Here is a 144,179-nt window from a genome sequence, read left to right as displayed (position 1 = left end):
CTTTGAAAGTATAAATAATATGATGTCTGACTTAGTGATGTCTGCTAAATTTACCAAACATGATTATTTGCAGGGTTCGACAAATTATGATAGTATGTACTGTTATAACCACTATGGTAACCATTTTCTACATAGATCTGCACAACCTAGAAATGTTTTTAATTATAATCAATGGGAACATTGTGCAACCCCTCCAAAAGGAAGCTCAAGAACCGTTTATGACAAATATTCATACTTTTCAGGTTTTAACATAAGTAATGCTGAAACATTTTATTTCAAATTGTCAAATAAGACAGGGACAAAGACCATGATAACCAACACAAAATTGATATATTCAGACTCATTCTTTGAACAAATGAATACTTTTGGTTTTGATTATTGGGACAAAAATGTTGAATTGAAAAGTGTTTGGGGCACAAAAGAATGGCAAGTACAGGGTATAGAATCTTTGTTTAGAGCCTGCATGATCCCAGAACAAATTATATTCTTAAATGACACTGTTCAACAAACTACCTGTCTTGGCTTAGCCAAAATCAAAGATTTAAACAAACCGTCTATTCCAAAAGCAACATTGAACAGCAATAGCTCAACAGACGAAGAGATAGACGTAAATTATGTAATGAACCAAAACAGAACACATCCTGATTGGAAACAGTGGTTGATATGGCCCACAGATACTAATAAATGTCAAGACAGATTCCTGAACAAAACACAGGGGTTCAAAATGACCAGGCCAGACCCTAGATATTCCCAAAGACAACACCCAGGAATAATAACCACCTACAGTGTGGGCAAATTATGCCTTCAGTGGCTACAGACTTCCACACTGGCAGAAATTAAGCAACACCTAACTTTACTTACTGATGGTGCTGACTTGCGTGATTTCATTATGGGACCGCGCAAACAGCGTCAGAAACGTTTCATAGCAGCCTCTGTATATGCAGCATACAACGAGGCCTGGAAGGTTACTCAAATTGAGACAGCAGAAAGAATACGGGAAATTGACCGTATTAATTTCGAAAAATCACTTTCTGTAGTGGACAATGGGTTAATGACTCTGTCCTCCAGAATTTTTTCTCTGGACAGCATTGTGTCTTCAGCAATCGACATAATATCGCAAGACTTACTGTTGTTACAACACGGTCAGTCTCAATTGCGTTCTATTGTACAGCTTGGCTGGACGTTACAAAATCTGCGTTCAGGCTATGTGCCTTGGCGTTTAATCAACACAACGTCACTTTTCAATATCTTTAACCTTACTGATAAACAAATCAGTATGGCCCAGAAGGGTGCTGATTATACAATCCTGAGCATTGAAAAACTCGAAAGATTACCAGTGACAATGTCAGAACGACCTGTCAGTGAATGGATAATACATGGGATAGTTAATATTTCAATCTCAACCTTCAGGTTTCAATACTGCCAAAAATATATACAGGCTGGCATGTACGAAAAATTGGGAAAAGGGTCTATTAAAACAACATGGAACCTGCCCTATTCACATGCATGTGTCAGTAATAAAGGACAGAAAGTGTTTCTTAGTGGCGATAATTGTGCGATGTCACTAAGCGGTACACTTCTGTGTAACGGAATTAGTTTGCATGGAGCCTGTGAAGGGAACTCAAATAACCTTTCATGTCACCAGCTAGGCACACCTGCTACAGAGATAGAACCATTCTTTCAAAGACTCTATAATGGGAGTTACATTCTAATTGTAGACCGCAGATGCTGTAGTCTTATGCCCGGGACTCCTTATCTCGTAACTACGACTGCGAAGGTCAAGTGCTGTGGACGCTTATTGTTCCCCAGCTCCTTTCCAGACAGGGAGGCAAGGGCATGGCCCAACTTGAAAATTACTTCTATTCGAATAGATAGTTTAAGCAGAATGAAAACAGTGCTTCTTCAGACGCCGACAAGGCTCACGTCATCAAAAGAAACGTATGATCTCCTAGTCGCAAGGACGACTGCAGAGATACATTCATTGTTATCGACTAATTCCCCCATACATTTCGCAGAAATCCTGAATGAAATCTTAAATATTTCTGATACCAGTGGAGTCTCAAAAGTATTTAAGACAGTATTTTCGATGGCATTAACACCATTCAAAGCCATACTGGGTATTTTTCCAGATTTCGTCCATTCGATTTTTGGCGGACTTCCCCTCATTTTAGGACTAATTGCAGGAATCCTATTCTTAGTCCTTATATTTCGTTATGGCAAACCATGTCGCAGACAAAACACCTGCGACAAGCGAAGAAACAATCCTAGCCATTGGATACCGGGACCGGATATCAAAAATCATGGGACTATCCCGGCTTAGAGACCTGAACATGACTTGGTTTCTATCATTTCGACCAATGTGGCAACGATGTGTTTTACCTGTATTAAGGTGCCTGCTATGCGGAGAAGAATGCGTGTTAGACACCTGTCTGACGCTACAATCGGATGCGCCAATGGATGCAGAAACATTGTTGAGTCCAACAAAGGCTCATGCTTTGTGCTGCCCTCAACGGCTACCAATCCTGATGACGGCATTCGTGGAAGCTTCACCACTACGATTAAGGGGTAGTGAGGTTCAAAATGAAAGCAGCATCGATCAGGTACGACCTTCTGTCAGCAATCCAAATCGGAATGTCAATGGAGACAATCATGCGCACGAATGCATGGTTACACCTATTTCCGAGTTAGTGGAACTCTCCCAGGAAGCTGTTGACAACTTTTTCGAGAGTCTAAATGATATGATGTTCTCACCAGAGCAGAAATAGAGACTTTTGAGCAAGCTCGTACACGGCGTTCCCTGAATTTGACCTTCAACTAGAAAAGCAAAATACCATGAACAATTTTCCCTCCAGTTCACGGACAGCAATTTTTTTCAACAGCCCCAAAATATTTTTGCATATTTTTCGGGACACTATCTTCTGCTTAAAGTAAGAACTATTCTTAGAGAACTAAGATTTCTACTTTTAGATAGCTTATAGACATTAGCTGCCCGCTGGTATGTTCATAATTATTTTATTCTGTGATGGAATGGTCTCGAAACTTTTTTCTGTATTAAGAGCCATTTCATGTGTAAATTCTCATATACCATTTAGCAATAATGTATACAAATGCGTGATTACTTTAGCATTATTTCACAGCTTGAGTGCATGCAATACATGTAAATGCCTTTTTTTCCTGTATATTTGATAATTTCAAAATGCAGTTATGTATTTTGGGGTGGTAAGGTATACACAATACTCTACAGTATGTTTCACTATGCATAGATTAGTAAATATGTCCATAGTTAGCGTGGAGTGGGTGTGATGTATTCCTATAGGTTCTGTATCGATCCCCCTATTCCTGACCCTATTCTGGTTAACAAACTAACAAGTTAACTAGCAGCCATCCCATGAGGCAGAAACCCCCATGATGCAGGAACCGTTATCTGATAAAGCCACACTACGGCACAGGAGCGTGTTATCTGATTAGGTCATAACGCTTGCCATCTAATTAGACAAGCGATATTCCTCCAGCCCCTGATAAGGCATACGGAGTTCTCAAAACAAATCAAACCTATGACAACCTGGGAAAAACCCTGCGGCCATTGTTTTGATTTCACCGAGAACTTCAGCAAAAGAATGTGCTAACGACCTGGTCGTATGACATCCTTATTGACGTATCTATGTCCATCCTTACGTCAATCTCGGCACCTTAAAGGTATAAATATTACCGATATTGCCCTATGCAAACACACGCGGTGGTGACGAGGACGGAGCAGCCAGACTTGCCGAAGCCCAGAGCAGAGCAGACCCCGCTGGCGCAGCCCCGCCTTCCTGACGCGCTGAGAACGAGAAGCCGTTTTTCTCCTGCCGAGAAATCCAGCTCCGGCGCTTCCGGGTAGCCCTCGCAGGCAGCCTGGAATATCGAGACCAGAGACGAGAGATACCATCCCTCATCCATCCTAGATTCCAGGTACAGAACTGAATAACCCCTCGCAGAGAATTCTTTAGTCAGTCACTTGGCAAAACAAACTTAACTTAAACTGTAACTTTCTATTCCCGCCCACGCATTAGACTTAGGTCAGGTACACGGGGTAGGCGTAGTTAGAAACACCAGTTGAGTACGATTAGTCAAATGTATATGTGTATGTAATATATCTTATTCATTTTAAACCTTCATATGGCCTAGAAACCATATCAATGTTTTTACAGTATTATTTTATACTTCTGCTTTTAATGTATGCACTTTACTTAACCATAAGTATTGCAATAATATCGATCCATTTCTCTTGTACGAGAAAAGAGACTGATCAATAAATAACATCTTTTATTGAACACGCCCGTCTCTTCCTTTTCTCTACAATCTGATGAGACTAAGAATGCACGTACTGACTGAGTAAAATAAATTGCCTTTTGTTTTCACACGACTCTCGAGATACACTCTTGATTAGGGGAGAGCAAAGTTGTCATGTTCTATGGTTGTCAGAAACTAAATCCCTTCTTGTCTATCCAGGGAGGTTCAACTCCTCCTTGCCTATTCGAGAAAGTTTCTAGTGAACTCTGAGCTAGCTGGCAAAACCCAAAACTTTAAGTCTAATATCGACAGTAGTAGACCTAGTTAACGTCTGGTCTAGGCCTATACTATTGAAGGTATTATTCCAATGCGCAGAGCCTATTGGGATAATAGGAACTACACTACAACTTGCAACTAATTTCATACTATTGTGTAGGAACTGTGTTTAGCACTGCACATTGTGCCTCATTGCTGTCACCGCCAGTATCTTTCCAGACTGCATGCATTCAATATGTCATTCTTTACAGTGATTGATCATATGTGGTTATGTGTACACTGACAACAAGCATGCTGTTCGTAATGGCTAATGGACCATATTGTGCATGATGTACATGGTTGTGTATGTGTTCTGTTGCTTGATACACACAACGTGCAGGCTACTGCTGCTGACGCAGTGTGTCGTGTGCCCTGCTTGGCATTATGGTGACTGGTCCTGTGGCCGTGATGTTTATTCAATGTTCACACATTTGCTGGGACTGACCCATGGATAACTAGCCACTCCAGGCTCACATACACATGTCAATTTTTGCCTAGCAAGATTCCTTGGGTTGTGTGGCTGTTTGGCATGTTCTATCGCCCCTTCTGCCGTCATGTGTTCACTGCTCCCGGCTGCAGCATCCCCAGCCACAACGCTGCAACGCATGCCCCAATAAAGCCACACACACCTATGAGATACTCATCCATACATCCATACATCCATCATTGGAGCATGCCGCAGCTTGTCTGTGCCACTGTTGCACAACCGCCATGACAAAGGCAGGTCCGTCAGCACTTGCAACATGCACACTGCTAGACACTCAGCTCATTTGATGACACATGTGACCGCATCAGTAGGAAGTTGTTTAGCTAACAAGTCCCTACCCTTTTCAATAGTGTTGGTTGATTGTCCTTGGCTCTCATAGGGGTACCAGGTGCACACACACACATGAATTTCACCATAATTAACATGAGGGGACATAGTGGTTGATTATTTTATCACCATATTCTTATTAGTTAGTGAATCACTGTTTGTATTTACCTCTTTGTCCTTTACTCAGATGAAGACAGAGTGGCCAATGATGAGAAGTGGGTAAACTTGCAATTGTCTGTCAGGAACCCCCTCGGGTGTTGCTACCGTGTAGCACTCTCTCTTAGCTCTCTTTATTTTTAATTTAGTGAGTGGTGTCAATTAGATGTAAACGTAAAACACAACATGACCCTATGGATTAGTGTAAAGGTACACCTCTGAGGCAGTATTTTTGATTGGCCATGTAACTCTGCCATTGGTTGTAAGGAGTTTGTTGAGAGTTGGGTTTGGCCTTTTTGTTGTTGAACAGTGTCTGAATGGGGTGCGGCATGTGCCAATGGTATCCACTTAGGCTCCTTTGTATTTAATTACAGATGTGCCACAACAGACTCATGCCCCAGACAACCTCCACACAGTGAACAGCTGACAATCATCCACCTGGTAACACGCTACCACAAACACACCCATGACAGGCTCTCAGGCTGTGTGTGCAACTCATATTGAGAACTCGACGCAGACACACTTAACAGTGCGTGTACGTACAACCAGGTCATGTGCCTCGTACTGCCCACACACACTACTTCCAGCAGTACCACATTGTGGTGTTTTACCTCGTTGACACAACACCACCACACATCGCCTCAAATGCTGTAACGTGGTAGTACGCAACCTGAGAACACCACTCATGCCAGGAGTTCACAGACGGATTTTCCAAATCCCACAGGGATCACACACCCAATCCAGGATTATGATTGGTCAGACTTAACGGCCTACACCCTCTGAGTCACATCCAACACCATGAACACAATCTGCATTGTCAAACATCTGCACAGCCTGTTTCACACCAGCATCCTGACCAGCATAATTGTAACTATCATCTACAGCTCTCCTACACTACACACAGATTTAGCCTAAGCCATCTACAATCAGTTGATTCATTAGTTTGACGCACTACCTACCCGTGATGGTCTCAATGCGCTGGGGGTGCTGGTACTGATCTAAACACACTGGCCTTGAGAATTATTGTGAAGGGCAGCAGGTCCTGATTCTGTAGTTGACTTGTAGGGAGGGTGTACCAGGTCTTGGAGTCGAGGTAGGAGATTGATCTGTCACTGTCCGTGTTATTCCGGATGTGAGGGACAGTGGCGAGAGCATGGTTGGTAGAGCAGAGGCTGCGGGTGGGTGTGTAGAAGGTGAGTCTGTGGTTTTGGTATGCTGGTCCTGCGTGGTGTAGAGATTTGTGTGCGTGGATGTGGATTTTGAAGCTTATTCTGTTGTTGACAGGGAGCCACTGCAGGCCTCTGGGGTGTTGTGTGATGTGGCCTGGTTGTAGTAAATGAGGATCAGACGTGCCGATGAGTTCCAGATGCGTTGCAGCAGGCTCAGGAGTGTGGTTGTTGTAGCTGCGTAGATGGCGTTCACTTACTCAAGTCAGCTGTTGAAGAGGGGCAGGGTGACAGTATTTTGTATATTAGAGCTGATCCATTATAAGATCCTGCGGCCCATTCAGAGGGTGTTGAAGCTGAAAGCAGAGATGGCGTAGTCCTGCTTGGTCATGGGGAGTGAGTAGTCCAGGATGGCCCACAGGTAGTGTGCGTGTTTGGTGGCTTATGGTGCTGTTCCTAGCGATGTTTGCCACCAGGAGTCGTCACAGGCTGAGCTGGTTGGGCCGAGGATGTCTTCCTCAGATTTTTCAGAATTCTGCATCAACCTGCTGTCCTTACTCCATTTTGCTACAGGTGTGATTCCTCTGTGGAGGTAGATGTTGCCAGTGTGTGGGTCCTTGGTGAGGTATATGATCAAATGGGTGTAATTGGCATAGTAGATGATATTGAGGCTCGGTTGTTGTGCCACATGGGTGAGTTGTGCCATGTGGATAATTAAGTCAGTTGGGCTGTGGGATGATCCCTGTGTGACGCTGTGGATGGTGTCAGTGGTATTGGAACAGGATGTGGGCCAGCCAGGGCACTCGCTTTGCTTCCTGCGTCATGGATGTGTACTGTTAGGGTGCCGTGGGCGACTGTGTGGAAGTCTGCTGATAGGTCCTGATGGATGTGGGCGTCTGTTTCTCCTTTTTCCATGAGGATGCTGATGTTGTTGGTGTTGGCTATGAGGCCGGGGACCGTGCTCTGGTTGATGTAGGATCCAGACTGTGTTGGTTCTATGATGTTTTTGTCTTTGAGGTTGTGGGTCAGCTGTCTGTTGATTATATTTAACATGACTTGTTCTGGGAAGGGGAGCAGGGAGATGTGCAGGAATTTCGAGATGTATTTGTGGTCCACCTTAGGTTTATTCAGTAAGGCAGTGAACACACCATTGTCAAAACTCCCTGTGAAGGTTGTTGTCTTGAAGGAGAAGTAGGATATTTTTACGGAGAAGTGGTGAGATTGCTTCTCTGGCTTGTTAGGAAAAGGGGATATGCCATGGGTCAGATGGGGATCCTGAGTGAATGTAGTCCTTGATCATTTTGGTGTCTTCAGTGCGGACGTTGTAGCAGCCAATAAGGTGAATTTTGTGGGTGTTTGTCGCAGGGGGGGTGGTCTCGGTTGTGGATGTGGGGCTGGTGGAGTAGAATCTTTTGTGGATGTGGTTGATCTTACCGTGAGCGGAGTTGGCCAGTGAGTCACACAAGTCCTGTGATGGTGGAATGTTGTTGGCGCTATATTTGGCTTTAGAGAGTTGATTAGCGATGTTGATGTGCTATTTGCTGGTGTGTGCGTTGGTGTCTAGCTGGTCCTTGATGGGTGTCCTGTTGTCGGTCATGAAGTGTTGGTGGTGTATGCGGGGGGCACTCAGGTGTACGTTGTAGCTTTTTGGTGATTGTTTGCAGTGCGTGCTCCTCTACAGCATACAAGAGGTGGACTTGGAGGTCCGGGGATCTTTGGTGAACCATGTGGCAATGTGGTTGTTGTGTTAGGTGGCGGAGGGCTTGATTGGGATGAAGGTGTCTGCGCAGTCGGTGATCCACTGTTTGAGGAAGATGGCAGCGGTGTGGGGGTTGGTGGTGTAGGCTTGTTGACCCAGGGTAAGGGTGGCTGTCAGTTAGTCCTTGTTGAGCTTGCACCAGCAGCTGCGTGGCAGGGTCTGTGTGCAGGGGGATTGTGTTTGGTTTCCGGAAGGTGAAGTGTAGGCTTCTGTGGTCTCTCCAGTGTTGTGATGTGTGGAGTTTCTGCAAAGATGGGGTCCTGTGTGTGTCTAGCGTTGTGGGTTTGGGTTGTCACTTGTTGTTGTAATCCAAGGTTGGCAAGTTTGTCCATCAGGGCGGTGGAGTTAACGTCATAGTTGTAATTACGGTGAACAATGTTCCCTCTAAGGCCAGAGTCTACCCCGCCCTCCCTCATAGCCTCAAGAGCCACAAATTGCTATGTGTGACATTTTCATAATTCCACTAATTCCATTACGGCACTTCAGCTGCTGCAGTTAACTCATTGTCGGGGCGAATCTTATGAGTCCTTAAATATGCATCCCCCGACTCGGGGTATGCATATTTAAGGACTCATAAGATTTTCCCGAACAACTCGCCCCCACACTTATGCGCCTCACCCCTCTCAGACAGTTCAGGGAGTGATTCAAGACTTGCTGAAAAGATACTGACCTCAACCAAACTAACACGTCAATTCTATCAGCTTGGGGGCCACCACTAATTTCGTTCACAGAACCATGTCAGACCTCTACCTCGTCATTTGCACCACAAAACTACATGAGCTCATGTGCCATTGAACTATGGTCTCTTACATGGGTTCTGTGTTACGGTGGTACCCAGGGGCAAGACTTGCTTTTAGATTTATAATACATGAAAATGTTAGGTTACAATCCAGATTTTGGGTATGAGTGTGGCCAAACATGTAGCAAATTGAGCATACCTGTTTTGGACTCACGTACAATGCATATCATGCTTCCATGCGCACATAGCCAGTGGGACAGAGGGCAGGAGGGCACCAAAAGCGAGCGGGACAGAGGGCAGGAGGGCACCAAAAACGAGTGGGACAGAGGGCAGAATGGCACGAAAAGCGAGTGGGGCAGAGGGCAGGAGGGCACCAAAAGCGAGTGGGACAGAGGGAAAGAGGGCACCAAAAGCGAGTGGGACAGAGGGCAGAAGGGCACCAAAAGCGAGTAGGGCAGAGGGCAGGAGGGCACCAAAAATGAGTGGGACAGAGGGCAGAAGGGCACCAAAAGCGAGTGGGGCAGAGGGCAGGAGGGCACCAAAAGCGAGTGGGACAGAGGGCAGAAGGGCACCAAAAGCGAGTGGGGCAGAGGGAAGGAGGGCACCAAAAACGAGTGGGACAGAGGGCAGAAGGGCACCAAAAGCGAGTGGGGCAGAGGGCAGGAGGGCACCAAAAGCGAGTGGGACAGAGGGCAGAAGGGCACCAAAAGCGAGTGGGGCAGAGGGCAGGAGGGCACCAAAAGCGAGTGGGAAAGAGGGCAGAAGGGCACCAAAAGCGAGTAGGGCAGAATGCACCAAAAATGAGTGGGACAGAGGGCAGAAGGGCACCAAAAGCGAGTGGGGCAGAGGGCAGGAGGGCACCAAAAGCGAGTGGGACAGAGGGCAGAAGGGCACCAAAAGCGAGTGGGGCAGAGGGCAGGAGGGCACCAAAAACAAGTGGCATTTGGCACCGCAGACGCGCGAGGTTCGGTTCCTGGCACACATAGCCATGGTTGCAGCGCACAGAGACCCTCCACTGCCGCACACAGAGGAAAAAAATTAGAGGGAACATTGACGGTGACAGTAAATTTCCCCAAGGAGGATGTAGTCCGTGTAGGCGAGGGCATGCGTGCTGATGAGGTGAGCGATGGAGTTGGTGGATAGTGTTGGGACTCCAGGTGGTCTGTAGATGAGTGTTCCTCAGAGGGTGGTGTTTGTGTGGATCAGTAAATGCATGTTTTAAGCGATGTGGAGGGTGTTGTTGTTGGTAGTGACTCTGGGATTATTAATGTGGATGATGGGAATTTCTCCTACCACTCTGTCGGTGTGGTGTTAGCGGGATTTGTCATTTCCTTCAGGTATGTCTATGGTGATGTCTGTTGGCAAGGTGGTGTTCAGCCTGGTTACCGTCCACAACAACAGCCAGCCCTTCTACAGCAACTACCTCTACACAGGAACAAGAACGTGACTTACGGAGTACTTGTGGAAATGCAGGGTGCATGCACACACCTCATCCTCAACATCCCCTGCTGCTGCCCCATGACCATCCGCCTGAGATACCTACAATGGTCCCACAGTCAAATGCAGGTTCACCTTCATACTCATCAGCCACACTCAGTCGGCACTCCACAGACCCAGGCTAAATAAATGATATGGACGGCTAACATCTAACACCCTATTGCTCACAGTCCCTGTTGGCACCCTCGGCCAGGCCATCAATCTTCACATCCACAGTACAACAGCATGTGGCTTTTAGTTCTCATACCTCATTACACAGATCCTGGTGCTCCCTCCGTGGACACCTAGCATATTTGCCATGCTCTTGACACCTCACACACTCTTGTATGACTGTCATTGCAGTATTTCAAGCAAACCCCGTCTTCTGGAGTTAGTAACCATCACGGGTGAGTATTGCTATCCATGTATGTAATTTAGGCTATCTTGTGACCTATGTATTTCCACTGCCAAACTAAAATCCATGTGTGTAGATGGCAATAGTTTGCAGGAGACGGTGGCATTTGAATACATTTCACCTCACAAATGTATTAGAAGAGTACATACAAATACATCAATGCTTTTAGTGCAAGTGAGATTTATTTTTTACTCTTGTGCGTGTAACGTGAGTAGGTGCTGTACAAGAAGGGGGGAATCCAAAGTTCACAGCGGGAGATGTGATACCTTACAGTATGAGTCAACAGAGTCCAGGCCACAGTGCTTGGCATCATTGGGCACACTGCGACCAGCAAGTCCATGTGGGAAAGTGTGAAAGTCAATAGGGTGATGCTGTTGCACACAAAGGCAAGATGCCAGACCAGGTGACCTGGGAGTTGTTCATGGCCCTATGCCTCTCAACGTCTTGACCGTGGACGACCAACCTTCCTTGGGGGACCCTCACGTGCAGGCCTTGGAGATGCATGGGAAGCTCCATCTGACAATTCGGCCTCCTCCTCCCTCCCTGTGCCTGTTGTTGGTCTTTGCCTAGATGTTTCTGGCCTCGTGACACAGGGAGGGTGCTGCATGTTGACAGCGATCAGACGGAGCGATTGGTTAATTTCCCGATGCACCGTCACAAGCTCATCAGGTCTTGCCTCCATCCGTCCCTGGTGTCGATCTTGACTGGCATGTAGCTGGGCCTGCTGATCTGTCATTTTGTTGAGGGCCTCCACTACCAGGCTGAACTCCCTGGTGTCCCGCCGGTATTCATCCATGATGTCTCGGAGTTCGGACATACCGGGCCCTGCAGCTGGCTGGTCAGGTTCTCGCCTCTGCCTAGCGCCACTCCCACCACCCCTGCCCACACGAGCCAGTCCGACGCTTGTGGGCACATCATGTCGACGGGACCCATGAGTGCTGGCAGTGGAGGTGTCGTCTGCCACCTCATGGGTGCCCGGCGAACGATGTCACTCATTGTCAGACAGGCTCTGTTGTGTATTATGGGAGGGCTCCGAGCTGTCTGCTGGGATGTGGCGGGAATGGGTGTGGTGGTTGGCACAGATGTATCTGTTCCAGCTGCTGCAGGGGTTTGGGATCCAGAGGAGCCTGGTTGGTTGGGGTCATCCACAGTGTGTTGAGAGGCTTCAGTTACGGTGGGGTCACTGCCGTGCTGAGCATGGGACTGGGATCCTTCTCCCCCCTGGTTGGGGATAGTTTCCACACGTTCCCCTGTGGGTGTGAGAGAGAAACACTGTTAATGCACTATCATGCAACATCCAAATGTAATATACATAGTCGTTATCAATGTTCCCCCTGCTTTGTATTTTAGAAATTTTTCACTTGTGTATATGTATGTTGTGGGCTGAGATTGACATGTCATCAGGGGTGCTTGACATGTTGGATACTGTCTTTTGATGAATGTCACAGCCATTGCTGTGGCTTGTGTAGCCAGCACCACACAGTTCAAGATGTGCTCTGTGTGGCCCAATCTGCACAATGCAGTCTGAATAATTATTGCTGGTGCAAGAATGCACATGGTTTTTATGCTGCATGTTTATGATGGCGACTGAGTGGAATTTAGCTGATTTCATCAAGCTACTTTAGAGAGGGTTTGCAGGGCCAAGACAGCCACCCACTACCAACCCCCCAGAAGCAGTACACCCTCTTCAGGCACAGGGCTTTAGGACGTGGCACTTCTCGAAGATGCATTACCTTGTCAATACCCATGTCCATGGTGCTACTTGAGTGCATCCACAGCATCATCAAGCTGTGGCAACAGCACTGTGTGAGAGGCACAATGGACTTGTGATTCTGCACTGTGCTTTATTTGTTTGCATACGTCATCAGATCAGTATTTGAGAGGTTTTGTTACATGACGATTGTGACAGTGGTGCACTCCATTGTCTGTCCCCAGGGGCTCAGTTTCTGTAAGGGGTGTGTGCCACAGGCCATGGTAGTAGTTTGAGTGCGATTGGCAAATGGGCGTCCCTCGTGATGTGTCTGTCCCCCCATGAAGCATGCTGCCATTATAGTGGTTGTGTGTTCCTGTGCAAGATATCTGCACTTGTCCTGGTGTTAGTGTTTGCACTGGTCACAGGAGGCCCATGTGCTGCCTACACCAGGGTCCAGTGTCAGCTAGCTTGTCAGTACGTTCACACTCCCTGTGCATTGAGCATGGTGCATGGGTGTGTACCTGGCCCATATGAATTGAGTGCTCCCTCCTACCATACACCTTGCACCCTCTCCCCCTCTCCCTTGCAGCCTTCTGCAACTCCCCTTGCACCCCCCCATACTGGTGGGCACTGCTGGGAGTCATGGCCACACCCCCCCCATACTGTTGGGCACTGCAGTGACTCATGGCCACCCCCCCACCCACCCCCATACTGTTGGGCACTGCTGGGAGTCATGGCCACCCCCCCATACTGTTGGGCACTGCTGGGAGTCATGGCCACCCCCCCCCCCATACTGTTGGGCACTGCAGGAACTCATGGCCAAACACCCCCACCCACCTACCACTGTTGGGCAATGCTGGAAATCATGGCCACACCCCCCCATACTGTAGGGCAGGGACTCATGGCCACAGCCCCGCCATACTGTTGGGCACTGCTGGGAGTCATGGCCACACCCCCCCATACTGTTGGGCACTGCTGTGAGTCATGGCCACACCCCCCCACACCCCACCCCCCACCCTGCTGGGAGTCCACCCATGTTACATGAGTTGTTTGTATACTCACCAGGCTCAACGGCTCCTTCGATTCCGTGAACTCCCACCGGTGGTAGCATGGCCATGACTTTCTCCTCCCAGGGCTGGTATTGTGCAGGTCAGCGGGGAGGTCCACCTGCAGTGTGATGAGCGTTGGCGTAGTCCTCATCCATCTTGCGCTTGACCATCCTCCGCAGATCGTATCACCTGTTCTGGCAAACCGCCCTGGTGCGCCTGATGGGTGCAACAGCATTCACCTTCTCGACTATCTTCTCCCACAAGCGTGTCTTTTGAGCTATGCTGGTCTGTCTGACCAATGCACCAAACAGCTGTGGATAGACTCTGATGACTTCTTCTGTAGGGATCTCCATCTCCGGGTTAGTGAACTTTGGACCCTTTGGTGTGGCCATGGTGTGGGGTGTATGTGATTGGGGGGGTGATGGTGTGTATGGATGAGGGTTTGTGGGTCTGATTGTGAAGGGGGTGGTGTGTGTGAATGGTACTAGTCTGATTTCTATTTGCGTTGCCTAGTATGTATTCCACTAGGTTGGTGTCTCTGAAATTCGCCACAATACAGTCCCCTGTAATATATTTCTTTCTACTACCTAACCAATTCGCTCGTCTTACGTGGATAATCTCCCCGCATTCAAGGGCCCATGAGTATTCAGCCAATTGGTTATTTTAGTTTTTAAGTCTAAGTGTGATTCTTCTTCTTCTGGAACCCTTAGTTCTGGTACTCCTGCAAATACAATAACGTAGGGGCATGCTTCAGGGGGCAGATTTATATGTGGTGGACGGTTTTCAGGTCTTACATACAAGGCATAATCTTTTTGGGGTAGACTGGTAGGTCCCTGGGTTGAGTGATACCCTTGTTGCCCCTTTTGTGTTGATGTGTGCTGTTGGCCTTTATCTGTAATCCTGATTCCTTCCTTCCGGGCAGTTCCCCTCTCTGGGAGTACTGGAGCTTTAGGAGGGTCATGTACCTGTGAAATTGTACATTGCATGTTACCATCACAGTTGTTTTTATTTGCATTTTGATCAACAACTGTGCTGGTAATCTGGATTGGGTCTGAGGAGTAATTGCTGCTAGTCGGGCCCTTGGTCTTTCCCTGTTTGATCAATTCATTAGCTATTTTGTCAATCCTACTGATAATCGGTTTCAGTTGGCTAGTAATGAATGCCTCAAGCTGCTTTTTTAAGTCACTAATTACCTCGTTTACCCATCCTGGTGGACCTAAGGGGTCTGACACTCCTTCAACCGAAATTATCTCTTCTCTATTTTTAGGACGGTGCATCAGGGTATTAAGTTTCTTTTTCTTTGGGTGGCTCTTCATGCGCCCCCGTTGTTTTGGGTTTTTACTTGAGGTAGGATTGGTCTCTCTGGAATCATCAGCCCCTGGCTGGGCTGCCACCTGTGCACAGCAAATGCCCTCACTCGAGTTGCTCAGTATCTCCATGTTAGGACTTACAGATGTGCTTACGTCCCTGGGTTGTGTGGGGGTAACTGACAAAAGTATTGGAGACGAGGACAGGCTCCTCTTTTTTTGACGAAGGTAAAAAACCCAGGCAAAAACAACGTAAATATATGGCAAAAATTACAATGTAATGCAATAAAACATACACAAGAAATGGAATGAAACAAAAAACGTATTATGATGACATAAAAATTTAATTATATTGATAAAAAATTGATATTGACATGTTCAATTATATGAAAGAGATGTGTTTAAAATACATTAAAAACAAAGTAAATATTCAATCACAGTTAATGTTCAGGAAAAAAATATTTTTAAAACAGTATTGATAATTCCCAGAAATGATTGAGGAAGCTGATGTCAAGGGGGTCCCTGTTTAACCGCATAGAGGACAGGCTCCTCTCCATTTGCTCAATTTCCCCAGACACTTTTCTCAGCATCAGGTCGATTGCAGTTGGTTTTCGAATTTTATTAGGTAGTGCAGCGTTTGGCTCAAAATTAGCGTGGTTTGGTGAGCCGACTAGTTGTGATTTGCTCGTAGCCGAGCGTGTTTTGGGAGGTTTAGACATAATTATAGTTTGGCTGCACTTTTAGATGACCCTGCCCTTTACTGGCAATCTATCAAAGGGTTAAATGATGATAACATTAATTTCAATCCATCCCACCGCACCACAATAGTATATGATATATCTAGTCTTTGACAAATTATTTGAGAATCTGGCGAGCGCAATATTCTCCCAGTAACAGGACAAAGTCAGTAATAAAGTACCTTCAGAGAGAGTTAAGGGTCAAAGGGGGTGGCCCAGCCCGGCCCCGGACGGCCCGCCCTCTGCCCGGGCTCAGCCCGACGACGCCCGCGCGCGTCCCGCGGCGCGGAGGAAGTTCCGGTGCTTTTAGCGCCTCTGGGCGCGGAAATGGCCGTGGGTGGGCGGGGCGATGCCCGCGGTGCGTTCTGGGGGCTGTGGTCCCCCCCCTCGGTGGCCGCAGTGATGGAGGATGCGGCGGCGGGGTAGACCCGAAGCACAGCCCACAGCCCGGGACAACAGCGCAAATGGCAGGCAAAAGGTGTCGGTGCCCACAGCAGCAGGTAGGGTCCTTTGTGAATGGTGGTGGCCAGAAAATGGACGTTACGGAGCTCCCACTCCTTCGAGGGAGCTCCGGTGCTTTTAGCGCCTCCGGGCGCGGGAATGGCCGTGGGTGGGCGGGGCGATGCCCGCGGTGCGTTCTGGGGGCTGTGGTCCCCCCCTCGGCGGCCGCGGTGATGGAGGATGCGGCGGCGGGGGAGACCAGGAAGCACAGCCCACAGCCCGGGACAGCAGCGCAAATGGCAGGCAAAAGATGTCGGTGCCCACAGCAGCAGGTAGGGTCCTTTGTGAATGGTGGTGGCCTGAAAATGGACGTTACGGAGCTCCCACTCCTTCGAGGGAGCTCCGGTGCTTTTAGCGCCTTCGGGCGCGGAAATGGCCGTGGGTGGGCGGGGCGATGCCCGCGGTGCGTTCTGGGGGCTGTGGCCCCCCCTCGGCGGCCGCGGTGATGGAGGATGCGGCGGCGGGGGAGACCACGAAGCACAGCCCACAGCCCGGGACAGCAGCGCAAATGGCAGGCAAAAGATGTCGGTGCCCACAGCAGCAGGTAGGGTCCTTTGTGAATGGTGGTGGCCAGAAAATGGACGTTACGGGTGGTGTGTGTGAATGAGATAGGGTGTAGGTGTGTGGCTGCAGTTGTTGGTGTGATGTCTGTGTCTTAGCAAGAATAGGTATGTTGCAAAGGATGATGGGTTGTATGTGTGGGCCCTTTTATTGGTCCATTTGTGGGTGTGGCTTATTTTGAATTTTTTGTGGGTGTGTCATAAGGGGTGGTTGTGACTTGGGCCCTCTGTTTGTTTGTTTGTATGTGCCAAGGACATTGTTTTCCTATGCTGTGTAGGCTGTAGCCTTGTTTATTGGGCTGTGCGCGTTGTATTTGTTAGTGCATCTGGCAGTTAGGCTCGTTTATCGTGTCCGGGGGACGTGTACGCTTGATTGCGGGGTGTGCGCCTCGTATTTGTTGGTGCGTCTGGCAGTTAGACTCGTTTATCGTGTCCGGGGTACGTGTACGCTTGATTGTGGCGTGTGCGCCTCGTATTTTTTAGTGCGTCTGGCAGTTAGACTCGTTTATCGTGTCCGGGGTACGTGTACGCTTGATTGTGGGGTGTGCGCCTCGTATTTGTTAGTGCGCCTGGCAGTTAGACTAGTTTATCGTGTCCGGGGTAGTGTATGCTTGATTGTGAGGTGTGCACCTCGTATTTGTTAGTGCGTCTGGCAGTTAGACTCGTTTATCGTGTCCGGGGTACGTGTACGCTTGATTGTGGGGTGTGCGCCTCGTATTTGTTAGTGCGTCTGGCAGTTAGGCTCGTTTATCGTGTCCGGGGTACGTGTACGCTTGATTGTGGGGTATGCGCCTCGTATTTGTTAGTGCGTCTGGCAATTAGACTCGTTTATCGTGTCCGGGGTACGTGTACGCTTGATTGTGGGGTGTGCGCCTCGTATTTGTTAGTGTGGCTCGCTCATACGCGATGTTTTCCGTACGAATCGTGCTTCATGCGGGACTACGTTTGCCCGTACAAATCGCGTACTTGGTCCCTGGTTAGGATCGTACTTGTTAGTTCGTACGGCATGTTTACAAATCATACGGTTGGAGTTCCGACGACATTTCGTACGGGTTTTCGATTGTGGTTCGTACGGATCGCTGATATTCGTACGTATTTGCGGACTTCGAATCGTACTACGCAATTCGTACGGGTTTTTTCAATTCGTACGTAAACGGCTACGAATACGAATCGTACCACGGATTTTCATCCCGAATCGGAATCGACCCCAAACTGTAAAAGGTTTACTGTAATCATACCTAACACTGGAGCAGAACATAAGGCAGTACGCAAATCATTAACACTTTTCTGACATTATGCAGACCAAGGGAGAGGTTGGGGTGTATCTTTGAGTGTGAGTGCCAATAGAGGTTTCGCTAGCAGAGAGAAATTCGGAATCCACTGTCTACAATAAGAGGTAATGCCTAGGAACGCACGTAACTCCTTTTGTGTGCTTGGTAAAGACATTTGGGCAATTGCTCGGACACTTTCTGGAGTTAATTGTCTTCCCTCCTTTGACAAGAGATGACCTAAATAGGTAACTTTCTGACGACAATATTGCATCTTAGAGGGTGACACTTTGTGGTCTAGACTCGCCAAATGTTGTAACAGTTTAAGAGTAGCTTGTTTACAAATGTCCTCAGAATCAGCAGAAATCAACAAATCATCTACGTATTGAATAAGGGTAGCGCCTTGAGGTAATGTGAGAGAATCGAGCTGTGTTTTTAGTGCCTGACTATAAATGGAGGGACTCTCACAATAGCCTTGAGGAGCTCGTGTAAATCGGAAACTTCGGCCTCCTAAAGAGAAGCCAAAAATATCCCTACTTTCTTCGGCAATGGGAATACTGAAGAAAGCATTCTTCAGATCGACAACAGAAAACCAAGTAGCAGTAGCAGGTACAGTTGTCAATAGGGCTGTGATATCTGGGACAACTGGAAATTGGGGTACAACAATTTTGTTGACCTCTCGGAGATCGATAACAAATCGATATACGGGTGGCTGGGAAGAATCAGTTCGTTTAAGAATAGGTATGACAGGACTGTTACATATGTTTCCTCTTGTTTCTTCGACCACAGCTTTCTGTATCAGATCATAAATGATAGCCATAAGTGCCTTTTCACGATCACTGGAAACCTTGTATTGAGGAATGCGTGGTAATTTAATATCTGGTTTGAGGGTGACAACATAAGGCGGAATTTGTAAAAGACCAACATCATTTGGACCTGTAGCCCAAAGTGTAGTAGGAAGAGAAAGTAATTCAGGTGGAAGTTTATCTTTGGACAGATACATTGGGCAAATTATTTCCCTACCTAAAGTGAGGTGTACACCAGAAGGAGAACAATGTAGGGTTGCATACAATCTTTTTAACAACTCCAGACCCAACAAATTTTCACCACAGCCTGTTGTTAAAATAAGTGGAGTTTCTAAATCATAAGGACCTATTGAGATGGGTAAAGGCTGAGAAATTGGGTTTTTGACTGGGGCACCAGAAAATCCTACAGATATATTCGTTAAGCCAGACAAAGGTGCCCAGGGAGTTTAGAGTGGATAATCGAACTCTTGGTTGCACCAGTGTCTAATAGAAATGGCTCTGTGACACCTAATGTAACAACCTCAACATAAGGTCCGTTTTGATCCACTGGAACTGATATGACTCCCTCACTTTGTCTGTGGCTGTCCTAACTAGTATGAAAATGTTGACTCTCATTCTCGTTATAATAATCTTCACTGTAATATTTAGCAGATCGGGTATTTTGTTGATCAAAATAATTCATCGCAGTTTGAGGGGAGGAAGAACGCTGATTCTGATCGTAAACTGATTTACCTTGTTCCCTTCCTCTAGGTACTGACTGATAGCCACCTCGGCCACGTTATCCAGTCGTATTACCATTATGGTATAGCAAAACTGGACAACTATTTTTAAAGTGACCTTCCTCTTTACAATAGGCACACTGATTTGGACCTAGTGAAGCCCTTGGAACAAAGGGTTCAGGTTTCTGTAACAGGTTTTGAAATTGGGAAGTCGGCTGAAACTGACGCTGAGAAGGACGAGGAGGATAAGCTTGTTGCAAAAGAACTTTCGTTTTTAACTCTTTAGTCTTTTTATCCAATTTATCTTTCTCTTCCTTATCCCTATTTTCGTAATATTGGGCAGTAGCCAATATCTGGGCTGAAGAAGAAACAGCCCATGAACTTTCAGAATTCTTTAATTTATTAGAGAGTTCAGGAAGCAATTTAAATACAAATGTATCTACGAACAGTCGCTATCCCCCCTCTGTGCTCATATCCTGACCACTGTGATAAAGAAACGTTTCCTCAAACCGAGTAAAGAAATCGGAGACACTCTCATCCTTTTTCTGTTTACAGGCGGCTAACTTATCCCAATTAACTCGTAGAGCGGGCATCATAGTCTTCATTAAGTTTATTATTTTCCCAGGAAGTTCCGCAATTAAATTATCGGGTTTTGCATCACCCACTTGGAGTCTATCAGCAGCCAATATAGCAGCCCAATCACCTCCTAATTCTTGAGCATGATCCTCTTTCCGAATTCTTGCCCATAATGGTTGTGGAACCACATTTCCCATCAACATATCTATGTCAGCCAAATTCATAATACAAGCGTCAACAGTCTGGGATAATTCTTTGTAGTAACCAGCAGGATTTTTACGAGGGTCAGGTAAAGACTGTTTAAGGGCCAACACCTCAGACCTCTTCCAAGGTACATGTAGCCATATACGTTGGAAGTGCGCTGGTATAGGCTGATTACCACCAGCGGCTGGAACCTCTTCTCTCCATACTGGGGGAACCTCTCGCATAGGGTATTGTTTCAGTTTGTGCTTAACAGAAGGATCAGGTTCTGACAAAGACTGGGAAAAGAACATTGATCTAAACATGATCAGTGGCCGCATGGCTTTCTCAACCTCAGAACCCACAATAATTCCTTTATCAAAATCAGTCCTAATATCCAGCAAACGCTTGGGAGTTAAGCCCAATCCCGTGGCCTCCCATTCCTGAATCAAAATGCCACACATGGTGTCAAAAACAAATCTCTGTATAGGGGCATCCCATTGCTCAAACGTATTCATTATGCCTTGCACCGTATACTCAGGATCCTGCATAATCCATTTACGAGCCAGAGGCTCTAACGCATCTCGTTCTCGAAAAGTAGAAAGTAAACTACGTGTTTGCCTGCGGGGAAGAACAGGAGTCTGACTAGCTGATCCAAAGAGAGGAGAAGAGAAACCAGAAACAGTATCAACCATCCGCTGACGAACAGAAGGGGAGGCTGACAGAAAAACAGGAGGTAAGGTATCAGACGAAGCTAGAGAAGAAGCAACAAGTGGAGTGGAGGTTGAGGGCAAATGAGACTGAGGCAAAGAAGTCGGAGGCAAAGAAACTGGAAGCAAGGAAGCTGAAGGTGAAGGTAATGGCAGAGGTGGTGGTGCCACAAAAGGCTGTGGTGGAGGTGCAGGAGCTGGAGCTGGTGGAAGAATAACGGGTTGTTGGACAGGTAACAAAAGCGGAGGTGCATTAGCACCTCGTACATAGGGCGGTGGCGATCCTAACAAGTAAGACATTATTGGATCTTTATCAGGATCAGCATCGGGATTCGGGGAAGTAGTTGGCAACACTGGATAAAATTTGTTAATCGTCATGCGATGTTGTCTGTCTGAGATTTCCATCACTTGATCCATTTTGTTATCTTTAAACTGTTGAGCAGCCTGTATAATAGTCATTTCTTTTTCCTTTCTATCTTTTTTTGCTTGTTTTATTTCTTTCTGTTTTGACTCTTTTCGCCAAATGCGAAATGAATCAAACATTGCCGGCCGGACTTTTCTCTTAAATAGTTTTTCTTCTACATTGTCTAACACACAAGACTCGAAACTACCATCCTTCGGCCATTGTAAAATACCGTCATTCTTAGTGTATTTTCCCCAAAGGTCGAAGAAGGTAATAGGACCGGTTCCATGCTTAGAATAGACTTCATATTTTGGAGTCCCTACTGAAGGCACTGGACAAGCGTCTTCGAGTCGGGAGTCTCTTGAGCAACCAAAACAACACCATTTCCTAAATTTACTGATACCAGGCATCGTTATTTCACTGGCCTCTTTACTAACTTCAAGGGGTTCAATCAACTAACTCAGTATAAATATATTCACCCCTCGGCTTCGACTATTGCAATATTCGAATCAAAATATAACCAACAGAAACAAAGATGTGGGAGCTACCCACGATTACTTAACTAGGTGTTTTCTCACGCCAACAGAGGCCCGTCTATCGTCTCGAGATGCCAGTCATCACAAATGTGAACCAAGGCAGGGCGACCGTCATTGCAGCAGTCTTCAGCAGCCGTCGGAAAGGAGAAGCCGTGTTGCAAAGACCTTCGGTCCACTTTCGACATGCAGGGGTCACTGGTGAGGTGCGCTTCCTCCGGAATTTCCTCACGTGACTCCTCACGACCCTCGGGCTTGACCACGACCTCTGAGATCGCCCCACGTTGGGCGCCAGTTGAAGAACTGGACCTTTAAGGGCCCAGCGGCGCAGGGCACGCCTAAATCTCCGAGTTCACCTGCCTTCTTGTACAGAGACACTGACACTCTGTTAAGCGTAGACAACCAGATTTATTTTAGCTGCAGCTATGCACAATTATCCAAGAAGTACACCAATGGAATGTTCTCAGGAGACTGCCACTTAAATACGTGGCACACAAACTTTTATACCCATTTCACATTTGCTCAAGAACACTCCCAATGCGCAAAATTCTAACCAATGACAAGTTTACAATTTTCTAACAAACAAGACGTCATACAATTACAAAATCTACCCCCTAGGTCATGTTTTGACTAACTCCACAAGAAGATTTGATTATATGGACTCAAAGTTAATGAACAGTGGTAGACATGTTTATGTATTGCAGAAGGCTACCTTGCTAGGCCGCGCAAGGCGGAGCGAAGGACAATGAAAACCAGCAGATGGTTTGACACAAGGATTAGTGAGTCGGAAAGGTATACTAAAGGCCACCAGACACCTTTGGATAAGGATTAGTGAGTCGGGGAGAAGAATACTGAAGGCTAATAGACTTTAAATAAGGTTTTAGGTGGGATTTGTTAACCGTATTGGTTCTCGGAATTGACTTTACTGCAAGGATAGAGATGTTATCTATCGCGCAATGGTATGAAGGGCAAGGGTTTTTGGCTCGCCAAGCTGCCTGTGTGAGGGCAAGACAAAATGGCGATGTAACACAAGATGGAGTCTCAACCGAAGTTCCTCATAGTGCTGCATTCTTTGCAGTGGGAATAGTAATTTTTCCCCTCCGCTACCCAACACTTTCCCTACTTTTGCTCTAACTGGAGTGTGAATAGTAATAGTTACCTCTCCGCTATCAACACTTTCCCTACTGTTGCATTCACTGGGTAATAAAACTTTTTACCCCTCTGCCACCCAACAGTTATTCTACTGTTGCACTCATTGGAGTGGGAATGGTAATTTTTACCACTCCACTATCCAACACTTTGCCTACTGTTGATTTCAGTGGCGTGGGAATAGTAATTTATTTCCCTCCACTATCCAACACTTTCCCTGCTGTTGATCTGGGTGGAGTGGAATTAGAAATTTTTACTCCTCCGCAATCCAACACTTTCCATACTGTTGCAGTCTTTGGAGTGGGAATAGTACTTTTTACTCCTCCGCTATCCAATACTTTCACCACTGTTGCATTCTTTGGAGTGGGAATAGTAATATTTTCCCCTCCGCTATCCAACACTTTCCCTACTGTTGCTCTCACTGGAGTGGGAATAGTAATTTTTCCCCCGCCTCTATCCAACACTTTCCTTACTGTTGTACTCACTGGAGTGGAAATAGTAATTTTTACCTCTCCGCTATCCAACACTTTCCCTACTGTTGCATTCACTGGAGCAGCAATAGTAATTTTTTCCTCTCCGCTATCCAACACTTTCCCTACGGTTGCTCTCCCTGGAGTGGTTATAGTAATGTTTACCCCTCCGCTTTCCAACACTTTCCCTACTGTTGCACTCTTTGGAGTGGGAATTGTAATTTTTACTCCTCTGCTATCCAATGCTTTCCCTACTGTTACATACTTTGGAGTGGAAATAGTAATTCTTTCCTCTCCACTATCCAACACTTTCCCTACTGTTGCTCTCACTGGACGGGGAATAGTAATTTTTCCCCCTCCACTAACCAACACTTTCCCTACTGTTGCTCTCACTGGAGAGGGAATAGTAATTTTTACCCCTCCTCTATCCAACACTTTTCCTACTGTTGCACCGTTTGGAGTGGGAATAGTAATTTTTACCCCTCCGCAATCCAACACTTTCTCTACTGTTGCTCTGTGTGGAGTGGGAATACTAATTTTTACCTCTCCGCTATCCAACACTTTCCCTACTGTTGCATTCACTGCAGTGGGAATAGTAATTTTTACCTTCCGCTATCCAACACTTTCCCCATTGTTGCTCTCACTGGAATGGGAATAGTAATGTTTACCCCTCCGCTATCCAACACTTTCCCTACTGTTGCACTCACTGGAGTTGGAATAGTAAATTTTATTATTTTGCTATCCAACACTTTTCCTACTGTTGCACTGATTGTATTGGGAAATGTAAATTTAAGTTTAAATATTTTCTAATAGTTTAATATTTAAATTATTGTAGATGTTTTTATATTTTCAATTATTGATATATATTTTATTTTATATAATTTTTAAGTTTTAAAATACAATAAAGATAATAGTTTATTAATTATTTTAAAGTAAATATATGTATAAATTATGTTTGTGTTTTTTTAATCAAGTTTATTTGTTATATTTTGTTAACATGTATATATTTAATTTATTTTGTTAAAATTAATATTAATATTTAATATATATAATTTTATTTTCTATATATAGTTAAATAGATATTTTTACATCTATGTATTTAAATCAATATTTTTGATTTAATATTTTTGTACTTACCTGTGTAAGTATGGAAGGCGATATTTTTGTATTCTATATTTTTTTCGCAATATTTTTAACATCAATGTTTTTGTCATTGATATTCTATCAGTGAACCGCCTTAGGTTCTTTGTTTTAGGGAACCTTTGATTTTGGTCTAATCATGGGGAAAATATACACAGGGTTACTGCTTATAATTATGTTACTATGAGCTCAGTGCTATCTAGAGATGCATCACCAATTTAACATGAACATTTCATAAACACAAATAACAATGCATTTGAAGGGTTTCAATATAGGAAAAGTGCAATTGTCAATAAAAACAGTACCTGAAATATTTAACTCTTGGCGTCAAATACAGTTGGTGAGACATAGCAGCACCCTCATATAAAACATTGGGTCATCGACAAAAACACAATACTTAAGACAAAACACAGGTTGCAGTAATTAACAGCACTACAACATCACATATACCTTACATCAATCTCAGCAGAAAAATGACAGAGAAAGAATTATGACTTTATCAACAATCCCTTAGCTCGCTATCCTGTGACCAGGGGAAGCTCAGCACGGTACACAGGACTAAGTTAGCGTGACAGTCTGTCAATATTGGCTCCGAGACAAAGATAATTAACAATAGTTCGCTGAAAGAGGGGAGAACCAGAGGGCCCCCCTTGGCCAAAGACAAGTTACACCTAATCTCCCACGTTCCCTAAATGTCCGAATTGCACTCTGCATCACAACCAGGGGCTGAGTGTACCATCTGTGTCATGCCCAGTGGTCCAAGCAACCAACACCTTGGACTCCTTTCAGATACCAACTGTGTTAAGAAACCGGTGGCAATGAGAAACTCTTTTAGACTAAAAGAAATAGTTTGAGAGGAAATTGGGATGTAAGTGATTCAATACTAGGTGTTCGACAAACAGGTCCGTTGATGGACCCTCCACCCTTTCTGGCACTCATATAATGCAAACAATTTTCCTTCTTGGGCTCCCCTCGTAATCGTCAAGTTGCAGTGGGAGTAGTTAGGTGTGACATTGTAGTTTTGAGACTTCTTTTTTGAGTGCAGCCGTGTCAGCCACGAGGTGCACTCTTCTACTTTCAGCACTTTAGAGTCCATTTTTCTGAGGTCTGCTCTGAGCAAGGAGATATCAGTGGCGACCGAATCTTTACGTTTTTCTAGGGAGGTGTGGATTCCGTTGATCGCTGCCATGATATCTTGTATGGTGGGGGAATCCTGATCCCTTAGGCCCACTCTACTTTCTTGGTCTTTGCTTGCGCCGGATAAGTCCCCTTCTTGTGACTTGTGACAGGTGTATTTATCTATTTTTGGTTGCAGTGAGGCACAACCCCCTTTATTAGTTGCCATTGTCGGTTTAGGTCCACTAACTCAGTACCACCTACCATGAATTGGTTCACGTGGCCTGTCGGTTTACCCCTTTCAATTAGTTCGGTAAATTGTTATTAGATTAAGTACTTCAGTGGCATTGGCCCTGGGCCCACTCTATTCTGATTTGCTGCCGGATTATATCCCACCTATGTAGATTCCTTTGTCGTCTTAACATGGGTCATGACTCCGGTTTGCCTTTACCACTGGGAGCCCTGTTATCTAGCCCTCCAGTGTTGAAATGGGTATGTTACCACAGGTGTGTGGCATCCACCAGTTTTGAAGTTATTCCTGCGGTGGTGAAGTCCCACTTTCTTGGTCTTGTCCTTTATCATTAATTAGTTGCGATCAATAGAGCAGCAAGAATGATGTTGTCTGGTCCAGCCCCTCTGATCTAATATGACCCTTTTTGAGCAAAGCAGCCTGTGAAATGCTATGTCTGTAATGTCACTTAAAGCAATGGTCGGCCTGACCCTCACACTGTAATGCGTCACAGGCACAGTACTGTAGCACAACTCTATTCAGGGCACCGTATCTGTATCGCACACCTCCTCTAATCGCGGGTGATCAACTGTCCAAGAGACGCCGCCCTCAAGCGACTCTCAGTATGTCGTACCTTCTGGGCTGCCGTTATCACTTGATTGGCCTTTATGATGTCCTCCACAAGTTACAGCACCCAGATCATTATTGTGCCCCTAGAGGTTGATGCAATGTGTGGTCCAGTGGCTTAATGCCTATGGGAGATTCCACTATGTCGCATGAGGCCCCACAAGGCGCCGCCATTGAAAGTTAGAAGTGCGTCACCACACTTGTTCACTGTTCCCCCTCGCGCTGGCACGTACCAATAGTTTTGGCTGCTTTATTATTTCTCAGCCCCGTGTCACTGCAGTGAGCCGTCTCCGCCAGCACTCGTCCCTGTGGGGACACGGGTGTTCACCAGGGTGCGTACCACACGTGAAACGCTCTCCTTCTCCACCAGCCCGGCCTTTGTCTCTCATGGGCGGGGCAACCAGCGCACTCAACACCGCTGCTGCTCGGGCCGATTTGGCCACTAACTTCTCGGCTCTCAATCGTCGGTCTAGAGCAGAGTTGAACTCCCAAGGTTTAGTCTCCTGCTGCTGCTCGCCTTCCCCTTACGGTGTGTGATTTTCAGTGCCGGATTAGTGTCAGGATAAATCATGGGCTAGGCAGGTCGGCGCCGGAGCCGCACTAGTGTGTGGCCATTACTCCCAGCAGTTGGCCACGCCCCCCTCTGCTCGCCTTCCTTGATGTGCAAATGTGAATCCGTCCTGTGGGGTCTCCTTCCTTTGGCTGCAGTCTGGTTTGAGGTACCAATCAGCTCCTTGCTGACACACCAAAATGTTGCTTTGACATGAAATACCTTCAAAAACAAGAGGCATTTAGCAAAACAGGAACAGTTTGTTTAATTAAACAGTGTGGCCGGGAGACCAGTTACAGGCATAGGGCTGAGGACTGTCTCAACTTACAATCAATCTGTCATGGGTTTTTATACAATTCATTCAGTGCCATAAAATAGTTCTGTGAATCCTTTTTTGGTAAGGAATGTGAACCTCTGTCTTTGGAGCCATAAATTAATGTATCTGATGAGAAATCCTGGTGGGGCTCAACCTTGCATGGACATAATGCGGCCAGTAGGTAACATGTCCAGATATCCTGCATGATTCGCTATGTGTTCATAACTTCATGTGGCAGTTGACTTTATGGCGTTTTGGAAATGTGCGTACCACTCCGACCATGTGTGCTTTTTTGGGGTCAAGCTCCCTGGACCATTGCGGTGTCGCTGCGCCTATCTGTGGGATTGATCTGGGGTTTCCTTTCACAAATTTGTCTGATAGCTATGTGCCACCCCACCTGTGACCTGTCAATCAGTGACCTTGGGCCTGAGTATTTCTGAGTCGGGGTTGATGTTGAGTTCAAAGCTGCCGAATTTATCAATAAAGATGCAACTTCATTTTTATACATGAATTTATCATTATTCATATTGACATCCACTTTCCAATATTAACATTACCAAGCCATGCAGCACCCTACTGGGTCAATTTATCGACTGGCAGAGCAGCTGGGCATACCTCTGGGCATGACAAAACAGAGGGTCCTATCACCCGGCTTACATTCCAGGGAATAGAACTAGAATCAGAGGTAGGGGTCTGCAAGCTGGCACTCCCAAAAGTGTATGATTTGAAACACACAATTGTAAATCTGCTAGCCAAAAAGAAAATGACCCTCAGCGAGATTCAACAATTGCTGGGAAAACTGAACTTTGCTAGAAGGGTGATACAAGTGGCCAGAACATTCCTCCCGTGCCTGGCAAGGCTAACAAAGAGGCTTAGCAAAAGACACCATGGGATCAGACTGAAGCACAGAGTGAAAGAAGACTTGCAGAAATGGCCACTTTCCTCTCGGACTTCAATGAGACTCTGATGTGTCAGTCAGCAGTTGGAACTGTTCACGGATGCAGCAGGGGGAAATCTTTGGTGCCATTCTAGGAAAGTCCTGGTGCGCAGCATCGTGGGTTGTTTCCTGGCACAAGAGGCAACTGACAAGGTACATTATATTACTCAAGCTCTTTCCCATCATGGTAGCCTTTTGGATGTGGAAGGATAGACTATGGTCAGACAACCATGAGGCGGAGTGTGCACTCAATCTGGGGGTGACGCACAGCCTTAGGTTGTTGGTCTTATTGTGTCACATAGTAAAGGCCAGTTATATGTTGGGTAGCGATAACTCTGTCGCTGACGCTCTTTCTCAGTGGAAGAGGTTCCGGAAGATAGTATTGGGAGCGAAACAAAAAATGACTCCCAACATGGAAGGTCCCTGGCAGACCTGACCTCACAGCACTGGTGAAGCAAACGCAAGCACATAAGGCAGCGAACAAATGCTGGAATCAATTCCAAAGGTTAACTGGAGCAAGCAGGCACAGTGACATATCAAGTAAAGAGGTCAAGAAATTCATACTGTGGGCATTCTGGAACCGAAAGACAGAATCATGGGCCCAATCGCATTATAGCGCTGTGGCTTGGTTCTCAAAATAATATGCAGGAACTGACCCGAAAGGGTCTTTTTCTACTGCTGGGCGGCGATGCGAGGGTGGGGGAGAGTATGCAAACAAAGAAGGAAGGCCTGAGGCAACCCATTGATTTTACCAGACGAAGGTCGCTTTTGCGGGTGCTGCCCAACGTATATATGTGACAACTGGTGAAGTCTGCATTTTCCAGGCTGCGTTCACACTGTCCTTTTAGAGGGCATACAGGGTCAGTGAGCTAGTGGCCCCATCCAAGATGCACCTCATGCATACGGCTAGAGGATGTTCAACTGGGGGAGGGTCACATGATACTACGGCTTAAGCAATAAAAAAACGATCAGGAAAGAAAAGGCGAACTCATGCGCCTTGACTACCTACAAGTCTTGGTGTATTGCGTGGTATGGCATGTTGAATCCATTGTTCACGCCTGCGCTTTTTTGAATGTTGAACAGAGATTGAGTAAAATGAATTGAAAAAAACAGACAAGAATAATGGATGAAAAGGCAAAAAAGGAAAAAGGAGTAAAATATAAAAGAATATACATAAATATGTTTTCTTTGATTTAAATGATGTTTGGCTGTGCAGCTTGATCGGATCAAGGCTGGTTCCTTTCGTGGACTTGTAATGTTGCAGCGCAATGAGATGAGGCGCGGAGCAAGTTTTGCACGCCGCTAAAAAATGAAAGCAGGAACTTAGGGGCAGATTTATGAGGCACTTGCGCCACGTTTACGCCGCTGTTGCGTCACGCAAGGTGGCGTAAACGTGGCGCATCCCTACGAACGATTTACAACGTGACGCATCTAGGCAGATGCGTCACGTTGTAAAGCCCTGCGCCGCTTGTGGGCGTTCCGGCGCAGGGTGGGCGTTCCGGGGCAGGTGCGCCTCGCAAAAGTGGCTGAGTGAAATCTATAAGATTTCACTCAGTCACTTTCACGCCAATGCTGCGTCAAAAGCCTGCGCCTGCTTGAAGCAGGCGTAGGTCTTGACGCAGCATTGTGGAGATGGGGCACCCCCGAGCCTTGCTGGAGCTGCGTCGCGCTTGCGACGCAACTCCAGCAATGTGCCACCTTTACGGCACAGATGCGTCACGCATCTGTGCCGTTTTTGCCCCATGGTGCGCCGCATCATAAATGCGGCGCACCATGGGTGGCGGAGCTGTGGCGCACTGTGGCGCATGTTAACTGGCGCATCCCTGGGGATGCGCCAGTTAACATAAATCTGCCCCTAGATGTTTACAGCTGAATACGAAGACAGGTGTGCATCTCATTTCATTACCTCATTAACATGAACTCTTTCGTCTCAACATGAGGTTGCACCCATGAATACCAAGAACAGTCAAAATCAAATTAAGTGCATGATAAAATGAATCAACGATCACAAGAGCGATGGCAAATTTCACAGGAGCTGGGATTCACACGCCGATTATTTACTTAATGGGGAACATTTTGATGTAATGAATAATCAAACAGATCCTGTGAATCACGACGTTTTTAATTAAATGGACTTGTACATAATCATGAAACTATTATTAGCTAAATAATGTAGGCTTGGCGTCATATATTACGAGAAAAGAGCGGGGTGACAGTGCATTCTGGGATATGTAGTATAGAACGTGAAGAGTGTATGTGATACAGTCCTTCATTTATGTTTAGCTCCGAATACGGTTACACGGACACACCCAGGTGAAAAGATTCATTGGGGGATAGTGAATAAGAAGGGCAGGAACACACGTAAATGGTTCTCACAGTTTATTTGACATACAAATGGATTGAAGATCGATCAGTACGCTATCATTTATAAATGGTTTTATTAGCGCCAAGACGCCTGAGGGTAAATGCCGCGCTTTACAAATACCAAAAATAAATAAAATAAATAATAAATACGCTAGAAATAGGGGAACGCAGTAACAGCACTTTTTATGCAGTTTGAAATGGACACGGAAATATAGACATGATGGTTTCAAATGTGACACAATGCCATGGTAAGCGTATGGATGTTATTATCAGTGTCTATGTTGATTTTAAAAAAGTGTAACTATCTCTGCCACTCAAAGGGGACAGTTAGTATTTATGTTGTTTTAAAAGCGTAACTATCCTTGCTACTTAAAAGGGGACGGTCGTATATAGAATTGTTTGATTAGGATTAATAAAGGCGAAGCATGAGGGTAGGCAAAGTACAGAATGCAGCAAGTAGCGAAGTACCCTTTTGGGTATGACGTGCAGCGCTTCGATTGGAGTTTATTTTTATTTTTAATATAAATTGTGTACATAAACTGTTGAGCAAATGTTTTTTACATTTGAAATTACGTAATGTTGTTCAGGATGGTTAACATAAACACATACTTATGTTTGTACTTATAGATGTCCCTGATGAAGGGAAAATGTTCCCAGAAAGCATTGGGTCGTTGAAAATAAAACATGGCATGTGGAACCCATTGTTCACTCCTGCGCTTTTTTGAATGTTGAACAGAGATTGAGTAAAATGAATCGAAAAAACAGACAAGAATAATGGATGAAAAGGCAAAAAAGGAAAAAGTAGTAACATATAAAAGTAAATACATACATTTGATTTCTTTGATTCAAATGATGTTTGGCTGTGCAGCTTGATGGGATCAAGGTTGGTTCCTTTTGAGGACTTGTATTGCCCAGTATGCCTAAGCCTCACACTATTCAACATTTATGTATCTTCTCTGGCTCCCATTATTAGTTCTGTGGGTTTGACACAGTTTTGTATGCGGATGATACTCAGTTAATCATTACCATCAATGAAGACCCTGCATCGACCAGAGAAAGATTCAAAAAGTGCATGCTAATGAAGGCGGCTTGGATGACTGCTAATTTCCTACAGCTGAACACCAAAACGGAGATTCTGTTGTTTGGAAAAGCAGAGGAGCTCTGGTCTGCAGATTGGTGGCCTCCTGAGCTAGGAGACCTTCGGACCCAAAAAAAGTGGGCGAAAAATCTAGATATTATGGTGGATGATAAACTCTCCATGGAGCAAAACGTGAAAAGCATTTCGGGCACCTGCTTTGGCTTGATGCATATGCTCAGAAAGGTCTTTCCTTGGTTACCCCTCTCTGCATAAAAATCGCTTATCCAGGCACTACTAGTAAGTAGGTTGGATTACGGCAATTCCCTACTGGTAGGGATAAGGGCAGACCTTCTCTCCAGACTCCAGGTCGGTCAGAATACAGCCGCACATCTTACCCTTAATCGTCCATCTCGCTCACCCTCGAAACCTCTTTTGCGCCAACTCCATTGGCTGCTGATTAGGAAGCGAGCAGTATTCAAACTTTTATGTCTAGTATTTAAAACTCTTCAAGGTTATGGCCCAGTCTACCTCAGGAAAAAGTGAATCCTCTATATTCAGGGTCGGCTACTGAGGTCGAGCAATCAGCGGTTGTTGTGCCCAATGAGGATCATTAAGATCAGAATGGGAGACCACTCCTTTTCTTATTTTACGCCCTTCCACTGGAATAATCTCCCTGATGACATCCGTGATAGTCCTAACGTGGGGTTGTTCAAAAGACGTCTCAAAACTTAGCTGTACAGTCATTAAGCAGTGGCCTTGTTTTCACCCCACCGATATTGTGGCGCCGAAAGATCCCTGTGGGGATGATTTGTTTTGCGCCTAATAAATTAAAATAATGATAATAAATAATAAATAACATGGGTGTATATGCAGAGCTGGCCTCAGGGTGTTGCCCTTTATTCAACACCATAATGGTACATAGCTTAGCAGATTCCAGTTCTCAGCTGTGTTACGGATCGCGCTTGGACAGCAGGCTTACTGGGCAGAGAGTTTTGGTCGTATTAATTTCACCTAATCTCAGCAACAAATGGCTCAGTAGGTGGTCTTCTGGAGTCTTCAAGACATACACATCAGACCCAATTGCCTCAAAAGTATGTGTCTTTTACCATAGGGGCTTCGAATGACAGGGGAACCGTTTGGATGCTGGGCCAACTCAAGGGCACATCGATGGGCAGCTCCATGGAAGGAAAACCAGTGGTTTTTGTTGCGCAACACGAATGTGGTCTGGCTGGGCATGTCGGGATGAGGTGGGTCTAGCTGCCACCAACAACGTGGAGGGTCTTGCAAACAATGGACAGGCCTGACGCGTTGCTGATTCACCTGGGGAGCAACGACTTGTCCATCCTGGGAAGGAAGCAACTCCTGGAGGCAATGAAGGCAGATCTCACTGCAGTGGCAAGGTTGGTCTGCCCAGCGGAGGTCGTTTTGTCGGAGCTGATAGCACGCTTTGAATGGAGAGGGGCGTCTGACCAGAAGGCAGTAAAGAGGTTCAGGAGGAAGCATATCTCCATGAGTAAGTTCTGTAGGGGCAATGGCTGATGATTTGTCAGGAATGGCCTCATAAACCTCAAGACCACGGGCAACTGACAGAAGTCACCTCAGCAGGGTAGGTATGAACGAACATGTTGCTGTTGAACATCTTAGGAGAGCTTGAGCAATTAGGGTTTTCTAACATTTCAGGGCGGTGCATAGGTAGAACATGGTAGGGGAGCTGGCGACATCATGAAACCGCCAGCAGTGTGGCAAAGACACCACTAAAGAATGCCAAAAACAGCACCTTAGGGCAGGTGGAAGAGCTAATCAAACAGGTTCTGTGGGTTGCCTCATGGCAGGGACACTGGAGGGTAAGCGCACCTGCAACCCAGGCATGGCCAGAGGGCCACCTATGCAGGACATCGGTAGCAAGTGAAGCCTAGACGTCGCACCATGCCACACCAATGGGCAGCTGAGCAAAAGTACTGTGCAGGAGACGTGTCAGAGCTGTGATCTAGAGAGCTTATGGTGATGGAATAACATGTTCAGGGATGGACTACAAGTGATTTAGTATCTATGATGGAGACGTTGTGTCAAGTGGAATGTTAAGGATTGCATGATGTATGACCCATATTTATGATGTCAATAAAGTTTGCCCGTTTTTCCACTAGAAAAGGTCTGTATGACCCATTATTCAAGGAATGGGAGTGGGTTCATGATAGACAGTGTGAGGCCCTGATGGGTCACTCAGTAGGTTGATCCGCGGGCGGGGGAAGTGCAGGGGGACCAGTAAGATGCTCGATGGTAACCCCCTTCCACCCAGGCGGACGAAGTTGTCAGGGGCGGGAAGCCGCAGCGGGGGTCGACGTGGTAACAGGGCTAGGAGGAGACAGCACTCAAAACTGCCAATAATAGCACAGTAGGGCAGGAGGAAGAACCGCTCAAACAGGGTCCTTGGAATGCCTCAAGCCAGGATGCTGGAGGGCGAGCAAAAGGCCAACAAAAGGGTTAGCGCCAGAGGGACCTGGCACTTGCAGCCCAGGCAAGGACAGAGGATCACCTACTCAGGAGGTTAGTGTCAAAGGAAGCCTAGAGGCCGCAGCGTTTGACACCAATGGGAGGCTGAGTAAAGTACAGTGCAGGAGGTGCTGACAGAGCTGTGATCTAGAGGACTTACGGTTATGGAGTAACACGATCAGGAATGGACTTCAAGTGATTTAGGATCTCTGATGGATGAAGCTGTGTCAAATGGAATGTTAATGATTACATGATGTATTGCTCCTATTACTGACCGTTGATTTGTGATATCCATCCATGGTGCCATCCATCTACCCAGTCTGCCATCCACACATTCATCCTCTCTGCCCTCCACCAGTCCATCCATCCACTCTGCCCTCCACCAGTCCATCCATCCACTCTGCCATCCATCAATCCATTCATCCGCTCTTCTATTATTCCTTTTGCCAACTCACCCACCCATCCCTCCCTTCATTCGTCCACACTTTCACCTGTCCATCAACCTATCCATCTCTTTTCTCTGCTATACTTTCACCTGTCCCTACACCTATCCTTGCGTCCCTTTATTCTGCCCTCCTTTCACCTGGCTATCCATCCCTTTACTCTGCTATTATTTCACCTGCACCTCCACCTAATCAATGCTCCTTTACTCTGCAAAGCTTTCACCTGTCTATCCATCATTTTACTGTCCTCCTTTCACCTGTCCCCCCCCCACTTATCCATCCATCCATTTACTCTACCACCCTTTCACCTCAACAGCCACCTATCCATTCACTCATCCATCCACTTATTCTGCCATACTTCTACCTGCCATCCCACTTATCCATTCACTTATCCTTTCACCCACTCTTCCATCCATCCCCCCCTCCTTCTATTCACTATTCATTCCTTCATTGCCTTTCCTACCTACACATCTTTTGTTTTAATCCCCCTCCGCTTGCTCTTCTGTATTTCTTGATAGTGTTTTCATGAACGTTTGTCTGCCCATCTGTGGATAGAAGAGGCCCTTACAGAACCCGGGCCATCACGGCTGTAGCTACTACAGTGTTGTAGGTCAGAATCAAGAATACCTATGCTGCCGCACCACCAGCAGCAGTTTTCTACGAACAGCTCTCATTGAATGTTCTAAAAGTGCGCCTCCTCAACACCGCCCACGGGGGATCAAGACGGTAAAGCTTCAAAGATTATCTCTTTCCCGCCAGACAAATAAATTCGATAGACTGTAGACAGAGAAGACCATAGTCCCAATGGATGAGGGACATTGGGTTAAAAAATACTGCCATGTTGGAAAAGTATCTGTCCATGTGTGGAGTATTACGTTATACACTAAAGGACGATTTTCCCGTAATCAAGCAACTTAATGAAACGTAACTTTAAGTTGAGAAAGAAAAGAAGTAAAAATAACAAAAACGCGTATGGAAAGATTAAAAGAAAGCCTTTCGTTCATAAAAGCGAACCCACATAAAAATATATATTTCAAAATATACCTATTACTTTAAAATGCATGTTTCACCTATATCTGGCACTCAACGATGTATGTACCAAACAAATCCATTTCTTTCAATAGCGGCTGTCTAGTTGACTTGCCCAGGAATGGCAACCAGGTGACGACTCTGTGACGTACATTCGTTCACTAGAGGGGGAAAAAAAGTCCAGAGAAGGGGCGTGGTCTAATCGAATGGGCGTGGTCTCGTCGTGAAAATCTTAGGGGGCGTGGCTGTTGTCGTGGCCGGACTGTTCCGGGTGCTCCGCCCCCACCCCGGCGAGCAGCCGCCGGTCCCAAATGTCCCGCTGTCACCCGGTGAAGAAGTTTAGCCTGTGAAAGAGAAGGAGATGAACGTGGGACAGTGAGCGCAGACGCATACTTGGTAACTTTTTAAGAACTAAATGAGAAGGATCTATTTGTGCTCGTGGATCTTTAAGTAGAATTATAATTATTCCGTGGTTTTTGAATAGTGGTAGATACATTAAGCATAAAGGCAAAGGCACTGTACTGAAGTGCATATCATTTAAAACCTGTACAACATGGGGCTGGAGTTTAATATTGAAAGTTTTTTGTGGTTAAAGATTCTGATCAATGTTGCCTTTAAAGGTACATAGGACAGCAACGTTAGTCAAAACATTTTCAAAGTGTGTAATAATTATTTTGTGGAGGCCTCTGGGAGCCACTCAAGTGCAATATGGCACATTTTGAGATATCTGGTGCATTTTGTTGTGAATTGTGCCATTCGCAAAAGTCAGAGTTGGATAAGAGAGCTTTTGTATTTACCTCAGCGATTTTTGTTGGAAATGTTATGGTGAATGTAAGGTACAATTATGTGGAAAACGATCTACATTTTCTGTAGCATAATTGAGCAAAATTGCAGCAGAATTACACAAAATTAATTCAAAATTACGTGAAATACATCTTGCTCTCAAAAAATGATCTACTTGGTCGTTCGGATAAAATTTAACCCCGGGTGGAGACCTGCACTCCGCCCACAGATTGTGTGGAGAGTTGCCTACTCCACGTTCCGCGGAGAATGCGGAGTAGGCAAATCTCCACACACTCCATGGCGGAGCGGAGTTGGCCAGCCCCCAACTCCCAGCCCCGTATTAACAATTGCTTAAAACTGAAATAAAACAACTTTAAAAGTAAATAAAAACCCCTTACCTTGGCTGCGACATCCCGGTCTGCTCTCCTCCTCTTCGTCGCCATCTCTGAGAAAACTGCGCATGCATGCGCATATGTGCATTTCTCATGAGAAATGCGCATGCTCAGGCTCGCATGCGCAATTTCCTTAGAGATGGGGATGAAGAGGAGGAGAGCAGCCCGGGTACCCTGCAGCCAAGGTAAGTGTTTTTTATTTACTTTAAAAGTCATTTTATTTTAGTTTTAAGCAATTGTTAATAGGGGGTCGGGAGGCGGGTGGCGTGGAGGAGCTCCACGGAGTTCTACAGAGTTTGTTCTAAACTCCGTGGCCCTCTGCGTAGCCCTGCTACGCCCACTACGCCCACTACGCCCGGTGTTAATAAAAAAAAATTTTGAGTTTATTTCCGGTTGCTTGCTTTCTAAACACTGCCATGCGTGCTTGAATTTGTACTCTTAAGATAAAAAATTACCTGAACGGGTAAAAAATATACCTAAAATGCCACTTGTGTACATAAAAATATCCGAATGGAACATTTTACGTTAACATTTCTCCCCAAAAATGCTCAATGTGGTATAATGGTATAATTTGGGGTACATTTCATTAAGCAAAATTTAACAAAATTTCACTGGCGCAATTAAGATTTCACCCAGGCCTCGATACATGGGTCAGTAACATTGGATGGAACAGGACAAGCTGTAAAGACCAATACACTGGGATTTTGTGAAGAAAGAGGAGTGGGAACACCACCAATGGATTGTGTGAGAATTTTGTGAATTTTAGGGCTGAGAAGCCCCAAGCTAGCTACCTAGCATGTGACGTTCTTACCCAGTTAGTGCCTGAAAAAGCCCTTCTAATATGCAAAAGCAGTTGATTTATTGTACCATTAAAATACATGAAATCCTTTGATGACAGCCACCTGCACAGATGCATTATCACAGAAAGTGCTTTCTGAACCTGCTAACACTTTAAATGAGTATGTGCCAAGCATGAGACACCCCAGTCGGAATAACATGTTTTAATATCTGTAATCCTGACTCAGGGAAATCCCATAGCAGGTGTTGTGCTCGCTGCACCCTGATAGACTAGCAGCTATTTTGTCTGATATTTGTAGAATATTGGCTTCAAATATGTTGACAATAGGAAAACAAACTATGTCACATATGCAGGGCCACTGGAATTTTGCAATTGTGCGCCACAGCGAGTTTTTCATAATTATTGATTTGCCACACAACCCATCATCTACCGCATAATCTGTAGATTTTAACAAAAAAAATGTTGTTTCCAGCTCATACGATTCAAAAGTTACTAAAAATGCAGTGACACATGTTGCCTCGTAGTGGACGGCCCTTTGGAAATACTGACTGACCACCTTTCAGTTGCTTATTGCAGTATTTGAGTGTTACTAATGAGGTGCAACCAATGCACAGACACAGTTTTCAAGTTCAAAAAAGACAAAATAATCAAGTAATACTATCACAAAATGTGCCGCTTACGCTGCATAACTTGCTAGATGCATAATTTACTCAACCCTGCTACAAAATGTGGTCCTCCAGTGCCCTATAATTCCAGTGGCACTGCACATAAGTTTGGAAACAGCCATCCTTTCTATGTTCCCACAAAAGCACAATAAAATGAACGTAATCTCAAAGTCAAAATGTTTACAGTTACTTACAAGAAGTTTGTAAGCACAACTAGAAGCATAATTAACAGCCCTGCCTCATAGCACACAGTTGATGCTGATAGATCCAACGCATATGCCAGTTTACAACTTTCCTTGTAAACGGAAACATTGTACATTGTCAATAAGGAGGCAAAGTTACCGCCAATTGAGAAGAAAACACTGTGACAATAAGCCTTTGTCACCTTATATTGCAGTTTGGAGGCAATTGCTTTCTTAATGCACCACCAGGCAGGGAAATTTGACATGAAAATGTTCTGTCTTTTTGATTGATTATGACATTATACTTAGTTAAAAGTAGTGGGTTAGCGCTAGACAGCACCCTTATGAAACATGGATTCCCCCTTGGGCAGGGCAGTACAAATGTATTGTTTTAATAACATATTAAAATATTGTGAAAGTACTTAATTACATTTTTTTTATAAAAGAGGAATATATAGACATTGACATTTTTAAATTGCATTAACATTCTAGCCATATGACTATATTGATTTTTTTTTTTACACTTTAGCTTTCGTAGCTCCAATTGCTTGTGAAACCATCTTTCTACCGTAGGCCACAGACAGTACTATTGACGTCCATTCGCTCACAGCTTGGTCTATCCACAATAGACTTCTCCTCAATCCTGTTAAATGGGTGTGCAAATAAAAAAGAAATCTACTTGCCCGAGCGACTAAAGGGTATAGAAATCCACTTGCCCGGTAACGGTTTCTGCTTGCCCCACCTACTCCTCGAATCACTTGGATAGGTTAACACAGAGGACACCTGTACCCCAATCAGTACATTATACTGTGCACTATACTCCAAATGCAAGCACAATTATGCAGTGCTTTTTGATCCAGCCTTCCATGCAGCTGTTGTACTGGCCACTTATGCAGCACATTTTCATATGTGTCATTCTGCACTGCACACGCTTAACAACCAGTTTGCCGATGATAGATTTTTATATGTTCAGAAATAGTGCCTAGATGCAGAGCACATACTCTGTTTTTTTAATGCTGTCTCTTTTGCACAGACTCTGGCAGTCTATAAACCATGTTGCACGGATGGGTGTTCTCCATTCTAGGGACAACTCATAACTTTGCTGCTGCAAAAAAGATTACCATTTGATGTTCTGGCAGAAATGACAGGATGACAGTTACTGCACTTTTCCACAGAGCTGTTGAACACTAATCAACAGCAAAATCACTTAGCTGAGGTGCTATGGTTAACTGGGGCAGTGTCCATTTTTTAGGCCCCGCCTAGGCAACACTTACGCTGTTTCTTCGAGCTATGATGTATTCTGAATATGGGCTTTAGGACTGTCCCTATAACTTGTGTTCCTACTCTCCTCCTCTGCACTATTTTTTTGTTAACTTTTGGCTTTCCAGAAAACAAACACGGCGCCTGCATTTCAATGTTTCTTGCTCATTAGACGGGTGCCTGTTCCATGCACTTCCCCCTCCCTCCTCTTTGTTTTCTTTTGCTTCTGTTTGCTCACAGATCCTGTAACTGTTCAAACATTGCTTACTTCTATTTTTTATGAGATTACATTTCTTTTTTGTGTGTTACCAGCCGACCCAAGACTTAAATCCAGTTCCCCAGGCTCAAAGTCGGCAGCTCTGTTTCTTAGGGCATATCTTACTTGAAAAACAAACTGCTTCTATGGGGACTTGTTCTTTGGACTCTCGAGTTCTGATCAGTGTCCCGTCCCTCATGTTGCTCCCCCCACCCCTTTCCCCTCCTCCCACGCATCACTTCAAAAACAATTTACACCCCCCGTCTTGGGGCTCGTTACACTGTCACCATCTTGTATGCGATATAGGTGCTTCCGGGCGGATTTATGTTAAAGTGGGCTGGGATCCCATCCTCGGACCCCCATGTGCTTCTGATGGAGCGGCAGACATCGGAAAAGGCTGCTGGCTCTCGCCACATAACAATCCACATAAAGACACTTCATTCCTCATAATTACACTCAACATAATTTCACTCAACACCATAAACCTCCATGCCACACAATTTAACTCCACAAAATTCCATTCCACACCACATAATTCTGCACCAAACCACATAATTCAACTACACACCACATATATCCAATTCACAACACATAATTCCACATCGTGCAAAAAAATTAAACACCACAAAATTCCATTCCACTAGATGTCACTCCACTACACACAATACCACTCCACATAATTACACCCCATAACACACAATCCCACTTCATATAATTCCAAAACACTTGATGACACATAATTTCTATCTACATAATTCCACTACACATAACTCAACACCCCACAGTTCCAAACCACACTATTACACAACAAACAATTCCATAAATCCAATCCACACCACATACATCCAATCCACTCCATAACACGTGGCTAGAATGGTTGTATGTTGGAACAACGAGTTCCTCAACAACGACTACCCTAAAAACGCAGTCTCTACAATGACCGCGTCTTAACCACAATTTGTTTTACCACGCATTCCTTTACTGCAAATTTTTTGGTAAAGGCATGCATGGTAAAAAGAAATGCATGCCTACTACTACCCCAATCCCCCCGACCCTCTAAAAAGTAACACAAACCCCTCCCACACCCTACAAACTAACCTGAACCCCCAATACACCCTAAAAACGAACACAAACGCCCCACCCACCAAAAACTAACACAATCCCCCCTCCCCCTAAAAACGAACATGAACCCCTAACATCTTATACAAACCCCTTCCACCCCCTAAAAACTAACATGCACCCCTCTCGCCCCCTAAAAATAAACACAAAAGCTCCCACCCCTAAAAACTACCACAACCCCCACCCCCTAAAAACTAACACGAACCCCCACCCCAAAAAACTAATACAAACCCCCCCACCTCGAACCCCTCTTACTTGTCCTGTTCCTGTCTGATGCTCGACACTCAACTCCACCGATCCCGAACACTAGACCGACTTAACCTTAACCACACATGTACGTGATTAAGGCTAAGTCATTGTTCGGGCAAGTCGTTGTTTGGCTTGCGTGACTCCGGAATTTGACACCAAACCACATAATACAACAACACAATTACACAACACACCACATACATTCAGTCCACACCACACAATTACACACAGCGTTACACAATTCAATAGCACACCACATAATTAAAATACACTACATACCAATCCACAACACACAATCCCTCTCCTCATAATTCCAGTACACCCAATAACACAATTACTATGCCACATAATTCCACAGCACAAATCCACTCCACACCACACAATTCCACACCACAGAATTACACAACTAACTAATCCAATCCACACAATTCCACTACACACCACAAAAAACACTCTGTATCACATAGGTGAAAGACTACCATTTACAATGGCAATAGCTCTAACTCAAACAAATGCGAGCCCGATTGCATTTCCAATGCTTGTCTTATCGAGTTGCTCTACCTTTAATGTGGCAGCCACATCTCGTGTAGTTCAAATGGAGAGTTCCAGAACCCCCCAGCGTGGCTGCTGTACTTTCAAGTCAATAACCCTGATAGTACTTTGCTGTCTCAGCAAAGAATGTTTGAATCCGCATACGCTCTACCCTTTTACACTTCTGGGCAGGTGTGACGTGGTTTTGTTATGGTGTACACAAGGCAACACAGCAGAGGCCGGTGCAGGTAAGCGCGGTGGGGTGGGGGGATGTTGAGAGATGACGGAATAGGGAAAATTAAATAAATACATAACTCCTATTCCGTTGTCTGTCAACATCCCCCCCACCGCAGTGCCTCGCCTGCCCCGCTGTGCTTACCCGCACAGGCCGCTGCTGCAAGTTTATACACATTCTTGTCACACACAGGGAACATGCATACACAGGCAGCAGCAGTACAAGGTTTTGTCACTCAGAGAAGAGAAATCGTAAGTATAACAGCGTAGGCTTTCCTGCCATACAGAGATGCAATGGATATGCACCATTGCCTCAGAAAGAAACTTTAGTAGCACAGGCAGGAGCAGTGAAACGCTCACTCAAATACACACATATACAGCAAGCTTCCTTCACACAGAATAGGCATAGTACGTACCAAAGAAAGGAAGTAAAATTGAAGAGAAAGCAAACACAGGAGAGAAGAGCTTGGGTCAGGTGTATTCAATGGAAGGCAAAAAGTAACTGCAGCTCACCTTGATTCCATATTTGGGTCACGGCTAGCACGGACAACCTAGCTGAATGACTGACTGGAGAGTTCAGGCACTTTCCAAACCTCTCGAATACTCAGAAGCCAAATGAAGGTGGGGTATGCTTCACTTACAGGGATCTAGGCATGCCGTGTTAGCTGGGCAGCTGCACAGGTACCTAAACGTCCTCAATTCGTTTTCCTCTCTCAATCTTGGACTGGAATCTACCCTCTGCTGCAGCCTCCCCTGTAGTATGATTCCTTTGAGGGGCTGTGTATGTGTTGTGGGGAGGGGGCGGCAGTGAAAGAGTGTGCACCAATAAACTGTACACACAGCATGTCATGCACCTGCCCGGCCATAAGAGGTGGCCGTTTTACGGTCTTCAAATACACACTGTCTTATAATGTATAGTGCAATTTTTGCTTTAGAAATCAAAGCAGATGGACCTACAACTCCTCCTAACCCGAACCTCCCCACCACTTCGTTCAAATATAATTTAAATGCATACCGTGCACTGACAACATAGAAAGTGAACACTGCCATTCACAAGGGTAACATGAAGCAGGCAATATAGCGCCTACTACTGATGGCTCCAAGCATGAAGACCCTTCATCGAAAGCCCCACGCTTCTTGCCATGCAAATGCGAGGCCAGGCAGTGCAAGCCATTAGCCAGAAGCGGTATGGTGGTAGCTTGCTACCAGATACATGTATTGTAATTTGAGTATTAAGACTAGAGCTGCCCGGCGCAGTGCGGGAGGGAGCCGTTTGTCGCTCTGCTGTAACAGCCTCCGCGACCAGGGCACATGACAACCATTTCTGGCCAAAGGAAGAGGCCGGCTCAGAGATCCTGCTGCCACAGTGACCGAGAAGGGGGATCGTAATCAGCTGACTCTGATAACCATGCTGGACAGATATTGCCGCTGTACTTGTAAACGCCTTTACCCACTGAGCAGTTGTGCAGATTCCAAGGGAATTCTTGCCAGTGATTGGAGACGTATGACCCCCACCCCCTTCCTCCTCCTCCAGGCACCCCACTTCCCCTCACACGCCACACTTTGTACTCTTAACCAGGGGCGAATAAACTCCTCCAATCAGAAGGGTTCATTTTATATAAAGTGTAATAGCATTGTACAAAAGAATCCAACCTGAGGGTACACGGTGTGACGGTGAACAGGCGTCTTTGTAACTCTAATATTTTATTTGAAGACACTAGAGTGGTTTAACGGAAATATATTATTTCAAGTCACTAGAGTGGTTTGGTTGAAATGGGATACCGGGTGGTCACTACGAGGTAAGCCGATAGGGTTCCAGTATGTACCATTTTCTCACTCCCAGTATACGGGTGATGCCTCTGCAGGGCCCTGCACTAGGAGAAGAAATTTGCTACCGAGTAAAGACCCCACAGTTCTACAAAAGGTATCTGCCCATTATACGGTCACCCACAAAGCTGCCTCATAACTTGCAGTCTGTGCCTTTTAATTGCCTCTCCCTGTAGGTCCGTGTGTCTTCAGAGTTCTTTGGTTGTAATTAAAGACCAATTTCAACCACAATGTAACTTGAGATAGATTTAAAGTATACATTGGGATTAAGTCACCATGTTAGAGTGTGGGCTATCCCGGGACTTCAGCTGTGGGCTCAGCATGTGGGTGAATTCACTGAGCTATTTTGCTTGCTCGTTTGCTCTGTTTTCCCACTCCTATAGGCGCTTTGATCTTCAGGTTGAACATTATTGGATCGTAGTGGATGTCCCATGAGACAGACACAAGGACAACGGGATAAAAGATGTGTGGTGCCAGGTCCTACAACTTTCCCTTGAGAGATGCGTCTGCAGGACTCAGGCGGGATGAATAGATAGCTTGAGATTTCTTCTGCATGTGCGGTGACAGGCTGCACTATCGTATTGGTATGTGCTCTTCCCACACATATATGTACCACCGACTGGCTCGTCCCATCCCACTGATGGCCAGCCTTTCGGCTAGAATAATCTAATGTTTTAATGATCCAGGGTCACAACACAGGTCCAACTTGCTGTGTTTATTTCTGGTCAAAGGAAGACGAAGTGAAGTAGAAGCAGGCAGAATGGTCCTCGTACAGGTGTACAATCAACATAAGCAGGCAACAAACTTCCCCCACCACGTCCTGAGCAAAACCGCCACAGTTGAGCACTGTGAGAATTTCTCAGATTTCTTTACTGACAAGATCGTGAAGATTTAACACTCTCTGACCAACTCCCCCGATAACACGGTTCTTCAGTGGCTGCATACTCACTCAAACCTAGGGCTAATCCCACCGAAACTGCCCTGCCCCTCCATCTTCACCCCAAAAGAACAATGGAGCATGGCAATAATTCAAGGTACTCGCAGAAGACACACTCATCAAAGTCTTATAAAATCTGAATCCGATGACCCACATAGGTGATCACATCCCCTCGTCCTTAATAAAGGAATTCAGACACCTCATCATACCTCTTTGAGCCAAAATAATCAACACACCACTGTTCCAAGGAGCAATCCCAGATTGCGTGAGGCTACGACAGGTCACACCGCTCCTTAAGAAAGCAGGATCAGATCTTGAAGATTTGAACAACTTCTGTCCTTCCTGGCCAAGGTCCTCAAAAAACATGTACAGTCCCAGCTCAATCAACCTATCGAACACCTTGACCAACTCAGCATTTTTCAGTCAGGTTTCAGAGAGGACAGCAGTACAGAAACCTCCATCCTGAATGTCACTGATGGTATCTTTAGGATGTTGGATAAAGGGGACTCATGCCTACTCATACACCTAGACCTCTCCTTTATGTTCGGCACGGTCAACCGCAACATACTTCTAAACACCCTAAAATGACACATTTGTGTTGGTGGCACCAAACATGTTCGCCTCATACCTCAGTAAATGCTAGCAACTAATCAAACAAAAACATTCACTCAAATACAACCCCATTAAATGCAAGGATTCGCCTAAGGCTCAATTTTAGCACCCACTCTTTTCAACCTTTAGTTAGATCCCTTGACTGTGATTCGGTAACACACTAACTTTGCATATTACCTACTTGCAGACAACACTCAACACTGTCTAAAAATCTCCTCTCTCAGAAATATGCTCCACTTTACCCAGACCCTAAAAGAGGTACAACACTGGCTACTTATCAGTCACTTAAAACTCAACTCGAAAGAGACAGAATTCCTCCTAAACTTTTTACAAGGCAACTCCCCTCAATCCAAGACTGGATCATTGACCCTGATGCTCTTAACTGCAAACCCGCAATCTTTAACTGCACCAAATCACTGGAGTCATGCTAGATAACAGTCTGAGCATGGCTGCTCACATCAACTCCATAACGAGAAATGCTTTAGACAACCTCAGGCTACTCAAAAAGGCCAAAATCTTTATCCCTGACAATGACCTAAAAATGTGAAAAAAAACCATAGTCATGTATAGACTGGACTATGGAAATGCACCACTGAAAACCCATGTGGCTCCCATGAAGGCCATACTCAATGCAGCATCTAGACTCCTCTCATGCGACTGATGATCCGATCACATCACCCCCACACTCACTAGACTAGAATAATTCCTGAATGAAGCACAATGTGATTTCAAGCAAGCCAGCTTTACTCACAAAGCGCTTAACATTGAGACTCCATGATACCTGGCTCGGAAATGTACCAGGTCAGGAGGTAAATGCACGCCACATAGCTCCAATGTGTTATGATGCATTACTACTGGAACGGCCTCAGTTCAAGAAAGGAAGATCAATCGCTCACTCCTTCACTGGAAACGCGCCAAGAATCTGGAAGTCCCTTCCACCGCTGATAGGCAGAAACCCGTCTATAGCGAGCTTCAAGAGACGTGTCAGATCAGTACTGCACGAAAGACACCTATGTTCTTCCAGTAAATACATTTCTTCCCTTCCCTTCACTTATCCCCAGCTAGAAGTTCATACAGGCTCCAATATAACATAGTCTTACTGTAGGACTAGTAGGGAGACTCAACTGCAGAGCCCATCAGGGCAAGAATCTCCTTAGCTCTCACTACTGTCTTAACTCATGCAAGCTGCTGGACATTTGCAATGATTAACACTGGCTGCAACCCCATGCACTAAGTAGCCACCAATATCTATTAGTGGCTGTCATGTGTATTCTGTACAGCGCTCTGGTACCCTCGGGTCATGCACATGCTTTATAAAACTCTCAAATAAATAAATAAACGGCACATTTGTTTTAAATGATGCAGCAGTAATTAATGGAGCTGAAAGGTCAGTACCCGGCATGCAGCACAACATAAATACAACCATTGTTCCTCTGTACTGGCATTTATCCATATTCTTCCCAGTGTCTGATACACTAGTACTTCAGAGACTGGGAGTTTTTGTGAAACTATACAAAGCACGACCCGGATGTTGCAGCCCCCATTTAGCTAGCCGCACTGACGGGGACAGGGTAAATAGACCCTGTAAAAACTGAACTGACCTCCATGCCATTAGCCCATCTAGGAGCTTGCAACATTTTCTGTATGACCAGCACAGGTCTGCACAGGGGGGCAGATGAAACAGAAAGATCTGGGCAGAGGGCCCCAGTGAGTGGAAAAAGGGGCTCTGGGAAAGTAAAACACAAGGTTCCACAGTGTAAAATAAGGAGCCCCCTCCCCAAAACCCAGCTTTTTACGAAAGAATGCTGGAAGTGCATTGCAGGGAAGAGATGTTGTCTTTCTCTATTACGTGCAGCTTCTCTAGGGCTTTGAGATCCTGTGTGTTTGGTTGTATGACGTTTCAACGCATGCTTTTACCACGCATGCCTTTACAACGCAGGTATTACAACGCAAGTCATTACAACGACTTGCTTTGGGGGGCGCTGGATAGTGGAATAGTTTAATTTTCTATTCCAACTCCAGTCCCCGTGGATAGTAGGGAAGGTGTTGGATAGAAAATTAAACTATTCCCTATCCAACAGCGCCCTCCAGCGAAAGTCGTTGTAACGACTTTCGTTGTAATTCCTGCGTTGTATTGGTAGTGCGTGGTAAAAGTTTCGTTGTAAATGATGTTCCCCGTGTGTTTCATGCTCTGGGGAAATGCAAAGTCATACAGACAGTTTTTTTACGCACAGTACCCCTTAGACCATCCTCTGGCGGAGTTTACCAATCGTAAGTAAGCAATGTTTTTCTATGGTTGGGGGAACTCGGGGTTCTTCTGGCTGATCACAGGCTTTCACATGTTTCCCATATTGATGGAATGTATTTTAGCCATCCTGGTGAGTTATATGTACCAGGTTGTCAAAGTGCAATAAAGTATTATCTCAATTTGATGCCTACTTGTCTGACGTTCAAAAAAGACATTAAACTTCTCACCTTTGAAGGAAACCCGCATGTCCTGGGCATCGAGTGATAGAAATCCCACATCCCTGTGTGAGCAAGGAAGAACAAGAGCACACACTGCTCACACTGGCTTTCTGCTAAATTGGCACCACTCAGGATGATGGGTCTAGCGGTTTCTTGTCCCACAAAAGCCGTAGAGTAGCAGGTAACTGTCCCAGACCTGTTCAGGATTATTTTAATCTTTGGTTCTGTGTGTATTTCAGGCAGAAAGCTTCATTTGAGAGTATGCCAACCAAATGCAGGTGGGTTGAGAGATGTGCAAAGAGGAGAGGGATGGAGAATCCATATGGGAGGAGTAGGGGAGCACCAAGATGGAGAAGGCATGGGAAGGGGCAGAGCAGTACTAATAACAGTGCTACTTGTGGGAGTTGCACATTTGTTTGCATTGAAATGATGATTACTTTAGGCCAGATATAATAAAGTTGAAAATAATCATCATTTTAGTTTAGACCCAATATTATTGATATGGTCTCCAATTTATGGCTGGTTGGGATGTTTACAGTGGTTAGCAACACAAAACAAGCAAGTGCTCAGCAGCATGGAGTATTATCAAACAAAGAGTGGCATTGTGCACCAGTGGTCTCCAAGAAGAAGACCATGCTGAATAAGCGGTATTGTGAACCTTTAGTAGACACTTTCTACCAACATAGGGTGTAGGCCAGCAAAAGGCCTAGATGCCAAGTGGTCTCATGTCATGTGTAACAACTTAAGTCATTTTTGTTGGCTTTATAGCCAGTATTTTTTCTTTATGTAACATATTTATGCAAAACTGGTGGAATGTACTGTTCTGAGATGCAGTAGTATGGTAATTGGTTGCAGGGAGAACATGGGGATGCAGGCAGTGTTGTGGAGAGTTAGCTGGCTTGTAGCCTGGAAGTTAGTCAGAGTTGGAGCCTGATGAAGTCCTTAGAGCAATGGAAATAACACTGTACTTAAGGACCGGACATGTAATAAAGAAGGTAGTGCTTCTAACTAGAATGTCTCCCTACGTATCCTTGTGAAGTCCTCCTGTCCACTACAGCTTTTTGACACTAGGTGGGCCCATTAGGATGGGGGGCGGATTCCGCCATCCCTGTAGGAAAGCCCCCAGCCTGGGGGTTCCGCGGCGGACGGAAAGACCGTCTGCCGCATATCCGCCCCGGTCGACTTGCAACCGGGCGGAAAAGGCTGCAATATGATGGCAGTGTCTGTTTGACACCGCCAGCCATATTACAATGTGCTTTGAGGAATGCCTTTCCGTGGCGACAATGAAGGCATGCGGAGTCTGCTAGGGGGGCCCGTTGCGGGCCCCCAGGGACTCCGGGGGGGGGGTGGGGGGTGCACATGTGGGGTACCTATAGTACCCCCTAGCAGTTCCATGCACAACATGCCAGGCACTGCGCGGTGCCTGCCATGTTGTGCATGGAAGTGCACAACATGCCTCCCTAAGAATGTGGCGGGCGGTGCTGAGTGCACCGCCCGCCACAATGTTAGGGATGCAGGATGCGCCCACCACCGTGTCGAGCGCATCCTAATAGCACCCACGGGACCCCCGCCCTTATGGCGGGTGGTACATTTACACGACGGGATCCTAATGGGCCCCTATGTCTTCAAAAAAATGTGAACATGAGTGAAGCATCTGAAGGAGCTAAGAGACTGTCACATGCATGGACATGGAAAGGCAATGGTGGGATCCCTGACTATGGAGTGCCCATCCTCAAATCTGCGGGTAAGCGGCCTCAGCATTTAGTGCTCGTCAAGAGGATCCAAGGGTGGAGAGATGTAGTTTGATATCGGCAGCTGGGCTTAGCCCAAGCCATACTAAATTGCCAGTATGTGGCGCTTGGCTGCACCTGACTTTGCTTTAATTCCTTGCCCTTTGAGATACACTTGCAAAGGCCTTTTTTTTATAAATATTCAGTGCACTGAGCGGGAAAGTGTGTTTAGTTTTAAATGTAGTGGGAGGTGCCTGCCAATCAAAGAGAGCACACTGGAGGAACATTGACCCTGCTTTGGTAATAGGGAGAACATTGTGAATCCAAAGCCAGCCACTGCTGTGCGAGGACTGTGTGACTGGCTGCTTAATATACTTTGGGCATTTGATAATCTGATGGTTCGCTGATGTTGGTCAGTCAACCTGCCAGGAGCCTGACCGCATGAGTCTGTCCGCAATCTTTGTATAGGCACAGGAAGCAGGAGCAGAGAAGCACATTGCGCTGTCTCTGTAGTCCCCCACTGTGGCCTATTGTCCATTGCCATATGCAAATCAGTCTGACCCTGTGCCTCATGGGAACAGTCCAGCCCGAACTGCCAAGCCATGCCTTCCCTGGACCGGAAACAAGCTTCCGAGGACCGGTTTCTGGCTTTACAGCCGTCTTCAGCCCGGCTTGCTTGCTTGAATCCAGTGGCAAAGTGAGCAAGGGACTCACGTCTGAGCATTGGCAGTTCGGGCTGGACTGTTCCCATGAGGCACAGGGTCAGACTGATTTGCATATAGCCATGTCTGAACTGGGGTGGCAGAGTGGGCTAAAGAACGGTGATGGATCAAACCCAGATCTTTTGACTGGGTGTGAGTGTTTGATTGGTTCAGATGCTTCGTCCATCACCACCCCCTTTTGTACCGCTATTGTCCATGGAGGAGCATGAAAAGAGTGAAATATGAGTGCAGCCCGGAGAAAGGAAAGGCCTGACCAATCACAGGTCACAGTGCACCCGCCTGCCTATGTGACATAGTGAGGGGATGTAAAGAGGTTTTGTTTGCAACCCCCAGGAACTCGCCAAAAGAAAGAATACTGGGAATGGACACATTGACATCCATTTGGAAAGGTGCGTCGGTGAGTTGCTGCTAGTAATGTTTTGAGTAACTGCAAGTGGATAGCTTGCAGTATTGTACAGAGTAGATTTATATTCGATGTAAATGGTATGTGAGTTCAGGGTCTTGCATAATAGCTGGTCCGAGCATCATGTTAGATTTCCATTTGTGGCAGTGTACAAACTATTGCCACTAGGCATATTTAGATGCTTTGGATGTGGCCAGCTTTCTTATAAGCAAATGTTATTGTTGGTTAGAGGAATAACGTGCGTAAGTGAGTGTTAGAGGTTTTGAAGAGATAATAAATAAAATGTTGGCACTAGTTTTGTTATTGTTGCTATTAGTGGAGTTTTATAGAGTGCTCTTTCATCCCAATATCTCTTGGCGCTAGAATTGTAGAAACCAGAAAAAGAAAAAGGTTAGGAATTAAAATGATTTTTAACTAAGACTGAGGCGAGGTTTCAAAAATCACAATGGGAACTGATGGTTTTAAGCTAAGTAGGTAGAGGAGAGTTAGAGGGCTAGTCAGGGAAGAAAGGTGCCCACCATACGTGGATTCATGTAAACAAGGATTAGTTGGAGGATAATCATAAGCAGAGGAATATAATTGGTTTGGAGCATACCTATAGGTCTGGGCAGGGATGAGACTGGAGCTGTACCTTGCAGACATCTATACATGATGCAAAGGATCGCAAACTTAAACTGGAGAAAGGGTGGCAAGTCTAGCTTCCATATTTTGAAGGGAATTCGAGGTGCTGTAAATGGCCTTTGCTAATACTAAATAAAGTGCACTGTAGTAGTCAAGACATGAGACGGTCACTGCAGAGAGTGTTGTCTTACATCTGGTAGCACAAATAGGATCTCCCACAGTTCACACGTGTAGAAGTACAAGATGAATTGCCAGGCAAGACTTGAATGTCCATTGTAAGTTTCTCATCCCCTGAAGTCGCTTCACCGTAGCTTGAAGGACTTGGCATGGGTTGAGGTCAGTGGGCTGTAATGGAGTAGAATATGAATGACAGCTACCATTGGTGGCTGAGACTGAGGTAACATTCAGATTATTATTAAGCTGTTTCTCCCCACCCAAACCCTGACCTGTACTAGACGCTTCCTCAGGGAAGAGATATTAGAGTCTCTGCCATTAAGATAACAGGTGTGATTAGTGCTGTTAGAATACCTATAGAATTGCATGCCATAGGACGGATGATAAGGGCCAGCAGTTCAACATGAATGTGAAACATTCAAGGGGACAATTCAGATATCTGAGGGACTCCTGCAGGGGGTGTTTAACCCCTTCCGCGCTCATGACGAGCTCAGCTCGTCATGAGTGACGACGCTCGTACGCTCATGACAAGCTGAGCTCGTTATGTAACGCGTTTTAAAAAAAAACTCAGCGCACAGCGGGAAAACCGCTAGCGCGCATGCGGTTAAGAAAGAGAAGTAAAGTGGCCCAAGGAAAGGAGTTGCTTCTAGGACACTAGAAAGGAGGCAACACACTCTGCACCATCGCCTTCAATGGTGACTTCACACTTGTGGGGGATAAGAAGGTTAAGATCAACAGTGTCAAATGCTGTTGATAAATCAAGTAAAATGGGATTGAAAAGCTGAAATGTGCTTCCATTTAAACATAATCAATGACAGCAACTTTGTCCAGTTCAGTACTACGGCAAGGGCGAATCCATGTCTGTGTATCATCAAAAATTAAACGATTTTTTAAGAATAGGCATAGATGATCAAACGTGCTTCTGTAGAAGTTTTCCTGGCAGCAGGCTAGAGAGTAGTTGGCCTGTAGCTAGATGGTGAGAGGCAGGGGTCCTCAACCTTTCCGATAGTGAGATCTATTGGTGGTATTGGTGGTGGCAGTATTGGTGGTGGTGGTGGTATTGGTGGTGTGGTGGTAGTGGTATTGGTGGTGGTTTTGGTGGTAGTGGTGGTGGTGCTATTATTGGCGGTGGTATTGGTAGCGATGGTGGTATTAGTTGCGGTATTGGTGGTGGTGGTGGTGGTATTGGTGGTGGTGATATTGGTGGTGGTATTGGTGGTATTGGTGGTGGTATTGGTATAGGAAATGGTACTGGGGTGGTGGTATTGTTGGTGGTGGTGGTATTGGTGGTGGTGGTGGTGTTGTTTTTAATAAAACAGGCTTTTGAAAACAATCAGTCAGGTGGCTTTAGTGCAGATTATGGTGGTATTGGTAGCGGTGGTGGTATTGGTTGTGGTATTGGTAGTGGTGGTATTGGTGGTGCTGATATTGGTGGTGGTATTGGTGGTGGTATTGGTGGTGGTGGTATTGGTGGTATTTGTGGTGGTATTGGTATTGGCGATGGTACTGGTGGTGGTGGTATTGTTGATGGTGGTGGTATTGGTGGTGGTGGTATAGGTGGTGGTGGTTTTGATGGTGGTGGTAGTGGCGGTGGTGGTATTGGTGGTGGTGGTGGTGTTGTTGTTAATAAAACAGGCTTTTGAAAACAACCAGTCAGGTGGCTTTAGTGCAGATGACATGTAAGACAGATGTGCTGTTGTCAGCTTCAGCCCATTAGTACAGGATTATGTGCTACCTGGAATTCTCATGACTTAATTTGCTAATCATTTCTAAATCCATTTTATTGGTGGTATTGGTGGTGTTGGTACTTGTGGTGGTATTGGTGGTGGTGTTGGTGATAGTATTGATGCTGGTTTTGGCGGTGGTGGTATTGGTGATGTTGGTTGTATTAGATTGGTGGTATTGGTGGTGTGGTATTGGATTGGAGGTGGTAGTGGTGGTGGTGGTATTGGTGGTGGTGGTATTGGTAGTGGTGGTATTGGTATTGGTAGTGGTGGTGATATGGGTTGCGGTATTGGTGGTAGTGGTATTGGTGGTGGTGGTGATATTGGGGTGGTATTGGTATTGCTGGTGGTGGTATTGGTATTGGTGATGGTATTGGTGGTGGTAGTATTGGCGATGGTGGTGTTGATATTGGTGGTATTGGTGGTGGTGGTATTGGTGGTGGTGGTGGTATTGATGGTATTGGTGGTGGTATTGGCGATGGTGGTGGTGGTATTGGTGGTGGTATTGGTGGTAGTGGTGGTATTGGTGGTGGTGGTATTGGTGGTGGTGGTTTTGGTGGTATTGATGATGGTGGTATTGGCGGTGGTGGTATTGGTGGTGCTGGTGTTGTTAATAAAACAGGCTTTTGAAAACAACCCCTCAGGTGGCTTTAGTGCAGATGACATGTAACACAGATGTGCTGTTGTCAGCTTCAGCCTATTAGCACAGGATTATGTGCTACCTAGAATTCTCATGACTTAATTCGCTAATCATTTCTCAATCCATTTTATTGGTGTTATTGGTGGTGGTATTGGTGGTGGTACTGGAATTGGAAGAGGTAGTGGTGGTGGTGGTGGTATTGATGGTGGTGGTATTGGTAGTGGTGGTGATATTGGTGGTGGTATTGGTGGTGGTATTGGTGGTGGTGGCATTGGTGGTGGTATTGGTGGTGGTAGTATTGTTATTGGCGATGGTGGTGGTGGTATTGGTGGTGTTGGTGGTGTTGGTATTGGTGGTGGTGGTAATATTGGTGGTGGTGGTATTGATTGGTGTATTGGTGGTGGTGGTATCATCTGGGACCTAGTACGGATTTGGTGAGCACAGGAATGGCAAACTGCTTTTTCATATCTGCCCGGTTAGTTACCAATGCAAAATAAACCTCATTTATGGTATACTTTCCATTAATGGTAGCAATGCAAAAGCCTAGAGATGTTTTTCTAAATGAAATTCACCTGGACTGACACACGAAACAGGTGTGATGTCAGACTTGTTAAGGTGGAACAGAAGATATGGGTTACTTTGAAATTATCCTTCTGAAACTTCTATTTATCAGGTCTTGAGAATAAAGAACTTCTTAACTCTGCCATCTCTGATTTAAAAATAGACCTTCAAAAATCGAAAACTAGTAATGCTGCTCGTTCTGAGCTCTAAGTCAACATTCAGCGAAAGACCGCTTCTTCTAACACTATCACACATGGTATAAGCTCAGTATTGTGAACTGTGCCTGATGTAAACTATCAAATCCTGCTTAGTGAGTAGGTGTACTAGTCTTTATTCCTGAAGTAAGTGCGGACACATGACTGTGTGATCAATACTGCTATATATTATACAAACCAAAGAACATAAACCTATTTTGACTTGTCAGCTGTCTATTTTAGAATTGCGTCACCTCTTCAGGCGGCCTTTTCTCCTGAAGTTTTGTTCTGAATTTCGACCATTTCTCTTGAATTTTTTAGTCACTGACCAGAATCTGCATAATTGGTTGGTTGTTATCTTAGTGCCAACGCTTTGCGATATTTGAGGCAGGCAACACCACTATGCCATTCTTCTATAGAATACCTAACAGATGTTGTGTTGCATTGAGGGAGGGGCAGGAGTACACTGAGGATTATTTGAGGCCTTCATATGTAGTATGTTTTCGTCATTTCGTTTCCGGAGCTTCAAATGAGGAACAAAGCACATAAAGTAAAAAAATAAATGTACACATAATAGGTTACCAATTACAACTACCGAGCGGGTGCCCGCTGGTTACCCTGCTGAACAGGCCGAACCCAGCCACATCCACGAAAGCAAATACAGAACTGGACTGCAGGGAAACCGATTACCCGACCTGGCTGACAGCCTTATGGACGGGCTTAAAAATAGTCCTATCAGGTCAGCCTGCTGTTGCACGCGCGTCTTAGACGGGAGCTTCTTGAAAGTCCGGTAGGACTGGGAGACGGTTAATTACGGTTCTAATTAAGTGTCAGACTGACTCTGTTCCATCCGTACCTGCTTGTCAAAGACGTGCTGTCTGTCGAAAGAGATGCCTGTGACTCCGAAGTCCGCTGTCGCTTTAAAACGGATGTTGATTTGTACTCTGAGCACACATATCGGGTAGCACCCTCCACCCTCCCTGCCCCGGCAACTCTGAGGCTGGGGTCCCACTGCAAGAGGAAACGCTGAGTCTGAGGTGAGCTTATTCCGGACCCTGGAACACTTACATGAATGCAGCTAGTGTGCTGTACAGTACACGTGTCTCTCACAAGCCCGTCCCCTCCCCGCGTCTTTGCCTCAAGGGGAGGCCCGTGGGTGGGGCCACCACGCCTAGGAGGGCCTAGCCTGGCCGCCGAGGCCACTGCCTTTCACAGGAACCGCGGCGGGGTGTGCGTCAAGGCACTTCAGGGCCAGCGCTACGGTGAGTGTCTGAAAAGTTAGTGTCACCTCGCGCCTTTGTATATCATGTTCTCAAAAGAATTCCAGTATTGCACTATGTATCGCTTCATTAGCTTTATCTGTATAGCGCTTCGTACCACGATGCAGGTGTCTAAGCACTTTCGTGAATCCTTGAGGCAGTAAGATCTTTCGAGGTTGACAGTGTTAGTGCAATTTAGTTGTAGAAACAAAGTTATTATTTATAACGCCTCAAGGACGCAGACGCAAGGCAAGGACGTAACTTGGCTGTAAAATGATATGCACTTATAAATTACTCTTAATGAAAAGAAAAGTTGGTCGCATTAGCCATAGTAGCTTTTCTACTTTTAAATGACTGCATGAAAAAAGGCAATTTATTTTTGTTTTACTAAATATGGCGTTTTATAATATTCTGTTCCATATATTTATTCAGAAACATATTGGGTTTTTGGCATGAGTTCTTATAGCGCATGCCTGTAACTAAGTGACCTCTAGGCGGTTGAGAGAATGTACAGGATGCTCCTGGCGCTTGGTAGTTAGTGGTACTGAATTGAGAGCGGTGGTATCTGAAGTCCTTCGCTGTATTGACAGCTAACTATGACCTCTGATGCCAGACTCTCTCTAGGCCCCCCAGCGGTTGTCTCTGTCGCGGGCCTGGTGTACCACCCACGCAGGGCTCATCATGGCCTATTTCTCTTCCTGATGACCACTGCCATCTCCTCACACAAACCATCAATGCTGAAAACGAAAAGAGAGTTCACTGTCAGTGCTGCCCCTCCATTCCCTGGCCTCTCCGCTGAGGTTGTTTTGTAATGTAACTTCTTTTATACCTGCTTTATTATAACATAATTATCCCTTGTATTTCTTTCACCCTTTTACCTTCTGTTGGTGTTTCCCTCCCTTGGTTCACCGCTCCCCCCTGCATTCCATTGTTCTTGGAATGTCCGGCTGCTCACCTTTAAGTTGGATAATAAGCGCCTCTTCTGTCTTCGCTTGGCCTTGAGAGTATTATTACAGGCTGCCTGGTCGTTTTTCGACGAATCCCGCTGTTCCTATCCATCTTCAGCCCTCACAATAGATCGATATTGCTGAATACCTTGCATGATATGGTTGGGCGCCCCGTTTTTGTGGACGTTAAGAAGGATAGGCATTGCCAGAGTGGGGGACCGGTAACATTAAAGGTGCAGTGCAGTGCATGTTGCACCAGACTAGGCCTGTCCAACAGTCATCATTTTTTTAAAATTATGTGCCAGGGGCCGCTTCAGGTGTTGCTCATTCTGTGAAGTTTCCAGTACATGTTCCCTAACAGTGCCTGGTCGTCGCGCGCTTGCTGCCCCCAACTCCCACCACACCATCCTTCTGCTGCATGTCTTTAAGAGAGCCCCTCCCCTCGGTGGCCCCTGTGAGGGGCGCCAAGTGTATATACTAGAGTGAATTTCTGTGTTCATGCGTATACTTTGGAGATCGGCCCGCTTAGTGGTTTTAATATACGGGCGGGAGTTGGGCCATGTCAGGCGGGGTTACTGGCTGTGAATTGTTCCTATGAATGAATACTGGTGGCCTTTGAGATCAGCCCACTGTACTACCTTCTATAAGTGTGACCAGGCACGCGCCACAGAGGAGACCTCGTGGCTCCGCCTTCACCTGGACTTGATTTTTAGTTTTGGCCTAGAGACCGCTTTCGTGGTTTCAAATTTTCATGTAATATAAATAAATATATAAAAATACACCTATACAAACATAAAGGCGATTAAGGATTAGCCATCCTAATCAATGGATTATTAGGTTGTCATTAACACTTTGTTTCCTTTCTCCAAGTTATACAGCATAGGGCAGTGGGTCAACCCGCTTAAGCCATTATCTTGTACTGTGAGGGATTGCACTTGAACTAATAACGTGCACATCCGCCTCAAAAAGAAGTGCGCCTAAGTGGCAGGCCGGTAGACCCAACACTTTGCCAGTCCATATTAATTTCCATTCTTTAGCCTCTATTTTGAGTCCCCCCTTATGTGTTTAACACATGTCTTCAAGTTACAGTAATTTAACGCCAATATTTGTTCATATTTTCCTGTGAAATGTGTTCAAATTAAAGGGTTTCTATACCTGTTTTACGTGCACATGGCTGGGAGAAAATGCGTGTACTACTGTATCATCAACACTATTTACAGTGGTTATTATTTTTGTACTTATTTTAATGAAAATGTATGGCAGGCAGATGGCTATCAAGCTTGGGAAAGATTATTTTTTCTTTGCGTTTCTTTTTTTTGGGTATATTCTTAAAATTAAGCAATAATCCCACAAGTTTGCCAGGGCCAGACTGACTGGCTTTGTCATGCCTACATTTACACTTTGATACATGTAGTTTTCCTTTTCTATTTAAATGCAGTAACTTTTATTATTTTTTTATAAAGTTTTATATAGCACGAACAAGATCCCGAAGGATACAGTCTCGGAGCTGGGCACCCAAAGGGGCAGTTCTTATCGGGCCTCGCATCCTACGTTCTGTGAGGTTCTGACAGCTGCGCAAACACGACACTCTGCGTGTCACAAGAGCTAACACAACCACTAGATAGCACTGCGGTCCAAAGTCTGGGAATTATTTATTTCCATGGTGCCCAGTAATCTGTAATATTCGCTATCAGGGGTGCTGACGGACGTGAACGTGAGCGCGGCGTGCACCCGTCGTGAGTCGGGAGGGGAGGAGCCCTGCTGCTGGCATGTGTGACCCTGGGCAGGTCAGCCAAGCTTCAGTCATTTGAGCTGTTACTTGAACGTGGCTGCACCATCACTGCCAGCGCCGCCATGGAGGGGCTTGCTTGCTTCTTTTGATAGAAGGTGGCCGCTTCGACGCTGTTTCAAATTAGAGATACTTTCAGTTGAGTTGATCTCTGAATTTGCTGGCAAAGGGCAGTATTTATGGGCATATAATAATGGCCATCTCCAGATGGAGCTATGTGTTTAATGTAAAGATGATTACATTACAGAAGTCAATCCAGTTCTTGTCAGGGTCAGTTTTAGCGTTAATGGCGTCCGGTGCGACAATTTGCTTGTCTCCACCCCCCCAATTACCTTCTCCTTCCTTCACCGATTCCCCCATGACCACCCTCCAATGGCGCCCCACTTCACTACTTATTCCCGCTCTCACAGTTACTTCTTATATAGCCCTACTTACCCCAATGTAGAGGGTCAAGGCGCCTTACATCACAAACGCGTTATACAGAGACAATGAGTCATACACGTGTGTAAATCAATGTATAGGAAATGTTAGGTAAGACAATGAGAACTACGAGGTGCAGTAGTCACGCCATCCGGATACCTGTCCATCGTTATTTTGCACACCATGTCACCTCAGTTTGGACCCAGCCATTTTCGAATCCGTCTTGACCTTGCTCTAATGGAACAGTCCAGCCTAAACTGTCAGACCGGATCCTCCCAGAAGCAGAACACAAGCAAACGAAGACCAGTTTCGCCCTAGTTAGGACTCATCAGCCAGGTATAGCTTTCATTCAGTTATACAGTGTGGAAAGGAACTTTAGTGCACTTTGCTTGCCGCGCTTTGATAGCAGTTTATAGCTCAGTGTGCTCGATTAGAAAGATTTAATTTAAAAACAACTCCAGGTAACAAAAGTGTCTTTGTGAAAAAAAAAGAATCCACTGAACTATCTACGTAAACTAAAAATCTGTGATCTGCAGGTTACACATTGTGATTTGCAGCAGGACTGTTAACCCTCCATGCTACTTTATCATGAGTCACAACTGTGACTAGACAACTCGTAGATCTCTCCATTGAGTGCATCAACCACCAAAGTTACCATGCTGGGCCCAAAAAGATCTCTGCAGGCTGCTCTTATCGCGCCTTGGCCTGTCATGCAGAGGGCTTCCTCTCAAGCTTGGCACCCTGCGAGACGGCACTGGTCGCACCGCCCTAAAGCTGGCACTAGTTTCTGTTCTCTACCCTGACACTACACCAGCACTCAACTTTGTGACATGCAAGTTCTCAGTAGGTGCATGTCTTTACAGCAGGTGCGTAAACTCAACAAACTGCCTTACCGACTATTAGAACATTGGAATGTTGGGAGCTCCATTGAAAACAATGGAGTGCTCCGGGCTTATAATGGCTGGTATAAGCCTGGAGCTCCAACATTCCAATGTTTCTTTGTTCACAGCTCTGGCTGTGAACAAAGGCTTCAGGGAGCCAGAGGGGATTCCAATCCCCTCACGCTTCCAAAAGGCTTTGTTTTTTTTTGTTAGAACATTCTATCCTCTAGTGACAGAATGTTCTAATAGCCTTATAGCCATTTCTAGATGGGCTATACTGCTATTAAAGTCCCTCTCCCTTGTTAAAGGCTCTTGCCTTCGGCTCGGGGCCTTTAACGCTGGAGAGGGCCTTTAATAGCCGGTATAGCCCTCTACGGCGGGCTATAAGGCTATATTATAAGCCTGGTAAATGAGCAGAGAACGTTCTGAAACGTCAGAGACCGATTTGAAACATCATTACCCAGAAGTGCTCCCTAGGTATTGCACAGGTGTGTGTAGCTGTACATAGGCGTGTCTAACGACTCAGCCTGAAGCTTAGCAGCAGAGATCAGCTTTAATGATGGCACTGTAGCACCCTGGATAATATTTAATTAAAAGATGGTGGCTCCCTAATTGGAGCAACCGGATATTACAGATCTGTTGAGGCATACTGGCCTTTATGTCCCATTGGAAAACCACGCTGCGCTCTTTGAAACGCTTGGATGGCTGGTCAAAAGGTCAGTAACGCACCACTCTCTGCACTGTATAAACCCTGTAACAGGTAGGCTATGTTGCTAAGTGTTTTATACACCTGATAAAGGTTCTTTTGAGTAACCCGAGGGCCACGGATTCACATTTTCTTTGCTTTAATCGTTTTTCAACCTTCCCAGGTTAATAATACACGATAGCGTCGAGTAGGGTTAAAGCAATATCTCTTAAAGCAGTGCTTTGGAACATCGAAATTGTCAATTTTGCATAACTCTTGTATTGAAGGCACACAATTTTAGAAACTTTCTTGTTGAGGTATACAATCTTAGAAAAAACAGAAATTCTACATCCATTTATGGCCATAATCACCAACTCCACCCTAATTTGCCACAAAGTCATGCTCAGTTCTAATGTGACCGAGGGTGTGCTATGGTTCCAGTGTGATGTTAACGATATCTGGCTATTTTCCCATATTTCCTGCACAGTATGCAAACCTGTTGAAGGCAAGTTAGTGGAACAAGCACCTTTTCAGGACTATATTTTTTTGAGGCATGAAGGGATTTTTCGGCTCTCGGAGGGGAGACCTTATTCCTGCTGCGACTCGCATATCCGCAGACTGTTCATATTGCCCCTACAATTTTTTCAGGCTGCATTTGTTGACGCTAGTCATTCATTCATGAACTTAGTAGAAAAGGCTGATACTGAATATTTAAGCCACTGCCTTGAGTGATCGATTCTTCCAGAATTTTTAATAACTGTACTTTTAGCTGTGTTATGATGGTATATGTAGTTTAAAGACCAATTGGTCATAATAAACTTATTTTTGATTGAAAAAACCAAACAAAAAAAACCCATCAGATTTCTATTTGAGATTGAAATGTTAGTTAATGAATCAGCTCTCAAGTGTGAATGATGTATACTTATTTTTGAAGATCCAGTATTAAACAAAATAATGTATAAAAAAAACTACTGAACAGGTTCACACCAAAGCACAACAATTATTGGCTAGCCCAGTAGGTGTATTGTCCGTGATACTTGGGTGTAGAGCTATTGACTTTGCCAGTGCTTTTCTGGTTTTGCTGACGCTTAGGGCAAAACCATTCAAGGCAGCTGCTTTTAATGGGTTTTGTTCTACTTATCATGGTTCAAAGATGCACCCACCCTGCATTATTAGCAGACAGGCCATAATGATGAGGGGTAAAAGGCCATAATGATGGGTAAAGTTGGCATAAAGAAGCAACCAAATAAAAGAGCAGGGATGGCAAAGGGGAGGGAGCCAAAGCATCGGGCACACCCCGGCTTAGCACCCAGTGGCAGGACAGGCATTGGGCCAGGTTTGACAATGCACTGAATGGACTAGTCTCCCCAGAGTTTTGGCTTTAGGGCAGGGGACCAAACCCACTGCCCACACTGTCAAAGGTTTTGTGCCGCTGCCTTCGACAGAGCGCAGCAGGGGTTTGATGCAGGGTTTGGCTGCTCTGACCATGCTCAGCGGGGTGTAGCCCAGTGGGCAAAGGTCGCGCACCGCTGGGCTTGACTGCCCCGCAGAGGGTTGTCACAGGGACTTGCCGAAGGCAAGGCCTTACAGCCATTCCCCACTGCACAACTTGGCAAAGTGATGACAAACATGGGGGTCTACTGGATCGATCAGGTCCCCATCTATGCAGTAGCAGAAAATCGCAGTAGGTGGTCATTTGTAACCTGCATCCAGGGCCACTGAAATTATGCTGCAAATGAGGGCCAAATTATGTGGCAGGGTTGACTAAATTGTGCGGCAAGAAAGGGCAAATTATGTGCCATAATGCGGCACATTTAGTGATAGTATTATTTAATTATTTTGTAATTTCTACACTTGTTAACTCTCTGGATTGTACTAGTTTTACACCTAAATATAAGAATAAGCAACAGAAAGGTGACCAGCCAAATTTGCAAAGAGCTTACACTGCCCAGCAAAACGCTTCGCTGTGTTTTTTAGTTACTTTTGAACCAACTGAGCTGGAAACAATTTTTTTTACCCTGTACTGTGTTCTGAGAAATCATGTGATTTCAGGTGTCATAATTGTTGTTATCGATGCTATAACTTATGCTTTATGCAAGGATATAACTAGTGCATGGAGAAGAGGTGAGTTATGGTTAATGTAGTGTGCCAAGTGAGGTGACAAGACTGTGTACAGAGGTGCGTTACTTGCAATAGTTTGAAGGTGGTGTGGAAGTATAGGTTAAGTTAGAACTATAACTTTAGAATTTCTAATGTTTCTGTAGTTTAAAACGGGTTTGTATACAAGGAAGAAATAAAGTTTTCCTAACTATAACGTGTCCCAACCTTTGTTTTTTTCATGGAATTACAATGGTTTTTACATTTCGAATAACATGTTTTAAATATTTTTACAGTTTACTCTTGTAGAGTAGAGTGTCATTAAGTCAAGTGTGGTACTTGGAGGATAGTGATGTAAAGTGTACTGTTGTACAGCATAGTGTCTCAGATTGGAGTAGAGTGGAATGAGGTAGAGTTACTGAAGTGGTGTAGACTGAAGTGACATAGATTTGATTTGAAGATTTGTAGAGCGCGCAAATGCTCTGGGGTGTCTTGGCGCTGTATCGAATGTACAGAGTCTAGCCCTGCCGAGCTGGAGGAACGCCTAGACATAGAGTAGAGTGGCGTGCAAAGGTATAGCGTATAGCAGAGTGGCGTAGAGTGGAGTGGCATAGAGTGGGAAAGCATAGAGTGGAGTGCCATAGACTTGAGGGTCGTACAGTCTAGTTGCATACAGTGTAATAGCATATACTGGAATGGCGTACAGTGGAGTGGGGTACAGTGGAATAGCATAGAGTGGAGTGGCATAGGGTGAAGTGGCGTACAATGGAGTGGTGTAGAGTGGACTTGCATAGAGTGGAATGAGGCACAGTGTAGTGGTGTAAAGTTGAATAGCACAGAGTGGACTGGTGTGCAGTGGAGTGGCGTACAGCTGAATAGCGTAAAGTGTAGTGTGGTAGAGTGGAGTGGTGTACAGTGGATTAGCGTATAGTGAAGTAGTGTTGAGTGAAATAATGTTGAGTTTTGGGGGGGTTAAGACTAGTGATGTAGAGTGTCGTGGTAAATAGTGGAATAGGGTAAAGTATAGTGTCAAACGATGGAATAGCGTAGACCAGTGTTTCCTAAACTGGGGTCCGTGGACCCCCAGTGGTCCGTGACACATTCCCAGGGGGTCCTCAGGCAGCCGTTTTAAAAGCACTCCAAAGTTCCTTGTAGAATTAGCAGTTTTCGAGCAACAATAAGTGTCAAGATAACACCAGTGATTAATGTACCCGCTGGAGAGAGATGAGAGTTTTGTCCAGTGGCAGGTTTGACTTATCTAATGTAGCCCAGAGGGTTAATATGCCTGCTGCAAAGAACGCGTACCATTCATTTTAAAAAACAGTATTTTACGTGCATAACTCAGTGGGTTACTGCTTTTGTCACAGATATTCTTGTGTTAGTCTGCAGCTCATAAGAGACAATCATAATCTAGCACAGTGACCAATTAGTAACTTATGTTTTCCCAGTCTCTCATTATCCTGATGCTGCTATAGGGGTTTATTTGGGTGTAAATAGATTTTTATTGTTAAAGTCAATGCTAACCACTGTGTTATGTTCTGAATCCTGGGTTTGTGCTTTTCCAGACCAAGCACTCTTTAAAAATGCCTATCAGTACGGATGACATGCCAATCCTACACCTTGTAGTCCCCTTTGCCTTATGTAACATTTTCTCTACACTGATTTACACGTATGATTCATTGTCTCTATGTGTGTGATGTAAAGTGCTCTGACATCCTACAAAAGTATGAGAGGTGCTATAAAACAAATGAAATACATGTGACAGATGTGCTATAAAGAAATGAGAGGCACTGTTGAAGGGTGATAATAAGGGAATCATTGAAGAACCCCAACCAAGACGGTTGTATCCTGGTGCATAGTAAGGTCATCATTTACTAGTCTTTAAAAGCTAATACAATTCAATATATAATGATAAATCTGTTGTAGAATGCACCATTGTATCCTAAATTTTCTTGAGGGCGGACAGCCTCCCAAAGCCACCTTTGTAGTGGTAAAGCTCACTAACTGTACCTAGTGTGCACTGTATGGTGACTGGTCTGAACGCATTTGCCAGGGCTGCTTTGGGTTTCCACAATGGCCCTGGCAGGAAGGAGCAGGAGCCTTGTACTGCGAAATAGAACTAACCATTTAAAAGTTAATCACGGAGATGCAGCACCAACCTGGCCATTACATTTTTCAGTTTTTGGCAAACTCTTTCAATATAAAATACTAAAATCCTTAGTAATTCGAGTGTTTGTTTTGTGTGCACATGTGTGTTTATTTTTTTCGACTTACTCTTTTAATGTTTGAAATTTAAATCATACAAATTGCTGCGGTCCCCGGCTTCCAGTGGTGAGTCAATGGGGGTCCTCAGGAGTCAAAAGTTCGGGAACCGCTGGCGTAGACTGTAGAAGCGTGGAGTGGCTTGTAGTGTAGTGGCGTAGAATGGAGCATTGTACAGTGTAATAGCATTCAGTAGATTGTGGTAGAATGGAGTGGCGTATATTGCAGTTCAATTTAGTGGCGTTCAGTGGAATAGCGTAGAGTGCAGTGGTAAACACTGAAGTGGCGCAGGGTGGAATAGCATAGAGTACAATAGTGTATAGTTTAGTGCCCTAGAGCGGAGTTGAGTGTCATCACAACCCCTCAATGGCAATTTTGGACCATATTACACAGTTGCTTGTAAATTGTGGTGACAACATAAGCCAGGAGGCCAAAGCCTGAATGGCTTGTTAATTTCACCAGAACCCCAAGATGACAATGTGGGACCATATTACACGTGGTAACCATCATGTATTTTGGCTAACGCCAAGACGCTTTCAGGCATACGTCGTACTTTATAAAAAATCTAATCCAATCAATCCTTCTTCTAATTTCTCGATATTTATAAATGTTTAGTCTCCTAACAGTGACAATGGTGACGTGTTTCAGTGTACAAAACTCTCAAATCAGTAAATAAAACGAAATCAGTATCTGATAGAGACATCTAGCCGCAGATTCCTTAACTTAGAATATCTCCCCAGGCGTTAGACAGTATCCTGGAAAATCTTTTTTCCCCAGCAATACCTGTGCACGCCAGGAGGCGGCGCGGCCCGGCCTGACGTCGTCCACGGAAGTGACGTCATTGGAGCTATGTAAGTCCCTCCCGGAGTGCTGACGTCAGTTTTCTTCTTTTCCGAGTCTTAACATGGATCCGGGAAAGTAATACCTCAGGCCTGTTATTGTTTATAACAGGCCTTTTTGGACGCTTTCGCACCCAGGAATAGTGTGTTCGATGCCCTTGTGGGCTTCAATCTGTGCCGGTCCTGCTCGCGACATATGCCAGCGACGGACCCTCACGAACTCTGTATATGGTGCTTGGGAGAGTACCATAACTCTGTGGAGTGTGACGTTTGCCGCATGGTGCTGCTGTCTGCCCCGATGTCCCGAACTGACCCATCACAATGCAGGTCTCCTTCTCCAGCGGAGTCGTCCACGCGGCGCGGCTGGTCTCAGCGCCATCGCCGCCATACGCCTACCTCAGGTAAGCATTGCCCCCCCCTTCCTGGCACGCCTCCGGGCCCCATAGGGGGGTAGGTACTCAGGTTGGGACACCGCCGGCAGGTTTACCCTCGGCTCCAATCGAGTGCCCTGACTCTGACACCAGAGTTGCCGCAAACGTCGGGACACAGACCGAGGGGACATTCCATAGCACAGCCTTCCGTGGCTCCCTGCGGCATCGCTGGTGGTGGCTGCGGCGCGGTGCATGACCCCGCTTCGGGGTACTCTCTCCCCCTCTGGGAATGATAAGTCTACGCCAGTCCGATTCCGAGAGGTTGAGGCCTTTTCGGAGGTCGCTGGCTCGACTCGGACGGTCGGGACCTTTTCGGAGGTCACCGATGCCTGCTCGACTCAAGGAGTCGAGGCCTTCGGAGGTCGCCGGCTCGACTCGAGGCCTTTTTGGAGGTTGCCCACGCCAGCTCCACTCAAAGGGCCAAGGCCTCTTCGGAGGTCGCCATTTCGACTCGAGGAGTCCAGACCTTTTTGGAAATCGCCAGCGCCAGCTTGACTCGAGGAGTCTAGGCCTCTTCGGGGATCGACTAGGCTGACTCGACGAGTCGAGGCCGACTCGACTCGAGGAGTCGAGGCCTCTTCGTAGGTTGCCGAGGCTGGCTCCATTCTAGGGGTCGAGGATTTTTCGGAGGTCGCCGGCTCGACTCAGGCGGTCGAGGCCTTTTCGGAGGTCGCCAACAATTGCTCCACTCCGCCAGTCGGGGACTTTTCAAAGGTCTCCGATGCCGTCTCGGTGACGCCTCGACGCCGATCGACGCAAGTACTGTCTCCAGCTTTAGTGGTGGAGGATTTGGTCCCGGTGGGATTGCCACCCCCTGAGTCATTTCATTGCCCTCCAAAGCAGGCGCCAGTGGAGCATTGGCCTACTCTGTGTGTTTGCTCGGGCTACATTTGCTCTTTGGGTCGCTGTTGACCGGCTCCTCACCTCTTTGGCGGGGGTCTCTTGTGCCGATTTGGGCTGCCTAATCAGTGATGGCCATGATATGGCGCACTTTTCAATTCGGTCTGCCATGGACACCACGGACCCTGTGGGTCGTACTTCGGCCAGGTAGGTTGCCATACTCCGCCACGCATGGTTGCATGATGACGTTTTCCCAGAGCTTGTTCAGGAGCGGCTTAAAAAGATATACCATTTAATGGGGTCACTCTTTTTGACGCCCATGCTGCTTCAGCGGTCAGGCACTTCCTGTATATGTATCTCTTTTCTGTTACCGGTCATGGGACGCAGATGTTCTAGGTTGTGTGGTTGCTCAGCCGTGTTGTTTATTTATTCTGGTACAACTGGTTATGCTGTGTTCACCTTTCCTTTGCGCCTCTGCCTATGAGCTTGTCTCAAGAGGGACCCTTCTTTTGTAGGCTTATGCCTTACCCTATGTGGGGTATTTGTTGGCAATCATATTGCTACTTTTCTTTGCCCAGGAACTTTGGCGAACCTATGGTGAGTTCCATAGGATTGGTCTCTCTCCAAGGGTTACCATTGGTTGTCTATGGCTGATCCGTAAAACATCCCCACCTCCGTAGGGGTTTTTGTCACCCTGGCGTTTTCCTACAACCTCGCTGTGCACATCTTACCTGTCTATCGGTGGACATGCTCCCCTGGGGGGTGGGGGGCAGGTCTTCCCTGCAACGGTCTTGGGTTCCTTGCTTCTTGCAAGACACAGGGCTGGTTTGTCCCTTCCTGTCCTGTGCATATTCCTAGTTCTCAAGGAGTGGCTCTGGTCTCTGCCTTTCTGCCTCTTGATCTGTGCTACACCCCTGATGTTTTTTTCTGGGTGTGAGTTCTTACTCCCATTATGGCACAGGTGCTTCTTTGGGTGGCATTACTGTATGTGTATTCTTCTCAATGTTCTGCATTTTGGTAGACGGTGTCGGTCTTTGGCGGTGTAGGCTCTGGCTCCAGGCTTCTGTCTGTGCCTTATTTCTATCCTTAATGGGCAGTCTTGTGGTCTATGTTTCTGCTGTCTCTCGGGAGACCAGGATTCTTCCCCCTCGGGAACTGTTATTTTTTCTGCATTCTTAACTGTTATGCAGCACACCGGTGCCGTGGTGCCGCTTGCATTTCTCCCCTATTAGGATTTAGTCACTCCACGTATACGTGTCCACATTCCTGTCTCTTGTGTGTATATCGTGGATTCTACATGCCATCGGGGTGCTCGCATACTAAGTATTTTTTGCCTTAGTGTCAGACATTATTGCTTACTCTTTCCTTGGGGATAGTGTCCTCTGTGTGTTAATAGCCTTGCAGGTTATCCACTCACAGTGGTGCCTTTTAATTTGTTTGGGTGCATGCCTACCTCCTGAGCTTTTGATCAAATGGTGGCTCCTCTGTCTCTGTTGGCACTAGGCTCTGGGCTCGGGCCTGCCACTGTTGTCACATGTCCTAGGCAGTAAACATTAAGGTTTTTTTTGTCCACCCACGGGCGTCATGCTGTGGCTCCGTTTCGTGGGCGGACAGTCTCCCAAGTGTCCCGTTTCTTGTGGCTTCCACTATGGTGTGTGTTCAGGCGGTATGCTCTACCGTTGTCATGTTGTTTTGACCCTTGGTACTTCGTTCCTCTTGGGTTATAGGGACCGATGCCTGAATCGTTCTCTGAAGGTCTTGCTGCATTGTTTCTTACGTTGGCACAGAACTTTCTAGTTCTGTTTTCCTTTTGTCTATGTCTGGGGCGAGAGAGGTCTCACACCGTCCGTCGTCGGAATTGGTGTCTTTACCATCCCTTGTTCATGCTCCTTAAGGTGGGTCATGGGTCTGATGGCTGCTGTCCTGGCATTGCGGTTTCCACAGTTTTTTCGTCAGCCTCTTGACTAATATGTTCTCCTGAAACTTGGTGGTTGTTTCGCAGCCCCTCCTCCTATGGGGTATGGCTTTGGTTACTATTCTAAGTTAAGGAATCTGCTGCTAGATGTCTCTATCAGATGGAAGAGTTACTTACCTTCGGTAAGGATATATCTGGTAGAGACACAGTCTAGCCACGGATTTCTTAAAGCCTGCCCATCCTCCCCACTCTGCGAAGACCTTTTCATATGGTGTCTTTCCACCTAGCCTCCCTCTTTCTGGTAGCCTTGGTCTTCCGGGGGTGTGAGCTCTCGCACCTCACTCTGGGGTAGGGTGTGTTGTTCTACGTGGGGTCCACCGTACTCTCCTCCGTCCTAGTGTTTGGTTGGTGGTGTGCTCTCGCTCATTCCTTTGGCATCTTTCGAGCCCTTTGGCTCTCCACTCCATCCACGTTTTAAGGTGGTTCAGGTCTATGCTTTTTACTACCTTCTCATGTTTTTCCTCCTGTGCTACTCAGGCATGGAGTTATTCTGTTTTTAATTTCCTCCCGCTGCCCACACCTATGCCTCCTTCTTTCTCTGGCAGTCGGTTGGGTTGGGTTCTCTTGATGCTACAGTTCTTCAATCTCTGTAGTGTGTGTGTGGTGAACCTTCTAGTGGTCGTTCACTTCTAGTCCCTTGTCTTGCAATTGTTGTTTCAATATTGTGGTTCTTTTAATTTCCCTTCTGTGGTGACAAGCTGTGCCTCGCTTGTCATATCTTTTGTGCCGCTGTCGTTGCCCCCTCGAGGTAGGGCACGGCTTGGCATTCTGTTGGGCCCTTGCTCACAGCAAGTACTCTATGAACTCCCTTCAGCCCCTCCGGGGACTGTGTGCTTTTTCAGTGATTTTATTCTTTTTTAACACATACTGTTCCTGTGCTATCGCAGTTTTTTGCACGGCTCCGCGTTGTGGCGCGGAAAGGTTTCTTGTAGAAAACTGACGTCAGCACGCCGGGAGGGTCTTATATGGCTCTATTGACGTGACTTCTGTGGACGATGTCAGGACTGAGCCGGGCCGTGCCGCCTCCCGGCTTGCAGAGGTATTGCTGGGGAAAAAAAATTCAGGGGCTTAGACTAGAGTGGCGCAGAGTAGAGTAGAGCAGAGTGGAGTGGCGTAGAGTGGACTGGCATGTCGTGTCATAGAGTGTCTTAGTGTTGAGAGGCATAAAGTGGAGTAGCATGTTGTAGAGTGGAGTGAAGGGTCGTAGAATGTAGTGGCATAGGAAGGACATAGAGTGGAGTAAAGTGCTCCAGAGTTGGGTGGTGTAAAGCTCTGTGGCGTAGGATGGCGTATGCATGGTGCGGTAGCACATGGTCAATACAAACAACACATTTTCAATTGAATTGACAATTACATTTGCATAGGCATTCTAAGCCCCTCCCCTCCTCACCACTTACTGCACTTCAGTCCACCTCAGTGTACCCCACCCCACTGCAATTTACACTACTCAACCAATTCTACCCAATTCTACCCAACTCCAATCTACCCCAATCAAATGTCAGGGTCTGTCTTCTGGGAGGTTGGTGTGTACGTTTCTTTCTCTGATTTCAAAGTGAGAACATTTATTTGACAATCCTACTGATTACCCTATGCGAGGAGAGGCCGTAGGATATGATTTTTCTAGCACACAACAAAAATGAACTGTGCTGATATTTTAGAATATATCAAAAGTACAAATGAAGCTCATTTTCTGTAATTCTGAAGTGTGGTGGAAACATATATTTGTGACATTCCCACACATTCTACTTTGGGCACTGTAAAACTGTGTGTCTGTGCAAATGTAATGGTCATTTAAATTGAAAATGTGTTTTTTGTAATGGCAGTGTCTTACCAAACCATGCATAATTTATCCTACACTGCCCCACTTTAAACCACTCCACTCTGGAACACTCTACTCAACTCTATGCCCTTCCAGTCTACGCCACACTACTCCATTTTCAGACACTTCTCTCCACTCTAAAACATGCCACTCCACTCTACGCCCTTCAACTCCAAGACACTCTATGACACGCCATTCCATTCCACTCTATGGCACTCCCCGCCACTCCACTCTGCGCTACTGTACTCTATGCCCCTCCACTCTAGGCCCCTCCACTCCTTAACACTTACCGTACTCCTGTCTACCCCAATCTACCCTACTCAACTTCACTCAAATCTGCCCCACTCCACTCTAATCTACCCCGATCCACTTCACTCTCATGTACTACACTTCACAACAGTCTACGCCAATATACTCCACTCCAGTCTACCCCAATCCACCTCACTTACCCCAATCTAGCCCACTTCACTCGTCATCCTCTCTTCACCCTCATCTACACCTCTTCACTCCAATTTCCACTCCAATCTACTCCAACCCACTTCACTCAAATCTACAACAATCTACCCCCACTCCACGTCATTCAAATCTACCCACTCTACTCTACCACAATCCACTCCACTCCCATATTCCCAAACTCCACTTCACTACAAACTACCCAAATATACTCCACTCCAGTCGACCCCACTCCACCCCATCTAGCCCACTTCACTGCAGTCTTCCTCTAACCACCCTAATCTACCCCTCTCCACTCCACTCTACCCCAGTCCACTTCACTTAAATGTACAACAATCTACCCCTCTCCACTCCAGACTCCCACACACCACTCCATTCTACCCCATTCCACTCCAATGTAACCCAATTTGCCCCAATCCCCCACTCCAAGCTACCCCTCCCCACTTCAAGCTACCCCATTCCAGTCCACCCCACTCCAATCAACCCGAATCTACCACAATCCACTCCAGTCTACCCCAGGATTCCCCAACTCCACCCCAGTATACCCCACTCCACCCCGGTCTACACCACTCCACCTCACTTCACTCCAATCTACCCCACTCTGCGCCACTCCAATCTACCCCAACCCTCCAATCTACACCACTCCAATCTACACCACTCCACTCCAGTGTACCTCAGTCCATCCCACTCCACTCCACGATGACCCAGCCCACCCCACTCCACTCCAATCTACCACAATGCACTCCAATCTACCCCATTATACCCCACTCCAATCTACCCCACCCCTCCAACCTACCCCACTCCACTCCACTTCAATCCAGTCTACCCCACTCCACTCCAATCTACCACACTCCACTCCACTACAATCTACCCACTCTACTCCAGTCTTCCCCACTCAACTCCAATCTACCCCAATCCACACCAGTCTCTGCCTCCCCAATATATCCCACTCCAATCCGATCTACCCCACTCGAATCAACCCCACTCCTCTCCAGCCTACCACACCCCACTTTAATCTACCACATTCCAATCAACCCCAATCCAACACACTTGAATCTACTCCACCCCAATACAACTCACCCCACCCCAATCTACCCCACTCTAGTTCATCCCAACAAAACCCACCCCACCCCAATCTACCCCACTTTGCTCCGCTCCAATCTACCCCACTCCACTTTATTCTACCCGACCCCTCTCCATTCTACCGGACTCCACCTAAGCCTACCCCACTCCACCCTAATATATTCCACTCCACTCCACTCTACCCCACTCCACTCCACTCCACTCCACCATACTTCACTCCAATCTACCACGGTCTACCCCACTCAGTTCCATTCTACCCCTCTCTACTCCTTCTCCATTCCACTCCACCACTCCGCTCTACCCCAATCTACCCGACTCCAATCTACCACAATCTACCCTACTGCACTCCTCCTCATCCTACCACTCCAATATACCCCACTCCAATCCACCCTACTCCACTCTACCCCACTCCCATCTACCACACTCCTTTCAAATCTGCCCCACCCCACTCCAATTTAACCCACTCCACCCCAATCTACTCCACTCCAATCTACCGTACTTCATTCTACCCCACTCATCTACAATCTACCACACTCCACTCCAGTTTATCCCACAATACCCCACTCCCGTATACCCCGTCCCTCCAATGTACCCCACTCCACACGAATATATGCAGTAGTGAAGAACTGCAGCTTGTTGACATTTTGGGGAAATATAAAATCTTTAAGGTTATAAGATCTACACTGTATTTTGGAAAATGCTTTGTAAGCTAAACTCTCGTGGTGCTCATATAAAACGTGTTGAATTGTTACAGCAGTATAAACCCCAGTTCGCAAGGGGCATGTTTGTGACCAGAGCTATAATACAAGCGAAATAAAGAGTGAGCTCTGGGTACACTCTACCGATTTAACCCAGTTTCGAATCTCCCTGGAATCTCTCTTGTTTCCGTCCGTGCGGTGTCATGGTGATCGCGCGTCACAGGTCCGCTTATCGGCGGCAGCAGGTAGACCGGTTCGGAGCAGTCGCGTCTTTCAGCCCTTCATCACAGCCCCTTTCTCTGGAAAAGCCTTCCTCATTTTTTTTCCAGCCCCAGCTGAGGGTGTTCGTGTTCTGCCAACATAGGATGCAGAAAAAAGCAAAAGGCCACCTTCATTAGTTAGTTTGGTCGGGGAAGGGTCACATTTTGCACCGCTTTATGTAATCTATCGGGGTGTTGTCTAGCTCTGTTCTCTATCCAGTCTGCAAGAGGGAGGGGGAAAAACCAGTCCGTGGACAGGTGACCGCATTGAAAGAGCTAATTTCTGATGTGAATTAATATTCAAAAATATAATTTCAACAGCAAGCACAACACCAATTTTCCTCTTGGTGCTAAAACATTAACATATATCATTGCAAGGCTCTGCTGTACTTATTTTATTTTCCTGAAAATAATAGGCTGAATTGTCCATATAAGGATTCAACGTGAGACCTTCCAGATACAAACAGATGTCTGCAGTGGGTGCTTAACCCAGTCAGCTAAATTAACAGCTAATGAGATGACAGCAAAGTGCTAAGTAACTAGTTTCAACTAATCTCTTTTTTATATAGTGATTCACAGTTTTTGCCTTTTGTAAACATTGAAAATAACAAAATTAACTACATTTAATGTTCGTACATTTATCACCCTCTAACGGATTAAAGGCAAAGTCCACCTGCTGGGTTTCAAGTTAGCGCACGCTTCATCATATGAGATGTCTGCATCCAACACTTAACATGCTGAGCTATTGGGCCAGCTAAAGTCAGCCAAAGCTAATCTCCTGTTAAAATAAATAAAAACATTAGATCCTATTAGAAAAAAACGTATATATTCCAGGCAGGATGAAATAATATACTTGCTAACCCTAATCTCCTTTCAACTGAATGCATGTTTTGTACCCACTCGAAGATACTTATTTTATTAAAATTAAAATTTTAAACAGTTAGGCTGTTTGTCTCTTTAGCCGATAAGAAGTGAAGCCAAATATTTTTGGCTGCTGCTTACATTCCACAGCCCTTTCTGCAGGCATTCATTCCTGAACTCAGTCCAGCCACTAAGCAATAACCCAGGGCTAATTGTTTTATGGTCACAGTGCGTGCATATTGCTAAATCACCAGCTTTGGTACTACAAAATGGCAAGTTGAAAATTAACATTTGTACTTTCTGGAATAGAAACGTACACTCTACGTCTCATTGTGAATCAAAAGTTGGGGTTGTGAAATAGACATCAACCCACCACCCGAAGTGGAATGCCACACACCAGTGGTTTTAGGTGGCATTTGAGTTCCCAATTAGTAGAAAGCCATTAATGTGACAAATGACAAACAAAGGTGGCTCTGCCAAATACAAATGCACATCTTATAGGTGAGTTTCCGGATATGTGTTACAAGCAACAAATAAAAGTTTTGCCGCAAACAATTGATCAGATACTAACTCTCTAAACGGTGTGGTAGATCTATTTACAAATAGAAATCTCCCCAAAGTGACAAATTTACTTTCTGGATGTTGACTGTTGGGATTTGTAGCATGTCGGCATTGACAGCAGTAGAGGGGACAATTCCATGTTCCTTCCTCTGCATTCATTTATTTTTTTCAATTCAGCTCTCAGCCCAGAGACCCTCTGCATTGGGAAACAAAGGCCATTCTGTTATTAAGCATGCAGTGATAGAGGCCGCTCTTATCCATGCATTTGCAGCCCATTCAGTAGGATTTGCAAACTGAATCCGGCCTCATTAATATTACTATTGCAATTAGAGTTCTGCCACCCCTTCTGAATGGCCATTGTACGCAATGTCGTATTTATACATCGAAGAACAAAATTGAGGTCTGATTACAACGAAGTTGCTGTTTAAACAAACCAAAAACCTGTAACCGCTTTGTGCCCCGAGCTTGGTACATAGCGCCCCTCGTTCTTCTCTGTTCAGGTGCAGTTAGAGTTATAATTGCAGTTTAAGCGTTTCATGGCCCTCATCCCAACCCCAGGCCAGTTTCTTCCTTTAGGGTCTGCTCTGATGGTAGCTCGGGTGGGTGGGACGAGCAAAAAAATTTTTGTTTTTGGATTGTAGAGAGATATAAACCTCACCTAAACGAAATTACTGTCAGACATTTTCAGATATGTGCAAAGTGGGCTTTGGCCCTGGGCCCAAGCCTATTAGCCCCACCCCCCCTCCGATAGAGTCAGCTCTGTTCTGGAGAGAGTCTTGCCCTGATGATCTTGAATCATTCTTAGACAGACTGTTTTAAATTGCATGTTCCTTTAATTTATTTTTACTCTAGTGATGTGTGAGAGTCTGTGGTAGACATTTTGCAGACAAATATGTATGTTTCATGCAACACCCATAAAAAATGTCTTTTAGAACAAAACAGCACTGCACATACGAGAAATGGGAGGGATTATTTGCAGTAACATTAGTGAGACGCAGCTGTGTTACAATATAGCCTTATTGCCCGCCGTAGCGGGCTATACCGGCTATTAAAGGCCCGCTAAATCGTTAAAGGCCCGAGCCGAAGGCGAGGGACTTTAACGAGACAGCGGGACTTTAATTGCCAGTATAGCCCTGCTACGAAGGGCTATAAGGCTATTAGAACATTCTGCCACTAGAGGGCAGAATGTTCTAACAAATTAAACAAAGGGTTCTCGAAGCTCGAGGGGATAAAAATCCCCTCGAGCTTCGAGAAGCCTTTGTAGAACATTGGAATGTTGCTCAACGGGCCTTTACCGGCCCGTAGAAGCAGGGAGCACTCCATTGTCTGCAATGGAGCTCCCAACATTCCAATGTTCTAATATTGAATAAACACGTCACTCTCCCTGATTATTAAATGTCAACACATTTAACATTTGGACCAGTGTGCCTGTGGTCTGTCAGCGACCTGGCCAAAGTAGACATGAAAGAGCTGAAACTGGATCATAAATTCAAAACTGTTCCGAACAGGGCCCCCAAAATCCTTAAGATGTCCCTGGTAACTGTATTCGTGTACTCGAGTTGCAGATCACGGTTTGTGGTATAAAATATTTATGGGAACCATTTCGGCACATGTAATACAATAACTATCATGCATTGAGTAGAGAAAACAAATTATCGGTAGCCTCACATTTAATATACATCTCAGGAAATTTCTCGGTACGTTTTCTCACGGAACAAGTTTTTGTCCAGTCAGGAGAGACTTAAAGCGGGAATGTAACGTTCTAAACTGGTACACTTCATGTCCACACAAAACGCCTTAACAATTATAGTAAGCATGTTGAAAATGCTTTGTCTGAATCGCCGTGAGATATTTGGAGGTCATTGTGACGTGGTCTATTTGATCTTGAAATAACACCGACCAAAAGTTTGTAAACTTGAGCTGCACTGGGATTTTATGAACGGTTATTTTTGTTGACCGTAGTTCTTAAAGTCAAGTTCAGGGAGACTGAAAAGGACTCTAATCCTAGGCGTGTTCGTTTTTAAAAATTATTTTGTGTGTAGGTCGAGCTTTGAACACACACTGCTTCAATGTGTTTGTGCAGTATCAGTGACTCAGACACAAGAGTGACTTTTCCTCAGATCACACAGCTTATATGTGTGAAAATGGTACAGTCATTGAATTAACAAGATGACAGTGGCAGGAGAAGTGACGTCATGCACACTTTGACACCCGATGACAGCATAGGCTTGACCTCTTGTCCAGCTGATGGCCTCTTACATGCTGGCAAATGGCTAGGAAGGATGTATGTCATTACGACGCGGTGTTTACACCGCGCTTCCATTACAACGCAGTTATCACAACGCAAGTCGTTACAACGACTTGCGTTGGAGGACGCTGGATTGTGGATTATTTTAATTTTCTATTCCAACTCCAGCCCACGTAACAGTAGGTAAGGTGTTGGAATAGAAAATTAAACTATTCCTTGAGCAAGAGCGTCATCCAGCGCAAGTCGTAGTAATGACTTGCGTTGCGATGGCTGCGTCGTAAAGGCCCCACGGTGTAAACACCGCGTTGTATAGGATGTTTCCCGCTAGGAAAGTCTATCCACTGGAAGCAACCAAAAGTATGCAGGGCTGTTAGATCCCTGTTTACCTTCTCTTCACACAGCTGCGTTCTTTGCCCCCGAGACCATGGCTAGCAAGTTCAGTGACGTAGAGGCAGAAGGGCAAGGCTGGTATTAGCACTTTTAACCCAGATTGACGTACATGTGTCAATATCCAATGCCAAGAACACAAGACGCGGCACATGAGCATTGCGCCCTGGCCTTTCGTTCCCTTTCTTTGAACGTGGCTGCCTTCACACACCTTTAAAAGTCAATACCACATATTCTAATCTCTAGCATTGATAAGATGTGCATTGCCCAACACACCTTGGCCCGAGTTATCCAAAGCCCATGCCAGCCATCTGTCCCCAGACAAAATTGGCAATTGTGCAACTAAATACAGAATCCGGTCCGGGAAAGGGCAGAGTGGCATAATCTGTTAAAAACTACTAGGGAAACAAGGAAAACCTATCTTGAAAAACGAACTCAAAAAGCTGCAGAACTCTTTCTGACCCAGTTATAATTGGCTGATTTGGTGCAAGGGCAGGCAAAAAACTACACACCACTCAGTGCAGAACTTGGCGATGCGTTCCTCTCTGGCATATAATTCCTATCACTGGCAGACAATTGAAGAATCAAGTATTTTAAGAAGGTTCTCTGGGGAATCTAAAGAATTTTTGCACAAAATGTTTAAAATGCATATGTATTCCCTCTGAAAATGCATGTGATTCCATGTCCCACAGCTTCATAACATTCTGTGCAAAGTTGTGCCAATAGTAGTTATGCAATAATTCTGAGAAATATTTGTACAAGAACTTGCACAAACCTTGGAAAGAAAAAGTGGTGGAGTTCCACACCATTATGAGGTGATGCAGATGTTCTGTTTATTGTCCACCCTCTAATGGTTAGGTTCTTGTCGGCACAAAAATAAACAAACGCCAGATATAATAAAATAGGATTAACTACCTAGCAGAAAGGAGGGCTGACAGGGATGTAGGCTATGCTAACAGAAGCGGTCTAAGCTCACAACTTGAGGTTTCAGACCACCCCATTTAAAATAGAACATAGTGGTTAGGATGCGCAGTGTGGGATCATCCTAAAGGTATATTGTGTTTGAGTCCCTTAGTGGTTTGGACTTCCAATTAAAAATACTGTAGCCACTTTAGGCTTTAAGCGGCCCAGAGGTTCGTGCACCAACATTTTAGGAACTGGCATGGTCTTTAAGTGGGGAAAATACACTGTCTACAGGCAAAGGTATTTTCAAAGGTTTTTGATGCCAGGCCTGCATGCCTACCTTTATGTAGACACAGACTGCAGACAAATAGGGTAGTCTGCCCCCCACAAAAAATGTTGCATTTAGTGGGCCAGTGCAATCGTTGCAGATGGTTACAATTGCAGTCTTTTTTTCCAGCTTTGTTTGTCATTACGGGCTTTGTATAGACAACACCATGACATCAGCCACTGAGCAAGCTGTAGCCTAAAAAAGGTTGGTTTTAGATATTAAAGCAATTCTTCTGAACTTCTTTTCTAAAAAGAAAAAGAAACGTGAGCAAGATACCTGGTTCCAAAAAGGCTCAGGTTCGAATCTAGCGTTTGCTGTTACTCGGCAATATTGAATCAATGTGTTAGATCTCTTATACACCTTTAAAATGGGCAGATTTAATGCGGGTCAGTTTTCATCTGTCAAGTACTTGATGACTAACGGCCATATGTATCAAGGTACCAATTTGCGATTCTGTAATAGCGATTTTTAAGAAATCGCTATTTCAGAATCGCAAATTGGTATGTATCAAGAAAATCGCAATTTTTGAGCGCTTTCTTGATATTCCTTAATTGCGAATTCGCAAATTGCGAATTTGCAATTAAGGAATACTTTCCCATTCATTTCTATGGGCCAGGAGGCCCATAGGAGGGAATGGGATTTTTTTCTCAATTTGCGATTTGCAATTTGCTAATCACAAATTGAGAATAATTTCAAGGGTGCAGGGGTGTCCGAAGGACACCCTGTTGCACCCCTGAAATAAGAATGGGTGCACATGTGGTGCACATGCATGCTCTAAGGGCATGTATGTGCGTCACATGGCACTTTGAAAAATGCTAAAATTGGCATTTTTCAAGAAATTCGAAAATTACCACCAACTTGAAGTTGGTGGTAATTTGCGATTCCTTAGGGACAATTTGCAATTTTGTTTAGCTTCATACATTGCATTTAAGGAATCGCAAAATTTGCGATTCCTTAAATGGAACTGCAAAATAAGGAATCGCAAATTTTGCGATTCCTTATTTTACACTGGATTTTCCTTCATACATCCCATTTAGCAAATTCGCATTCGCAAAGGCCGAAATTCGCAGAATTTCGGCCTTTGCGAATGCCAATTTGGATGATACATATGGCCCAAAGTGCTGTAATATTTAAGCCCCCGGGACAAGTTTTGGGTTTTGCATCAGATCTTGTTAATTGTCTTTCAAAAAGGAAGTACAAACATTAAAATTGATGCTATTAAGGGACCTACAATTCTGATTGCAAGATATTGCCAGGCCTGTTACGATTGGTTGTGCACATAACTACTCTATGATTGGGCTTCAGGGAATGTGGCGGGTCTAATTCATGCAGAAGACCACAAATTGGATGCAATGTTTTCTAATTATAATGAAATCAAAGTTGAATCTGGGATAGCAGTTTGTTCAATCATTTTAATCTCATTTCCTCTATGTACTTTGGTATCACAAATACTTACATTTCTACTGTTCTGTCTTCTCAAGGACAGACTGGTGCTAAAATCATCAAAGGTAATTTTGTTAATGTTAATGTTATGGGTGTCTTATATAGCGCTCGGCTACTCCGAGGAGTGTCCCGGCGCTTTCAAACCCACAGCAGACTAACAGAAGGCAGAAGGAAGAAAGAAAAGAAACAGCAGATCATTGTCCATAGAGCCACGTCTTCAGACCTTTTCTAAAGGCCAGCAGGTTCGAGGTACCGCGGAGCGACAAAGGGAGGGCATTCCACAGCTTGGGAGCCAGGTGTTTAAAAGAACGCCCCCCCCACCCTTGCTTTCCTAACAGAAGGAACAGTGGCCAGACCAAGAGATTCTGATCTTAGGGATCTAGCTGGCTTGTAGAAAGCAAGGCGTTTCTGAATATATTCAGCTGCCACAGTATGGAGAGCCTTATGCGCCAGCGTAAGTGTTTTAAAAACAATCCGCTTACGAATAGGGAGCCAGTGTAGGGAATGTAAAAGGTCCGAGGCTCTCGCGCGACGAGGCAGACCAAAGACTGCCCGAGCCGCCGAGTTCTGGACCACCTGAAGTTTTTGTAATAGATAGTCCGGAAGACCCAAATACAAAACATTTGAGTAGTCCAGCCTAGAACAGATGAGAGCCTGGACAGTGGTCTTCCTATGCGCAAGCGGGAGCAGGGGAAGAAACTTGCGCAACATTTTAAGGAGACCAAAGCAAGTGCCTGTCAGACCAAGGATCTGGGACTTAAGTGACAGGCAGTTATCAATTTTGACCCCCAGATTCTTAGCAGCCAGAGAGGAGGACGTGGGCGGGGACATATTCACAGGCCACCAATCCTGCCACTTTGGGTCAGTCTGACACCCGAAGAAAAGCACCTCAGATTTTCCAGGGTTACATTTGAGGCTGTTTCGCTGAAACCATTCGAAAACAGCCTCAAGACACCCACGGATGCTCTCTCCGTTGAACTCAGCCCCCTTCCCGCAAGTGAAAAGGAGCTGAGTATCATCAGCGTGTGATACGATCTGAGCCCCAAATGACTCAGCCAGCACCGCCAAAGGGGTCATAAAGATGTTAAAAAGAGTCGGGCTAAGCCCCGACCCCTGAGGAACTCCGACCTCCAAAGGCGGCACTTCGGCTGAGTATGGGGGGCCCAGACCACCTGTCGGCGACCAGCTAAATAAGATCTAAACCAGTTCAACACCGTCCCTCTCAGACCGATCTCATGGAGTCTGTTGAGGAGACCCTCATGAGGGACGGTGTCGAAAGCCGCCGACAGGTCTAACATTACCAACATGGCTCTTCCTCCCTCATCCAACACTTCCTTGATGGCCTCATTAACCTCCAAAAGTGCTGTCTCGGTGCTTAGATTGGAGCGAAAGCCCGACTGGGTGGAGTGCAGCAGGCTATGGGTCTCAAGATAAGTGGAGAGCACAGTATGGACATACTTTTCCACTGTCTTAGCGAGAGCAGGCAGGAGGGAAATCGGCCTATAGTTGGCAAGGATCTCAGGGTCAAGACCCGACTTTTTAAGGAGTGGAACCACCATTGCCTGTTTCCAAACCAAAGGAACCACACCACTTGACAAAGACAGGTTAAGAATGGGGTTAATTAACGGGTTCAGAGCCTCACCAGCCCTAGCAAGAAAGCTAGCAGGGCAGGGGTCAGAGGGTGAGCCTGATTTAAGTTTGGAAAGGAGGTCCCGGGAGACAGACATAGAAATAGATGGAAACTCAGAAAGAAAGGGTCCAGGTTCAGTTATCAAATTCAACTGGTCCCTCGGGATGGTAACAACGCTAGGGTCCAGGGAGGGGAAGGACTCTTGAATCTGCTTAATTTTAGTAGAGAAAAAACTAGCTATCGAGATCACCCATGGCTCAGAAAACTCGTGATGTGAAGCACTGGCTTTCGGAGTTACAAACTCCTTGACAATAGTAAAAATTTCCCTGCAGGAACTAGAGGCAGTCTCGATTCTTGCAGCATAATAGTTCTTTTTTTTGGCCAAAATATCCGCATGATAGATCTTAATAGTAGCCCTATAAGCGGCCTTGGCCTCGGGATCATACTGCTGGCGCCAGAGCCTCTCTGCTACCTTGCAATTACGCCTGGATAATGCAAGAGATTCAGTAAACCAAGGCGCAGAGGTCCGCCTAGCAGTCGTCCGGGGCGCAATAGGAGGAGCGAGATCATCTAGCCGCTCCACTAGCCACTTCTGTAGTAGGTCGAGATCCCTCTCAAGATCACCCGAAAGATGGCAAGGATGCTCCAAACAGGCCTGTGCCAGACTCTCAGGGGTCACCCGATGGTAAGCCCTACTAGTTTGCCTGCAATGATTAGGAATTCCACCGAGGAGTTTGCTAAAACCCTGAATCTGGAAGCTAATCAGGAAATGGTCCGACCAGAGAACAGGGATGGGGCTGGCCATAACCAGAGGAATGGTAGAAAACACTTGGGCTAGCGTGTGGCCCCTATTATGGGTCAGAACTGACAAGTAGGGAATGAGGCCCAGGGGGGCGGTGGTATCTTTGATTTTAATCGTTTCACCGTCCGACCCAACCTCCATGTGTATGTTAAAATACCCGAGAACAATACAATGTTCTGTCTTTAAGCAAAGTGCCGTAATTAATGCCTGCAACTCCTCATAGAAGGGCCCTCGCTGACCTGGAGGTCTATAGACCAGGAGCCCAGAGAAAGATTGATGAGAAGATAGGGCAATAGAGAAAGCCAAGGACTCACAACCGGAGATAGGCGCCATGGGAGTGACCACACATGTGGCAGATCTCTGGACCACAATCGCCACCCCTCCCGATAGGTCTATCATGTCTGAAAATAACATAATCAGGAGGGATAGCAGTCGCTAGGGTTGGAGGACTCACCCAACCATGTTTCAGTGAGCATTAAACAGACAGGTTTTCCATTAGTTAATCAGGAGCATGTCTGCCCAAGGAGCGTGTATTGAGCAAAAGACATTTATAATTAGCAATGGACTTGGGGCTAAAAGCCCCGCTCGCCGAGGAATTGCCAGGGAGCCATCCACAACCAGGACATCTACGTTTACCTCTGCACCGCCCCGGGAAGACCACCTGACACGAGGTCATACCTTTCCTGAGTGTCAGAAGATCAGACGCCGAATAGGAGAGCCTAGATCCAACAGCACCCGTCCCGCCGTCCGCCTCCGTGACGCGGACGGGCGCAGACGGGCAGGACTCTGGCACGACTCCGGCGCAGGTCCGGCGCGTCCGCTGTACGCGTCCGCTGCGCGGAGTCATAGCCGTCCTTTTTGAGGGCTGCTAGAGCTCGTCACCCACCAGCCCACACCCAATATGGCCGCCAAAACCGGAAAACCAGCCCTCGTCGTCTGTACTGTATTTTGTGGCAGCATTGCATATTTTGAAGGCAGACCTAACTGTAACTTTCGAGGTCAGTCAGTCAGTCAAACAAAGTTTATTTGGCCTTCATTAGGCCATAATAGCGCAGAGAGAAACAATACATAAATATAACAGCAAACCAATTCATAAAAAGAACCGGCATCAAAGTTTGTACATGTAACAGCAGTATAAAAGATGTCTAAAACAACCCAAAAATGGCACCAATAAACAAAAAATCCATTAAATCCTATGGTGGAAAATCTACAATCTCAGGACCTCAGTATAGGGGGTATCCATGGCTCCAAACTTCGCGTTCATTATGCTGATCCATAAATGTTTCTAATCCTCAAGGGAAGGCGGACCAAATTTATCACAGCAACACAGAGCTCCATATTATCCAACTTTTGCAAAAATGCGTAAGCCTCCGTTTGAGTTCAAATCTTGGTGGAGAGTAACATTGGAAACAGGTAGCGCTTTCTTGCATAAGAATATAAATGACAGATTAAAGCAAAGTGCATTGTGCTTTGTTGTTCGACATTGTGTCAGGGACATCTCAGCAGCAGTGAGCCCCAAGCTGCCTTCCTGGGGAATGCAACTTAAAAGTGCAACAGAGTAAACCGAAATCTTGTTAAATAAAACCTAGGATTCATATTTTAGAACAAGGCGAAATAGCGATCACACCCATGTGATAATTTGATTAAGTTGCAAATAGCGCTAGCTCACAGTTCACTAAAATTCGCCTGGTGGTATCTGCCTTGCCTGACCTGAAAAACCTCCTTCACCTGAGAAGCAGCGATTGCATTTATATTCGCAATATTTCCAAACTGTTCGGACAAGCCTAACTCTGAGAATCCCGTCTTAATATACCCAAGCCAAGGGACGTCATAAACATTTTCCAAAGCCAGACAATCTTCCAGTACATCTCTTGATAATTGTGCTTCCAGTTTCCTACAGATTCTAAGCCATAATAGAACTGGTTCTAACGTAATCATTTTCCCCCAAAGGAGTTAGTCAAGTCTTTCAGTGGCACATAAAATCAGGGCTAGATTGAGGCACAGCCAGCAATCTTCGCAAACGCTTGTTTTCCACCTGCTGCAAAGGCCAAGCACCCTTATATCCCCACACTCCTGCTCCATAAGACACCACAGAGATACATTTACTCATAGATATTAACCATTTCTCTAATCGGCTTGTGTCCAAACCTCATAGGAAAGGCAATGATCGACTCTACAGCTCTTTGAATTTGTGCAGCCCTAATACTGTGCCATTCTTCTAAGTTAAATTTTGATCCAGAGAGAGACCCAAATATGCAAAAGCCTGAACTCTTAAAATTTACAGGGACCTAGTTTTCAAATATCTGGTGCCATTGCTAATTATTTCTTAAAATTTGTTTTACGGTCCAAACCCCCCCTAAAACATTACAATTTATCTAAAAGAAGCTGCAATCCACTGGTGGTCATCTGCATACAGTACGACTGGGAGAACTCTAAACTTTATTTTAGTCAGATCTTTTCCTACTTTGGCAAGATGAGAATGTAAATCATTAATATATGTAAGGAACAAGAGTGGTGCCAACACACACCCTTGTCTGACCCCTCTCGGGGAATTAATATGTGGGTACAGTTCGTCCTCCTTACCGTATCTGACCTTATTGTAGTATCCATTGCATCCTTTGTATTAGCCCTATTAAACCCTGATCGAATCCCATCCTAGCCATAATGTTCCATAGGTTCACTCTATTAACCAAATCAAAGACACTAGAGAGGTCCATAAACAGCAATGTGAACGGTACCTCTCTTCGCCTTTGCATATGTACAGATGATCAGCTGAAGGTTTAGTCACTGCTCTACAGTTCGGACCCCTGGGTAAAACCCTTACTGGACTCTTGTCACGGACTGGTTTTCCTGCATCCATACTTCCAGTTTGGGTGCGTGGATCCTTCCCAGTATTTTGAGGGAGCTGTCCAGAAGGTGATAACCGGGTAGTGAATTTCTGTTCCCATTTTAAATACAGGGACAACTATTCCTTTTCTCCATGTAGGAATAAGATCTCCTTTTATAGACTCCTTAAAAAGATTAGTTAAAATGGAAGAGTAGAGCAACATATTTTCTTAAAAAAGATCCAGAGGAACTCCACCTGGACCAGGTGCCTTTGTACCAGATCTTCAATTCATTGCAGCAATAGCATCCTTTAGTTCACTAAGTGGATCATAAATCCTTGAGTTATGGACTACTGCTTCTCTGTTGTCAGCTTTGCTACCATGATTAAAAATATTTCGAAAATGGTCAACTTAGACCTCCACTGGTAATAACTGTGTCTGGTGCCGGTTTTTCGTATCGAGTGAAGAATGGTTGACTTACAGCCTTCCAAAAAGCTGCACTGTCCTTTAATCTAGCAGCCTTTTCAAAAACCTCCCAGGCAGCCTTTCTTAACTCGGGTCTACTTGCCTCAAGAGTATCTTTTTAGAATCTCCGGGGCTCTAAATGTCTTCCCTAAAACTAGGAAAATTAGAGAGTGCCAATTTCAACTTATTGTGTGCCTGAATACATGCCTGATTGAACTATCCTGGGGTGGGGGTCGGGGGGAGGGGTAGGGTAGTGTTGATTTTAGTGTGCTATCGAATTGAAGTTCTTTATCCACTAAGGAACAGATTGCACTAAAGGCATCCATAATAGACCTGGGGTGGTTCCTCCACCGATGTAAATGTTAAAATTGAATGAAAATTCTCCTAGACCCGGTTGTACTTGAAGTGCCCCTTATTTAGCTTCTCCCATTTGATTCTTATGCCATTATGGCGTGAATCCGGTTAGTGCTATAGTCTCCAGACTGCAATACCCCCCAGGTGCAAATCAAGGGCCAATACCAGGGGATTATGTTCACTAATACAGGAAGGACTGACCTTCTAGATCCAAAGATACAATAAAAATCAATCTCACTTCCCCTAGTGGCCCCAGTGTAGGTAGGAGGTAGGGTAGTCCCATCTGCTCAAAATTATTTAGCAAAAGCCAATTGTCTAGAGACCATAATCCTATTGAAAGCCTCCTTGAACGGTGTGTATTGTAAGTGTCGAACATCATCCCCCGTCCTTATCCTTAACTCCACGGGGTATGGGGTCCACTATTAATTACCACATAGCCTTATATTAAAATCCCCCGCTCAAACTATTAGTTTCTCCCTATTTTAACTCTAGATAAAGGTTTCTAAATCGCTCTCCAGACCCTCAATTACAACCAACACTCATGAGTCAAATACATTATTATACAGATTAATCAAAATCGCATCAAATGAATAGGGAATCTGCATTAAAATCATCTGAAAATAAGGTGAACAGCTGGTTGTTCTGGTTGAGAGACTTATTGATTTTACAGCATTTAAAACGGCTAAACCTCCGTTAGCCTGTTCTGAGCTAGATGGGGTGGCTGCACTGCAAAAAGAATGATAGCTATTTACACAACAATCCTCTAGTATTCAACTTTCTTGTGGTAGGATGATATCTGTATTATCAATAAAGGAGAGCCAGTCAGGGTTTGTTAACTTATTTTGAAGCCCAGCAGTGTTCCATGACAACAATCTTAACCCTCTCCTAGTTTCACAGAGCTGCCAAGGTTGCACACAGGGTCCTCGAAGGCCATAGAGGGACTGATCTCCACAGGCCCCTGCTCCCTCACGGGCACAAGGCCCTGCGAACTTCTAATATCCTGTTCACATCCATGCTGAGTAACTCCCACCGAACTGGGGTGAATTTAGTCCAGGTCCTCCAAGGAGGTAAGTGCTTCAAAAGATTTCCGGACTTCCATGTTATAAATTTGGCTCACACCGCCAGGATAAAAAGTGCTTTCTTGTGCAAATCTGGATTGAAGCATCTCCGGCCTGGAGAAATAACCCAATGGTAAGACCTGGATAGGGCCAGAACCTCGAAGCTGGGTAAAGAAATGCTTTAACAAGGATTCAACCAAGTTAGGTGACATTAAGTCAACAATGATTAGGGCTCCCCTTTTTATGGTATTTTTTTCCCATTTCCATCTTTTTTTCTCTATATTTATTTTTTGGCCATTTTATTGGTATTTATCCATATTTATGTTGTGTTTTGAGTATAATTGCTGTTCTCTCAGTGCTGCGTTGCACTCCCCGCCTCCTCCTCCTCCTCCTCCTATCACAGGGCTTACTGGGGCTTGTAGTCTGCCTCCTGGAAGTCGCGCCTGAGGTAAATATTGAGGAAAATGAGTTCAGTCAAATAGGTTTTGATGTGTTTAAATGAGGGATACCTATTTAAATTTTGTATGCCCGGATGATTAAGACCCAAGGAGGTAATAGTACTTATTTGTAAAGGGTTTTAAGATTGTAGACAGATAATGGAGAATTGATTTTAATTCGTACAAGAAAACAAGTTTCAATGCCCCTGAGAAAGAATACACGTGAGCAATTAGGATTCCTACCTGGAACTGCTTCAGTTACCATTTACCAGGATAAAGAAATTTACCAGGATAAAGGTAGCCAACTGTCGATCCAAACTTAAGTTTCACCTTCAGCCAACTGTCTGTATATGTGTGCTGTCCCAACATTTGGTGGCTCAAGTCTTGTTACACTACGGCTCAAACTAGACCTTCAACGAGCTGCAAGCTGAATGGAGGCTTATAGAAAAGAGTAAGTGGCTAGAGAGCTCTCCATCCAGAGGTTGAAGGGGGGTTGTGTGTGTCTGGGTGTGTGCACACGCACGCCTGCTTGCGCTAGTTTCTTCCACAATTGCACCACCAGCCATCTAGCATAAAGGTATTGGTTTTGCTGTCTAAGAACTTGGTGTGGCTTCAGGAAAACAAGCTTGAGAAGGGATGGGTTCTATGGCCTCTGTTGAACAAGAGGAGGCAGGCATTAGAAACTGATCTTCTTCAAGCGATCCCCCTCTTACATAGAAGTGTTTTGAGGATGGTAATCTGGTCCACAAAACTCCTTCCTCATGCCTCTTTCCTTGTTCTTCGGTTCATCTCTCCTACTCCTTCTTTTCCATCCCTTCTTGCCGCTCTATGCTTCGAGGTGATGTAGCATGAAATAAACCACTGTACAAGAAACCAACATAATTATAACAAGCAAATGAAATCAATTTGTGGAATAGAGTCCACCTGGTCTCATTATATGACAAATGGTACATGTTATCATAAATATGATCACATCACTGCCATTCTGAAGGAGCTTGAGAGATTCTTCTTACTGGCCCTTACCATCTACAAAGCAGCTGCCTCATTTACACTGCTATCACGACCAGCACCCTTGCATGTCTGGCTGAGAAGCCCACCACCTCATGTGGCTCCAACCACACCCAGAGCCAGGACACCATCAGACTGGAGGCAAACAAGAGGCCTTCTCCATCTCAGCCCCCAAGCTCTCGAACAACGTCCCGTCTCCATCAGAACTGCCTCAACTCTGCTCCGATTTAGGAGAATTGAAGGAGCCCTTCTTTAACCCGTTTACGGCGGCCTTGATTTTGCGGAAGTGCGGCACTTCTGCAAAACGGGCGGGGCCGCGTCGGCCATTGGCCGACGGCAATACTGGGAAGGTAGTGCTGCTGTCGGCCAATGGCCGCCGGAAGCACGGAACGGGTTAAAGAACACTACAGCATGGCATATCACCGTCCACTTCAGCTGTCAACACCCAGCTACCAGACCAATCACTCGCAGACTATGCTTTAAAACAAAAAAATTTAGTTTTATATAGCGCTAACTAGACCCGAAGGTATCAGGTATCAGAGCGCTTTGCACGAGCAGCAGTTTCGTTACAGATGAACACATTCAATGTTTGACCATGAACAATGTTCCGCTGCTATTGTCTAGGTTCGCACTCTACAACTGACGCATACATATCATGTATGTTGTGGCATTGACATATCTAAGTAAATTGTTTAGGTGAGGTGAGAAGCAGCTGTAGGGATCTTTGAATCAGTTGCTGGTAACAAGTATGGATCCTGGCAGGAATGACTCCTCCTTGCATCGCCAGGTGGGTGAAAGGAGCACCATTGAGTTGGGTAATAAATACAATCATTTACATTTATAGAGCAATTTAGTTTGGTGTGTTCCAGCTAAACCGTCAATATTACTAATAATAATAAGCACTAGGTGGGTCTTGTAAGTTTGGTTTCAGTAACCAGACAATCAAAACAAACACACAGAACAAAACAGGCATGGTTCTCTGACCTTGCCGCTGCCTTGTTTGAGTCTGTGGAGGGAAATGTCGATGCCTTTCAAATGCAAGAAACCGAATGTCTCAAAAGTTTGTTTTGCGATGTTAACCATGTGGAGAGTCACCGAACACCGAAAGCGCCTCCAGAATGTGCGTTAAGTCAAAAACATCATTTAACTCACGTGACACAAATGAACAAATCGGACTACACTGTCAAACGAGACTACATTGTGTCTCTGGTGATCCCTGATGTAGCTTATGTTGTAAAGAAAAATGTAGAGCATGCAGTCATCACAAAGCGTCTCTTGGCGCTACAAGTTACAACACCATCTTGCTGAGGTTGTTCCCATCAGTAATTGCACCTCGATGAGAAGTGTGTCTGGGGCTTTGTTGTATTTCAATTTGAAAGTTCTGTTCAGAATGCGCCCTACTTCTCAACAATTGTTCTTCGCGGGGTTCAGTTCGGTGCGTCTGTTTTTAAGAGGCTGGACCATTGACCTGATAATTGGTTTAAAGTGTTCTCCTGTTGGTTGAGCCTTATTCAAGTTTTTGGTGTAGCGCTTCATTGATGCAGGGCCGATGGTTTGTTTTTGTTTACAGACTTTTTGTAAAGTGCTACAGGGAAACATTGCGGTGACTTCTAAGCCCCTGAAAAGCATAGTTAGTAGAACTGGGGTTTTTCATAGCCTCTGTTCTTAAGACACTACCCATTGTAAATAATTTTCTTAAATGCCTGCCTGAAACGATCTGTTTTATAGTAGTTTTCTGACACAAGGGCTGCCCCCTGGAAGGGAACTTAACTGACCTTGAGTGCCTATACTCCCAAGGACTCGCCTCCATGTCTGTGCCATTTGACAACTGTTTTGAATCAGATTGGAAGTGGCTGATCGAAGTGCTGTGGTTGAGTTGTACTGAGGACACAGTTTTTAAGCTCCCCAGTATGGTGCTCAAGGTTTCAACTCAAATTCTTGTCTCCGCCATTGGATAATTTCATCACTGGTCTCACGAGGTCTTCTTTTCTTAATTTAAGGCCGAGATGACTAGCCTCATTTTGCGCTCTCTTTAACCTGCCAATGGGTTTGTAAGTCCAGCGCATGCATCGTCGAGGTCCACAGTGATAGCGAATTGTGTTACTACCACTCTGATCTGGGATTCTCAAAGACGGAGTATGTTCCTTGGCATGGCCAACTGGAAATTGACAGAAGGATCTTAGGAACTATGAATATAGAGAATTGCAAATTAAGTAGCCAGATTCACAAATTACTAAAAGGTTTATCAACCTACAGCGGCTGGTTCACCAGTACAGGGGTCAGGTAGCCCCAGATTTCCGATGAGGAATAACTCGCCGCTTGTACTTCTCCACCCTGCACACACATGCCAGTTGATGGCTCATGAATGGGCCAGTGATGCTATTTCTGGCCACTTGTGTGATGAATAGGCACCATTGCCGGAGCCCGGCCTTCCCTGCTGAATCAACCCAGTGTCCTTTATTTCAATTCAGTTTTTTCTACTGCACAGTTCGTCCAAGGATGTGTTTTCGTGCCCTGCCATACTTGGAAATCATGAGATTGCCCAAAAGTCTGGCGGGGCTAGAAAAAAGCCAGTCACATGCAAGCACTGTCACAGTTTTAGCCACTTGGAGGTCAGGTGGTCTGATAACCTCAAGAAAGCTCTTATCTTTGGTTACTTTTAATGAAAAAAGAAGCCTACGTTCACACTATTTTTAATAAGACTTGTGCCTCTTTAATTTTGCTCTTCCCAACTATGTTTAAAAATTGTCTTAGGATTCAGGTTTACTTTTTGTTCACATTGCAGAGAACCACATTTTCTGACATGGCAGAGGCTTGTATAGCAGTAGCTTGTATTACGTTCTTATTGTGTAAATCACTAGGAAGCATTTTCATACGCAATACATTAGACTTTAAAAAGAGATGTACAATGTTTGGGATTCTTCTAAATTCGAACCACCCTTTTGCAATTTCTTCTGGTTTGAGAACCTTTATGTAAATACGGATTTGCATACATAGTGACCAACACATTAATATGACATGGAAAGAATAGTTCTTTCCACACTCATTCACAGTTAAATATGAAAGGTCTTGTTTCCTGCTGAAAACAAAAGCCATATCCCAGGTTAGGTAATTTATTAAGGTCAGTCTTATAGCGACGTCACAAAGGGTGGTGTAGTGCCACAGGTGACAGGTGACCTAAAAAATAGTCGTAACACGCCACTTTCCAGAGGTCAAAATCCACGCTAGGGCTGCCTCAGTCCTGCATTTGGGAATTTTTACCCCATCTGAGAAAATCATTCCTTAATCACTCAATGCATCATTCAACACGTGATAGAGGGACACTTAATTTTTTCAAAGTGTCGGCTCCTGTATGACTCCTTAGACAGCATTCTAAGGCACCTTTGATCTGTTTCATTTGGGGACTTTTTTTTTGGTTGAAATATGCAAATTATGCAATAGATGTTAAATAATATATCCATGTTTGGCAATTCCATAATTAAGCGGGATTGAAGCTGGAAGGTGATGAGAGTGCTACAGTAGGTGGTACCAGTGACTGGGATGGACAGCGATGTGCGGAGTGAACTTAAGGAGGGGATAAAACACGGTGGGTAGTAAGAGCAGGGTGAAATGCGAAATCCGAGCAGTGTTTGACTATGTGATGAAAAGTAACAGGCGTCACGTGAATAGTGGGTGCCACACTGCAGCGTTATTAGATTTCCCACTTTCTGCACTGCCTTTTAGCCTCTGATTTCTTCCCTGAGTTGTTTACTCTGCTGCCTTGAACCTGTCTTTATATTGAGGTGCAGGCCAGTGCACCCCCCTCCTTCCATCTTTTCTACATGACATCTCCCTTTTTCTCTCCACCTGAGGTTACTACATCAAGCATATTAACACAGATTTTTTAAAACATCTGCCCAGATGCGAAAATAACATCTGTCTTGTTCTCGCCTGTGTAGTATTTGTTTTCCCCCGGGGTAGTAAGATTCTGCTCCAGGGCAAAATCGTATGTGTTCAGATTGTCAACAACTCTGTGGATTGCAGAACAGTCATGTAAGGTCAGGTTGTTCAGAACTGTGCATACTAATAGAAAAGGTTCTTTCAGATATATATTTATTGGCTTCAATCCGCCCTCTTTTGGCCATTCTGATTGGCCGTGTGCAGCCAATCGCAATAGCTGGGGCAGTCATCCTTTCATGAATAGATCAGCTGATCAGGAGGCCCAAGGCTCTCCTGCACATTAGAAAATCCAAGTATATATCAATTTCCTGGGATGCGCCTATTGGCCGCATTTCCTTTGTCACTACTCGGTCACTACTCCCATGGACGTTATAGTCATTTTCTCGCCCAGTGAGGCACCAGCTCCTTTCTGCTTCAATTGCTTTCTGTTTTGGCATGAAGAGGGCAATAAACCTGTCTGCTTGGTATTCTGCACCACTCGTCTCTTTCCAATTTCCTAAGTCTTGCTGCTCGGTCAGCTTGTAAAAATCCTTGAATAAATTTCCCTTTTGTTGTTTATCACAGGTCCCCTTGTTTCCTGGGAACCGTGGTTTTTGTGCCCTCTCTCGGGTTGTAAGGCTTTGCCTGTGTGTCATTTCACCCATCCCTGAACTTTACGTGCCTGCGAGGTTACAAATCAAAGTCTACAGGCTTTTTTCGGAGTTCAGGAGGAAAAATCAATCATTGTAAACATACAACCGTGTAACCCGACCTGAAAAAGATCAGCAACTACAGATGTGTTTGCCCTATTTGTGCCAGTGCATATGATGGTGCGAGCCTGCTTTGAGAGGAGTGGAATTCAAGGGGCGGCTAACACCAAACAGTCTTGGTGCTGAGGCTAGTGAACATTTGGAACAAAAGGAATACATTATCATGTGCAGTACAGAAGGAAACATTGCCTGTGAGTATCCTGTCAAACTACACAACCCCAGCTATTCTGGTTAGGTTACTACTTCTTATTTATTATGCTCTGGATGCATTGGTTCCTTGTCCTTGGGTTTGTGGTGGGACGGCTTGGCCAATTACATTGTCATCTTATTTGTACATAGGCATGTACATTGAGAGACCGAGAAAGAGAGAGCGGTGGTTCTTGGTGACGGGTGTTATGTGGGACAGTGACAGCTGATTGTCTTGTATATCTTGGCAGTGTGTGTGTGAGTGCATGGAGATGGACTAGGGCACTCTTTTGGAAGCATAGCTGTGGTCTCGTTTTATGCAGGCAGTTAACAGATGTAGCTCCATCCTGGCTGAAAGGGTAGTTTGATCAGTGCCTTTGCAGTGTACGCACTCCCCTGCTTGATCTGTCCGTGGGTTTTGCACCATTTTCAGTCTTCTGATGACTCCGCTGAGGGCCTAGGGTCGCAACCTTTGCTTGCTTTCAGTGCATGGGCTATATTGCTAGATGATCCTTGGAGAGTAAATAGATTTTTCAGTATAGTATGAGGTTGGACCCCAGTCCTCTTCTCTGGTCAGATCATTCACACCCCCTCTGGCATAATTACAGCGCTTTAGGATCATTGTGCAACTACCGTCCAGTCAGGGACATCGGCACATTACCGCTTGTGGGGCGTATCTGAAAGAGACACGTTAGTGATAGATTCCTTACCATAGAATATCCCAAGGGGTCAGACTCGATCCGGAATTTATTTGTGTAGCAGTACCCAGGCGCGTCGGTAGGCGTCATCCGCGGCTCCGCGTCCGTCGTCGGCGCCGTGATGACGTCGTCGGAGTACTTAGACGCCGCCTCCACGTGCTGACGTCAGTTCTTCTTTTTTCCGAGCCAGCTAGCGCAGATCTGGAAAAAGTTGTACCCTAGTCACTTTTTGACTAACCTTTTGAGATCCTTTTTGATCCTTTTTCCAAGTTTATTCGACTCCGGGATGCCCGGGTTTAAGCCCTGCGCCGACTGCAACCGAATGATGTCGGTTACCGACCCCCATCGCCGGTGCCTGCACTGTTTAGGCCTGGACCACGACGACAAGTCCTGCTCCGACTGCCGGGCCCTGACGTCTAAGGCTAGATGGGAGCGGTCCCGTAAGTGACTCGAGCTTCGGCAGTCCGCCCCACAGTTCCGGGAGTCGTCATCGGTCTTCGGGCTCGAAGTCCTCAGGTAAGAGGCACAAGAAGTCGAAGAGACATCATCGCTCTTCTGACTCCCCCCGACGCTCGCGCGACGCGGCCGGGGGTTTGGGCGAAACCGTCCACGCGGCTCCGCTAAAGCCACAGGTGTCGCGGCCTGCTCCACACCCGCCGATCCCTGGGCAGGATGCGACACCGGGGGAGATTGCAGACTTCCTCATGGCCATTAGGTCGCTCGCTCCTCCGTCGGGTTCCGCGGCGCCTTCGGGCCAAGCGGCCCCGACTGGGTCCCCACACGGGCCGGGCGCTTCGGCCCCGGCGCCGTCGGCGACTGCGGTCCCGACGCCGCAGGGCCCCTCTGGGTCCGGTTCCGGATCCGGGTCACCGCTGGTCGACCTCGCCGGTGTCGGCCCCTAGGGTGTCGCCCCCGGTGCCGTCCCAGGACGACGTCGTCCCTGGTCCTGCCCTCGATTCAGGTCCGGCGCCGGAGCGGCGCCGCTCTCGACGCCGATGGGAGATTTCTATTTCTATGACCCGCCCCATCCTTTGAGCCTGAGTACCAGGCGATGGGTGACGAGGGGAACTGGGAGGGGTCTGAGGACCCCCTGGCACGTGAGTGTCAGTCTTCTGCGGACTGGACAGGAGAGCTTGGGGAGGCCAGTGGTCTGGACACTTCGCCCGACACTGGTTTTGTCTCCCCTCCTAGCGTGGCTACGGAGGAGGGGGCTGCTTATAGCGTGGTGCTGATGAGGGCTGCCAAGGCCTTGGGCCTTGAGCTCCCCGTCGCGGCCGTGAGGACTAACCTCCTCACTGAGGTCCTTAAACCGCAGTCAAGCTCAGCCGAGCCTCTGCTGCCGTTTAATGAGGCCTTGTCAGACGTTCTTTTGGGCACTTGGTCCAGGCCTGCCCTCTGCTGCCGTTTAATGAGGCCTTGTCAGACGTTCTTTTGGGCACTTGGTCCAGGCCTGCCACAGGGCAGCCTGTGGATAGGAACATGGCCAGATGCCACCGCCCGGGTGACCCTTGCTTTCTGTCCACCCATCCCACCCCTGAGAGCCTGGTTATCCAGGCCTCCAATTCCCAGACCGCATTCCCGTCGGCTCCCCCCGACCGGGAATCCAAGAGGTACGAGAATTACGGGAAAAAGGTGTTCTCCTCCATGAGTTTGGGATTGCGGTCAGTCAATACTGCGTGCCTATTGGCCGCTACACCCACTCTCTGTGGGACACGGTCGCGTCCGTGCTGCCAGAATGCCCGTTGGAGGTACGGGTTAAACTCGGCCAGGCCCTTGTGGAGGGCCGAGATGCGACACGTTATTCCATCTGGTGTGGGCTGGACACTACCGACTCTCTAGGCAGAGCGATGGCAACCACTGTGGCGATTCGTCGTCACGCCTGGTTGAGGTCCGCCAATTTCTCGGCCGATGTCCAAAACACACCTATGGACATGCCGTTCGATGGCCGTCGCCTCTTTGGCGACAAGGCAGACCATGCGCTTGAGCGCTTTAAGGACTCCAGGGCTACGGCCAAGTCCTTGGGCCTCTCGGCTCCGCGCCAGCAAACGGGTGCCTTTCGCTCCTTTCGTAGCCAAGGAAGGGGCGCCCCCACACGTGCTGCCAGCCACGCGCTGCAGTCTAACACCCAGCGCGGTGGCGGCCGTGGAATCCGCTGTGGCGGCGGTCGGGGACAACGGCGAGGTCAGTCCACACCTACCCCTGCAGCATCCGCCTCAAAACCCTCCTAGTCCGTGCTTTCAGGCCCAAGTGACACCAGTGGGGGGCAGGGTTCGCCATCACCACCACCACTGGCGCACTGTCACTTCGGACAGGTGGGTGCTGCAAATCGTCCGAAGGGGCTACTCCCTCCCCTTCGAGGCGTCCCCTCCAGCCATGCCACCGCAGTACCACCGCGTGTCGGGGGATCACTTGACACTTCTACAAGAGGAAGTTACGGCCCTCTTGGCCAAGGGGGCCATCAAGCGCGTTCCTGGGCCAGAAGTAGGGTGTGGTTGTTACTCCCACTACTTTCTGGTCCCCAAGAAGGGCAAAGGGGGCCTACGCCCTATCTTGGACCTACGGAACGTCAACGGCTTCCTCCGGCAGGAGAAATTCAAGATGCTGACATTGGCTCAGGTTTAGCTGCCCTAGACCCTGGAGACTGGATGGTAGCGTTGGAGGAGGCCTATTTTCACATCCCCGTCCTGCCGGCGTTACCTGCGGTTCACGGTAGGCCACGAGCACGTTCAGTTTACCGTGCTCCCCTTCGGCCTTACCAGCGCCCCACGGGTGTTCACGAAAGTGATGGCGGTGGTTGCAGCGCATCTGCTCAGGTTAGGGGTTTCAGTCTTCCCCTACCTCGACGACTGGTTGTTGAAGGCGGGCTCGCCCCAGACAGTCGTCAGCCACCTCCAGACTACGGCCGACCTCCTGCACCTGCTGGAGTTCTCCATCAATGTGCCGAAGTCACACCTGTGTCCCTCTCAGAAGCTTCTCTTCATCGGAGCGGTTCTAGACTCGGCGCAGTTTTGGGTTTATCCTCCCGAACAGCGGGTTCGAGATATTCAGGCTCTGATTCCGATCTTTCAGCCTTCATCCCGAGTCTCGGTCAGGTTGACGCTGCGGCTTCTGGGGCTGATGGCCTCCTGCATCCTTCTGGTGCATCACGCCCGGTGGCGGATGCGGGCTCTGCAGTGGGACCTGAAGTTTCAGTGGGCCCAGCATCAGGGCAACTTGTCCGACCATGTCTTGATCTCGGAGGGCACTGCAAGACAGTTGCAGTGGTGGCTCACGGACCGCGATTGGGTCTGCGGCAGATCCCTCTCCCTACCCCAACCGGAGCACGTAGTTGTGACGGACGCGTCCCTCCAGGGCTCGGGGGGCCACATGGGAGAGGCGGAGATCAGAGGCCTCTGGTCTCCGGCGGAGTCCCAGCTCTACATCAACCTTCTGGAGCTGCGGGCGATCCGACTTGCACTGAAGGCATTCCTCCCCTCTGTCCGGGGAGTGTAGTGCAGGTGTTCACGGACAACACCACCGCCTTGTGGTACTGCAACAAACAGGGCGGGGTGGGGTCGTGGACCCTATGCCAGGAGGCTCTGCACCTTTGGCAGTGGCTGGAACATCAGGGCGTGACCCTGGTAGTTCAACACCTGGCAGGTTCTCTGAACGCCAGGTGGACGAACTCAGCCGTCGGTGCATGATGGATCACGAATGGCGTCTGAACTCGGACGTGGCGCAAGGCCTCTTTCAGCAGTGGGGAGAGCCTTGGTTAGATCTATTCGCCACAGAAGAGAACGCGCAATGTCATCAGTTCTGCGTGTTGGAATTTCCAAGGCGGCACTCGCTCGGAGACGCTTTTCGTCGCGAGTGGAGTTGCGGTCTTATGTACGCCTTTCCGCCTATACCACTTCTGCCCAGAGTGCTGAAGAAGATCAGGCGCGACCGGGCCCAGGTTATCCTTGGGGCTCCGGACTGGGCACGAAGATATTGGTATCCAGAGCTACTTAGCATGTCTGTCGATCCCCCGATTCGTCTGCCTCTTCAGGAGGACCTTCTGTCGCAGCAGCAGGGGATGGTCCTCCACCCGAACCTGTCCAGTCTCCACCTACAAGCTTGGAGATTGAGCGGCGACAGTTGAGGCCATTTGACTTGCCTCCTGAAGTCTTTAATGTCATTCTGACAGCCAGGCGTCCCTCCACAAAGTCGGTATACGCCTGCAGGTGGAACAGATTTGTGGCATGGTGCACAGCAAAGGCTGTGGATCCACTCTCTGCCCCCCTTTCTGAGGTTCTCCTCTTCCTTCTTTCTCTTGCCCAGCAGGGCTCTGCTCTGGGCACTATCAAGAGCTACCTTTCTGCCCTTTCCGCCTTCTTAAGGCTACCTGATCAGCCATCTTTGTTCAAGTCCCCAATTGTAAATAGGTTTTTGAAGGGCATCACTCACATGTTTCCTCCTGTTCCTTTCGTGATGCCACAATGGGACTTCAACCTTGTACTTCCTTATCTAATGTGTGCTCCCTTTGAGCCACTCCATAACTGTCCTCTCCGTCTTCTTACCTTGAAGACTGCTTTCCTGGTTGCCATCACCTCTGCCAGGAGAGTGAGTGAGCTCCAGGCTCTTTCTTCCACACCCCCTTTCCTCTCTGTCCATCCGGACAAGGTTGTGTTGCGGACAAGACCCTTTTTCCTGCCCAAGGTTGTCACGGCCTTCCACATCGGGCAGTCCATCACCTTGCCCACCTTCTTTCCGCCTCCGCATCCCTCGAAAGAGGAAGAGAGGCTCCACCGTCTGGACCCAAAACGTGCGCTATCTTACTATCTGGATCGCACCGGCCAGTTCCGGGTGGATGACCAACTCTTTGTTGGTTACGTGGGCGCTAAGAAGGGACGGGCGGTGCACAAGCGGACCATCTCTCGGTGGATCATCTTGTGCATCCAAGCGTGTTACTCCTTGGCCAAGAAGGAACCTCCTGTTGGGCTGAGGGCCCATTCCACTCGGGCCACGCCAACTACTACTGCCCTGGGCCGGGGAGTCCCCTTGCAGGACATTTGTCAGGCAGCTACGTGGGCCTCGCTGCACACGTTTGCAAGACACTACTGCCTGGACAGCCAAGTCCGGAGGGAGGGCTTCTTTGGCCGTTCCGTCCTCCAGGACTTTCTGGTGTGATTATTGGTTTGCAGACCCACCACCGGGGTTGGTATTACTGGGGTATCTATTCTAAGGTAAGGAATCTATCACTAACGTGTCTCTTTCAGATGCACAAGTTACTACTTGTGTAACGATATATCTGTAAGAGACATTAGTTAGTGATAGATTCCTTACCGACCCACCCATCCTCCCCGTTCTGAGGACCGATAGCTAGGGTTAAGGTCATCCCCTTTCAGGCCCCTAGTTTCATGGCACCAGTTTTGGTTTTTATCATGGTCTTCGTTTCTGGCGCGGAAAAGCTGTGTATAAGAACTGACGTCAGCACGCGGAGGCAGCGTCTAATTACTCCGACATCGTCATCACGGCGCCGACGACGGACGCGGAGCCGCGGACGACGCCTATCGACGCGCATGGGTACTGCTACGCAAAAAAATTCCGGATCCAGTCTGACGCATGGGGATATTCTAAAGTAAGGAATCTACCACTAACTAATGTCTCTTACAGATATATCGTTACACAAGTAGTAACTTGTGCAACAAAAGCCAAAACCTGAGGCTGAATCCCCTCCTTCCCTCATGAAGTTCGTGGAGGGCCCCCTCTCATAGCCAGACAAACTTTCAGGGCGAAGATAAGAGGTGGCTGAAGGTCTAAGAATAGCTCACAAAAAAGAATGCACCACAAAGGCCCAGGGGCCCGGCCTCCCCTGCACCCAGGAGGCTTTGGGGCACTGTAGAGTCTCGGTGATCTGATGAGCTGTGTTTCTTAACCCTACAAATTCCTCATGGGCTAATAACATAGTTCATCCACCAGGGCCCCACTTAGTCCAAGCACTGTTAACGAAAGTGCTCTGAAAGAGCTGCACTAGTGCAAACACAGGATTTACAAATATTGGAGTAAACTTGATGGAAGTGTCTAGATCAAATCATGCCTTTCGCATCAAGAATATTGTGATCTTCAAACATCCTCTAAGTTTTTACTCGTTTTGATGAGCAGACTGCACTGTATGGAGAAGCTAATATTATGGCTAGATATTCTCAGCTTTATGAGAAATCACAGAACCAGCCAGTTAGCCATGGTCTGGGCTTCTAATCTCTCTCGCCTGTTGTTTTTCTACAAGGAACGAAGAGTTCTTTCACTTTTGGAAAAAGAATTTTGCAAGCACCGCCGGTAATATTACCTGAATCAGAAGTACTTTGGTTGTTCTTTGTTTACACGCCTAGCTGGATAAATGGAGGCTCGGCTGTGGCACGACCACCCCTTGGGTTTTTTCCACAGGTGCACAAAGGCCCATTATGATTAGGCATAAGAGCCGTGTTTCCAGAACTTTCACACGCCGAGCCTGCTAGCGGGTGCCCACCTTCTTCTCGCATTATGCTGTGTGAAGGTTTTTTTGTTCCGCGACGTCACTGAAAAGCGAACGTTGTCGAGTTTTCTCTCATGTTTTGCATTTCGTACAAGCCCAGGCCAACTTGAGCGGTAGCGGTGAGTGAATTTGAGGCACAGTTTGTCAAACGTCATGAAAAAATCATGTTTTTTGGTGGTGTGTAAATGCTTATTATAGTTACTTTATTATGTAGGAAAACGATTGATTGCATTAGACACAGTAGTAATTATGATTATGCTATTCCGGTGTCGGACTGCCTTGTCAGGCCTGAAAGAAGGAACCTTTTTTTGACATGATACTGATTTAAAAAAATAAATATATATTAGTGGTTTATGAAGTGCAAAAAGAACATATGAAGGTGAGAAGCCATTGTACTTGATGGATAACCATATCAAAATTTGTGCGTCTTCCCAGTGAGTCTGTGAAAAAAATGTATTAAAAGCATTCTGCAATTGATGCCTTTGACTGGGAGTACACTCCTCGACGCAGTTCTTTTTTGATTTAAAAGAGTTTTATTGGGGTTTAGAAAGCTGAAGAAAGGGGACAATGTTGTGATAGTATAGCAGCGTACATAGTAAAATGTTACATGCACTGGATTAGGTGATGACCTGTGGACTCATAAAAACGGAAAATAACTCACAAGAATGAAAAAGCAATATCCAGAACACAACATCTAGCACACTCTTAAGGGTAAAGTAAAGAAATTGAAAGAAATTAAAGAGTGGTTCACTAAGGGACCCATTACCGTCCATGAACATGGCGCTATTATCTCAGCCAAGCTGAGAGGTTGTTGTGCCAGGGAGTATAACACACATTACAGATGACACTACAGCATGATGAATCCATAATCAAACAGTTTAGCATACATATTTGGCACGCAGAATTGGAACGCATATTGGGGAGGGGGGGGGGGGGTGGCCTACTGTCCATGTCTGTGTGCAAACTTCAACCCTAGCCAGAGTAAGGGGACAATGTACTACCCATTGGAGGGTTATGGTTTTTTTTGTGGCAAAGTAGCTGTCCAGTGACTCCCAGATATTGTTATTTTGTGTTTTCCAGGGGGAGTTCTGGGGAGTGATATTATCTGTCCCTCTTAGGTAGGTAATCCAGTTGAGTCACGCACGGAAGGAGGTAGTTCGGAGCTAAATTTAAAGAGTGTTATGCCTGCCACTATAAGCCTAACAGGCTTTTGTTACTGATGTGAATGTTGGACAAAGTGCAACAGCTGATTTCTCCTCTGGGTTCTCAGTAACCAGATTTTTGGCAAGTGAGCGCAGTTGGCTTCAGCTGGGGACAGTTGCATTCGTTCCTTCCCTGCAACAGAACTCCTTTGCCTGTTATGGAATCTCATGCCAGTCACAGGCCCGCCAAATAATAGAAAAACACGAGACTTGACTGACCCGACAAACAAATGTTTTTTTAAGTGCTTTTAATGAAAATGTAGAAGTGGTGGTGCCTGTTTGTTTCTGAGAAGTGCTGGCACTCTCCTATTAAATGTATTCTAGGGATGTATGACATTACAACGCATGCTTTTACATCGCATGCTTTTACAACGCGAGTTTTACAACGCATACCATTTTAACACATAGTGCTTTGGGGCGCTGGATAGTGAATAGTTTAATTTACTATTCCAACTCCAGTCCCCGTGGATAGTAGGGAAGGTGTTGGACAGTAAATTAAACCTATTCCCTATCCTAGAGTGCCCCCCAGCGCAATGCGTTGTAATGGTTTGCGTTGTAAAAGTTGCGTCGTAAAGGCACTGCATGGTAAAAGTTGCGTTGTAAAGGTTGTTTCCCGTATTCTAGCAGTGCTGAGAAGTGCAGGTACTCTCCCTTTCAGATTACAGAAGTTCAGATACTCAGTACCAGACTGTACCTGCCCATTTTAAATCACTGGTGGGAAGGGCGTAAAATACACTGGCTTTACCCCAGGATCACGTGTGCATAGGAATCACTAATGAGAACAGGGTTTATTATAACAGTAACCCATTCTCACCATAAATCCGAAAAACATCTTTGAGAGGGTTTGCAGGCTGTTGGTAACATGCCTTCAATTGTGCTGTTCTTTCAGCTGCGGCCTGTGCAGGTACAAACGGTAGGGCCGGTTTTGGGGCGGGCAGCCGGGGGAGGGGGGGGGGGGGATTCGACAGCCGATGTGAAGAAATTAATTATTTCTTTAACGCCTTAATCGCAGCGGTTTTTCTGCCGCATGCTGGTGTTCTATTGAGTGGGCGGGGCTTTGTCAGCTGACGGCAGCACCCGCGAGGTTGGCCAACGGGAGCATGGAACAGGTTAATTTTCCCTCGTGGTCGTCTGTCGAATCCCCCCCCCCTCCCCCCTCATGGGCCGCAGCTGTGTTCTTTTTTGGGATATGTGCATCTTTCATAACATTATGAATGACACCTGTTTGGAGGATTAATGTCTCTCAAGTGTTTGTGGTCATCAATATAAACTGAGAGGACATTTTCGACTGACATTAGATAGCAGTATATCCAAAAGAAGTGAGGCTATGACTATTGAAGCTGTGACCTGGACTGTTGTTAGCTGACCAATAAGAATACAGGATGTGTCTCAGGAGCTTATTCCTGTGACATGAATGTGTGGTGTACGAGTATTGAGTCGAATACCTAAATGATAGTGTTTAAATCCATCCACATCCTTGAAAGCGCCTTCTGCCCTCAGATCACAGATTTAAGTACACGCAGTAAGCATGCTTATAAGTTTCCTGTTTGTAGCATGCGATGGATCATACTGACTTTTGCATAAGATGTTGATGACTGATCTTGGCTTTGTTTCAGGTATTTTATCAGCTCCTTACCCACCTTTTATGCTTTGTTGACTAAAAAAGCAACTGTTTGCTTAGTGTTCGGCCTGCGCCACCAGATAAGCATTGCAAAGGTGATCAATACAGCGGCATGTTCTTATCAGGTGTTGACCCACACCGTTGGATGATGGGGCTTGAAATCAGATAACCGATAACTTGGCCTACATTTAGCAGCTTCAAAAGCACTTTCCTCTCAGCGCTTCTGTACTGCAGCTAGTGGTGTTCTGTGTTTGGGAGTGTGGTAATTTTCCTTAGCAGCAAGGGGGAAGAGGGTCTTCTCTCAGCTTACTGCTCCAATAGTTTGCCCTCGCCCTCCTTCTCTTTTACTTTCACTTCTTGTTTTGGGCTAGCGGGGAGGAGTTTTTTCCCTATTTACTATTTTAAGTCACACCCTGTGTTGCTTCACTGCTGGTTGATACAGTAAATTGTATGCACTCTGCGTTGCTGTTCTTGCAGTACACGTGTAGACTCACAACCAAAGGATCACTTTAACAAAAATCTGCTTCTAGGAACCCACCAGTCAGGCTAAAGCTACAATTCTCAAAATCAAGTGGATAAATGTCTCCTCATTTGTTGAGCCCTTCTTCAGCATTTAATAGAATTGACGATGTCACTCTCGTCAACATTCTTAAAGAACGTATAGGCATTGATGGCACTGATTTTGTTTGAATCCTATCCTTCAAATCGATTCCAGCAGAATAGGTAACTAATTCCAAACATACCCTAGCAACATTTGGAGTTCATCAAGGCTCTGTCCCACCCCCATCCTTTTTGATCTGTGTAGAGCTGCTCGGGTCTTCCCACACAAATATGATGCCTCCTTACGTAAATATGCCAGTCACCTCAAAATACATATGCACTTATAACATCCCATGCCCCCCAAGACAAATGAGTGGTCTCTGATATCCAGAGTTGGATGAATAATACAAATCTTAAACTCAAAGGCCAAACAAACGTGTTCTTTCCCTCCACCCAAAACTAACAATGAACTACTTAAACAGACTGGCATAAGAACCTAAAAGACAAATGCATCAACACCAAAACAATGAGCATGGCAAATTTCCTAGGTGTCTTACCAGTCTGCCAGCTCAACGTTGGCTCATGCATCAAGACAACTGTAAAAAGTGCAAACCACCAACAAAGACCTTTGAGAAAGGTCAGAGAATTTCTTTCAAAGTTAGATCTCAAAATCCTGCTACAACCCCAGGACATCTCCAGAACTGAATTTAACAACTAACTGCTAACCTGTCTACCCAAATCGTGACTTGCACACCTGAAGGCGTACTGCACTCTGCTGCCTGACTCCTTGCTGGCCGGAGAAAATTCCACCATATCACTCCTATTCTCTCTTCACTAGATTGTCTACCTCAGGAGGCTTCAAGCACTTACAAAACTACTTCCATTCCATTGCAAGGTCATTCACTTGAACTCAGTTCATAACTAGCCTCACCACTTTTTTGGCAGGTGGATCTAAATATTTAAGAGGAAAGGCATATCTCCGGCTCAGTCTACCCCAATCCGGAAACCCTCCACACTGAAACATGCCTTCTCAGGGAAAGTGCCTAAAATCCAGAACTCTCTTTCCGCCACCCTAAGGGTAGATCAATGGTTGGCTCAATTTAAAATGGTCTAATCAACTCCTGGTACACTCTGGAAGTTTTCCTGACACCCAACTTGTTTAAACTCCTCCCATGCGAGGCTCGGAAATGAACTCTATTTCTAAACAAAGTAATCCTGCAATCAATTCTTCATATCCCCAACCCATGTTACCGCTCCCAATTAATGGCCTTTATTGCACATCTAATTTTACATTGTTTGCATGTGGTTTTCTTCCTCTGTGATCCAATATGTGGGCTTTTCTCACATGCTTTTACTGCATAGTGTATCGGGTATATATTGTATGCGCTCTGACATCCTCCATTGGCTTGTGAAGCACCATACAAGAAACCACAAATAAATAATAATTAACATTAGTGTAGCATGTGTGTACCCATAAAATATTCCCTATGCACTAAAACACAAACTTGCGCAAATGTGCACAATCTAGCCCAACCTGTCTACCTTGTAAAGATCACGTGGAGCTGAAAGCGGTACATGGCTTGAAAGCTGTGCGAATTAACCAGATGCGGAGAGTCTGGGGTCAGCTAAAACTTAAATCCCAGGAGTACCCGTTTCATGGCACATTTCTTTTTTTCTGCCCTTTCTCTGCATCTCACCAATCCACTCTCTATGCCAGTTGTACACCTTGTCTCCAGTTCCCTTTACATACTCTGTCTCTTTACCCCTGATTCTGGTCACCAGTTACCCTTATTTTGCCCCCATTCTGTTGTATCTTTTCTCTGTACTCCAGCTCATCTGCGCCAAATCCCTGACCCTTTCACTGTGCCGCTCACTGTCTCTAAACTCCGATATCGCCTCTCCTAACCCACTGTCTCGGATCCTTACTGCCTCTGTCTTTGAGCTACAAGGTGTTCTTTCCCTACCTGATATGTCTTTATTGTAGTCTCTAAGTAAATTTTCGCATAGCAATCCTACTCTTTTATGCCCTGTTCCCTTTCTTTAGGGGTTCAGTGTCACCTCGCTTTGTCGACCCTGCAGATCCTTCCAACTCCCTTCTGAGATTACAAAATGTGTCCCCCTCTCTCTTCATATAACTTATTACCACCACCCCCCTCCACCCTCTATCTTAATGCCAATATCCTAATTGAGGCCACACTGGCATGCCCCTGAGTCTAGCATTGCTGTACATGCAGCTATAGCCATGTGTCCTCTATGTTAGTTTGCTTCCCTTAAAAGTACTTTTATATAGGCTCCTTTTGTCCTGCCTCCTAGTTCTACACACATAAATGCAAATATCCACGGTGGTTGCAGTGGGTAGAGGCCACGCTCTCGCTTGAGTAAATTGTGGTAAAAAAAGCAAGAATTGTACAATATTCAGTAATTTGCGAAATTCTAAAGCGATGGTGTTTCTTAAGCCTGCTTCTTACACACCACGGGCCACACATGTCATGTGAGGCTTCAGCTTCTCTTCACAACTTTTTATTTGGAACTCATCTCCACGCAGTACGTCACTAAGTATTGGTTCCCCCCCTTTGAAACCTTCCAGATTCCAGGCTAGATCTAGAAACTAATACAAAAGCTTGCATACACTGACAGGTGGCACCACCATCCTCCTTGTCAACTCTACACTGCTTCCGGACGTGACGACGTTTGAGGCTCATATATGCACAACTACTTCCTACTGATATCAGTACTACTTTTACTGCACCTTGTGATGCAGGTCTGCAGCTCTGTACTCCATTTCTATTTTTGGTGGTTTTCTAAAAAAAAACTTTCAGTGTGCTAGGGATGTAGAGGTTTAAAACAAGACACCGACTGCCGGAAGTAGATGTTGGCTACAGATCCACACAATATTTGCCTTTGAATCCTAGGCATCAAGCATGACTCAAAGTTCCAACGGCCACCAGAGAGCACAAAGCCAAGCTGACCATCGCTGAGCACAAGACGAGCCAAGTTGAAATAGGGGGGGGGGGGTTGTAGATTCACCTCTTTGTTCTTGCATTTGGAAGGTGCTGCTCATATGTCCCATGTAGAAGTCTAGGCAGGATGAAACAAATACACCACTACAGCAATTGGAAGGACAGGCACAGTTCTACAAAATGAGGCCCAGGGATCCTTAAGTTTCCCTGTAAATTGAACTCAACGGTGTACCCCTGCGATCAGAGGGCACTGAAGAACTTTATCCAAATTATTTTGTGAAGATAAGCACCAAGAAGTACCAAAGTGCTAGAAGCCCAAATGCAATCGGCAGTCTCCCCGAAGATGAATCGGATTGCCAGCATAAATGCTGCATCTCTGAAGAGTCTGGCACCATGAAGTGTGTAATCACTGCTACGGCTAAGTTTTTGCATCTAGTTTGTTTGGGAAGTGGGGTTTGTGATTTTCTCAAGGAAGAACCCCAGCAGCAAGATCCACTGAGACACAAGCACTGTGACTTCACTGCCTCCCCTTCCATGATTCACTGCGCCAGCACCACAGAAACCACTCTGCTCACCATTCAACTAGGTTGTGGTGAAGACGCTGGCCTCTTTGCTCTGTGGGCTGTGTGGTGCACACTAGTGGGAGAGGCAATGCCCTGATTGTCAATAAGAAACGCAGGCCCTGCCTATCTCTGGATGATCAAAAGGACAAAATGGTGCTGTGCCAGCGAGGAGAACACCTTGGGACAAAGCCCTTAGATACACTGCGAGGTTAATCGCCGGTAGTGACCCCACTAGCACAGTCGTCCCAGCCTTCGCAGTATTCCTACAGTTCTTTTTTCCTAACAGATGTAATATTTTATTCAAGTAACTTAATTTGGCAATAAGAAGGTTTGGAACACTCAGAATGCCTTGTTTGATGCTGGTAAAAATGTTATATAGAGTAGAGGTGGAGAACTATATATTGATGTAAAACATCCTTAATAATGCATCTGTTTAAAAGTAGGTTTAAAGGAGTTATTTGTTTAACCATTATAAACTCCCAATATTGTTTGTAACTTCATTAAGCGAAGTTTTAACACAGTTCCTACACATTTGCCGGAATTACTGATCCTCTAAAGTGTAAATTAGTTGTTACCATGTCACCTTTTACCAGTTAATACCAGGTCTTCACTACATTGTATTAAAGGTAAGACGGTGTATATCTGCCAAACTGTAGACCTTTGAATCCTTCACATCTTTGGGGGCAGCCCTGTGCCCATTGTTTTCAAAGGAAGAAATTCGGCAGAGTTTGGAGGAATTCGAAAAGTAGCCTATTCTCTACATCCGGCATGAAGTAGGGAGACTATTAGTGGATAACGGATCCTTTTACTCAATGTATAATTTGTGTAAGTAGACAGCAAGCTTCTCTAGTCAAAGTGTTATTTTAAATTGTGTGTGCTCCATGGAAAAAATAACGATTTCACCTCTATATCAGAGTGAGATTGCCCAGCATTACACTTTAACTTTTGCATATGCACTGGCTAACAGTAATTTGTTCTGCATGTGTATTGGCCTTGTCAATTAGAGTAATGGTGCAAGTCTGTGACAAGGGGTGTTGTGCTGAAAGTGTCTGATTTGCTGTGTTTGTGTTTTACCAGTGACTACCAGGGCCTCACTTCACCACCAGGATGACCACGGAACCCTATGAAGGGACCAATATTCTGCCCAATGGGCGATGCCCTTATCACACAGACAAGTTCCTTCTGGAGGAACGAGAGAAGACAGGCTTCAACTTTAAGACATATCTCACACGGAAGCTGAAGAAAAACTGTGCCTGCTCATCTGCCAAAGCCAAGGACCTGGTGTTTGGTCTTTTCCCTGTGCTGGAATGGCTGCCAAAGTACAAGCTGAAGGACTACATTTTGGGGGATGCCATGTCGGGACTAATTGTGGGCATTCTTTTGGTGCCTCAGTCCATTGCCTACTCTCTCCTGGCTGGTCAAGAACCCATCTTTGGCCTCTACACCTCCTTCTTTGCCTGCCTCATTTACTTCTTAATGGGAACATCCAGGCACATCTCTGTAGGGATTTTTGGGGTGCTGTGCCTGATGGTGGGTGAGGTGGTGGAGCGAGAGTTGCAGGCGGCTGGTTACGACCTGCAGGACACGGTACATGTTGTACTGCACCAGGCAGGAGATCTGAACAGCACATATAGCCCACTGATGCAGAATGAGACTGTGGGACCGGTGTGTGACAGAAGCTGCTATGCTATCACTGTTGGTGCCACTGTCACCTTCATGGCTGGGGTTTATCAGGTACGTGAAAGATGTTATGTGAAAGAGGAGTTCTCGTCAATAAAGCATTGATACCAGGTTTAGGTCAAGCTTATCCGGTGGCTCCAGATCAAAAGAATCCCATTTGTAGTAACAAACTTCCATTTAATAATCTAGTCCCTTCTAGGAGTTGTAATTTTGCATACTTCAACATAAGCATTTTGACAAAAGTTCCTGATTACGGCAGGGTGTCAAAAGACAGCTGGACACACTGCAATCTGATGGTAAGGTCAAGCCGTATAATCCATTATTGAATGCCCTTCTGGTATGTTCAGGGTGAGCTAGATGGTCTTTTGACACTTTTCATCAAATTAAGGTGCACTGTTTTTGTGAGAACTGACCATCATTTGATCCCTGAGATTTTAAGTATGCTTCCTCCATATTAGGTATTGCACTCACAAACGCCATCCTATGTGGCATCACAATTATTTTGTATCCAGTACCTCTCAGTTCGAAGAAATATTTCTAGAACTGTCCAGCACTTTTTCACCTGACAACTAGAATCATTTTGTTGTAAGGAAACTCCAATGCCCAGTAGTGTAGGTTATAAGAAGTTTTATTAAGACTTAGCTACAGTTCATTAAAATGGTACATTTCAGGTAAGTAGCTAGTAAGTATATAGCACATAGCCGCACCAGGAGTGGCATCATTGCTGCTCAGCCCATATCTTCAACTGAAATTCAATCCAACCCAAACACCCTCAACGTTCTACATGACCTCATGGCTGAGCAGAAGGGACTTGGAACGCTGGGAAGGATGCATTAGGTTACAACACCTTTCCAGTTAGCATAGGTTACTGTGGCTTCTCAGTAGCTACTGTTCACTTAAAGATAATAGTTAATATTTGTTTAGTGTGTCTCGTAAACTAAATTACCCGAAGACAGTGATAACCATTATCAGAAGAGCTTCGCTGTCTAGGCTCGGCCAGTTGTGCAAGTAAGTTTGGGAACAGGTTTTGGTATAATTTAAAGATTCCCTTTTGATATTTTTCAGCTGATTTCTCCTGTTACCATTTTTACCTGAAAATCTTGACTGCTAGGGTCAAATGTGTCCCCTGCACTTAAAACAGAGATTAACATTTGCATATTCTCTAAAGCCGAGTTCTTCAAACTGGGGGACACGACCCAGTGGGGGTGTCTTTATTTGATCCCAGGGGGTGCTCCAGCCTGTGGCCACGAGAAGCATTATGCTGATAACAGTGCTTTAACCAGAATATTTTGTTAGGCAATCATGTATTTGATAGTATTTTTAAAAGGGGAAACTGAACTTAACTGCAGTGTTGAAATATGTGTTGATATATTTAAAGAGTGCCAGTTTAATAGCATTAAAAAGTTTGAAGACCACTGCTCTAAAGCGACCTCACATTAAGTGATCTGGTGCCACTGAATGAGCCGCAGATGGGGGATAAAATAAGAAGAAAGCCACTAGTGAAATAATGGATTAAAAGTGGGATACCATTCAAATAGATTCTCATATTGCTGAGCACCCCAAAAACACCCCATTTCCAATCTCAATCATGTAGGTACATTAGGTAGCATATTTCCCCAGAGAAGGTGTGCATATTTTTATTTCAGTATTATGAATGATATACTATATTTGAGTCCTGCAATCAGCTGGTGCTAACTTGAGCACAGGCATTCTCTTCATAGGGTGAAAGAAAGAAAGATGTAGGCCAGGGGTTTCCAAACCCTTTAGAAGCCAACCAGCGTTTTAGAAAAACAAACTTTCACAACCCACCCACCTTTAATGGACATGAGGCGGGGTGATTTTTAAATATGACTAAAGCATTGTGTGCTTGCGCAGCATCATTTACAAACAGCACATTTTCCATCGAAATGGCTGCTAAATTATGCACAAACATACAGTTTTACTGATAAAACTATGTAGAAGACAAATGATAGTGTGTGCAAATCAGGTTTATGTGAATATTTATCATTTGTGCTTCATGAAGTAAGTGCATTGATTTGTTTTGATCCTATTAAAATCTCTGTTTCCAGCACACTTCGGACATACAAAAAAGTGCTTAACTTTTTTGTATTTACATTTTTTTGTGTATTGCTACACTGTCACATAATTCACTTTGAAAACTCCTCACATTGTGCAGTAAGAGAAAGAAAAATAAACACCAATCCCTATGTCAAAAGACTAAACCATCCTGAAAATTGATCTGTCTTTGAATCACCAGGCAAATGTGATAAGTTAAGCAGAAGTTAAAGGCATCTTTATTTATTGCACTGACTTTCACAACCAACCGAAAACCTGCTGAACCCACAGTTTGGGAAACACTGAAAACAGACCCAGGATGCCGATTCCAAAAGGTGGAGTCACAAAGTACTACGCTGAAGAATGACACTGTGTGTTTTGTAGTGCTTTATTCAATTTGTGGAATTTTACCTTCCACAATGAGGAATAATTTAATTTGCGTTGTTACTGTACCCTTATAACATTGGAAATTAGGTTGCTAGGCAACGTGGGAGAGGGACTACAGTCTTGAAATGAGCTGCGATTAACATCATGCAGTGCCCAAAACAATCAAATCCCCTTTTTCTTTCGAACAACACTGTTCCGCATCAGTCACACACACTAAACAATCACTCACGGGCATTCCCTAAGGAGCGCTTCTGAAGGTTTTATAAAAGAAGAAGGTCAGCGATTCCAAGTCCTAGTCTGAGACATTGGAACTTGTACCCCTTGATTGCACGATTGTTGATCATAAGTTCTAGACTTGAACATTACCTATGTGCTGCAGGCTAAATATGTTGAATCTGCAAGCCAAGGGGATCCTGCGGTTTTGGAGTATGGAGCGAGGCATTCACTTTTCAGAGCCATCATCAATCTGGACTTGTAATCGAATAGTATCATCTTAGTCTCTTCTCAAGTTGACTAAAGCAGGCCTTCTAACTGGCAACCTCCAGTAGACAGCCCAACAAGGGATGAGGTTCTCCTCACGTGTACAGGGGAAAGAGACATAGATCTGTCTAACCATAGTAACTGTGCTTCTAACACATGATTTACCAGGCCTTAGACTACACCTATAAATGCCAATTCTGCCTATATGAAGTTGAAAACGATTGTTTTAGTTACAAAACACGCAAGGGGCTATTTACACAGCACACAAAATATTATAGTTTAAAGAGGGGGAAGAAGCATTAGCGAGCTTTGTCGCCTTGTAAGAGCAGTTGCAATTATGTGTACCCCCGTGCTGTAGAATAAAGCAAAGATTAGTAACAGCAAACATAAAATGTGTGAAGGTTGTCCGTGGTGTGAGTTTGTTGCTCACCAGAATTGCTGGTCTTCATGATTAAATTCCCACCCATGACGGTTCTTGTAGCTCACTTGGGTGGGGTAACCTCACTGCTGTATTTGAACTCCCTCAGTGAAGTATTCTTTCATAAGCAGGATAAGTTCCTGCTAGCTGCAGTTTGTCAACCAGAGAGGGTGAAACAACAAGATGGCGCTCCCTTCTGTCTCATTCTTCCCATTGCTAAGGACATCTGTTGGCAGTGTGTAGGTACCAGATGGTTCAACGGAACTCCTTATCCCTGTGGAAGACTCATGGAGATGTTGGGAGTTGTCAGCCTCTGAAGCTTTGCAATGCTCTGTTCTGGAGCCCCGGAACCCAAGATATTCTTGCATCATTCCCCTCCGTTTCAGACCTCCTTTGAACAATTATTTTCACCCCAGTTGTCCATTCCCTCGTCCTTTACCCTTTTCCATCGTCTCCCCCTTGACGATCCTTAAGTGTTTCTTCCTTTTTCTGATTTGCCTTTTCTCCATACCCTTGTATCCCTCCCTTGGTGCTGTGACTGCGTCCTCCCTCCGACCCCACTTGATGGAACTCTGCTCTCCTGGTTTTTTGGGTCTTGACCTGAGAAAATCCACTATTTGTATATATATATATATGTATATAGAGATATCACTAGTATATGCAGTAGACCTTTGTACTCTCTACCATTCGTATGTGACTCTTAAAGTTTATCCATTGGTATCCCTTCCTTGAGTGACTTTACTACTTGACCATTTGCAATTTATTTCTGTTTATATCCCTTCCCTGTGTGACTTTATAACAAGTACATTTGCAATTTTTTCTGCTTGTATCTTTTATGTAACGCATGTAATCCTAAGTCCCTATGTATCGCAACTGGTTCTTATGTAAAGTGCCCTGACACCTTCGGGTAATGTTCGCGCTATATAAAAGCGCATTAAATAAAATAAAATAAATAAAATAAAATAAAATAAAAACTACAGTAGCCAAGGAGAAGGGGGGCAGGACACACACAACCACCTTCCCGCTGCCCACTGGCCACCACCAGTACCAGAGGAAATAGCTTAGAGACATTTACAGTAAGATCATAAACAGTAATGCATACCCTCCAAATGAAAACTCATTTCCTTTCGTAAACTCCCACAAAACGGTACTGATGCATCTCTGTCCTCATCTACGCAGCACCTACCCCTGATTGGTAGGTCGCCTTTAACCCCGTCATGCCTGATCCCTCTCACAGCGCTAGAGACGCACCTTGCACTTGACAGACCAGGTCCTGTAGGCCACTCAACATCTAACTTTGACCATGAGATTGTTTGAAAGCCAAACCGTAGGGCCTTTGCCGGTCACATGTACCGTAATAACAGTTAGAAGCGTGGTTGAATTTTCCTTTGGGGATGGGGCACTGAAATATTTATTATTTAAACATGTCTACCTTTCTTACAATTTAAAAGTAGTATAAAGGGATTTTTGCATCTCTTATTGCAAAAATGTAACACAGAAAATACAAAGAAAAGAAAACAGGCAACTGGATAAATGTACCCACCATATACTTACATCTAAAAAATGTTAGGTTGTTTTACTAGTAATGCTATTTCAGTTGTGTGCAATTCATTATACCATTACTTTTTAGGGCCAGGCCTCCGCCACTGCCGCAGGCAGTGGGAGGAGTCCGATTCCCTCTTGTAAGGGCTCTCAGAAAAGCACTTGTAAAATGCCACACATTCCATTCTTTTGTTGCCACCTGGATGGCAATTGGGCCTCGCATGCCTGTCTTTTTAGAAGACAGCACGCAATAGGCCATTTGATGAAGAGTTGGTTCACTTCCTGCATTTTCTGTGCGTGCACGAGCAGCAGAAGGACATATATCTTCAATTATCTCGTCGTCAAGGCCGAGATAATTGAAAACATATGCCTGCAGTGGCGCGCTGCGCGAGGCCGAGGCTTTTTTTTAATGATGTGCGTTCACAGGCAGCTTCGGGGAGGTGCGATTGAAGTGCTATCCAGAGGCATATTGCTGTGTTTACAGGGCCAGCCTGGTTTTATTTGGTAGGCACAGGGAGATTAAGAGATTTGGCCAGAATCACAGGATGTTGATTCGGCCCGAGGCTTGAACCATAGTTTCCCAGCTCCAAAGTGAGACCACATCCTCTCCAAGCGGGGAATCTGAAAAGCAGCCAGAGATTCTATTTAACAGACAGCTCCCTAAACCTCTTGGTTGAGATGCCCCCAGGTGAGGCGAACTTCGTTAGAATTAAATTCTGTTCGCATAGAATTATCTATCGTTCAGCAATCACGGAAAGCCTCTTTCTTTTCTAGCCTCTCCGCCGGAAACCTATGAAAAACACGCTTTAGAAACAGCCGAGTGCCCCCAGCGCTGACTGGATTTATATACTTCTGTAAACATAACTAGTCCTACATATAAACGCGGCGGAACCATTTTCCTATTATGGTTTGTGAGTCGTGGAAGATTAGGAGTCTCTTTTGACGTGAGGCCCATTAGCAAACCGGAGGCCTCTCACTCATTTCTTAATGAAATACTTTGAATTATATGAATGGGATTTCTGGCTAATGCAATTCACTTATGCCGATTTTCATGAATGGCACTGACGCGAGACATACATGCATGTGTTTTCTAACACCTCCCTTATTTTATCTTTTTGTACAAAGAAGGGGCATATTTACAAGCCATTGCACCACTTTTCCGTAATTTTTAACATGGGAAAAGTGACGCAAGGGGCTTGTTTATGAAGGTGACAAGAAGAAATCCCCATCCAACGAAGACCTCAAATTGCAGACAGCAACAGTGTCACTAAAACACTTCATAACAACTTTAAAAAGAAACAGGAAAACAATCAACACATAACTGGGCACCTGCAATTCACCCAAAATAAATAGCCGTTTTCTGATGCTAGTATACAAGAATAACATTTAAAATGCATGATTTGATAAACATTTTCCCCTAAAAAGAAGGGAACTGCTTTTAAGCAGATACCATCAATGCACACAAGCTTTGTGCAGTCCCTAGATGTTAAGAGAACCAATGGGCATAGTGGTCTTACCCATTGCTCCTGCTCTATGCTGTAGTGGGCAGAAATGTGAATAACAATTCAACAGACCGGCAGAAGAAATCTTCTGACCAAAAGCCCCTCTATGTATGTATATTATGTGTGTTTTTCTCTAAAATACCAAACCTAAATTATATCACTTAATATGTAGGAGCAAGTAACGTCAAGGTGGATATTGATACATTTGGTATCCTTGGAGATGGAATAAAGATGACACTGCTTTGTAGCATGTATCCTATCGAGTCCCATTCTTGTAGTGGCACCTCCACCCCGAGCCAGGCTTCCCCAACGAGTAACGTGTGAGCTTCTGGTAGCTGCTAGTAGCTCTCCAGCTACCCATAAGTAGCTCCCCCGTGTGCATCCCAGTCTAATAAATTATACGCCTTTGCTTACTTGAATTCATATATGTATACAAAATGGAAACTGTATTATAGATGGAAATAAGTGTGTATTTTCAGAACTCAGGAGCTGATGTTTGGGGAGACTAATAATATTATTTACTTGGTGCCAGAGTCATTACAGCTTTGACTGTTATGTATTGCCCATGTGGAGGCATTCCACATTGACAAAGCATTTTTTACATTAATGGGGGGAACCGTGCCTGATGCACTGAGATGATCACTGTTGGTAATCTTGCTTATGGTAGCTTCTAATATAATCTTCTCTGATGTGGTCAGTATTAAAACTCTGAAATAATATACCCAAGCGAAACCGCTTGCCCTCTATGCACTGTTGCAAATCCTGATTGGAGATAGTAAACACAATTCAAGAAACATATCGCATGATCTCATGAAAAAAACATCAACAACTCAAAAATTGTATTCTTTTGGTTCAATGCTTTTTTTACTAGAGTATTTTAGTCCATCAGAACATTATTATAAGTCATAAAATTCCATAAACATAGGTGCTAAAAATGCTTTTCTAGAAATCCATTTTCTTTTTCAAAAAGGAGCCCATGCCCAATGCATTTCGGGCCACACGGCCCTTCATCAGGGGCTGTACCTGCGAAACATAAAAAAATGTGCGTATTCACTACATTGAAAAACCTTCAACGTCATAGGTTTACAGTTTATAACCTTGCTGTCTCATAAGAAACTTAATATCAGTACAAGTGTTTACTTTCAACCTATTCCCGATGTTTTGAACATACAGAAAATGATAAACATGAAAAAAACTGAATGACACGCAAACAGAAACATAACAGTGCATGGTTCAAAATCGCTCTTTGATTATGAGATCTACTCACTTATCAATTTAAAGAAGTAATGATCCCTATGATGAAAAGAATGGATAAAAAATCTTGTTCAGATCCAGAATGATCCCACTATGCCGTAACCGTTATCTGTGAACAAACAAAAGAATGACTGACTATACGTTCCATGAAGATTAACATACTAGGGTGGAACGGAAAACAGACAATACACTGACCTGAGTGAAAGACAGCGTTAATACAACGAGAGATGAGCGAGGTATATTCAGTCACATCTAGAGCCTGGAAAGCATGAAAAAAATGAACCGAGTGATTCTCGTGACTCAAACCCATTGAACTAAAACTTAAGCTAATCAAAGTTTGACCCGAAGTAACCTTCCATAAAGAGATCTGTGGAACAGAATGACAGAGTGCCCTGCTCCAAATAACCTTTCCTCGTACAATAATGCGTCTTTACAATTGGTGCAATTTCTGAAAAAACAACAACATGACAGCGTTTTTAATTTGCGAATAATAATCCGCCCTGTTGAACGATAAATACGTCAACCCTTTCACAAACTGACCTTCCGTGAGGCAATCAGATGAGCAAATTCACTCTATTCCCTATCTCAACTCCTCTGTCCCCATACGACGTTGCGTCTTTGCTGTTTGTAAACGTTCTGCAAAGATAACAACGAAAAAACATATGCATTCGGAACCAATATTCCAACCTGTTTAGCTTTAAATACAACAGCCCGTTTCTCAAAAATCCGCCGTACCTTGGAAAGAAGTTTACCGACAACGCCCGATGGAGTCAAAACGCCGTGGTTCGTGGTCAAAGGGATACGCCCTTTGTGTTCAACAAAACTGAGTGACGCGCATGCGTATATGGAGGCGGGTGTAATGATCAAAATAGGACTCTCACTGCTCGAAGAGCAACCTCAATATCGGGTGCGTGCGTGCCCCATGTTACCGCATGTCAAATAAGAACTAGCGCTCTGATGTAATTGATATCAGAAGAAAACTATAAAAGAGTGATAAATGTAAATAATTCAGATGGATATGCCTATCAGTTTGCCCTGATGAACAACATGCGTGTATGGTCTAAAATCATATATGCGAACACCATAATACAATGTACAGAAAAAACATCAAAAATTGTAAGTAAACAGTAGTTCTGTTCTCATGCATACCAGAATGGTACAGTAATCACAGGTAACATGATAAATCCACTCTGTCATTGATCCCTTTGGGATCTTGTGTGTCTAAACGCTTGATCCAAAATACCTCCCTTTGGAGTAAAGTCTTTGTTAAACACTTTCCGGGTGTGGATGTAAAAACTTCAAGAACCTGAAATTTGACTTGAGCAATTGAATGTCTGTTGACATCCCAATGTACTGCTGCCAAACTGCTATTTGCATTCTTGTTACGGATCGTGCTCTTATGCTCGGAAATGCGAGTCTTGATTTTACGTTCAGTCTTCCCTATGTACAAGAGGCCACAGGGACATTTTATCGCATAAATAACGTTCATGGTGTTACAGCCAGCATTATGTCTAATTGGAATTGTCTTTCCTGTATGTGGATGTGTCACTGTATTAGTCACCATAACATTATTTCACTGAACACAATTTTGACATTTCCTCATTCCCCTGTAAGTTACTTCAATACCTCGTGGTTGGGACTTCAGTAACTCCTTGATGTTCATAGATCTTTTGTAAGCAAAAATCGGTTTAGTAGCAAACAGATCTTTGAAGTCTGTCTCGTTGATCAATAAATCCCAATGTCGATAAATACTTTTCTTGATTTCATTGGAACTCGTGGAATATTTGGAAACAAATACTTGCCGTTTCTCTGTGTCTTTTGTCTTGTTTACCAGCAAAGAGTCTCTGGCTTGATTTAGTACTTTCTCTCTTGTCTTATCCAAGAGTGTTTGAGGATACTTTTTTTGATGCATATTTTGAAACGGCAAGTATTTGTTTCCAAATATTCCACGAGTTCCAATGAAATCAAGAAAAGTATTTATCGACATTGGGATTTATTGATCAACGAGACAGACTTCAAAGATCTGTTTGCTACTAAACCGATTTTTGCTTACAAAAGATCTATGAACATCAAGGAGTTACTGAAGTCTCAACCACGAGGTATTGAAGCAACTTACAGGGGAATGAGGAAATGTCAAAATTGTGTTCAGTGTAATAATGTTATGGTGACTAATACAGTGACACATCCACATACAGGAGAGACAATTCCAATTAGACATAATGCTGACTGTAACACCATGAACGTTATTTATGCGATAAAATGTCCCGGTGGCCTCTTGTACATAGGGAAGACTGAACGTAAAATCAAGACTCGCATTTCCGAGCATAAGAGCACGATCCTTAACAAGAATGCAAATAGCAGTTTGGCAGTACATTGGGATGTCAACAGACATTCAATTGCTCAAGTCAAATTTCAGGTTCTTGAAGTTGTTACATCCACACCCGGAAAGTGTTTAACAAAGACTTTACTCCAAAGGGAGGTATTTTGGATCAAGCGTTTAGACACACAAGATCCCAAAGGGATCAATGACAGAGTGGATTTATCATGTTACCTGTGATTACTGTACCATTCTGGTATGCATGAGAACAGAACTACTGTTTACTTACAATTTTTGATGTTTTTTCTGTACATTGTATTATGGTGTTCGCATATATGATTTTAGACCATACACGCATGTTGTTCATCAGGGCAAACTGATAGGCATATCCATCTGAATTATTTACATTTATCACGCTTTTATAGTTTTCTTCTGATATCAATTACATCAGAGCGCTAGTTCTTATTTGACATGCGGTAACATGGCACACGCACGCACCCGATATTGAGGTTGCTCTTCGAGCAGTGAGAGTCCTATTTTGATCGTTACACCCGCCTCCATATACGCATGCGCGTCACTCAGTTTTGTTGAACACAAAGGGCGTAACCCTTTGACCACGAACCACGGCGTTTTGACTCCATCGGGCATTGTCGGTAAACTTCTTTCTAAGGTACGGCAGATTTTTGAGAAACGGGCTGTTGTATTTAAAGCTAAACAGGATGGAATATTGGTTCCGAATTTATATGTTTTTTCGTTGTTATCTTTGCAGAACGTTTACAAACAGCAAAGACGCAACGTCGTATGGGGACAGAGGAGTTGAGATAGGGAATAGAGTGAATTTGCTCATCTGATTGCCTCACGGAAGGTCAGTTTGTGAAAGGGTTGACGTATTTATCGTTCAACAGGGCGGATTATTATTCGCAAATTAAAAACGCTGTCATGTTGTTGTTTTTTCAGAAATTGCACCAATTGTAAAGACGCATTATTGTACGAGGAAAGGTGATTTGGAGCAGGGCACTCTGTCATTCTGTTCCACAGATCTCTTTACGGAAGGTTAGTTTGGGTCAAACTTTGATTAGCTTAAGTTTTAGTTCAATGGGTCTGAGTCTCGAGAATCACTCGGTTCATTTTTTTCATGCTTTCCAGGCTCTAGATGTGACTGAATATACCTGGCTCATCTCTCGTTGTATTAACGCTGTCTTTCACTCAGGTCAGTGTATTGACTGTTTTCCGTTCCACCCTAGTATGTTAATCTTCATGGAACAGTATAGTCAGTCATTCTTTTGTTTGTTCACAGATAACGGTTACGCCATAGTGGGATCATTCTGGATCTGAACAAGATTTTTTATCCATTCTTTTTATCATAGGGATCATTACTTCTTTAAATTGATAAGTGAGTAGATCTCATAATCAAAGAGCGATTTTGAACCATGCACTGTTATGTTTCTGTTTGCGTGTCATTCAGTTTTTTTCATGATTATCATTTTCTGTATGTTTAAAACATCGGGAATAAGTTGAAAGTAAACACTTGTACTGATATTAAGTTTCTTATGAGACAGCAAGGTTATAAACTGTAAACCTATGACGTTGAAGGTTTTTCAATGTAGTGAATACGCACATTTTCTTATGTTTTGCAGGTACAGCCCCTGATGAAGGGCCGTGTCGCCCGAAATGCATTGGGCATGGGCTCCTTTTTGAAAAAGAAAATGGATTTCTAGAAAAGCATTTTTAGCAACTATGTTTATGGAATGTTATGACTTATAATAATGTTCTGATGGACTAAAATACTCTAGTAAAAAAAGCATTGAACCAAAAGAATACAATTTTTGAGTTGTTGATGTTTTTTTCACGAGATCATGCGATATGTTTCTTGAATTGTGTTTACTATCTCCAATCATGATTTGCAACAGTGCATAGAGGGCAAGCGGTTTCGCTTGGGTATATTATTTCATGTTGACAGGCGCAGTTTGGGCATTGCGCTAACCTCTGAGGCACGCATTGAAAATCAGATAAATTTGAAAAAAATAGGTGTGCCTCCTACTAACAATTTCAGTATTAAAACTCTAACATTAGTAGCTCGGAATAATTGTCTTTCAAGATAACACCAGTGTTTTGCTCCTGATAGCTATGTGCTGATAGGGATAGCTTTGTGCTGCTCTTTGTCACAGTAATGCTTTTGAAGTTATTGAGCCACTGTCCATGTTTTACTGCTGCTCTCAATCGCTTTGTGCTTCTTTTCGTCTGCTTTTTGCTCATTTCTATTGCTTTGTGCTTCTCTTCATTGCTAAAGGCTAGTCATTATGCTGGTTTTTGATAACTGTTTTGCTGCTAATTAAGCACGTTTTGCTCTTTATAGCTGTGTGCTGATTGTACAACCTTAGTGCTGACTCTCGATTCCTTTGTTATGTCCCCTGACACATTTATGTTCTTCATGTAGCTTTGTGTTGCATACGTAAGCCTTTATGCATGCTTCTCAGTTTTGGTGGAGGTTTTAGTGCAGGCTTTTCTCACTCTGTATGAGCTCTTAATTCCTTTATGTTGCTCTTGATGCTTTTGTGTCTTTGACAGCTTTTAGTGGCTCTTGATCTTTCTGTCCAGGCCTAGGATAGCTTTGTGTTAAATTGTAGTATTTTCCGCTTGCTTCATACTTTTGTGCAAGCAATTTTTGTCCTGACTAATGTTATTTTGCTGTTGGCTCTTGATCGATGTAGGGTTGCTTTTCTGCTCATACATTTGAAGATGAATATGCACTGACCACTTTGTTTTGTTTCCCTGTGAAATTCTTGCAGGTTATTATGGGTCTACTCCAGGTGGGCTTCATCTCCGTGTACCTCTCTGATTCATTGCTGAGTGGATTTGCCACGGGGGCCTCCTTCACCATCCTTACTTCTCAAGTAAAGTACCTCCTGGGCATCAGCATCCCACGCAGCAATGGGGCTGGTGCTCTAATCTTTACCTGGGTGTCTATATTCCAGCGGATTCACCTGACCAACATTTGTGACCTTGTCACAAGCATCCTGTGCCTTCTTGTCTTGGTCCCAACCAAAGAGCTCAATGAGTACTACAAAAATAAACTCAAAGCACCTATTCCCATCGAGCTGTTCGTGGTGGCTGTGGCTACCTTGGTCTCTCACTTTGGCCACCTTCATGAGAAATTTGGCTCTAGTGTGGCTGGGAACATCCCAACAGGGTTTCTGATGCCTCAGGCTCCAGACTGGAGTTTGATTCCCAATGTGGCCATGGGTGCCTTCTCCATTGCACTAATTGGTTTTGCTATCACTGTCTCCCTTTCAGAGATGTTTGCTAAGAAGCATGGCTATGAGGTACGTGCCAACCAGGAAATGTACGCCATTGGCTTCTGCAACATCATCCCATCCTTCTTCCATTGCTTCACTACCAGTGCTGCTCTAGCCAAAACCCTTGTCAAGGAATCCACTGGCTGCAAAACACAGGTGTCAGCTATCGTAACAGCGCTGGTGCTCCTCCTGGTCCTGCTTGTCATTGCTCCTCTCTTCTATTCCCTACAGAAGTGCGTCTTGGGAGTCATCACCATTGTCAACCTGCGGGGGGCCCTCAGGAAGTTCCTGGATCTGCCCAAGATGTGGAGGCTAAGCAGAGTGGACACAGCAATATGGCTGGTCACCATGGGTGCATCTGCATTGGTCAGCACTGAAATGGGGCTTCTTATAGGGGTCTGCTTTTCGATGCTGTGCGTCATCTTGCGCTCCCAGTTGCCCACATCCTCGCTGCTCGGCCGGGTGGAGCAGTCTGAGATCTTTGAGTCTCTCTCAGTGTACAGGAACTTGAATGTCATACCTGGGGTACATGTGTTCCGTTTTGAAGCCCCCATCTACTATGTAAACAAGCAAGCCTTTAAATCAACCCTCTACAAATTGACCAGAGTCAACCCAGTTTTGGTGAAGGCTGCTGAAAAGAAGGCTGAAAAACAACGGCAGAAGCGTGAGAAGGTTGAAGGCTCTGCCCACTTTAACGGCAAGCAAGCCGAGGTGTCCCTGCAGCTGGTCAAGGAACCCCTGTCCTTCCACACGCTAGTCATTGACTGCAGCGCTGTTCAGTTTATAGACACTGGGGGCATCAACACGATGAAGGAAGTGTTCAAGGACTACAAGGAGATTGGCATCCGGGTGCTTCTAGCTCAGTGCAATGCTTCCGTCTTGGAGTCACTACGCCATGGAGATTACTTCAGCAAAGGGGAGGACAATCGGTCCTTCCACAGTTTAAGGCAGGCAGTGAGTTTTGCCCTTGAGGAGCATCAAAAGAGTGATTACCACATTTACCAAGAAGAATGCTAGCTCTGTCCACCAGTGGCAGGTCTGAAATACACCGGCTGCCAATTAATACCAAACTCAGATTTGGTATTTCCAGAAACACAGATGGTCGGTTATTGCAATTCATGTGTTTGTCATACGAAGAAAAGTGTATACAAATATTTAGAGGGTATTAATGTTTTGTGTACTTTCTAGCACTTATTTGTATTATATATGTACAGTTTGACTCCCCCTGCTGGCCAGGGGGGATGATGAATTCCGTTTTCGGCCACTTCCCGGCCCTTTACAAGTTTCCTTTTCTACTTAACTTACTAATTTGTCTCCATTGCTTTTTTAGGGCTGTGCTTAATGCCCACAAGAGGAGCATATTTTTGTAAAAACCCTGATTTTTTGTCCATGCGTAATCTCTGTTTTGTATGCTTTTCACAGATTTTTCTTTCTTGGGAGATTAGGTTTGATCTGAATATATCCTGCTTTCATTGTTCCTGCATCGTTTACCCCGTGACTGTAGAAACTTCATTGACATAGCACTAGGGCTGGTATTTTAAGAGCAATTAATATGTACCGAGAATAGCAGACACACGTACAACTGCTGACGCGTAATGGGCCAGATGTATGACCATTCCATTTTGCAAGCTGCAAATTAGGACATTTCGTGACTCACAATTTGTGACTCACAAAATGGAATGTACAGCAGTGTCTCTGACACGGTTTGTAATTCCTACGGGGGGCGCAAATGACCTACCGTATCAATATTCAAGAGGCAGGTCGCAATTTGCGACCCATTGGGAATGGCCAGCATTTGCAAGGATGGTGGCCTGCTCGGGTCAGCAGACCACCATGTGTATGACTGATTTTTTAAAAAAGCAAGTAAAAAAAAAAATGGAGCCCATTTTCCTTAAAGGAAAATGGGCTGCATTTAAAAAGAAAAATTAAATGTTTCTGTTTCAATTTTTAAGAGTAGGCTCTTAAAAAATATTTTCGCATCCATTCTCAAAGGGGAAGGGGTCCTGTTTGCGAGTGGCTTACCATTTACTTGAAGTAGGTGGTAAACTGCGAACGTTTTGCGTCTGCAAATGCGGTGGTAAAACAATGGTACCATCCAGTCTGATTCGCTATTAGGAAGGGACACCCTTGGCACGCCCTTCCTAATAGCGACCTGCAAACACTATTTTGCGAGCCACGGACTTGCAAAATAGTGTTTGTAAGTACTACCGCCCTTTTTTGCGGCAGTTTTACCGTTTGCAACTGCAAACAAGCATTGAAAATGCAATAGGTCTCGCCTTTTATTAAGTTAAAGCCATTTGCTTTGCTATACAGTACCATTAGCAAAGCAAATGGCTTTAACTTAATCAGAGGCGCGACCTATTTCATTTTCAATGCTTGTTTTTTTTAGGAAGCACAGTGACAGCAGGGGGCAAAAGAGTTATATAGTATGGTGACAACAGGAAAACCTCAATAATTAGGCTAACTCTTTGTTTCTATGTGAAGTTGAACAGAAAAGGAGGTTGTGAAAGGGCAGAACTCAGCAGTAAATAAAACCTAGATGAAACAGCAATGAAAGAAGGGAGTGCATTACCAAGTAGCAGTTATTGCTGCCTAATTTGTGCCTGTGTTTGCAAGTGTGGACACAGGCAACCGCTGTTAGAGATCAGAATTTATATTTCAACATTACACTTTGACTCACAGCTAGCGAGAGAAAGGGAAAGAAAGAGAAAAGTAACGACTGAGAGAAAGATTAGAAAGCAGAAATAAAAACGAAGCTGTAAGAGTGGAATACAGACAGGAAGCGTAGGCAGTGTGAGAAAGTCTCTTTCTCAGAACGAGGCATGAGCGGAAAGCAAGACCAGACAACCTTGGTGTTTAAAATCCCAGTATTCGGCGGCGTCAGCTGTGGGCTTCCAAGAATAACTTTCGCCTGTTACAATTATTAATTGTTTTTAATTTTATTTTATTTACAAATTGATCCTTGTGAGTAACATTATTGCAGATCTATGTACTAAAAAAGAGTTCACACTGACACTTATCAGAGCACTAGGAGGCACAGGCACCGATAAATGTACGGAAATAGCATCATTGGACCCGCACGTACAGCCACAGGCATCATTTAAAAAAAAAAAAGAATCATCTTATTGCTGTAATGAAACACACATTTGACAATAGGTCTGGGAACGGCAGGTGACAGCACAGGACAGAGACAAGGAAGGTTTAATCTGTTGGGATTTATCACCAATAGACCAAGCATTAGGCCCATTTCAAGATGCCGTTTAAAACTTAGTGAGTAAAATTGTTCCAGGAAGAAATGCTGCAGTGTAAAGGTGCACGTTTTGTTTACGACACAAAGAGTACAGGTGTTTGATGGAGCTGGTGGGGGCAGCGGTTCCTGGATTAGCAGCTATGTGTGAATTTGAGGGCTTGGTCTGTGTTGTAAATAGATTAAGTAGGCAGCAGGACACGTGTTCAAGTTATTAAGATAGATTTATTAAGTAGTACAGCAGAGCAGTAAACCTCACAGCTGACCAGACCATCAACTGCCAAGGCTGGAACCCTCACATACAAGATAGAACACTCTTAGGTACTATGGGAGGTTGGGAAGGTAGGAACAAAAAGAAAGGACTACTGACACCAAGTAGCCATATTGAAGAAGTACAAATATACAACAGTCTGCCAAATGCCGGAAGGCCATTAACGTGCTTTACATGCAGAACAAAGGCGACAGACTGTGGATCAATAAAAACCAAACTATAGGCTAGGCAAATGTGATAATATAATGAGCTGAGCAGTCTATTGCCAGTGAAGAAGCAGCTTCTGATGAGAGCCAAAATGAAGCACTTGAAATGTCAGGCAAGAGTAAATATACAATGAATCATAATAACAAGAGACTTGAAATAGTGCCGTGGATGTGGCAGTGTTACCCCATAGAGAATATTAAAAGATGTTCAGCAATAGTAAAGCTCGGCAAAGGGTTTGAAATGAACGAGTACTAAGTAAAAGTAAACAAAATAAACATGACGGCCAGAAACCAACGAGACGAGGACAGGAGGAGGCAGCAGGGGGAGGGGGCCTGCGCCTGTTTCCCTTGCGGGAGCGAGCAGAGGGAACCATCTGTTTGAAAGTTGATTACAAACAGATGGTTTCAAAGCTCGCTCCCGCAAGGGAATCGCCAAATGTTCATGCGTTGCCATTGAAAGCAATGCAATGCCTGCAGGTTTTTGGCAGAAAATGCAAATCCATTCCTAAAGGTCTCCTATGCAACGCATGCGCGCTGCATAGGCGAGACCTAAAAACGGTTGCCATCTGGCCCAATACGCATAAAACCGATATTTCTGGTCAGAGTTATGCATGTTACACAAAACAAAGTATGCCCTCTCCTATGGTTTTGCAATCTCCCTCTTTTGCAGTGGCAACATTGATTGTTTCCTTTAAAACATGTTGTGTACCTTTCTTTTTGTTCTTTGTTACTGATGTTAATGATGGGTTTTAATATATATTTCTCCTGTATTTAGTGCCTTGCAGCTGTTAGAATAACAGCACTGTCGCCTTCTAATAGGTTTGCAGGTCTGGCTGCTGTCGTCAGCAAAACTCTGTGAACTCGCAGTCTGTTGTTGAGCGCCACCAAGAGGGCGCTGGCGGTGCCATCACAAGAGGAAGCGTCCTGAAGTCAGAGCTCGTTTGTGCAAGTCCATTGAACTCTTACAAAGCTTTATTATTGAAACAAAACATATATAATAACTGTTCTTGTGCCGCACTACTAGAAACAGGCAAACTGAAAAATCCCTCTGAAGTGGAGTATTTAGTTTCGACTGAGTCGTAAATATGTACTCTTTTAGATATTTAATTATTGCTAAAACAACGCAGTATGAAGTTACATGTCTTTTTATTTCTTACACTATTGTGTCAATGCAAAGGTCATTGCGTGTGTCTCACTTTTTTTTTGTTGTATTATAGAAGTTTGTCAGTGCATCCGTGTGTTTGTACTCCCCAACTAAAATGCTGGTGGTAAAGGAAGTGACATCACCAACAGTTGACCTTTTGTAACAACACCCTTTAGTAGTCTCCTGTTTCCTGTGGAGGAGTTAAGGATTATGAAGGATTGGAAACTGCAGAATGAAACATGATTCCAACAGCCCTGATTACTTTATAGGTGTAGTGTAAGAAAAGCCATTTTGTTTTTCTCAACAATATAATAAATATACTAGGCTTTGGGTCTGCATCTTTTGGCCTATATAGGCATCTTTGACTCACACCCTTCATCCACTAGTTTGAGGCACAGCCAATGAAAACTTGAATCACTCGACAGGAGTATTTTGGTCTTTCTCTGACTGATTGTATCAGTACACCTCCATTAGGATGTTGAGGAACTGATTTTTGTCTGAAAAATACACTCAGTCAGCATACTCTTTACCACACTCCATTTGTTAGGTCAGACTTGCATTTTATTCATAAAGCAATAGCACCCATTTTGATTTGCTTTATCAACACATCAAATATGCATCCCTTTACCACTTGCCAATTAATTCCAAACACAGTGGCCATCTTGGATCTGTATTGTGCTTAGTTTATCATCGTTTTACCATTCTAAGGTTGCTGTCACACTTAGAATCCAAAGAAGGGCCATCTTGAGTTTTACTGCTCAGTTTGGGTTTTGGGCTGAGACTAATGCTGTTGTGTGTCCTTGGAGCCTCATCACATTGCCTCTCACTGTCCGCTTTACTGCTTTCATATATTTAGGTGACATGACAGTTGCTAGACATTTATTGTTATGTAAAGGTGCAGCAGTGCATTGCTTTTTTATACATTTTGTGTTCAATGTGCTGTATTGCTGCAGTGATTGGTGGATATTTGCTTGTATTGTTCTTTAGTGATGTGCATGTTATTGCAGCAGACACCAAAAATAGCACTGCACATTACCATTTCAGCATGAAGAGGGCCTGATGAGACTGCTAAATATTTGTGTGTCTCATGTTTGTTGTTATGCAAAACATGGCTATGCTTGATGTTAGCTACCTGCTGATTTTACCAAGCATTAACAAACCCAGCAGGTCTGACTTTAATCTACTAATGCAGGCAATGAAAGGGATTCACATGTGTGCACTGTTTTTACTTATTCACACAACTTGACCTTCTGTGCCTCCTATGCACGTGCCATGTTTTTTATTCCACAAGAATGCGATGCATGCACTAGCACATCAAAATCTGACCTATGGGCTTTGCCAGTCATTGTTGCCGTTACCCTGACCCTACAGAAAAGGTGTAGTGAGGGAGGTGCCATGGGCACTGAAGTATAAAAATGACTGACATTTGCTACTTTTGGCTGTTCCCAATGAACTCCATGACACAGCCGGGCATGGTTGCCATCCAATGTTTACTGACTCTGGTTAGCACAGCACTTTGTATTTTTTATATGTAGAAAAATATATATTTTATATCTAGAATGAAATAGCACTTGGTCAGAAACCTAAAAGGCTACATCTTATGACCGCACTTTTGGTCTAGTCTATTGACCCCCCCCCCCCCCTTTCCGGCCCACTTCAATTTTTTTGGTGAATTTGTTGGAACATTGCCTTTGCAAGGACCCAACAGCAGCACACTGCCACCTGACCACTCAGTTTCCCACTCATCTGTTGCTCCCTCGCTCCTTCTTTTCATGTCTCCTGCTATATATTTTAACATATATTTTCACACTGCAAAGTGCTACCAGGCTGCTTGCTTCTTTTACTTTATATGACTTCCCACACAATCTTTATTTTATTCTTTACCATTCCGAAATGGCTGACAGCTATCTTTTAATGGCAAATTAGATGAAATTTAAAAAATCCTAAATGGATGCTGTTGCATAAGTTCTCATGCATGTGCATGAGTGACACCTTAATATACTTAAAAACCATAACACTTAAAAACCATAACCATTGGCAGCCCAAGTGTGCACACAATGGGTGGCCGTCTTTGCATGGTTCTCCGTATTAATGAAAAAGATTTCCAAAATGCCCACCAATGCGTGCCCATGTGTAGGCATGCATAGCATGCTTGAACACTGATATCCATCTTTCGTGTTTTTTAATTACTATTAGGAGTTGGCAGAGTACCTTGTTATAAAAGATGACACCTGTTGGCTTTGTCATTGCTTCTTTTTTAGCGTTGTGCTTGCAGGCCCTCTAAAGCACGTGCTTCTGGTCCATTCGCTAGGTACGGTTACTTTTTGTCCCATAAGTATTGATGGAAAGTGAATGCTTGTCCTGTGCCTTTTCAGTAGGGATGATAGTGCCAGTGTGCAGGGAAGGCCCCTCTACTCTGACTTCTTTCCTTTTCCCTCTCTCTGCAGCTGTCCTTCTGCCTTCCCTCAAGGCCAGCACTAGGGCACAGACCAGGTAATGACAGTACTCTCTGGGTGCAGCACTGACAGTAGCCTAGTGTAATATACCCTAGCAGGCTGTAGCGTATGAGCCTAGATGAGCTGTACAGCGTTGCTCCGTACTCATCCTTCTATACCAGAAGTAGTAGCAGGATTGGATAAGCCAGCAGGTCTCCTGCCTCTGTATGTTCTTCTGTACTGCGTTAAAATACATACGTCTGGATAAGCACTCTAAAGCACTTTACATATTGACAGTAAGGGTTCATCATACCGTAGCACAAATTGTAATTCAAAAAAAGTTTCTTTTAGTATTTAGCTTTAATATAGTAGTGGGCAATTGTTGTGCTTGCTGCTCTGGCAAGCAAGCGGGCAGCTAAAGCTTGGTAGTTGCTCCCTTTCCTGTGTTCTGAGCTTCCACCTTTGATGCAATATCCCAACCAAAGTTCTTGCCCCCCTACACTGTACCCTGCCAAGAGCCCCAGTGGTACCCGTTCCCCACAATGATCCATGTCAGAGTCCCTGCCGCTCACATCATGGCTCGTCATACCTCGTGTGAGCCACAATTTCCTTCTGCAGGAGGCAGTGTCGAGCTGGCACAGAAAATAGGCCCTGACACCAAACTAGAAGTGGTCCCATTAGCGAGTCAGATAGCTTATAAGTATCCCACATTTACAAATCAGGACCATTTTTACCTATTGAAGGCACGCTGTTTAGGTGGTTTGCAAAGTATGACAGACTGCATGCATTTGTGCTTGCTGCTGGCAATATTTGTTGTAATATCAGGGAAATCAACAGTAAAAACCTTACCACGGACCATAAAACAGGCCAACAAACAGCTAATGAAAACGACCCACACACTGACCTGTCCGACCAGCCCTTCTGACACTGCCAGATTGCCCTATAGGCCTGTCCAACTTTGGCAGTATATCCTCCTCTGCATGATGTTATGCGGAAGGAAAGCGCCACCTCTAGCGGCTAAGGAGCTTTAACTTCGGTTTGGGCGAAGTTGTACGACATCCCCAAACTTCACCTTCTTCAGTGAAGGGAAAGATTCCTGTCTTTTGTTAACTTCGCGGTAGAAGTTTAAAAGCAGGGCCAGACTGGGTACCCAAAGCAGACCTGGCAATTTTTTCAGACTGGCCCCCACCTCAGGGGAGTGGGATGTTGGTGGGGGGGGGGGGACAAGCATGAAGCACTGCTGCTTAGTAAAACCAGCCCCCAGCCCTGCTGCTTTTGTTACTGGGGACCGATATTGCACCATCACTGGAAAGCCGGCCACTAGTAACAAAACCGGTCCCTACTGCTCCAAAACTGGCCCTCACCCTTCCAGCCTCCCGGGCAAACACCCGATGCCCGCTACAGCCAGTCCGACTCTGTTTAAAAGTGCACATCCCTAATCTGGGAAGAAATTAGGCCTTTATAAGTCAGAAGGATTAGACGAAAAGGCACTTACTTTGTATAGCACTCTCCCTAAATGAGAAATACCTAGAGACCTGAAGTAACTGATTCTTTGCAGCAAGCTCTCTAAATAGCACTTTTGGGATAATATGTCACCAAGGAACAATTGTTCTCTAGGAAATACTTATGTTGACCTGTAGGCCATATTTACTCATTTTTTTATATACTTATGGATCAGGAAATGCATCAGATCCCATTGGAATGTGAAAAATATTAAAGAAGGAGCCCATGGCATGTAAACTGATTTGTGGGGGGAGGGTTTATTGACTAGTTTTATTGATAACCTTTTTTCAGAAATACTTCTAACTAAAACCAGTGGACCGTCTTTTTTAGTACTCTCTTTGTATAGCTGTCTATCTTTGTATCTGCAGTACATCCAGGTCTGTAAAAGCCTATTGACAAACACTTTATCACCCTTAGGCAGCTTTTTAAAATAACATTATCTCTTTAATGCCCTCTGTCTCGCTCTGGACCAGCAGTTGGCTGCACCATCCCCTGGACCTCCAGTCTAGGGCGCCATTAAATACCATGTGTTTTCTTTAGCCCTTTTGGGTAGAGTCAGCATTACAGAATTTGTTTTCCATTATCATGTATTATTATTTTAAGTAAAAATGTCTGCTATGCAGGGCCTTAAAGAATTCCTCTAATGTTAGAAACAACGGAAATAGATACCTCCCAGTCTACCGGGGAATAATGATTGTGACCATTTGGGCTACTGTGTGTTATTTTGGTCGTCCCACCATATTTCTTTCAAATGAGTGCCATCCACACCTTCCACGTGCTGCTCAGCCTTGCCCATCTACTGTCCATCTAGAGAATGTGAGTTTGGTGTGTCACAAACATACGCCTTCCACCAATTACTTAGCACAAGCCTTCGGTCAGTGACTGGAGATAATTTATTCTTCGTTTCGCCATAGATTTTTTACAGTTCGAGGAGCTTTTTTGTTTGTTTTATAAATGCACTTTTTTGACATGAACATAATAAATTGCCATACTGGATCAGTTGCCTTCCCGGATACAGGATAATTATCTTTCCGGACCAGATGCTTGACCTAACAGAATGCCTCACCTATGCATTGTTGATGCTGGAACATTGTAATAATGTTTGTCTTGTTTAAACATATTGTTCTAAACTGTAAACACTCTAATGCCTCAGTGCAGATAAGCTGGAACCAAATCCCTGGATCACTTTGGCATACATAAAGTTGACTTGGCTGCAAATTCAGCTCTTCAGCAGTAATAGTGGTTACAGAGACCAAGCAATAATAGCTTAATTTCCAAAAGACTTCTTTTTGGTGCTAGAGTGTTTTTGTATCTGTCTGATGAATATTTATAGGGGGAAGTGCCTTATGGTATAATAAGATTACCTGTCGGAATAAACAAAACAAACTCTTGGTGTATTGAGTTCTTGATTTCTGTGTGAATCTTGTACTTGTTTCATCACAGTGCTTTGCTTGGAGCCACACATACAGCCAAAGTGACAGTCATAGTTGTGCAGCAGGCAGTTCCACATATTACCAAGTGGCCTTACAATGATATCATACATTCAGTTGGGAGGCAGGGCTGTCTGTGAGTACAACATTAGGCAATACATAACACTGGCAGGTATTATTTACACATAAAAAAACAGGCAATGCAGATTGATTCGCCTTATTTACTCCCAGGTGACACATATTTGTCATAAACACAGGGGGGCGTAATGAAAGTTAATGGGGTCCCCCTGCAAGGTACACAGAGGGGCCCCCATTCCGGATTTAATACGGAGTGCTCAGGCCTGAGTACTGTGCTGAGGAGGCCCCCTGCAGCTCGGGGGGGCCCTCAGCACAGTGCAGCCCGTGAGCCTGTGTTACGCCCCTGCACAGGGCCAAACCTGCTGGCTTCTAGGTTAATTTTTGAGGTTAGAACATTAGCATTGCCGGAAGCGTCGCACCCCTTCTGCAGTTCACCATCATGATCGACTGTATGACGGCTCTTTCATTTGTCCCCGCCCTCTTTAATCCTTGAACCATGGCAGTTTTGGACATGGCAGCCCTTCTGACAGCCTTTGGACCCTCCAGAAAATAATGAAGTTAAACGGTTTTCATCTGAGCTGACAGGAACAAATAGCCTTAATTACCCATCCGGGATCAAATGTTGGTTTTTTCTGTTGCACCAATGCGAACTTACTGTACAAGGTTCATTGAGGATACAATGCACTAGCATGTGTATGGTTACAAACGATTCAGTTTGGAGTTTGCAACTGTAAAAATGCTTTTTGAAATGTACTAAACCCATTTCTGGCTTCTAAAATGGTTTAGAGATGGATCTATTTGAAAAAGGATTGTTGTGAGCATCCCTTACAAATAGGGATTCCTATGCATATGTTTACTTTTTACGTCCAAAATAGAGGTCGTAAACCTTTATAAGAAAAGCGCGAAGATACCCCGCCGGGGGTGGTTTCTGCACTCTATGAATCCTTTATTCGTTCACTCATTCATAAGTTACTGACCCCTGACTTTAGAGTGGTAACCCATTCGCAAAAGGGAAGAGATCTCCTTGGGTACCCTTCCCCTCAGTGAATGTAAAAAAAAATAGTTGTTGGGGAGTGGGCTGTGGAACACAAGACTAGTGTCAACTCTCAAAAAAAAAAAAAGTAGCGTTTTCTTTTTAAACGCAGACTTGTTTCATTTTATTAGAACTGGGGGTCTGTAGTTGGCAATGGCTTGCGCCTTGGTCCAAATAGGGACCCTTGCTTCTAAGTCAGGATAAGGGGATTACACTCCTAGATAACCCCTGCTCACCTCCTTGGTAGCTTGGCACGACTCAGAGGCAGTGTGTTAAGCATTTGTGAATACATATAGTAATACAGTGAAAACACTAAAGATGGACACACCACAGGTTTTATATTAATATGTATTCTTTATATAGACTTATCACAAGACCACAAACAACAAACATCTGCAATACTGTAATCAATAAGAATCCTTCAAGATGTTAGAAATAGTTCAAAAATAGGTTATGCACTTAAAAATTGTCTTTAGCAACAAATAATTCCAACTGGAGTTAACACGACGTCAAGGTCAAAGAAATCCCAAAGTATGGCGCGACCACGAGATGCGCGGCGTCGGACCCGGAGTCAAAACTGACTCACAAGAACAGTACCTTGGAATAGCGAAAACAAAGACAGCTCATGGCATTGGGGAGATGTGGCGTCGGCGTGTTGCGGCATTGGTTCCTTGCTTCGGGGGAGATGAGGCGTCGAGTACTGGATGCTTGCGCAGGCAGGGGAGGCGTCGGTTCCGAACTGGAGAGGAGGTGATGTCATGATGTCGCCGAAACCACAGTTCCATACGATATCGATGGATTCTTGACTACCCAAGTCGATGATCGGCGAGGATGTCGTCTTCGGAGTCGAGGCGGCACAGCAGCAGGCGTTGGGCCGGCGTCGCAAGTCAGAGCAGGGCTCACGGCTATGGCAGGCTTACGAAGTCATTGCTGGCGTTAATGTGGCACGGCGGCGGGTCCATGTCGCAAGTCGGAGCAGCGCTCATGACTATGTTGCAGATTCCGGTGTCGCTTGCCGGCGTCGATGTTGCAGATTCCCTCTGTAGCACTAGAACAGCAAGTTCCAGATGCGGTCAAACAGAAGGGGGTGAAGTCTGGTATCCCTGAGACTTCGGTCAGGAGGCAAGCTCAAATCAAGCCCTTAGAGTAATGTTCTGCAAGATGATGAAAGTTTCTTAAAAAGTTCCTTCTTTCCTAGGAAATGAAGAGACCACTGCAGGCCAACCAAGCAAACAGCACACTGGCAGAGGGGCAGTCCAAACTCCTGCAGCTTCCTTGGTTCTTCTCCGTGGCAAAAGGTTTGTCTTGTTTCCAGAAGTGATCTAAAGTTCTTGGGTCTGGGTCCCAATATTTATACTACTTTTCTCTTTGTTCTCTGAAGGTAGAGAGGACTCTGCCTAGTCCAAACCAGTTCTGGTCAGTCCTGGAGCACTTTGTTGACAAGACTCATTCTTTCCTTTCACAGTGTAGGCCAGGGACATCAGACACACCACGGGAGGTGGAGCAAGCCTTGTGGAGGGAAGACACAGCCCTATTCAGGTCCCAGGTGCAACTCCTCCTCACCATCTGCATGCAGATCTTTCTATTCAGCACTGTGGTGACTCACCCTGTCTCTTGGAATCCCCCGGCCCCTGTCACTCAAACTCCAGACAAGGAATACACAACCTAGCAGAGGCAGGCTTGGATAGTTAGTCAAGAATATACCCACTTTCTAAAAGTGATATTTCCAAACAAAACAAAGAATGTTAAAACACACTTTACTAAAAGGTGTATTTTATCATTCTGAGTTTAGGCATACTAAATTCGATTTTCTACCATGTTCCCTGAGTCAGTTAGGAATATAACGTTATAATCAAACTGCCCATTCTGGCCTATGGAGAACAGGTAGCCTTGCAATAGTGAAAAACGAAAATGGCTGTAATTCACTATTAGGACATGCTACACACACCAGGGCATGTTCTACCTTATCCTTACAATGCACCTTGCCCTTGGGCCTACCATAGACCATATAGGGGAATATAAGACGTAATAATCAAACTGCCCATTCTGGCCTATGGAGAACAGGTAGCCTTGCAATAGTGAAAAACGAAAATGGCTGTAATTCACTATTAGGACATGCCACACACACCAGGGCATGTTCTACCTTATCCTTACAATGCACCTTGCCCTTGGGCCTACCATAGGGGTGTCTGATATGAAGGAAAGGGAGGGTTTAGGGACTGGCAAGTGGGTGCATTTGCCAAGTCGACATGGCAGTCACAGACTGCACACAGGCTCTGCAATGGCAGGCCTGACACGCACTTTACAAGCTGCTTCTGTGGGTGGCACTACCAGTGCTCCAAGCCCACCAGCAGCGTTTGATTTACAAGCCCTGGGCACACATGGTCCACTGTACTAGGGTCCGACAAGTAAATCAAATAATCCAACTATGGAGTCACTAATTAATACAACAATTTAACATAGGGAGCACTTGCACTGTGGCACTGAATAGCAGTGGCACAGTGCCCAAAGCATCTAACCAGCAAAACAGATCAAAAACAGAGGAGGCAATCTGACAAAATGGAAGGGAGACTCACGCCAATGATGCCAGGTCTAACACGTGTCCCCTCCAGCTGAAATGTGGGGAGAACTACCCTTTCCTTGGGAGTTCTCTTCACTAAGGCTGAAAAATCTGGACAGTCCATCAGCGTTGGCGTGTTCTGTACCAGGGCGGTGTTCCACCGTAAAGTCCATACCCTGTATGGAAATGGAGCACCTCAACAACTTTGGGTTCTTACCCCTCACCTGCATTAACCATCTGAGGGGCCTGTGGTCGGTCTGGACCCGGAAGTAAGTCCCAAACAAGTATGGTCTCAACTTCTTCAGTGCCCAAACCACAGCAAATGCCTCACGCTCAATTGCACTTCACCTCTGTTCCAGTGGAAGTAACCTCCTACTGATGAAGGCTACAGGTTGGTCTAGGCCCTCTTCACTAATCTGTGATAGAACAGCCCCCACACCATGCTCTGAAGCGTCTGTTTGAACAATGAATTCCTTTGAGAATTTGGGCGCCTGAAGCACGGGTGCTGTGCACATGGCAGTCTTCAGGGTGTCAAAAGCCTTCTAACAGGTGTCAGTCGAGTTCACTTTCTTGGGCTGCTTCCTGGAAGTCAGCTCAGTCAAGGGTGCAACAATGTTGCCATACCCCTTGACAAACCTCCTGTAGTACCCCGTGAGTCCTAAAAAGGCTCTCACCTGTGTCTGAGTCTTTGGGGGTTCCCATGCCAGGATAGTATCAATCTTGGGTTGCAGGGGCACCACCTGGCTGCTTCCTACCTGGTGTCCCAAGTACACCACGGAACCCTGCCCGACCTGGCACTTACTCGCCTTGATCGTGAGGCCTGCCTTTCGCAGTGCCATCAACACTTCCCAGAGGTGGTGCTGGTGTTTTTCCCAACTGGCGATTAACACAGCAATGTCATCCAGGTAGGCGGCACTGAAATCTTCCAGTCCAGCCAACACCTGGTTGACCAACCTCTGAAAGGTGGCAGGGGCATTCTTCAACCCAAAGGGCATAACCCAGAATTGGTAGTGCCCATCTGGTGTGGAGAATGCTGAGCTCTCTTTGGCCCCATCAGTCAAGGTGATCTGCCAGTACCCAGACATCAAATCAGTCATGCTGAGGTACCGTGCAGCGCCTAACTGATCAATGAGCTCCTCAGCTCTGGGGATGGGGTGCGCGTCAGTGCTGGTAACTGAATTGAGTCCTCGGTAGTCCACACAGAACCCTAGTTCGGGTGTGGCACCAGGCGCGGCAGCCTTTGGGACCAAGACCTCTGTGCTGGCTCAAGGACTGCTAGAGGACTCAATCAGCCCTAAGGCAAACATCTTGGAGACTTCCTCCTTAATGTAAGCTCTGACCTTGTCAGTCACTCTGCAAGCCTTGTGCTTCACAGGAGGACTGTCCCCAGTGTCCACATCATGGAAGCACCACTCTGTGACACCAGGAACCAAGGAAAACAAATCAGAGACTTGTCCCAACAGTTGGCAACAATCTTGCTGCTGATCAGGGGTCAGTGTGGCAGAGAGGCTGACACCATCCACTGACCTTTCTTGCTCTGTTGCAGACAGGAGGTCAGGAAGAGGCTCTGTCTCCTCCTCTATTCCATCATCCGTCGCTAGGAGCATGCCCACTTAGGACCTTTCTAAGTGGTGCTTTAGGCAGTTAACCTGCAGGACGCGCAAAGGGTTCCTAGGAGACCCCAAATTCACCAAATAGGTGACATCACTCTTGCGGTCCACCACCTCAAATGGTCCAGTCCACCTGTCCTGGAGCGCACAAGGCTCTACAGGGTCCATGTCCATGACCCAAACTTTCTGTCCAGGTTGAAGCTCAATCAGAGTGGCATTCTGATCGTACCACTGCTTCATGACCTCCTGGCTGGCTTCCAGATCCGCCTGAGCATGTTGTCTGAATCGCTGAGTCTGGTTCCTGAAGGCCAGCATGTAACTGTATACATCCTGGGGAGGTTTCCTGGGAGATTGCTCCCAGCCTTCCTTGACCAGACTCAAAGGTCCTCCTATCGGGTGTCCATACAACAGTTCAAAGGGGCTTAACCCTAGGGACTTTTGTGGCACCTCACAGTAAGCAAAAGAAGGCATGGCAAGAGGACGTCCCACCTATGCCTCATAGGTTCCTCAAAACCCATAATCATGCCCTTAAGGGTCTGGTTGAATCTCATAACCAGCCCATTACCTTGTGGGTGGTAAGGAGTGGTGAACTTATAGGTAACACCACACTCCTTCCATAGAGACTTCATATAACTGGAAATGAACTTTGTACCTCGGTCAGGCACCACCTCTCTGGGGAACCCCACACGGGAGAGATCCCCATCAGTGCACGTGCCACCACGGGGGCCGTCACTGTCCTGAGCGGGATGGCTTCTGGGTACCGGGTAGCATGGTCCACCAAGACCAGGATAAACCTGTTGCCCATGGCTTTCTCGGGGTCCAGTGGCCCCACAATGTCAATGCCTACCCATTCAAAGGGGGTACTGACTACAGGGAAAGGTTGGAGTGGAGCCTTGTGCTCCCTTCCACTTTTCCCACTTGCCTGGCAAGTTTGACAAGTCCTACAATGAGTATCTGAACTCTTCCGCATCTGGGCCATATAAAAGTGGGTGACAAGGTATTCAAAGGTCTTGTCCTGCCCCAGATGTCCAGCTAAAGGTACATCATGAGCCAAACCCAGTAGGAAGGCTCTGAAGCACTGGGGTACCACCAGCACACAGGCTGACCCAGGCTCAGCAACCTTAGGCTCACTATACAGGAGGTTGTTCTCCCAGTAGATCCAATGTGATCCAGGCTGATCACCTGCTGCCTGGTTTGTGGCCTGTTGCCACAAACCCTCAAGAGAAGGGCACTTCCTCTGCTCTGCACAAAATTCCTCTCTGGAGGGGCATCCTTGCTGCCAATGGGTCAGCTCAGGCAGGTCCCCCAGTTCAGCAATCTGCTGCCCTGTAGGTTCCAGGACATCCCCCTCAAGGTCAGCCTCCTCCTGGACCGTGGGAACAATGGGGGCTGGTTTCCGCCCCCCCCCCTACCTCTTCTCTTTAAGGCAGGTTCCTGGGCCATACTTTCGGGCTCCAGGATCTCTTGAACACCCTTGGCCGCCATAGACCGAGTGATCACACACGCCCACTCAGGCAGACCCAACATCTCTAAATGAGCCTTTTTCTCCACCTTATCCCAAGGGGAGCCTTTCCAAATCATTGCCTAACAGACAATCAACAGGCATGGCTGGCCTCACAGCTACTTGAATAGTACCAGAGACCCCCCCACTCAAAGGGAACCTGAGCCACCTTGCAATGGCTCGCTATTGTCAGCGGCAACCACTGGGAAGAATGCATTGGGGACCACCTACTCTTCAGACACCAAGTGACACTTGACAGCTGTCACACCGGCTCCCGTGTCTCTAAGAGCCTCCACTCTATGGCCATTGATGGTCACCCACTGCCTGTACTTTTTAGTGTTATCAAGCAGCTGAGTCATAGGGAACATCTCAAAGTCTCCTAATGAGACAAGGGACATTTCTGCGGGACCCCACCCACCTTGGGCACCCATCTCCTCCCCACCACGGGCTACACTGGCCATCTGATGGGGTGGTGCACGGGGTGGCACATATTGACCCTTTTGGAGGCACTGGGGACCATACCGACGGTGTCCCAACTGCTTACACTGAAAGCAGGTAACTGCCCCCCCGTGAAAAGGTTTACCTGTCGGGGGCTCTGACTTCTTTTCAGGGGGAGGCTGGGAACCCTTCCCTTGGTTCCCTTGGGAATTACTTTGGGCCTTTTCTGGAACTCCCTCTGTTTAACCTTGTCCCCCCCACTCTTTGGCTGGGGACCCTGCCCACCTTTGGCGGATTCTCCCACATGACCCTTGTGGACCCTGGTACTGACCCAGCGGTCTGCCTCCTCAGCAAGCTTCCTAGGGTTAGACAGCTTGCTATCAATAAGGTGCTGGTGTAGCTCTGGAAAACAATTAGCAGACAAGTGCTCCCTTGCAATCAAGTCATAGAGCGCTTCAAAAGTATACGCTTTGCTACCCTTCACCCAACCATCCATAGCTCTGCAAAAGAGAGATACATATTGTACCCAAGTGGTTCCCTCCAGCTTCTTACAATTCCTGAACCTCTGTCTATAGAGTTCTAGGGTCAAACCATATCTTGTCATCAGTGCTTCCTTCATGTGGGCATAAGACTTCCTATTCTCACTGGGTAGGTCTAACAAAGTATCCCTCCCCTCACTCACAAAGTGGCCCCATAACCCTGCTCCCCAATCCTTCTCAGGAACCCGGTGGGCCAAATTTACTATTAAATAGGCTGCAAACCACTGCCTAATATCTTCATGCTTATGGAAATCTTTGATGACATCCTTGGGGATATATACCCTGCCTTCTGAAGGCACAGATGGTGCGCTGCCAGCAGAGGGATTGATCTCTAAGCCCTTTGCCTTGATCTCTAACTCCCTCAACATCCTCTCATGTTCCATTCTCATTCTCTCTCTCCAAGCACAATCTGTTATTCTCTACTTCCCTCTGACCCTCCATCTTAAGCTTATCCATCTCCAGCTTGTGTGCCCTATTTCTCTCCCTGTCTTCCAACTCTCTGGGGGACAGGTCTTTGGAAGAGATACTACTGCCTGGTGGGGATGGTACCCCTCCCCTGGCTGGAAACACTGGCCTATCCAGTTGCCCATCTGCATCCCCAGCTGGCTCCACCACCAACTCTGGGGCATTTCTTGCTTCTACCCAGGCCCTCTGCGCCTTTTGGTAGTCATCTTTTTTAGAAATGCCTGGTGTAGCAACTTTCAATTTCTTGCAGAGATGCTTGAGGTGTTTCAAAGGGTAGGTTTCCAACCTCTCTTCCTCAAAATCAAAATCCATAGATGCAACAGATGCTGGTCTACTCATGGTAGTAAGAATTGGGAGTTTTTCAGGAAAGTCCAAAGAAAAAATAAATCTACCAAAATAAGTATGTGGTTGCGTTTGGTCTGCACTCACTAGTAGTGTACACCAATCACTGTATATGAGTCACATTCCACCGCTGACCACCAATGTTAGAACTGGGGGTCTCTAGTTGGAAATTACTTGCGCCTTTGTCCAAATAGGGACCCTTGCTTCTAAGTCGGGATAAGGGGATTACACTCCTAGATAACTCCTGCTCACCCCCTTGGTAGCTTGGCACGAGCAGACAGGCATGAGCAGACAGATGCAGCGTGTTAAGCATTTGTGAATACATACAGTAATACAGTGAAAACACTACAAATGGACACAACATTGGTTTTATAAAAATAAGTATTCTTTATATAGACTTATCACAAGACCACAAACGACAAAAATCCACAATACTGTAATCAATAAGAATTCTTCACGATGATAGAAATAGTTCAAAAATAGGTTATGCACTTAAAAATAGTCTTTAGCAACAAATAACCCCAACTAGAGTTAACACGACGTCAAGGTCAAAGAAATCCCAAAGTACGGCGCTGCCCGCGAGGTGTGCGATGTCGGGCCTGGAGTCAAAACAGACCCACAAGAACAGTACCTTGGAATAGCAAAAACCAAGACAGCTCACGGCGTCGCGGAGAAGCAGCGTCGTTGGCGCGTTGCGGCGTCGGTTCCTTGCTTCGAGGTAGATGAGGCGTCGAGTCATGGATGCATGCGCAGGCAGGGGAGGCCTCAGTTCCCAACTGGAGAGGAGGTGACGTCACGATGGCGTCAAAACCACGGTTCCGTACGATGTCACGATGTCGATGGATTCTTGACTACCCACGTCGACGATCGGCTCCGCAATGATGTCGTCTTCGGACTCGAGGCGGCACAGCAGCAGGCATCGGGCTGGTGTCGCCAGTCAGTGCAGCGCTCACGGCTATGACAGGCTTACAAAGTCGTTGCTGGCATCAATGTGGCACGGCGGCCGGCGTAGGGTCCACGTCGCAAGTCGGACCAGCGCTCATGACTTTGTTGCAGATTCCGGCGTCGCTTGCCAGCGTCGATGTTGCAGATTCCCTCTGTAGCACTAGAACAGCAAGCTCCAGATGTAGGCAAACAGAAGGGGGTGAAGTCTGGTATCCCTGAGACTTTGGTCAGGAGGCAAGCTCAAATCAAGCCCTTGGAGTAATATTCTGCAAGATGATGAAAGTTTCTTAAAAAGTTCCTTCTCCTTTCCTTGGAAATGAAGAGACCACTGCAGGCCAACCAAGCAAACAGCACACTGGCAGAGGGGCAGTCCAAACTCCTGCAGCTTCCTTGGTTCTTCTCCTTGGCAAAAGGTTTGTCTTGTACACCAGAAGTGATCTAATGTTCTTGGGTCTGGGTCCCAATATTTATACTACTTTTCTATTTGTTCTCTGAAGGCAGAGAGGCCTCTGCCTAGTCCAAACCAGTTCTGGTCAGTCCTGGAGCACTTTGTTGACAAGACTCCTTCTTTCCTTTGACAGTGTAGCCCAAGGACATCAGACACACCACGGGAGGTGGAGCAAGCCTTGTGGAGGGAAGACACAGCCCTATTCAGGTCCCAGGTGCAACTCCTCCTTCCCATCTGCATTCAGATCTTTCTATTCAGCACTGTGGTGGCTCACCTGGTCTCCTGGAATCCCCAGCCCCTGACACTCAAACACCAGACAAGAGATACACAACCTAGCAGAGGCAGGCTTGGATAGTTAGGCAAGAAAATACCAACTTTCTAAACGTGGTATTTTCAAGCACAGAATGTTAAAACCAACTTTTTGTCATTCTGAGTTCAGGCACACTAAATTCGAATTTCTGCCAAGTTCCCTGAGTCAGTTAGGATTATAAGATGTAATAATCAAACTGCCCATTCTGGCCTATGGAGAATAGGTAGCCTTGCAATAGTGAAAAACATATATGGCTGTAATTCACTATTAGGACATGCCACACACACCAGGGCATGCCCTACCTTATCCTTACAATGCATCTTGCCCTTGGGCCTACCATAGGGGTGTCTGATATGAATGAAAGGGAAGGTTTAGGGACTGGCAAGTGGGTGTCACTCGCCAAGTCGATATGGCAGTCACAGACTGCACACAGGCTCTGCAATGGCAGGCCTGAGACACACTTTACAAGCTGCTTTTCTGGGTGGCACAACTATTGCTGCAAGACCACCAGCAACGTTTGATTTACAATCCCTGGGCACACATGGTGCACTTTACTAGGGTCTGACAAGTA

At 45.5% G+C, this 144,179-nt stretch overlaps 1 protein-coding gene across 1 annotated transcript; it reads left to right on the top strand.

Annotated features, from left to right (window-relative positions):
• Nucleotides 1-36,361: 36,361 nt before the first annotated feature.
• On the top strand, nt 36,362-126,217 carry SLC26A2 (solute carrier family 26 member 2). Its single transcript, XM_078652968.1, has 3 exons — nt 36,362-36,488; nt 109,250-109,906; nt 122,597-126,217. Exons 2-3 carry the CDS (start codon nt 109,280-109,282, stop codon nt 124,118-124,120), a joined length of 2,151 nt encoding a protein of 716 aa, XP_078509094.1. The 5' UTR covers nt 36,362-36,488; nt 109,250-109,279; the 3' UTR covers nt 124,121-126,217.
• The last annotated feature ends 17,962 nt before the right edge of the window (nt 126,218-144,179 follow it).

The sequence above is a fragment of the Lissotriton helveticus genome, chromosome 7 (assembly GCF_964261635.1).
Source record: "Lissotriton helveticus chromosome 7, aLisHel1.1, whole genome shotgun sequence".
Taxonomy (NCBI): Eukaryota; Metazoa; Chordata; class Amphibia; order Caudata; family Salamandridae; genus Lissotriton; species Lissotriton helveticus.
This window is presented reverse-complemented; position numbering and strand designations above follow the sequence as displayed.

Bases quoted from the DNA above. Each gene is read 5' to 3' on its own strand.
- SLC26A2 (XM_078652968.1), top strand. From the start codon at position 109,280: ATGACCACGGAACCCTATGAAGGGACCAATATTCTGCCCAATGGGCGA. The intron at 109,907-122,596 runs GTACGTGAAAGA...AAATTCTTGCAG, and splicing joins TCATGGCTGGGGTTTATCAG to GTTATTATGGGTCTACTCCA.